The sequence below is a fragment of the Heptranchias perlo genome, chromosome 9 (genome assembly GCF_035084215.1).
Source record: "Heptranchias perlo isolate sHepPer1 chromosome 9, sHepPer1.hap1, whole genome shotgun sequence".
Lineage (NCBI taxonomy): Eukaryota > Metazoa > Chordata > Chondrichthyes > Hexanchiformes > Hexanchidae > Heptranchias > Heptranchias perlo.
In genome coordinates, this window is record NC_090333.1 from 85,906,235 (window position 1) to 86,049,045 (window position 142,811).

Consider the following 142,811-nt stretch of genomic DNA (forward strand, 5'->3'; position numbering starts at 1 on the left):
GGAGAGACGGAGAGAGGCGCGGGGAGGTGAGGAGAGGACGGAGAGAGGCGCGGGAGGTGGAGAGGACGGAGAGAGGCGCGGAAGGGAGGAGAGACGGAGAGAGGCGCGGGGAGGGAGGAGAGACGGAGAGAGGCGCGGGGAGGGAGGAGGAGACGGAGAGAGGCGCGGGAGGGAGGAGGGACGGAGAGAGGCGCGGGGAGGAGGAGAGACGGAGAGAGGCGCGGGGAGGAGAGACGGAGAGAGGCGCGGGGAGGGAGGAGAGACGGAGAGAGGCGCGGGGAGGGGAGGAGAGACGGAGAGAGCGCGGGAGGGAGGAGAGACGGAGAGAGGCGCGGGAGGGAGGAGAGACGGAGAGAGGCGCGGGGAGGGAGGAGAGACGGAGAGAGGCGCGGGGAGGGAGGAGAGACGGAGAGAGGCGCGGGGAGGAGGAGGAGAGAGAGACGGAGAGAGGCGCGGGGAGGGAGGAGAGACGGAGAGAGGCGCGGAGGGAGGAGGAGAGGCGGAGAGAGGCGCGGGGAGGGAGGAGAGACGGAGAGAGGCGCGGGGAGGGAGGAGAGACGGAGAGAGGCGCGGGGAGGGAGGAGAGACGGAGAGAGGCGCGGGAGGGAGGAGAGACGGAGAGAGGCGCGGGGAGGGAGGAGAGACGGAGAGAGGTGCGGGGAGGGAGGAGAGACGGAGAGAGGCGCGGGGAGGGAGGAGAGACGGAGAGAGGCGCGGGGAGGAGGAGAGACGGAGAGAGGCGCGGGGAGGGAGGAGAGACGGAGAGAGGCGCGGGGAGGGAGGAGAGACGGAGAGAGGCGCGGGGGAGGGAGGAGAGACGGAGAGAGGCGCGGGAGGGAGGGAGAGGACGGAGAGAGGCGCGGGGAGGGAGGAGAGACGGAGAGAGGCGCGGGAGGGAGGAGAGACGGAGAGAGGCGCGGGGAGGGAGGAGAGACGGAGAGAGGCGCGGGGAGGGAAGAGAGACGGAGAGAGGCGCGGGGAGGGAGGAGAGACGGAGAGAGGCGCGGGGAGGGAGGAGGGACGGAGAGAGGCGCGGGAGGGAGAGAGGCGCGGGAGGGAGGAGAGACGGAGAGAGGCGCGGGGAGGGAGGAGAGACGGAGAGAGGCGCGGGAGGGAGGAGAGACGGAGAGAGGCGCGGAGGGAGGAGAGAGGCGCGGGGAGGGAGGAGAGACGGAGAGAGGCGCGGGGAGGGAGGAGAGACGGAGAGAGGCGCGGGGAGGGAGGAGAGACGGAGAGAGGCGCGGGGAGGGAGGAGGGAGACGGAGAGAGGCGCGGGGAGGGAGGAGAGACGGAGAGAGGCGCGGGGAGAGGGAGGAGAGACGGAGAGAGGCGCGGGGAGGGAGGAGAGACGGAGAGAGGCGCGGGGAGGGGAGGAGGGACGGAGAGAGGCGCGGGGAGGGAGGAGGGACGGAGAGAGGCGCGGGGAGGGAGGAGAGACGGAGAGAGGCGCGGGGAGGGAGGAGAGACGGAGAGAGGCGCGGGGAGGGAGGAGAGACGGAGAGAGGCGCGGGGAGGGAGGAGAGACGGAGAGAGGCGCGGGGAGGGAGGAGAGACGGAGAGAGGCGCGGGGAGGAGGAGAGACGGAGAGAGGCGCGGGGAGGGAGGAGGAGACGGAGAGAGGCGCGGGAGGGAGGAGAGAGGCGGAGAGAGGCGCGGGGAGGAGGAGAGACGGAGAGAGGCGCGGTGGAGGGAGGAGAGACGGAGAGAGGCGCGGGGAGGAGGAGAGGCGGAGAGAGGCGCGGGGAGGGAGGAGAGGCGGAGAGAGGCGCGGGGAGGAGGAGAGACGGGAGAGAGGCGCGGGGAGGGAGGAGAGACGGAGAGAGGAGCGGGAGGGAGGAGAGACGGAGAGAGGCGCGGGGAGGGAGGAGAGACGGAGAGAGGCGCGGGGAGGGAGGAGAGACGGAGAGAGGCGCGGGGAGGGAGGAGAGACGGAGAGAGGCGCGGGGAGGGAGGAGAGACGGAGAGAGGCGCGGGGAGGGAGGAGAGGCGGAGAGAGGCGCGGGGAGGGAGGAGAGGCGGAGAGAGGCGCGGGGAGGGAGGAGAGACGGAGAGAGGCGCGGGGAGGGAGGAGAGGCGGAGAGAGGCGCGGGGAGGGAGGAGAGACGGAGAGAGGCGCGGGGAGGGAGGAGAGACGGAGAGAGGCGCGGGGAGGGAGGAGAGACGGAGAGAGGCGCGGGGAGGGAGGAGAGACGGAGAGAGGTGCGGGGAGGGAGGAGAGAGACGGAGAGAGGCGCGGGGAGGGAGGAGAGACGGAGAGAGGCGCGGGGAGGGAGGAGAGACGGAGAGAGGCGCGGGGAGGGAGGAGAGAGGCGGAGAGAGGCGCGGGGAGGGAGGAGAGACGGAGAGAGGCGCGGGGAGGGAGGAGAGACGGAGAGAGGCGCGGGGAGGGAGGAGAGACGGAGAGAGGCGCGGGGAGGGAGGAGAGAGACGGAGAGAGGCGCGGGGAGGGAGGAGAGACGGAGAGAGGCGCGGGGAGGGAGGAGAGACGGAGAGAGGCGCGGGGAGGGAGGAGAGACGGAGAGAGGCGCGGGGAGGGAGGAGAGACGGAGAGAGGCGCGGGGAGGGAGGAGAGACGGAGAGAGGCGCGGGGAGGGAGGAGGAGACGGAGAGAGGCGCGGGGAGGGAGGAGAGACGGAGAGAGGCGCGGGGAGGGAGGAGAGGCGGAGAGAGGCGCGGGGAGGGAGGAGAGACGGAGAGAGGCGCGGGGAGGGAGGAGAGAGGCGGAGAGAGGCGCGGGGAGGGAGGAGAGAGGCGCGGGGAGGGAGGAGAGATGGAGAGAGGCGCGGGGAGGGAGGAGAGATGGAGAGAGGCGCGGGAGGGAGGAGAGAGGCGCGGGGAGGGAGGAGAGACGGAGAGAGGCGCGGGGAGGGAGGAGAGACGGAGAGAGGCGCGGGGAGGGAGGAGAGACGGAGAGAGGCGCGGGGAGGGAGGAGAGACGGAGAGAGGCGCGGGGAGGGAGGAGAGACGGAGAGAGGCGCGGGGAGGGAGGAGAGACGGAGAGAGGCGCGGGGAGGGAGGAGAGACGGAGAGAGGCGCGGGGAGGGAGGAGAGACGGAGAGAGGCGCGGGGAGGGAGGAGAGACGGAGAGAGGCGCGGGGAGGGAGGAGAGACGGAGAGAGGCGCGGGGAGGGAGGAGAGACGGAGAGAGGCGCGGGGAGGGAGGAGAGACGGAGAGAGGCGCGGGGAGGGAGGAGAGACGGAGAGAGGAGCGGGGAGGGAGGAGAGACGGAGAGAGGCGCAGGGAGGGAGGAGAGACGGAGAGAGGCGCGGGGAGGGAGGAGAGACAGGAGAGAGGCGCGGGGAGGGAGGAGAGACGGAGAGAGGCGCGGGGAGGGAGGAGAGACGGAGAGAGGCGCGGGGAGGGAGGAGAGACGGAGAGAGGCGCGGGGAGGGAGGAGAGACGGAGAGAGGCGCGGGGAGGGAGAAGAGGCGGAGAGAGGCGCGGGAGGGAGGAGAGACGGAGAGAGGCGCGGGGAGGGAGGAGAGTCGGAGAGAGGCGCGGGGAGGGAGGAGAGACGGAGAGAGGCGCGGGGAGGGAGGAGAGACGGAGAGAGGCGCGGGGAGGGAGGAGAGACGGAGAGAGGCGCGGGGAGGGAGGAGAGATGGAGAGAGGCGCGGGGAGGGAGGAGAGACAGAGAGAGGCGCGGGGAGGGAAGAGAGGCGGAGAGAGGCGCGGGGAGGGAGGAGAGAGACGGAGAGAGGCGCGGGGAGGGAGGAGAGAGACGGAGAGAGGCGCGGGGAGGGAGGAGAGACAGAGAGAGGCGCGGGGAGGGAGAAGAGGCGGAGAGAGGCGCGGGGAGGGAGGAGAGACAGAGAGAGGCGCGGGGAGGGAGGAGAGACAGAGAGAGGCGCGGGGAGGGAGAAGAGGCGGAGAGAGGCGCGGGGAGGGAGGAGAGACAGAGAGAGGCGCGGGGAGGGAGAAGAGGCGGAGAGAGGCGCGGGGAGGGAGGAGAGGACGGAGAGAGGCGCGGGGAGGGAGGAGAGACGGAGAGAGGCGCGGGGAGGGAGGAGAGAGGCGCGCGGGAGGGAGGAGAGACGGAGAGAGGCGCGGGGAGGGAGGAGAGACGGAGAGAGGCGCGGGGAGGGAGGAGAGACGGAGAGAGGCGCGGGGAGGGAGGAGAGACGGAGAGAGGCGCGGGGAGGGAGGAGAGACAGAGAGAGGCGCGGGGAGGGAGGAGAGAGACGGAGAGAGGCGCGGGGAGGGAGGAGAGAGGCGGAGAGAGGCGCGGGGAGGGGAGAGAGACGGAGAGAGGCGCGGGGAGGGAGGAGAGAGACGGAGAGAGGAGCGGGGAGGGAGGAGAGACGGAGAGAGGCGCGGGGAGGGAGGAGAGCGGAGAGAGGCGCGGGGAGGGAGGAGAGACAGAGAGAGGCGCGGGGAGGGAGGAGAGACAGAGAGAGGCGCGGGGAGGGAGGAGAGACGGAGAGAGGCGCGGGGAGGGAGGAGAGACGGAGAGAGGAGCGGGGAGGGAGGAGAGACGGAGAGAGGCGCAGGGAGGGAGGAGAGACAGAGAGAGGCGCGGGGAGGGAGGAGAGACAGAGAGAGGCGCGGGGAGGGAGGAGAGACAGAGAGAGGCGCGGGGAGGGAGGAGAGACGGAGAGAGGAGCGGGGAGGGAGGAGAGACGGAGAGAGGCGCAGGGAGGGAGGAGAGACAGAGAGAGGCGCGGGGAGGGAGGAGAGACGGAGAGAGGAGCGGGGAGGGAGGAGAGACGGAGAGAGGCGCAGGGAGGGAGGAGAGACAGAGAGAGGCGCGGGGAGGGAGGAGAGACAGAGAGAGGCGCGGGGAGGGAGGAGAGACAGAGAGAGGCGCGGGGAGGGAGAAGAGGCGGAGAGAGGCGCGGGGAGGGAGGAGAGGCGGAGAGAGGCGCGGGGAGGGAGGAGAGACGGAGAGAGGCGCGGGGAGGGAGGAGAGACGGAGAGAGGCGCAGGGAGGGAGAGAGAGACGGAGAGAGGCGCGGGAGGGAGGAGAGAGACGGAGAGAGGCGCGGGGAGGGAGGAGAGACGGAGAGAGGCGCGGGGAGGGAGGAGAGACGGAGAGAGGCGCGGGGAGGGAGGAGAGAGGCGGAGAGAGGCGCGGGGAGGGAGGAGAGACGGAGAGAGGCGCGGGGAGGGAGGAGAGACGGAGAGAGGCGCGGGGAGGGAGGAGAGACGGAGAGAGGCGCAGGGAGGGAGAAGAGGCGGAGAGAGGCGCGGGGAGGGAGAAGAGGCGGAGAGAGGCGCGGGGAGGGAGGAGAGGCGGAGAGAGGCGCGGGGAGGGAGGAGAGACGGAGAGAGGCGCGGGGAGGGAGGAGAGGCGGAGAGAGGCGCGGGGAGGGAGGAGAGACGGAGAGAGGCGCAGGGAGGGAAGAGAGACGGAGAGAGGCGCGGGGAGGGAGGAGAGACGGAGAGAGGCGCGGGGAGGGAGGAGAGAGGCGGAGAGAGGCGCGGGGAGGGAGGAGGGACGGAGAGAGGCGCGGGGAGGGAGGAGAGGCGGAGAGAGGCGCGGGGAGGGAGGAGAGACGGAGAGAGGTGCGGGGAGGGAGGAGAGACGGAGAGAGGCGCGGGGAGGGAGGAGAGACGGAGAGAGGCGCGGGGAGGGAGGAGAGACGGAGAGAGGCGCGGGGAGGGAGGAGAGACAGAGAGAGGCGCGGGGAGGGAGGAGAGAGACGGAGAGAGGCGCGGGGAGGGAGGAGAGACGGAGAGAGGCGCGGGGAGGGAGGAGAGACGGAGAGAGGCGCGGGGAGGGAGGAGAGACAGAGAGAGGCGCGGGGAGGGAGGAGAGACGGAGAGAGGCGCGGGGAGGGAGGAGAGGCGGAGAGAGGCGCAGGGAGGGAGGAGGGACGGAGAGAGGCGCGGGGAGGGAGGAGAGACAGAGAGAGGCGCGGGGAGGGAGGAGAGAGACGGAGAGAGGCGCGGGGAGGGAGGAGAGAGACGGAGAGAGGTGCGGGGAGGGAGGAGGGACGGAGAGAGGCGCGGGGAGGGAGGAGAGACGGAGAGAGGCGCAGGGAGGGAGGAGAGACGGAGAGAGGCGCGGGGAGGGAGGAGAGAGGCGGAGAGAGGCGCGGGGAGGGAGGAGAGACGGAGAGAGGCGCGGGGAGGGAAGAGAGACGGAGAGAGGCGCGGGGAGGGAGGAGGGACGGAGAGAGGCGCGGGGAGGGAGGAGAGACGGAGAGAGGCGCAGGGAGGGAGGAGAGACGGAGAGAGGCGCGGGGAGGGAGGAGAGAGGCGGAGAGAGGCGCGGGGAGGGAGGAGAGACGGAGAGAGGCGCGGGGAGGGAGGAGAGACAGAGAGAGGCGCGGGGAGGGAGGAGAGAGACGGAGAGAGGCGCGGGGAGGGAGGAGAGAGACGGAGAGAGGTGCGGGGAGGGAGGAGGGACGGAGAGAGGCGCGGGGAGGGAGGAGAGAGACGGAGAGAGGCGCGGGGAGGGAGGAGAGAGACGGAGAGAGGCGCGGGGAGGGAGGAGAGACGGAGAGAGGCGCGGGGAGGGAGGAGAGAGGCGGAGAGAGGCGCGGGGAGGGAGGAGAGACGGAGAGAGGCGCGGGGAGGGAGGAGAGACAGAGAGAGGCGCGGGGAGGGAGGAGAGAGACGGAGAGAGGCGCGGGGAGGGAGGAGAGAGACGGAGAGAGGCGCGGGGAGGGAGGAGAGACAGAGAGAGGTGCGGGGAGGGAGGAGAGACGGAGAGAGGCGCGGGGAGGGAGGAGAGACGGAGAGAGGTGCGGGGAGGGAGGAGGGACGGAGAGAGGTGCGGGGAGGGAAGAGAGACGGAGAGAGGCGCGGGAAGGGAAGAGAGACGGAGAGAGGCGCGGGAAGGGAGGAGAGACGGAGAGAGGCGCGGGGAGGGAGGAGAGACGGAGAGAGGCGCGGGGAGGGAGGAGAGAGACGGAGAGAGGCGCGGGGAGGGAGGAGAGACGGAGAGAGGCGCGGGGAGGGAGGAGAGACAGAGAGAGGCGCGGGGAGGGAGGAGAGACGGAGAGAGGCGCGGGAAGGGAGGAGAGACGGAGAGAGGCGCGGGGAGGGAGGAGAGACGGAGAGAGGCGCGGGGAGGGAGGAGGGACGGAGAGAGGCGCGGGGAGGGAGGAGAGACGGAGAGAGGCGCGGGGAGGGAGGAGAGACGGAGAGAGGCGCGGGGAGGGAGGAGGGACGGAGAGAGGCGCGGGAAGGGAGGAGAGACGGAGAGAGGCGCGGGGAGGGAGGAGAGACGGAGAGAGGCGCGGGGAGGGAGGAGAGAGACGGAGAGAGGCGCGGGGAGGGAGGAGAGACGGAGAGAGGCGCGGGGAGGGAGGAGAGACAGAGAGAGGCGCGGGGAGGGAGGAGAGACGGAGAGAGGCGCGGGAAGGGAGGAGAGACGGAGAGAGGCGCGGGGAGGGAGGAGAGACGGAGAGAGGCGCGGGGAGGGAGGAGGGACGGAGAGAGGCGCGGGGAGGGAGGAGAGACGGAGAGAGGCGCGGGGAGGGAGGAGAGACGGAGAGAGGCGCGGGGAGGGAGGAGAGACGGAGAGAGGCGCGGGGAGGGAGGAGAGACGGAGAGAGGCGCGGGGAGGGAGGAGAGAGACGGAGAGAGGCGCGGGGAGGGAGGAGAGAGACGGAGAGAGGCGCGGGGAGGGAGGAGAGACGGAGAGAGGCGCGGGGAGGGAGGAGAGAGGCGCGGGGAGGGAGGAGAGACGGAGAGAGGCGCGGGGAGGGAGGAGAGACGGAGAGAGGCGCGGGGAGGGAGGAGAGACGGAGAGAGGTGCGGGGAGGGAGGAGAGACGGAGAGAGGCGCGGGGAGGGAGGAGGGACGGAGAGAGGCGCGGGGAGGGAGGAGAGAGGCGCGGGGAGGGAGGAGAGACGGAGAGAGGCGCGGGGAGGGAAGAGAGACGGAGAGAGGCGCGGGGAGGGAGGAGAGACGGAGAGAGGCGCGGGGAGGGAGGAGGGACGGAGAGAGGTGCGGGAAGGGAAGAGAGACGGAGAGAGGCGCGGGAAGGGAAGAGAGACGGAGAGAGGCGCGGGAAGGGAGGAGAGACGGAGAGAGGCGCGGGGAGGGAGGAGAGACGGAGAGAGGCGCGGGGAGGGAGGAGAGACGGAGAGAGGCGCGGGGAGGGAGGAGAGACGGAGAGAGGCGCGGGGAGGGAGGAGAGACGGAGAGAGGCGCGGGGAGGGAGGAGAGACGGAGAGAGGCGCGGGGAGGGAGGAGGGACGGAGAGAGGCGCGGGGAGGGAGGAGAGAGGCGCGGGGAGGGAGGAGAGACGGAGAGAGGCGCGGGGAGGGAGGAGAGACGGAGAGAGGCGCGGGGAGGGAGGAGGGACGGAGAGAGGCGCGGGGAGGGAGGAGAGAGGCGCGGGGAGGGAGGAGAGACGGAGAGAGGCGCGGGGAGGGAAGAGAGGGGGAGAGAGGCGCGGGGAGGGAGGAGAGACGGAGAGAGGCGCGGGGAGGGAGGAGGGACGGAGAGAGGCGCGGGGAGGGAGGAGAGAGGCGCGGGGAGGGAGGAGAGACGGAGAGAGGCGCGGGGAGGGAGGAGGGACGGAGAGAGGCGCGGGGAGGGAGGAGAGACGGAGAGAGGCGCGGGGAGGGAGGAGAGACGGAGAGAGGCGCGGGGAGGGAGGAGAGAGGCGCGGGGAGGGAGGAGAGACGGAGAGAGGCGCGGGGAGGGAGGAGAGGCGGAGAGAGGCGCGGGGAGGGAGGAGAGGCGGAGAGAGGCGCGGGGAGGGAGGAGAGACGGAGAGAGGCGCGGGGAGGGAGGAGAGACGGAGAGAGGCGCGGGGAGGGAGGAGAGACGGAGAGAGGCGCGGGGAGGGAGGAGAGAGGCGGAGAGAGGCGCGGGGAGGGAGGAGAGAGGCGCGGGGAGGGAGGAGAGACGGAGAGAGGCGCGGGGAGGGAGGAGAGACGGAGAGAGGCGCGGGGAGGGAGGAGAGACGGAGAGAGGCGCGGGGAGGGAGGAGAGACGGAGAGAGGCGCGGGGAGGGAGGAGAGACGGAGAGAGGCGCGGGGAGGGAGGAGAGGCGGAGAGAGGCGCGGGGAGGGAGGAGAGACGGAGAGAGGCGCGGGGAGGGAGGAGAGACGGAGAGAGGCGCGGGGAGGGAGGAGAGACGGAGAGAGGCGCGGGGAGGGAGGAGAGACGGAGAGAGGCGCAGGGAGGGAGAAGAGGCGGAGAGAGGCGCGGGGAGGGAGAAGAGGCGGAGAGAGGCGCGGGGAGGGAGGAGAGACGGAGAGAGGCGCGGGGAGGGAGGAGAGACGGAGAGAGGCGCGGGGAGGGAGGAGAGACGGAGAGAGGCGCGGGGAGGGAGGAGGGACGGAGAGAGGCGCGGGGAGGGAGGAGAGACGGAGAGAGGCGCGGGGAGGGAGGAGAGACGGAGAGAGGCGCGGGGAGGGAGGAGAGACGGAGAGAGGCGCGGGGAGGGAGGAGAGACGGAGAGAGGCGCGGGGAGGGAGGAGAGACGGAGAGAGGCGCGGGGAGGGAGGAGAGACGGAGAGAGGCGCGGGGAGGGAGGAGAGACGGAGAGAGGCGCGGGGAGGGAGGAGAGAGGCGCGGGGAGGGAGGAGAGATGGAGAGAGGCGCGGGGAGGGAGGAGAGAGGCGCGGGGAGGGAGGAGAGATGGAGAGAGGCGCGGGGAGGGAGGAGAGACGGAGAGAGGCGCGGGGAGGGAGGAGAGACGGAGAGAGGCGCGGGGAGGGAGGAGAGACGGAGAGAGGCGCGGGGAGGGAGGAGAGACGGAGAGAGGCGCGGGGAGGGAGGAGAGACGGAGAGAGGTGCGGGGAGGGAGGAGGGACGGAGAGAGGCGCGGGGAGGGAGGAGAGACGGAGAGAGGCGCGGGGAGGGAGGAGAGACGGAGAGAGGCGCGGGGAGGGAGGAGAGAGACGGAGAGAGGCGCGGGGAGGGAGGAGAGACGGAGAGAGGCGCGGGGAGGGAGGAGAGACGGAGAGAGGCGCGGGGAGGGAAGAGAGACGGAGAGAGGTGCGGGGAGGGAGGAGAGACGGAGAGAGGCGCGGGGAGGGAGGAGAGACGGAGAGAGGCGCGGGGAGGGAGGAGAGACGGAGAGAGGCGCGGGGAGGGAGGAGAGACGGAGAGAGGCGCGGGGAGGGAGGAGAGACGGAGAGAGGCGCGGGGAGGGAGGAGAGACGGAGAGAGGCGCGGGGAGGGAGGAGAGACGGAGAGAGGCGCGGGGAGGGAGGAGAGACGGAGAGAGGCGCGGGGAGGGAGGAGAGACGGAGAGAGGCGCGGGGAGGGAGGAGAGACGGAGAGAGGCGCGGGGAGGGAGGAGAGAGGCGGAGAGAGGCGCGGGGAGGGAGGAGAGAGGCGCGGGGAGGGAGGAGAGATGGAGAGAGGCGCGGGGAGGGAGGAGAGATGGAGAGAGGCGCGGGGAGGGAGGAGAGAGGCGCGGGGAGGGAGGAGAGATGGAGAGAGGCGCGGGGAGGGAGGAGAGATGGATAGAGGCGCGGGGAGGGAGGAGAGACGGAGAGAGGCGCGGGGAGGGAGGAGAGACGGAGAGAGGCGCGGGGAGGGAGGAGAGACGGAGAGAGGCGCGGGGAGGGAGGAGGGACGGAGAGAGGCGCGGGGAGGGAGGAGAGACGGAGAGAGGCGCGGGGAGGGAGGAGAGAGGTGCGGGGAGGGAGGAGAGACGGAGAGAGGCGCGGGGAGGGAGGAGAGACGGAGAGAGGCGCGGGGAGGGAGGAGAGACGGAGAGAGGTGCGGGGAGGGAGGAGAGACGGAGAGAGGCGCGGGGAGGGAGGAGGGACGGAGAGAGGCGCGGGGAGGGAGGAGAGACGGAGAGAGGAGCGGGGAGGGAGGAGAGGCGGAGAGAGGCGCGGGGAGGGAGGAGAGACGGAGAGAGGCGCGGGGAGGGAGGAGAGGCGGAGAGAGGCGCGGGGAGGGAGGAGAGACGGAGAGAGGCGCGGGGAGGGAGGAGAGGCGGAGAGAGGCGCGGGGAGGGAGGAGAGAGACGGAGAGAGGCGCGGGGAGGGAGGAGAGACGGAGAGACACATACTTTGCAAATAGATGATTACATTTTTTTTCACTGTGTCACTGAAGCAGGGGGCTGCTCTTTCAAAACTGAGATGAGGAGAAACTTCTTCACTCAGAGGGTGGTAGGTCTGTGGAATTTGCTGCCCCAGGAAGCTGTGGAAGCTACATCATTAGATAAATTTAAAACAGAAATAGACAGTTTCCTAGAAGTAAAGGGAATTAGGGGTTACGGGGAGCGGGCAGGAAATTGGACATGAAGCTGAGTTCGGATCGGTCAATGCCCTGTGGGTGGCGGAGAGGGCCCAGGGGCTATGTGGCCGGGTCCTGCTCCGACTTCTTGTGTTCTTTAGATTTGTGGTTGGGATCAGATCAGCCATGATCTTATTGAATGGCGGAGCAGGCTCGAGGGGCCGATTGGCCTACTCCTGCTCCAATTTCTTATGTTCTTATGTTCTTATGTTGTCTAAACCATGTGAGCTGTCAGACCGAGCGAGGTCTCCATCCAGTCATGGCTGTTTGGTTCCTTTTTGGGGGCTGTTGTAATGCAGAGCTCTGTGCTGTCTGTTTAGGGTCGGAGAGCTTTGGATGGTCTGCTGGGTGTGATTGGAACTGAAGGAGATACAGTAAGTTACTTGCCATTTTCTATTGTGTTTAATTTTGGTCCTCAAATCCTGTCAGTTATTTGGATCCACGTGTTAAATGTTTGGGTTTTATGCAGAGATTTCTGTTGAACTTGTCATCAAGGAATACAATTTGTGGTAATGCACGTGCCCAGAGGCCTAACCCCTTCTTACTGTATTTAGCTTATTATAAGCACTCTCGTCAAGTTCTAGACCGTGGAAAATAGTGGAATAACACTTGTGTCAAGATATAGACTGTGGAAGAGGTGTATTAGTGATATCTCTTTCTCTATCTCTATCTCTCCATCTATCTCTACCTATCTCTCTCCACCTGTCCCTAAATATCTATCTTTATCTCTCTTTATCTCCAATAGCCTACCTCTCTGTCTGTATTATCGATCTATATCTATCTTCATCGTCGCTGGGTCAAAATCCTGGAACTCCCTTCCTAACAGCACTGTGGGAGAACCGTCACCACACGGACTGCAGCGGTTCAAGAAGGCGGCTCACCACCACCTTCTCAAGGGCAATTAGGGATGGGCAATAAATGCCGGCCTCACCAGCGACGCCCACATCCCATGAACGAATAAAAAAAAAATTATCCATCCATCCCATCCCCCACCCCTATCCATATCCACATCCGTCCGATCGGGAGGGATTTCCAGGATTTTGACCGAGCGACGGTGATCAATATTGGTTGGGATGGTGTGTGATTTGGAGATGACCCAGCCTTGCCCGGCTCTGTATGGCTGGTGCTGCTCAGCTTCTGATCAATAGTCAGTGATCTCCCTCCCTCTCCCTTTCCCCCCTCCCTCTCCCTTTCCCCATTCCCCCCTCCCTCTCCCTTTCCCCCCTCCCTTTCCTCCTTCCCCTCACCTTTCAGTGTTTGTGGATGTATTTCTTCCTATTGTTTGAACCTGTGATTTGACTGAAACCGAGCCGTGTGCCCAGAGACCACTTGTAACCACAGCAGTGTAATCGGGGCTTTCCACCTTCCCCAGGGAGATGTCGGGATTGATGGTGACCCAGGGCCAACAGGACGAGCTGGCCAGAGGGTAAGATCAAGGCACCATTTCATACATTAGGGGGTAATATATTAGCATGGATAAAGGATTGGTTAGCTAACAGGAAACAGAGAGTCGGCATAAATGGGTCATTTTCAGGTTGCAAGATGTAACGAGTGGAGTGCCACAGGGATCAGTGCTTGGGCCTCAAATATTTACAATCTATATCAATGACTTGGATGAAGGGACCGAATGTATGGTTGCTAAATTTGCTGATGACACAAAGGTAGGTAGGAAAGTAAGTTGTGAAGAGGACATAAGGAGTCTGCAAAGGGATATGGATAGGTGAAGGGAGTGGGCAAAAAATGGCAGATGGGGTAAAATGAGGGAAAATGTGAACTTGTCCACTTTGGCAGGAGGAATAGAAAAGCAGTATATTATTTAAATGGAGAGAGATTGCAGAACTCTGAGGTACAGAGGGATCTGGGTGTCCTAGTACATGAATCACAGAAAGTTAGTATGCAGGTACAGCAAGTGATTAGGAAGGCAACTGGAATGTAGTCATTTATTGCAAGGGGAATGGAATATAAAAGTCGAGATGTTTTGCTACAGTTGTACAGGGCATTGGTGAGACCACATCAAGAATATTGTGTGCAGTTTTGGTCTCCTTATTTAAGAAAGGACATAGTTGGTTTGGAGGCGGTTCAGAGAAGGTTCACTCGACTGATTCCTGGGATGAGGGGGTTATCTTATGAGGAAAGGTTGGACAAGTTGGGCCTGTATACACTGGAGTTTAGAAGAATGAGAGGTGATCTTATTGAAACATATAAGATCCTGAGGGGACTTGAAGGGGTAAATGCTGAGAGGATGTTTCCCCTTGTGGGAGAGACTAGAACTAGGGGCCACAGTTTAAAAATAAGGGGTCTCCCATTTAAGACGGAGATGAGGAGAATTTTTTTCTCTCAGAGGGTCGTGAGTCTGTGGAACTCCCTTCCCCAGAGGGCAGTGGAGGCAGGGTCATTGAATATTTTTAAGGCTGAGTTAGACAGATTCCTGATTAACAAGGGAGTCAAAGGTTATAGTAGGTGGACGGGGAAAGTAGGGTTGAGGTCACAATCAGATCAGCCATGATCTTATCAAATGGCACAGCAGGCTCGAGGGGCCGAATGGCCTACTCCTGCTCTTAATTCGTATGTTCGTATGTTCGTTCGTACATCTTCAACAACTACCTGCATTTATATAGCGCCGTTAACATAGTAAAACGTCACAAGGCCCTTCACAGGAGCAGGACCAAACACAATTTGATACCAAGCCATATAAGGAGATATTGGGACAGGTGACCGAAAGCTTGGTCAAAGAGGTAGGTTTTATGGAGCGTTTTAAAGGAGGAGAGAGAGGCCAAGAGGTTTAGGGAGGGAATTCCAGACCTTGATTGAGAAGGCCAGCTCCCAGCACTCTGGAGTAGAGGTGAGAGGGAGCAGAGTGGATGATGGGGAGAATGGGAGGGGGTGTGGGACATCTCACATTGTGCTGAAGATTTAGTTTGTTGTGGTATCCGGGCAGGAACGTGCTTCAATTTAATGTTTCCTGCTGTTCATTTCTTCTTCCCCTAGGGTGTGATGGGATGTCCTGGGCCTATGGGGAAACAGGGCGACACAGGGCGACAGGTGAGGCCTGACCTGTAACGTGGTAACCTTTGACCCCTGTGTGGTTTGCACGGCACAGTTTGAGGCAGCTCATAAAGTGTCTGTCGTCCGTTCTCCGATGACCCCCAGCGTTCCCGGGATGGTATGTGATATTGGTCGGGCCAAGTGGGAGGAGAGGATGGATCACTGCCCAGTGCAATTGGTCATGTGTTGTTCACACCCCACGTCAGCCCAGGGGAGACCGCCAGAGTGAGTGAACGGTGTCTAGACATTGTGGGCAGGTCCGCAGCGTCTGGGTCAATGTCTCTCAGACCCTGAAACAACCAATTCCACATTCCCCACAAAAACCCAACCATCCTGCCTCCGACAATCACCCAATGGCAGAGCTCCTGGAGAGTTAGAGAGGGGGAAATGGAGCGGAGAGGCCCCTCACCCCTCCTCACTCAACTCTGTTGACCCCTCACAGCACCCCCTCCTCACCCCTTGCCCCCTCCGTGTGGAGGTGACAGCCCATGGTTTGGGTGACTGGCCGATCTCATATCCCTCCCCATTACCCATTGGCTGAGGGAAAGCTTTCTGTTGGTCCTTTCTGACGAGTGTTGTGTTTTAAATCCTCTCTCTCTTTAACCAGGGTCCATCGGGGAGGAGCAGGGCGGGACCTCCAGGTCCCACAGGTCCCCGGGTAAGTCGTATCTGTCGGAAACTGTCGCTGAACAGATCAGGAGGTGAACGGGGAGTATTGGCGATTGCTCGTCTGATGAGAAAATGGTTACTTTCCCCATTGATAAACGGACGCCTAACGGCCCAAGATGGTGGGAAGCATTAGTGGTGCTAGATCCACACAGCCACCATTTTGGTAAACGCTCCTGCAGAGGCGTTTAGGGCAGTGTTGGGACCAGTGGTAGGCCCTTTGCATCTGCAAATAAGGTCGTGATCCCCGGACCTTCCCCGAACCCTCCCCGAACCTTCCCCGGACCACCCCCCGAACCCTCCCCGGACCCTCCCCCGGACCTTCCCCGAACCCTCCCCGGACCCCCCCCGAACCCTCCCCGGACCCTCCCCCGGACCTTCCCCGAACCCTCCCCCGAACCCTCCCCGGACCCTCCCCCGGACCTTCCCCGGACCCTCCCCCGGACCTTCCCCGGACCCTTCCCCGGACCCTCCCCCGAACCTTCCCCGAACCCTCCCCGAACCCTCCCCGGACCCTCCCCCGGACCTTCCCCGAACCCTCCCCCGAACCCTCCCCGGACCCTCCCCCGGACCTTCCCCGGACCCTCCCCCGGACCTTCCCCGGACCCTCCCCCGAACCTTCCCCGGGCCCTCCCCCGAACCTTCCCCGAACCCTTCCCCGGACCCTCCCCCGAACCCTCCCCCGAACCTTCCCCGAACCCTTCCCCGGACCCTCCCCCGAACCCTCCCCGGACCCTCCCCCGAACCCTCCCCCGAACCCTCCCCCGGACCCTCCCCGGACCCTCCCCCGAACCCTCCCCGGACCCTCCCCCGGACCTTCCCCGAACCCTCCCCCGAACCCTCCCCGAACCCTCCCCGAACCCTCCCCCGAACCCTCCCCGAACCCTCCCCCGAACCCTCCCCGAACCCTCCCCCGAACCTCCCCCGAACCCTCCCCCGGACCCTCCCCCGAACCCTCCCCGAACCCTCCCCGAACCCTCCCCCGAACCCTCCCCCGAACCCTCCCCCGGACCCTCCCCCGAACCCTCCCCGAACCCTCCCCGAACCCTCCCCCGAACCCTCCCCGAACCCTCCCCCGAACCCTCCCCCGGACCCTCCCCCGGACCCTCCCCGGACCCTCCCCCGAACCCTCCCCGAACCCTCCCCGGACCCTCCCCCAAACCCTCCCCGGACCCTCCCCCGAACCCCCTCCCCTGAACCGTCCCTGAACCCTCCCCGAACCCTCAACGAACCCCCTCCAAACCCCCCCCGGACCCTCCCCGCTGACAGTCACCACCATCACACTCAGCACACTCGGCCCCCCTCCTCACTACAAACCACCCTCACTATTCACCAACCTCGCCCTTACACTCACCCCCCTCGCGCTCCCCCCCCCACCCCTGGAACCCCTGAGCGCTCCCCCTCTCCCCGCCCGCCCCCACCCCTGGAACCCCTGAGCACTCTCTCTCCCCCGCCCGCCCCACCCCTGGAACCCCTGAGCGCTCCCCTTCTCCCCGCCCGCCCCCACCCCTGGAACCCCTGAGCGCTCCCCCTCTCCCCGCCCGCCCCCACCCCTGGAACCCCTGAGCGCTCCCCTTCTCCCCGCCCGCCCCCACCCCTGGAACCCCTGAGCGCTCCCCTTCTCCCCGCCCGCCCCCCACCCCTGGAACCCCTGAGCGCTCCCCTTCTCCCCGCCCGCCCCCACCCCTGGAACCCCTGAGCGCTCTCTGGCAGTAACCAGGGGAATCCTGCCGACCGATTTTCCGCTGCCTTTCCCATTGGGAATGTGCAGTGTTCTCAGCAGTTTGATCCTCTCCCCATTCGGGCCCTCGGTCCAGGCCGAGGCGGCCCCTGAGCGGCTGTAATTATTTGTTAAGATCTGCTCCTTTGCTCCACAGGGAATCCCAGGGCTGAGAGGGTTATATGGAGATGCAGGAATGAGGAGAGTGCGGGTAAGTGTGGAGATTTGCTGAGGTGTGAAGAGCAGCGTTCAGATTGCCCACAGACCTGGAACAAATCACAGGCCGCTGGGCTCCGAGAGTCGGTGGCAATGAGAATCGAGCAAGTTAGAGGAACCAATCGAGTCGCTGCATCCCTCAGTGCGGACGCTCACAAATTCACATCTTGACTTTTTCACCTCCCTGAGAATTTACCAATTGATAAACGGTTCAGGATATCGCACTGAAACTGATCACACAGCTGGACTGGGAATAGAGTTGCCAACTCTGGTTGGACATGTTCCTGGAGGTTTCATTGCCTCACCTCTTGCCTCAAACCGCCTCACCTGGTCAAACACCATTTTTTCCTGCCATCTCCGATATTTTTAGAACTAATAAATGAAAATGTACAAAGAAAGTGAATAACGCTGTGATTTCTCTCCCGGGTTTTTTGCTCCCATCAGTGTCCTGGAGATTAACCTTTAATTCCTCGAGCCTCCAGGGCAATCCTGGAGGGTTGGCAACCCCTAACTGGCAAATATTTTCTTGGAGAGGCCTAGTTTTGTGTTGGACCCTGGGGCTCAATTTGCTGCTCTTGCCTGGAGCAGGAATGATTGGGCTGCCTATTGATGCCCATTTCTTCTGCAAATTCCCCACTAATTGGCTGGAGTCCCTGCCAGTCATACCAAGCACCTACACCTCTTCACTCTGATCCCGCCTACTGCTGAGGTTCAGACCACCTGACGCACAACCGTCACCCATCCCCACCCCCCCATCACCCATCCCCATCCCCCCATCCCCCCATCCCCGCCATCGCCCATCCCCCCATCCCCGCCATCACCCATCCCCGCCATCGCCCATCCCCCCATCCCCGCCATCGCCCATCCCCCCATCCCCGCCATCGCCCATCCCCCCATCCCCGCTATCGCCCATCCCCGCCATCACCCATCCCCGCCATCGCCCATCCCCCCATCCCCGCCATCGCCCATCCCCCCATCCCCGCCATCGCCCATCCCCCCATCCCCGCCATCGCCCATCCCCCCATCCCCGCTATCGCCCATCCCCGCCATCGCCCATCCCCCCATCCCCGCTATCGCCCATCCCCGCCATCACCCATCCCCCCATCCCCGCCATCGCCCATCCCCCCATCCCTGCCATCGCCCATCCCCCCATCCCCGCTATCGCCCATCCCCGCCATCGCCCATCCCCCCATCCCCGCTATCGCCCATCCCCCCATCCCTGCCATCGCCCATCCCCCCATCCCCGCTATCGCCCATCCCCGCTATCGCCCATCCCCCCATCCCCGCTATCGCCCATCCCCGCCATCGCCCATCCCCCCATCCCTGCCATCGCCCATCCCCCCATCCCCGCTATCGCCCATCCCCGCCATCGCCCATCCCCCCATCCCTGCCATCGCCCATCCCCCCATCCCCACTATCGCCCATCCCTGCTAACACCCCTGCCCCCCAACACCCATCTCTTCCCCCCGCCCCCCCCCCAATTTTTTTCAGCCCTGTGTGGAATGAATTTGGGTTTCAGCCCCGATATAAAGTCTGTGTTTGCCACCGTAAAAAAAATCACAACTTTAAACAGAACATCTTTTTAGAAAATATTATTCAGGGCAAGAAACAAACAGAACAAATGTACAAAATAATGGATAATTGTAACAAGGCAAGCTGTCCAGGATTTTTAATTCAACAAAACTGGTTATAGAAGTCTCAGAAGTAAAGACTGTCACCAGAGGAATGGGGGCCCGATTGAGACCCAGAGTCTGTAGATGACAGGCCAGATGATGGAGGAGAGGGTGACTGTCTCTGGTTCGGATGTTTTTTTCTTCTGTCTCTCCCTGTCTTCCAGTGTTTATATATTTTGTCCATGTTTACCTCTCCACCCTTATCCTGAGCCTATGCCCTCTCCAGCCAGGGGGAACAGCCTCTCAGCATCTACCCTGTCAAGCCCCCTCAGAATCTAATATGTTTCAATGAGATCACCTCTCATTCTTCTAAACTCCAGAGAGTACAGGCCCATTCTACTCAATCTCTCCTCATAGGACAACCCTCTCATCCCAGGAATTAATCTAGTGAACCTTCATTGCACCCCCTCTAAGGCAAGTATATCCTTCCTTAGATAAGGAGACCAAAACTGTACCCAGTACTCCAGGTGAGGTCTCACCAGAGCCCTGTACAATTGTAGTAAGACTTCCTTACTCTTGTACTCCAACCTCCTTGCAATAAAGGCCAACATTCCATTTGCCTTCCTAATTGCTTGCTGTACCTGCATGTTAACTTTTTGTGTTTCTTGTACAAGGACACCCAAATCCCTCTGAACACCAACATTTAATAGTTTCTCACCATTTAAAAATATTCTGTTTTTCTATTCTTCCTACCAAAGTGAATAACCTCACATTTCCCCACACTTTGGTTTTATTAACTAATTAATTTATCTAGTTTAAGTTATTGATTTAAGCTCTGAATTAAACCCCTGCCCTGACCCTGACTTAGAGAAAAAAAGTGAGACTCACCGACCTGCTGACGTGTGGTATCACTCTGTCAATTTCTGCCTGTGTGAGTTGACGCCAACTGTGTAAAAACAGTCCGTGCCCTCTCCTCTCCCCCCGCTCCTCTCCCCCACTCTGGCCTGCTGCTCACCGCACTTTTTATCCTCGCCGTGTGCGGACAGAGTGCTGAAATGTGCAGCACTCAATGGACTGCTGCGCGGTCACGCACACGCGCAGCTTACAGGGAACGGCGCCCATCGCTCATCACCCCATCCTCGCATCCCCCCATCCCCCATCCTCGCATCCCCCCATCCTCGCATCCCCCCATCCTCGCATCCCCCCATCCTCGCATCCCCCCATCCCCCCATCCTCGCATCCCCCCATCCCCCATCCTCGCATCCCCCATCCTCGCGTCCCCCCATCCTCGCGTCCCCCATCCTCGAAGCCTCCCATCCCCCCATCCTCGCATCCCCCCATCCTCGCGTCCCCCCATCCTCGCGTCCCCCATCCTCGAAGCCTCCCATCCCCCCATCCTCGCATCCCCCCATCCTCGCATCCCCCCATCCTCGCGTCCCCCATCCTCACGTCCCCCAGGGTTGGGGTTTTGTTTTGGGGTCAAAGGTTGGGTTTGGGGGTTGGGTTTGGGGATTGGGGTTTGTTTTGGGGTCGAAGGTTGGGTTTGGGGGTTGGGGTTGGGGGTTTGGGTTTGTTTTGGGGTCGAAGGTTGGGTTTGGGGGTTGGGGTTGGGGGTTTGGGTTTGTTTTGGGGTCGAAGGTTGGGTTTGGGGGTTGGGGTTTGTTTTGGGGTCGAAGGTTGGGTTTGGGGGTTGGGTTTGGGGGTTGGGGTTTGTTTTGGGGTCGAAGGTTGGGTTTGGGGGTTGGATTTGGGGGTTGGGGTTTGTTTTGGGGTCGAAGGTTGGGTTTGGGGGTTGGGGTTTGTTTTGGGGTCGAAGGTTGGGTTTGGGGGTTGGGGTTTGTTTTGGGGTCGAAGGTTGGGTGGTAGTTTTGAGGTTGGGGTTGGAGATTGGAGTTGAGGGTTGGGTGGTGGTTATCGTGAGGAGTGTGAATCAGCAGAGAGACGACACGGGGTGGTGCCTGTTTATGAAGCTGATGTAACCCAGCCGGTGTAAGTCGATGTGCGATTTGTTACAGGGAGCACCAGGAAGTCCAGGCCTTCGAGGAGCAATAGGACTCCCTGGGCCAAAGGTAGGAAGAAAGTAAAATTATTGCAGCTTTACAGAGAGGTCTCTCCTTGTTTAATGCGGGACGCAGAGGGAGGGTGCCTGGCATTGTTTCTGTTTGCTCTGGTCTTAAAGGGGTCTCACCATTATACGAAGCGAGACACAGCCCATATCAGTGAGTTGAAAGAGTCAGATCAATTGTCAGCCCATATTCAGCAACCATCGCAATGTATTGTCACTACACGTCCCTTAACAACTCCCTAACACAAGGCATCAGCCGTGGCTCAGTGGCTATCTCTTGCTCTCTGAGTCAGAAGGGCTCAAGCCTCACTCGAGAGACCAGAGCCCATAATCTAGGCTGACACATCAGTCTAACATTGAGGGAGTGCTGCACTGTCGGAGGGTCAGTATTGAGGGAGTGCTGCACTGTCGGAGGGTCAGTATTGAGGGAGTGCTGCACTGTCGGAGGGTCAGTACTGAGGGAGCGCTGCACTGTCGGAGGGTCAGTACTGAGGGAGCGCTGCACTGTCGGAGGGTCAGTACTGAGGGAGCGCTGCACTGTCGGAGGGTCAGTATTGAGGGAGTGCTGCACTGTCGGAGGGTCAGTACTGAGGGAGCGCTGCACTGTCGGAGGGTCAGTACTGAGGGAGCGCTGCACTGTCGGAGGGTCAGTACTGAGGGAGTGCTGCACTGTCAGAGGGTCAGTACTGAGGGAGCGCTGCACTGTCGGAGGGTCAGTACTGAGGGAGTGCTGCACTGTCGGAGGGTCAGTACTGAGGGAGCGCTGCACTGTCGGAGGGTCAGTCCTGAGGGAGCGCTGCACTGTCGGAGGGTCAGTACTGAGGGAGCGCTGCACTGTCGGAGGGTCAGTACTGAGGGAGTGCTGCACTGTCGGAGGGTCAGTAATGAGGGAGTGCTGCACTGTCGGAGGGTCAGTACTGAGGGAGCGCTGCACTGTCGGAGGGTCAGTACTGAGGGAACGCTGCACTGTCGGAGGGTCAGTACTGAGGGAGCGCTGCACTGTCGGAGGGTCAGTATTGAGGGAGCGCTGCACTGTCGGAGGGTCAGTACTGAGGGAGCGCTGCACTGTCGGAGGGTCAGTACTGAGGGAGTGCTGCACTGTCGCAGATGCCATCTTTCGGATGAGATGTTAAACTGAGGTCCTGTCTCCCCCCTTGGGTGGATGTAAAGGATCCCACGGCCACTATTTTGAAGAAGAGCAGGGGAGTTCTCCCCGGAGTCCTGGGGCCGATATTTATCCCTCAACCAACATCACGAAAACAGATTATCTGGTCATTATCACATTGCTGTTTGTGGGATCTTGCTGTGTGTGAATTGGCTGCTGCGTTTCCGACATTACAACAGAGACTACACTTCGAAAAGTACTTCATTGGCTGTAAAGCACTTTGGGACGTGCTGAGGTTGTGAAAGACGATTTATAAAAGCAAGTCTTTCTTTCATTCTAATGTGGCCGTAACATTAGGGAATTAGTTCAATCCCAAATTGTGAATAGAGAGCAAGATTCAATAAAATTGAACACATGACTGTGTTTTGGATTCGAAGTTTATTGTCGTTGAACATGCACCAAATAAATTGTCAAAACCCTAACTTCTCAGAGGGCCAGGCCCTCCCTGACACTGCCTCCCTGCTTCACTAACCACACCCCTGATTGGGGTGAAATCTCATCTGGGGGAGCAGCTCGGACGCGCTTTCTGAATCCTGCCCGATTATCATTCCCGTGGAAATCAAAGGATTGAAAATCCAGCGGGTTCTATAACGGACGGACAATCCACTCCTCCACATTACTGCCCATCGGTGAAAATCTACCCTGTTGGATCTCCCCAAAGGTTCCATTCCTCGCAAGCGTCCCACTGTACTTTCAATGTGATTACTTGCTTTTACATGTCACGGGCCGATCTTCAGGGCTATTTTTGAGCTGCCTGAAGTGGTTGGGTTTCATTCACACTGTTTCCTGAGTTACATGTATCTCTGTATCTGCACACCCTCTGATTTCACAATATCACATTTATTACACTCAGGGCTTCCCGGGTCTGACAGGATTAGATGGGCAGACAGGACTCAAAGGAATCCAGGTATGGAACTGCTCTTAAACACACTCACACAGGGAGCGGGGGCTGTGCACAGAGTAAAGCAGGCACGAGGCCTCATCTATCCAGAGGTAACCTTGACCTTAGAACATAAGAAATAGGAGCAGGAGTAGGCCATTCGGCCCCTCGAGCCTGCTCCAACAGTCAATAGGATCATGGCTGATCTTCGACCTCAACTCCACTTTCCCGCCCGATCCCCATATCCCTTGATTCCCCGAGAGTCCAAAAATCTATCAATCTCAGCCCTGAATATATTCAACGACTGAGCCTCCACAGCCCTCTAGGGTGGAGAATTCAAAAGATTCACAACCCTCTGAGTGAAGAAATTCCTCCTCATCTCAGTCTTAAATGACCGACCCCTTATCCTGAGACTATGCCCCCTAGTTCTCGACTCTCCAGCCAGAGGAAACAGCCTCTCAGCATCTACCCTGTCAAACCCTCTCAGAATCTTATATGTTTCAATGAGATCACCTCTCATTCTTCTAAACTCCAGAGAGTACAGGCCCATTCTACTCAATCCCTCCTCATAGGACAACCCTCTCATCCCAGGAATTAATCTAGTGAACCTTCATTGCACCCCCTCTAAGGCAAGTATATCCTTCCTTAGATAAGGAGACCAAAACTGTACCCAGTACTCCAAGTGAGGTCTCACCAAAGCCCTGTACAATTGCAGCAAGACTTCCTTACTCTTGTACTCCAATCCTCTTGCAATAAAGGCTAACCGACCTTTTGCTTTCCTAATTGCTTCCTGTACCTGCATGTTAACATTCTGTCATTCACATACAAGAACACCCAAATCCCTCTGAACACCAACCTAGTTTCTCACTTTTTAATTAATATTCTGTTTTTCTATTCTTCCTACTAAAGTGAATAACCTCACATTTCCCCACATTAAACTCCATCTGCCACCTTCTCGCCCTCTCATTAACCTGTCTATATCCCTTTGCAGACTCTTTGTGTCCTCCTCACAGCTTACTTTCCCACCTAGCTTTGTATCGTCAGCAAACTTGGATACATTACACTCGGTCCCTTCATCTAAGTCATTAATATAGATTGTAAATAGCTGAGGCCCAAGCACTGATCCTTGTGACACCCCACTAGTTACAGCCTGTCAACCTGAGAATGACCCGTTTATCCCTACTCTCTGTTTTCTGTCCTTTAACCAATCCTCTGTCCATGGTAATATATTATCCCCAACCCCATAAGCCCTAATCTTGTGTAACAACCTTTTATGTGGCACCTTATCGAATGCCTTTTGAAAATCCAAATAATCTCCATCCACTGGTTCCCCTTTATCTACCCTGCTAGTTACATCCTCAAAAAATTCTAATAAATTTGTCAAACATGATTTCCCTTTCATAAAACCATGTTGACTCTGCCTGATCATATTATGATTTTCTAAGTGCTCTGTTACCACTTCCTCAATAATGGTTTCCAGCATTTTCCCGATGACTGATGTCAGGCTAACTGGCCTGTCGTTCCCTGTTTTCTCTCTCCCTCCTTTCTTGAATAGTGGGGTTACATTTTCTACCTTCCAATCCGCTGGGACCGTTGTAGAATCGAGGGAATTTTGGAAGATCACAACCAATGCATCCACTATCTCTGCAGCCATAGAAGGTTTAAACTAGAGTGGCAGGGGGATGGGAACCTGAGCAGGGAGACAGAGGAGGCAGAAACAAGGATAGAAACAAAAGATAGAAAGGGAAGAAGCAATCGTGGAAGGCAGAGAAAACAAGGGCAAAAAACAAATAGGGCCATAATGCAAAATAAAACTGAGATGACCAGCAATCTTAAAAAGACAAGTCTAAAGGCATTGTGTGTTAATGCGCGGAGCATTCGCAATAAGGTAGATGAATTAACAGCGCAGATAGATATTAACGGGTGTGATATAGTTGCTATTACGGAGACATGGCTGCAGGGTGACCAATATTGGGAACTGAACATCCAGGGGTATTCAATATTTAGGAAGGACAGGGAAAAAGGGAAAGGAGGTGGGGTAGCGTTGTTAGTAAAGGAGGAAATCAATGCAATAGTGAGGAAGGATATTGGCTCGGAAAATCACAATGTGGAATCTGTATGGGTGGAGCTAAGAAACACCAAGGGGCAGAAAACATTGGTGGGGATCGTCTAAAGGCCCCCAAACAGTAGTGGAGATGTAGGGGAGGGCATTAAACAGGAAATTAGAGACGCATGCAAGAAGGGTACAACTATAATCATGGGTTACTTTAATCTACATATAGATTGGTCAAACCAAATTAACAATAATACTGTGGGGGAGGAATTCCTGGAGTGTGTACGTGATGATTATCTAGACCAATATATTGAGGAACTAAATAGAGAACAGGCGATCCTAGACTGGGTATTGTGCAATGAGAAAGGATTAATTAACAATCTTGTTGTGCAGGGTCCCTTAGGGAAGAGCGACCATAACATGATAGAATTCCTCATTAAGATGGAGAGTGAAGTAGTTGAATCCGAAACTAGGGTCCTGAATCTAAATAAAGGAAATTATGAAAGGATGAGGTGCGAGTTGGCTCGGATAGATTGGGGAACTTTACTAAAAGGGATGATGGTGGATAGGCAATGGCTAATATTTAAAGAACGACTGCAGGAATTACAACAATTATTCATTCCTGTCTGGCACAAAAATAAAACAGGAAAGGTGGCTCAACCGTGGCTTACAAAAGAAATTAGGGATAGTATTAGATCCAAAGAGGAGACATAAAATTGCCAGAAAAAGCGGCAAGTCTGAGGATTGGGAGCAGTTCAGAATTCAGCAAAGGAGGACAAAGAGATTGATTAAGAGGGAAAAATAGAGTGTGAGAGTAAACCAGCAGGGAACATAAAAACTGACTGTAAAAGCTTCCATAAATATGTCAAGAGAAAAAGATTAGCTGGGGTGGAATGTGAGCTGTGAGGAGGATGCAAAGAGGCTCCAATGTGATTTAGACAAGTTGGGTGAGTGGGCAAGAACATGGCAGATGCAGTATAATGTGGATAAATGTGAGGTTATCCACTTTGGTTGTAAAAACAGAAAGGCAGATTATTATCTGAATGGTGATAGATTGGGAAAAGGGGAGGTGCAACGAGACCTGGGTGTCCTTGTACACCAGTCACTGAAAGCGAGCATTCAGGTGCAGCAAGCAGTTAGGAAGGCGAATGGTATGTTGGCCTTCATTGCAAGTGGATTTGAGTACAGGAGCAGGGATGTCTTACTGCAGTTATACAGGGCCTTGGTGAGACCACATCTGGAGTATTGTGTGCAGATTTGATCTCCTTATCTGAGGAAGGATGTCCTTGCCATGGAGGGAGTGCAATGAAGGTTTACCAGACTGATTCCTGGGATGGCAAGACTAACGTATGAGGAGAGATTGGGTCGACTGGGCCTGTATTTACTAGAGTTTAGAAGAATGAGAGGTGATCTCATCGAAACATATAAAATTCGAACAGGACTAGACAGACTGGATGCAGGGAGGATGTTCCCGATGGCTGGGGAGTCCAGAACCAGGGGTCACAGTCTCAGGATACGGGGTATGCCATTTAGAACCGAGATGAGGAGAAATTTCTTCACTCAGAGGGTGGTGAACCTGTGGAATTCTCTACCACAGAAGGCAGTGGAGGCCAAGTCATTAGCTGTATTCAAGAAGGAGATAGATATATTTCTTAATGCTAAAGGGATCAAGGGATATGGGGAAAAAGCGGGAACAGGGTACTGAGTTAGACGATCAGCCATGATCATTTTGAATGGTGGAGCAGGCCCGAAGGGCCGAATGGCCTACTCTTGCTCCTATTTTCTATATTTCTATGAACCCTCGAATATAGCCCATCAGGTCCACGCGGGGCTCGGTGCGGGCGGGGAGGTCGGGGTTCGGTGCGGGCGGGGGGGGCGGGGCTCGGTGCGGGCGGGGGGTCGGGGCTCGGGGGGGGCGGGGCTCGGTGCGGGCGGGGGGTCGGGGCTCGGTGCGGGCGGGGAGGTCGGGGCTCGGTGCGGGCGGGGGGGGCGGGGCTCGGTGCGGGCGGGGGGTCGGGGCTCGGTGCGGGCGGGGGGGGCGGGGCTCGGTGCGGGCGGGGAGGTCGGGGCTCGGTGCGGGCGGGGAGGTCGGGGCTCGGTGCGGGCGGGGGGGGCGGGGCTCGGTGCGGGCGGGGGGTCGGGGCTCGGTGCGGGCGGGGGGGGCGGGGCTCGGTGCGGGCGGGGAGGTCGGGGCTCGGTGCGGGCGGGGGGGGCGGGGCTCGGTGCGGGCGGGGGGTCGGGGCTCGGTGCGGGCGGGGGGGGCGGGGCTCGGTGCGGGCGGGGAGGTCGGGGCTCGGTGCGGGCGGGGGGGCGGGGCTCGGTGCGGGCGGGGAGGTCGGGGCTCGGTGCGGGCGGGGGGGGGCGGGGCTCGGTGCGGGCGGGGGGGGGCGGGGCTCGGTGCGGGCGGGGGGGCGGGGCTCGGTGCGGGCGGGGAGGTCGGGGCTCGGTGCGGGCGGGGGGGGCGGGGCTCGGTGCGGGCGGGGGGGCGGGGCTCGGTGCGGGCGGGGAGGTCGGGGCTCGGTGCGGGCGGGGGGGGCGGGGCTCGGTGCGGGCGGGGGGGGCGGGGCTCGGTGCGGGCGGGGGGGGCGGGGCTCGGTGCGGGCGGGGGGGGCGGGGCTCGGTGTCTGGTGTCTTTCTCGGTGGCACGGTGTGACGTTATGTGACGTGATGGATTGATGGAGTTCCTGGTTCAGTGTTGCCCATTGATGAGCCAGGCAGTGATTCCACGATGAACGAGACCGAGTATTAAACAGGGAACATTTCGCACTCTGACAATCAGCAATCTCGAGCCTCGTGAATGGTTGTGAGCACCATGATCTCTCCTTGGTTTTCAGAGGTGGCGAGGGACAAGGGTTGCCTGAGTTAACGGAGAGCGTGGATCAGAACCCCCCGAACTGTGAGGCCTTCTGTTTTAGAAACCAATTCCTCCTTCCTCTTGGCCGTGTTGAAGTGGGAGGGTTTCAGTTACAAGTCAGCGAGATATTCCTATTCAACATTACAGGGAACCCTCTGCTTCTCCCCTGATCTCCGACAGAAGGGATCAGGCCGAGCACCCCAGGGAGGGGCCCAGTCCAGGTGATGGGGCCAGAGTCAGTGACCTTACTGATGTGTGAGCTGATCCTGAGCCAGTGGGCTGTGGCTGAGTTGGGGTTTAAATTCCCAGCGGCCCTCGGGCCTAAGGACAAACCTCTCGTCAAACCCGGGCAATCTTGGCTGAAATCTTCGAGCATTTCTTAGACCCCATCTGGAGATCCTGGGTTCAGCTCTGGGCACCGCACCTCGGGAAGGATATATTGGTCTTGGAGGGGGTGCAGTGCAGATTCACCAGAATGATACCGGGGCTGAAAGGGTTAAATTCTGAGGACAGTTTGCATCGACTCGGCTTGTATTCCCTCGAGTATAGAAGATTAAGGGGTGATCTAATCGAGGTGTTTAAGATGATGAAAGGATTTGATAGGGGAGAGAGAGAGAAACTATTTCCTCTGGTGGGGGGAGTCCAGAACAAGGGGGAATCATCTTAAAATTAGAGCCAGGCCGTTCAGGGGTGATGTCAGGAAGCACTTCTTCACACAAAGGGGAGTGGGAATCTGGGACTCTCTCCCCCAAAAATAGCTGTTGAGGCTGGGGGTCAATTGGAGCTGAGATCGATCGATTTTTGTTGGGTGAGGGTATTAAGGATTACAGAACCAAGGTGAGTAAATGGGGTTCAGATACAGATGAGCCATGATCTAATTAAATGGCGGAACAGACACGAGGGGCTGAATGGCCTCCTCCTATTCCTGTGTTGTTCCTGTGTTCCTATGTTGATCTGTGTAATAGTGATACTGAAATGTTACTGGGAGCTCCATCTCTCACAGGGCGATGTTGGTCGACCAGGAATGAGAGGAGGAGAAGGAATCGCAGGACCTCGTGTGAGTAACTTACCGTAAACCCAATTCATTCCGTTTAACTGTAAATGGTTACATGGTAGTGTCTCTTCGGGCCCAAGCCTCACCCAGGGGCCAGTCGTCATATGTGGGTGGGTATCAGTCGGATATTCAACAGCAGAAGGCATCACCGCCCACCCCAGCCCTCGATGTCCACATAGGAAACACCAGTGGTGATGAGAAGCAATAAGGTCAGTTACAGTCTCCAGCTGAGTACAGAGTGGGAATGGAAGCTGGGACCAGCAGCTCGCTGTGGGGCTCAGTCCCACATCGGGTGAGATCGGGCCACTCAGCACAGAGTAGGGATGGAGCCTAAACACTACCCACCCATTTAATCTCCTTACACCCACCATGCACAGTCTACCCTAGCAGGGGTTAGATACAGAGTAAAGCTCCCATCAAACTCTGTCCCATCAAACACTCCCAGGGCAGGTACAGCACGGGTTAGATACAGAGTAAAGCTCCCTCTACACTGTCCCATCAAACACTCCCAGGGCAGGTGCAGCACAGGTTAGATACAGAGTAAAGCTCCCTCTACACTGTCCCATCAAACACTCCCAGGGCAGGTACAGCACGGGTTAGATACAGAGTAAAGCTCCCTCTACTCTGTCCCATCAAACACTCCCAGGGCAGGTGCAGCACAGGTTAGATACAGAGTAAAGCTCCCTCTACACTGTCCCATCAAACACTCCCAGGGCAGGTACAGCACGGGTTAGATACAGAGTAAAGCTCCCTCTACACTGTGGCATCAAACACTCCCAGGGCAGGTACAGGGTTAGATACAGAGTAAAGCTCCCTCTACACTTTCCCATCAAACACTCCCAGGGCAGGTACAGCACGGGTGAGATACAGAGTAAAGCTCCCTCTACACTGTCCCATCAAACACTCCCAGGGCAGGTACAGGGTTAGATACAGAGTAAAGCTCCCTCTACACTGTCCCATCAAACACTCCCAGGGCAGGTACAGCACGGGTCAGATACAGAGTAAAGCTCCCTCTACACTGTCCCATCAAACACTCCCAGGGCAGGTACAGCACGGGTCAGATATAGAGTAAAGCTCCCTCTACACTGTCCCATCAAACACTCCCAGGGCAGGTACAGCACGGGTCAGATACAGAGTAAAGCTCCCTCTACACTGTCCCATCAAACACTCCCAGGGCAGGTACAGCACGGGTCAGATATAGAGTAAAGCTCCCTCCACACTGTCTCATCAGCTCCCTGGACTCTCATAGAAATTTACGGCACAGAAGGAGGCCATTCGGCCCATCGTGTCAATGCCATCCGTGAAAGAGCCACCCAGCTTAATCCCACTTTCCCGCACTTGGTCTGTAGCCCTGTAGGTCCCGGCTCTTCAGGTGCACATCCAGGTATTTTTTAAATGAGTTGAGGGTTTCTGCCTCTCCCACCCTCTCAGGCAGTGAGTTCCAGACCCCCACCACCCTCTGGGTGAAAAAATTCTCCTCAGCTCCCCTCTAATCCTTCTACCAATCACTTTAAATCTATGCCCCCTGGTCACTGACCCCTCTGCTAAGGGAAATAGGTCCTCCCTATCCACTCTCTCTGGGCCCCTCATAATTTTATACACCTCAATTAAATCTCCCCTCAGCCTCCTCTGTTCCAAAGAAAATAACCCCAGCCTATCCAATCTTTCCTCATAGCTAAAATTCTCTAGTCCTGGCAACATCCTCGTAAATCTCCTCTGCACCCTCTCTAGTGTAATCACATCTTTCCTGTAATGTGGTGACCAGACCTGTACGCAGTACTCAAGCTGTGGTCTAACCAGTGTTCAATACAGTTCCAGCATAACCTCCCTGCTCTTATATTCTATGCCTCGGATAATAAAGATGATGTGGAGATGCCGGTGATGGACTGGGGTGGACAAATGTAAGGAATCTTACAACACAGGTTATAGTCCAACAGTTTTATTTGAAAATCACAAGCTTTCGGAGATTATCTCCTTCGTCAGTCATTATCTCCTATTTCACTCACTCACCTGATGAAGGAGATAATCTCCGAAAGCTTGTGATTTTAAAATAAAATTGTTGGACTATAACCTGGCTAATAAAGGAAAGTATCCCGTATGCCTTTTTAACCACCTTATCTACCTGTCCTGCTACCTTCAGGGATCTGTGGACATGCACTCCAAGGTCCCTCTGTTCCTCTACACCTCTCAGTATCCTCCCATTTATTGTGTATTCCCTTGCCTTGTTTGCCCTCCTCAAATGCATTACCTCACACTTCTCCAGATTGAATTCCATTTCCCACTTTTCTGCCCACCTGTCCAGTCCATTGATATCTTCCTGCAGTCTACAGCTTTCCTCCTCACTATCAACCACACGGACAATTTTTGTATCATCTGCAAAGTTCTTAATCATGCCCCCTATATTTCAGTCCAAATCATTAATATAGATCACAAAAAGCAAGGGACCTCGTACTGAGCCCTGCGGAACCCCACTGGAAACAGCCTTCCAGTCACACAAACACCCGTCGACCATTAACCTCTGTCTGTAATCGGGGCCAGTTTGTTCTGTGGGCTGATGTTGATTGGACAGTTAGTTTGAGGCTGTCCCCCTCACTGAGGCATGTGTTTGAGTAAAGTTGTGTCTTGAGAGGCGAACTGTCTCCTATCATTGTCAGGCATTGGGTTCCCGTTCATCCCTGACCAATATACTGATCTCTGTTCATTTCCTCTTGCTTCATTAACAGGGTCTGCCTGGGTACAAGGTGAGCCTGTCAGTATTTCTCAGTTGAATACCCGACCTGGCCTTGATGTGAATCAGCCCGTTAATACTGGACCTTCCCATTAAATACTCCACAGGGACAGAAAGGGATTCAAGGTGAACCTGGGATGAAGGGAGTCCTTGGACCGACTGTAAGTACACCTATCAGTGACTGGGGGAGGGGTGTGAGGAGAGCTTGTTGGAAAATCTCTTCAACTTCCATCCTCTTCATTCTGAGAACAGAGCTGGCCATTCTTCAAATGACAAAGGAGGCATTTTTGGTGATAAATTGGAAATATTCCAAGAATTCTCTGCCTAAAAATACTTGATACTTTCTAACAATGCCTGTTGATAATAAATGTTGATACTACTTTACTGTATTATAGAATCATCGAATCTTACAGCACAGGAGGAGGCCATTCGGCCCGTCCTGCCTGTGCCGGCTCTTTGAAAGATCTGTCCAATTAGCCCCACTCTCCTGCTCTTTCCCCAGAGCCCTGCAAATTTCTCCTTTTCAAGTATTTATCCAATTCCGTTTTGAAAGTTATTATTGAATCTGCTTCCTCCGCCCTTTCAGGCAGTGAATTCCACATCATCACAACTCGCTGCGTACCGACCCTTCTCCCACTGGAAACAGTTTCTCCTTATTTACTCTATCAAAACCCTTCATGATTTTGAACACCTCGATCAAATCTCCCCTTAAGTTCTCTGTTCTAAGGAGAACAATCCCAGCTTCTCCAGTCTCTCCACATAACTGAAGTCCCTCATCCCTGGAACCATTCTAGTAAATCTCCTCTGCTCCCTCTCTAAGGCCTTCACATCTTTCCTAAAGTGCGGTGCCCAGAATTGAACACAATACTCCAGCTGAGACCTAACCAGTGTTTATAAAGGTTTAGCATATCTTCCTTGCTTTTGTACTCTGTGCCTCTATTTATAAATCCCAGGATCCCATTTGCTTTTTTAACAGCCTTCTCAACCTGTCCTGTCACCTTCAGTGATTTGTGTACATTCACCCCCAGGTCTCTCTGTTCCTGCACCCCCTTTAAAATTGTACCCTTTAGTTTATATTGCCTCTCCTCATTCTTCCTACCAAAATGTATCACTTCACACTTCTCTGTGTTAAATTTCATCTGTCATGTGTCTGCCCATTTCACCAGTCTGTCTCTGTCCTCCTGAAGTCTGTTACTATCCTCCACATTGTTTACTACATTTCCTGAGTTTTGTGTCATCTGCAAACTTTGAAATTATACCCTCTATACCCAAGTCCAGGTTATTAATATATATCAAAAAGAGCAGTGATCCTAATACTGACCCCTGGGGGACACCACTGTAAACTTCCCTCCAGTCTGAAAAACAACCATTCACCACTACTCTCTGCTTTCTATCCCTTAGCCTATTTTGTACCCATGCTGCCACTGTCCCTTTCATCCCATGGGCTTTAATTTTACTAACACGTCTATTATGTGGCACTTTATCAAATGCCTTTTGATAGTCCATATACACAACATCAACCGCACTCCCCTCATCAACCCTCTCCATTACTTCATCAAAGAACTCAATCAAATTAAACAAACACGATTTTCCTTTAACAAATCCGTGCTGACTTTCATTTATTAACCCACACTTTTCCAAGTGCCAATTAATTTTGTCCCGGATTATTGTCTCTAAAAGTTTCCCCACCACCGACATTACGCTGACTGGCCTGTAATTACCGGGTTTATCCCTCTCCCCTTTTTTGAACAGGGGTGTGACATTTGCAATCCTCCAGTCCTCTGGCACCGTCCCCATACCCGAGGAGGATTGGAAGATTATGGCCAGACCCTCTGCAATTTCCACCCTTACTTCCCTCAGTAACCTCGGATGTATCCCATCCGGACCGGGTGACTTTTCTACTTTGAGTACTGCCAACCTTTAAGTCCCTCCTCTTTATCTATTTTTATCCTCTCCAATATCACCACTACCTCCTCCTTTACTGATATAATGGCAGCGTCCTCTCCTCCAGTGAAGACTGATGTGAAGTTCTCATTTAGGACCTCAGTCACGCCCTCTGCCTCCACAAGAAGATCTCCATTGTTGTCCCGAATCACCCCCACCCTTCCTTTCACTACCCTTTTACTATTTATATGTTTATAAAACACTTTTGTGTTCCCTTTTATGTCAGCTGTTAATCTATTTTCAGACTCTATCTCTTTGCCCCTCTTATTCCCTTTTTCAGTTCTCCATAATGTAATGATAATATTTTCTGAATGCGTTCATAATCTTTAACAGTAATATAATGGGACTTTAGAACAATAATGTAATGCTTTATGATAATGCTGTTGTACTTCATTATGATTTTATTTAATAATACTTTGGACTAATAGCACTTTTTAATACTTTAAAATAGAACATTATTACTATTCTTGCAAATAATGCGGTAATATTTAATAATAGTTTAGTTGAAGGTGTTATCATTCATTCTAATATAGTTTTATAATATTGATAGGAATAATACTTCGATAGATGGCAATAATATTTAGAATAATAATTCTTTATAAACACACCCATTCTTTGCTCTCAGTCAGGGTGTAGTTTTTGCCTTTCACAACTTCAGGACGTCCCAAAGTGCTTTACAACCGATGAAGTACTTGTGAAGTTCTTTCTTTATTCGTTCATGGGATGTGGGCGTCGCTGGCGAGGCCGGCATTTATTGCCCATCCCTAATTGCCCTTGAGAAGGTGGTGGTGAGCCGCCTTCTTGAACCGCTGCAGTCCGTGTGCAGTCACTGTTGTAATGTCGGAAATGCAGCAGCCAATTTGCGCACAGCAAGATCCCACAAATAGTGATGTGATAATGAGCAGATAATCTGTTTTAGTGACGTTGGCTGAGAAATAAATATTGGTCAGGACTCCGGGGAGAACTCCCCTGCTCTTCCTCAGATAGTGGCCATGGGATCTTTAACATCCGCCTGAGAGGGCAGACGGGTCCTCGGTTCAACGTCTCAGCTGAAAGACGGCACCTCCGACAGCGCAGCGCTCCCTCAGTACTGACCCTCCGACAGTGCAGCACTCCCTCAGTACTAACCCTCCGACAGTGCAGCACTCCCTCAGTACTGACCCTCCGACAGTGCAGCACTCCCTCAGTACTGACCCTCCGACAACGCAGCGCTCCCTCACGACTGACCCTCCGACAGTGCAGCACTCCCTCAGTACTGACCCTCCGACAACGCAGCGCTCCCTCAGTACTGACCCTGTGACAGCGCAGCGCTCCCTCAGTACTGACCCTGTGACAGCGCAGCGCTCCCTCAGTACTGACCCTCCGACAGTGCAGCGCTCCCTCAGTACTGACCCTCCGACAGTGCAGCATTCCCTCAGTACTGACCCTCCGACAGTGCAGCGCTCCCTCAGTACTGACCCTCCGACAGCGCAGCGCTCCCTCAGTACTGACCCTCCGACAGCGCAGCGCTCCCTCAGTACTGACCCTCCGACAGCGCAGCGCTCCCTCAGTACTGACCCTCCGACAGTGCAGCGCTCCCTCAGTACTGACCCTCCGACAGCGCAGCGCTCCCTCAGTACTGCACTGGAGTGTCAGCCTGGATTAGGTGCTCCAGTCTCTGGAGGGGGTTCTTGAAACCACGACCTCCTGACACAGACACGAGAGGGATGCCCAATAAGACACAGCTGACGGGCAGTGCCCGCACCCAGTGCAGAGTGTTTGTTTCGAGTGGGGGGCAAAGGTAGATCTTGTGGTGACACAACTTCATTGGAATGAAATCATCTGACCCTGTGAGTGGTACCTCCAGACAGTGCTTGGTGCATCTCTGGAATATTTTGGGGAGATACACTTGAATCAATAAAGAATAACAATTTAATGACATTCACCATCCTGTACGTCATAGGGAGCTGCCGGGCAAGCAGGACTGAAAGGGCCCAGTATCGAGCTGGACGACAACCCGGTGAGTTCATATAGTGCTCCTCCTTTCGTTCAGGGTGAGGGTCACTCACTGTGTAACTGTACAGAGTCCCTGTTTATTCAGGGTGAGGGTCACTCACTGTGTAACTGTACAGAGTCCCTGTTTATTCAGGGTGAGGGTCACTCACTGTGTAACTGTACAGAGTCCCTGTTTATTCAGGGTGAGGGTCACTCACTGTGTAACTGTACAGAGTCACTGTTTATTCAGGGTGAGGGTCACTCACTGTGTAACTGTACAGAGTCACTGTTTATTCAGGGTAAGGGTCACTCACTGTGTAACTGTACAGAGTCACTGTTTATTCAGGGTGAGGGTCACTCACTGTGTAACTGTACAGAGTCACTGTTTATTCAGGGTAAGGGTCACTCACTGTGTAACTGTACAGAGTCACTGTTTATTCAGGGTAAGGGTCACTCACTGTGTAACTGTACAGAGTCCCTGTTTATTCAGGGTAAGGGTCACTCACTGTGTAACTGTACAGAGTCCCTGTTTATTCAGGGTGAGGGTCACTCACTGTGTAACTGTACAGAGTCCCTGTTTATTCTGGGTGAGGGTCACTCACTGTGTAACTGTACAGAGTCCCTGTTTATTCAGGGTGAGGGTCACTCACTGTGTAACTGTACAGAGTCCCTGTTTATTCAGGGTGAGGGTCACTCACTGTGTAACTGTACAGAGTCACTGTTTATTCAGGGTGAGGGTCACTCACTGTGTAACTGTACAGAGTCACTGTTTATTCAGGGTGAGGGTCACTCACTGTGTAACTGTACAGAGTCCCTGTTTATTCAGGGTGAGGGTCACTCACTGTGTAACTGTACAGAGTCACTGTTTATACAGGGTGAGGGTCACTCACTGTGTAACTGTAAAGAGTCACTGTTTATTCAGGGTGAGGGTCACTCACTGTGTAACTGTACAGAGTCACTGTTTATTCAGGGTGAGGGTCACTCACTGTGTAACTGTACAGAGTCACTGTTTATTCAGGGTGAGGGTCACTCACTGTGTAACTGTAGAGAGTCACTGTTTATTCAGGGTGAGGGTCACTCACTGTGTAACTGTACAGAGTCCCTGTTTATTCAGGGTGAGGGTCACTCACTGTGTAACTGTACAGAGTCCCTGTTTATTCAGGGTGAGGGTCACTCACTGTGTAACTGTACAGAGTCACTGCTTATTCATGGTAAGGGTCACTCACTGTGTAACTGTACAGGGTCCCTGTTTATTCAGGGTGAGGGTCACTCACTGTGTAACTGTACAGAGTCCCTGTTTATTCAGGGTGAGGGTCACTCACTGTGTAACTGTACAGAGTCCCTGTTTATTCAGGGTGAGGGTCACTCATTGTGTAACTGTACAGAGTCCCTGTTTATTCAGGGTGAGGGTCACTCACTGTGTAACTGTACAGAGTCACTGTTTATTCAGGGTGAGGGTCACTCACTGTGTAACTGTACAGAGTCCCTGTTTATTCAGGGTGAGGGTCACTCACTGTGTAACTGTACAGAGTCCCTGTTTATTCAGGGTGAGGGTCACTCACTGTGTAACTGTACAGAGTCCCTGTTTCTTCTGGGTGAGGGTCACTCACTGTGTAACTGTACAGAGTCCCTGTTTATTCAGGGTGAGGGTCACTCACTGTGTAACTGTACAGAGTCACTGTTTATTCAGGGTGAGGGTCACTCACTGTGTAACTGTACAGAGTCCCTGTTTATTCAGGGTAAGGGTCACTCACTGTGTAACTGTACAGAGTCCCTGTTTATTCAGGGTAAGGGTCACTCACTGTGTAACTGTACAGAGTCACTGTTTATTCAGGGTGAGGGTCACTCACTGTGCAACTGTACAGAGTCACTGTTTATTCAGGGTGAGGGTCACTCACTGTGTAACTGTACAGAGTCACTGTTTATTCAGGGTGAGGGTCACTCACTGTGTAACTGTACAGAGTCCCTGTTTATTCAGGGTGAGGGTCACTCACTGTGTAACTGTACAGAGTCCCTGTTTATTCAGGGTGAGGGTCACTCACTGTGTAACTGTACAGAGTCCCTGTTTATTCAGGGTGAGGGTCACTCACTGTGTAACTGTACAGAGTCACTGTTTATTCAGGGTGAGGGTCACTCACTGTGTAACTGTACAGAGTCACTGTTTATTCAGGGTGAGGGTCACTCACTGTGTAACTGTACAGAGTCCCTGTTTATTCAGGTTGAGGGTCACTCACTGTTTAACTGTACAGAGTCACTGTTTATTCAGGGTGAGGGTCACTCACTGTGTAACTGCACAGAGTCCCTGTTTATTCATGGTGAGGGTCACTCACTGTGTAACTGTACAGAGTCCCTGTTTATTCAGGGTGAGGGTCACTCACTGTGTAACTGTACAGAGTCCCTGTTTATTCAGGGTGAGGGTCACTCACTGTGTAACTGTACAGAGTCCCTGTTTATTCAGGGTGAGGGTCACTCACTGTGTAAGTGTACAGAGTCCCTGTTTATTCAGGGTGAGGGTCACTCATTGTGTAACTGTACAGAGTCCCTGTTTATTCAGGGTGAGGGTCACTCACTGTGTAACTGTACAGAGTCACTGTTTATTCAGGGTGAGGGTCACTCACTGTGCAACTGTACAGAGTCCCTGTTTATTCAGGGTATGGGTCACTCACTGTGTAACTGTACAGAGTCACTGTTTATTCAGGGTGAGGGTCACCCACTGTGTAACTGTACAGAGTCCCTGTTTATTCAGGGAGAGGGTCACTCACTGTGTAACTGTACAGAGTCCCTGTTTATTCAGGGTGAGGGTCACTCACTGTGTAACTGTACAGAGTCCCTGTTTATTCAGGGTGAGGGTCACTCACTGTGTAACTGTGCAGAGTCACTGTTTATTCAGGGTGAGGGTCACTCACTGTGTAACTGTACAGAGTCCCTGTTTATTCAGGGTGTGGGTCACTCACTGTGTAACTGTACAGAGTCCCTGTTTATTCAGGGTGAGGGTCACTCACTGTGTAACTGTACAGAGTCCCTGTTTATTCAGGGTGAGTGTCACTCACTGTGTAACTGTACAGAGTCACTGTTTATTCAGGGTGAGGGTCACTCACTGTGTAACTGTACAGAGTCCCTGTTTATTCAGGGTGAGGGTCACTCACTGTGTAACTGTACAGAGTCACTGTTTATACAGGGTGAGGGTCACTCACTGTGTAACTGTACAGAGTCACTGTTTATTCAGGGTGAGGGTCACTCACTGTGTAACTGTACAGAGTCACTGTTTATTCAGGGTGAGGGTCACTCACTGTGTAACTGTACAGAGTCCCTGTTTATTCAGGGTGAGGGTCACTCACTGTGTAACTGTACAGAGTCACTGTTTATACAGGGTGAGGGTCACTCACTGTGTAACTGTACAGAGTCACTGTTTATTCAGGGTGAGGGTCACTCACTGTGTAACTGTACAGAGTCACTGTTTATTCAGGGTGAGGGTCACTCACTGTGTAACTGTACAGAGTCCCTGTTTATTCAGGTTGAGGGTCACTCACTGTTTAACTGTACAGATGTGGAGATGCCGGTGATGGACTGGGGTTGACAATTGTAAACAATTTTACAACACCAAGTTACAGTCCAGCAATTTTATTTTAAATTCACAAGCTTTCGGAGATTTTCTCCTTCCTCAGGCAAATGTTTGCCTGAGGAAGGAGAAAATCTCCGAAAGCTTGTGAATTTAAAATAAAATTGCTGGACTATAACTTGGTGTTGTAAAATTGTTTATAACTGTACAGAGTCACTGTTTATTCAGGGTGAGGGTCACTCACTGTGTAACTGCACAGAGTCCCTGTTTATTCAGGGTGAGGGTCACTCACTGTGTAACTGTACAGAGTCCCTGTTTATTCAGGGTGAGGGTCACTCACTGTGTAACTGTACAGAGTCCCTGTTTATTCAGGGTGAGGGTCACTCACTGTGTAACTGTACAGAGTCCCTGTTTATTCAAGGTAAGGGTCACTCACTGTGTAACTGTAGAGTCCCTGTTTATTCAGGGGAAGTGTCACTCACTGTGTAACTGTACAGAGTCACTGTTTATTCAGGGTGATGGTCACTCACTGTAACTGTACAGAGTCACTGTTTATTCAGGGTGAGGGTCACTCACTGTGTAACTGTACAGAGTCCCTGTTTATTCAGGGTGTGGGTCACTCACTGTGTAACTGTACAGAGTCCCTGTTCATTCAGGGTGAGGGTCACTCACTGTGTAACTGTACAGAGTCCCTGTTTATTCAGGGTGAGGGTCACTCACTGTGTAACTGTACAGAGTCACTGTTTATTCAGGGTGAGGGTCACTCACTGTGTAACTGTACAGAGTCCCTGTTTATTCAGGGTGAGGGTCACTCACTGTGTAACTGTACAGAGTCACTGTTTATACAGGGTGAGGGTCACTCACTGTGTAACTGTACAGAGTCACTGTTTATTCAGGGTGAGGGTCACTCACTGTGTAACTGTACAGAGTCACTGTTTATTCAGGGTGAGGGTCACTCACTGTGTAACTGTACAGAGTCCCTGTTTATTCAGGTTGAGGGTCACTCACTGTTTAACTGTACAGATGTGGAGATGCCGGTGATGGACTGGGGTTGACAATTGTAAACAATTTTACAACACCAAGTTACAGTCCAGCAATTTTATTTTAAATTCACAAGCTTTCGGAGATTTTCTCCTTCCTCAGGCAAATGTTTGCCTGAGGAAGGAGAAAATCTCCGAAAGCTTGTGAATTTAAAATAAAATTGCTGGACTATAACTTGGTGTTGTAAAATTGTTTATAACTGTACAGAGTCACTGTTTATTCAGGGTGAGGGTCACTCACTGTGTAACTGCACAGAGTCCCTGTTTATTCAGGGTGAGGGTCACTCACTGTGTAACTGTACAGAGTCCCTGTTTATTCAGGGTGAGGGTCACTCACTGTGTAACTGTACAGAGTCCCTGTTTATTCAGGGTGAGGGTCACTCACTGTGTAACTGTACAGAGTCCCTGTTTATTCAAGGTAAGGGTCACTCACTGTGTAACTGTAGAGTCCCTGTTTATTCAGGGTAAGTGTCACTCACTGTGTAACTGTACAGAGTCACTGTTTATTCAGGGTGATGGTCACTCACTGTAACTGTACAGAGTCACTGTTTATTCAGGGTAAGGGTCACTCACTGTGTAACTGCACAGAGTCCCTGTTTATTCAGGGTGAGGGTCACTCACTGTGTAACTGTACAGAGTCACTATTTATTCAGGGTAAGGGTCACTCACTGTGTAACTGCACAGAGTCCCTATTTATTCAGGGTGAGGGTCACTCACTGTGAAACTGCACAGAGTCACTGTTTATTCAGGGTGCGGGTCACTCACTGTGTAACTGTACAGAGTCACTGTTTATTCAGGGTGAGGGTCACTCACTGTGTAACTGTACAGAGTCACTGTTTATTCAGGGTGAGGGTCACTCACTGTGTAACTGTACAGAGTCCCTGTTTATTCAGGGTGAGGGTCACTCACTGTGTAACTGTACAGAGTCCCTGTTTATTCAAGGAAAGGGTCACTCACTGTGTCACTGTAGAGTCCCTGTTTATTCAGGGTAAGGGTCACTCACTGTGTAACTGCACAGAGTCCCTGTTTATTCAGGGTGAGGGTCACTCACAGTGTAACTGTACAGAGTCACTGTTTATTCAGGGTAAGGGTCACTCACTGTGTAACTGCACAGAGTCCCTGTTTATTCAGGGTGAGGGTCACTCACTGTGTAACTGTACAGAGTCACTGTTTATTCAGGGTAAGGGTCACTCACTGTGTAACTGTACAGAGTCCCTGTTTATTCAGGGTGAGGGTCACTCACTGTGTAACTGTACAGAGTCCCTGTTTATTCAGGGTAAGGGTCACTCACTGTGTAACTGTACAGAGTCCCTGTTTATTCAGGGTGAGGGTCACCCACTGTGTAACTGAACAGAGTCGCTCTTTATTCAGGGTGAGGGTCACTCACTGTGTAACTGTACAGAGTCACTGTTTATTCAGGGTGAGAGTCACTCACTGTGTAACTGTACAGAGTCCCTGTTTATTCAGGGTGAGGGTCACTCGCTGTGTAACTGTACAGAGTCACTGTTTATTCAGGGTAAGGGTCACTCACTGTGTAAGTGTACAGAGTCAATGTTTATTCTGGGTAAGGGTCACTCACTGTGTAACTGTACAGAGTCCCTGTTTATTCAGGGTGAGAGTCACTCACTGTGTAACTGTACAGAGTCACTGTTTATTCAGGGTGAGGGTCACTCACTGTGTAACTGTACAGAGTCACTGTTTATACAGGGTGAGGGTCACTCACTGTCTAACTGTACAGAGTCACTGTTTATTCAGGGTGAGGGTCACTCACTGTGTAACTGTACAGATTCCCTGTTTATTCAGGGTAAGGGTCACTCACTGTGTAACTGTACAGAGTCACTGTTTATTCAGGGTGAGGGACACTCACTGTGTAACTGCACAGAGTCCCTGTTTATTCAGGGTGAGGGTCACTCACTGTGTAACTGTACAGAGTCCCTGTTTATTCAGGGTGAGGGTCACTCACTGTGCAACTGTGCAGAGTCCCTGTTTATTCAGGGTGAGGGTCACTCACTGTGTAACTGTACAGAGTCCCTGTTTATTCAGGGTGAGGGTCACTCACTGTGCAACTGTGCAGAGTCCCTGTTTATTCAGGCTGAGGGTCACTCACTGTGTAACTGTAGAGTCCCTGTTTATTCAGGGTAAGTGTCACTCACTGTGCAACTGCACAGAGTCCCTGTTTATTCAGGGTGAGGGTCACTCACTGTGTAACTGTGCAGAGTCACTGTTTATTCAGGTTAAGGGTCACTCACTGTGTAACTGCACAGAGTCCCTGTTTATTCAGGGTGAGGGTCACTCACTGTGTAACTGCACAGAGTCACTGTTTATTCAGGGTGAGGGTCACTCACTGTGTAAGTGTACAGAGTCACTGTTTATTCTGGGTAAGGGTCACTCACTGTGTAACTGTACAGAGTCCCTGTTTATTCAGGGTGAGAGTCACTCACTGTGTAACTGTACAGAGTCCCTGTTTATTCAGTGTGAGGGTCACTCACTGTGTAACTGTACAGAGTCACTGTTTATTCAGGGTGAGGGTCACTCACTGTGTAACTGTACAGAGTCACTGTTTATTCAGGGTGAGGGTCACTCACTGTGTAACTGTACAGAGTCCCTCTTTATTCGGGGTGAGGGTCACTCACTGTGTAACTGTACAGAGTCACTGTTTATTCAGGGTGAGAGTCACTCACTGTGTAACTGTACAGAGTCCCTGTTTATTCAGGGTGAGGGTCACTCGCTGTGTAACTGTACAGAGTCACTGTTTATTCAGGGTGAGGGTCACCCACTGTGTAACTGTACAGAGTCCCTGTTTATTCAGAGAGAGGGTCACTCACTGTGTAACTGTACAGAGTCCCTGTTTATTCAGGGTGAGGGTCACTCACTGTGTAACTGTACAGAGTCCCTGTTTATTCAGGGTAAGGGTCACTCACTGTGTAACTGTACAGAGTCACTGTTTATTCAGGGTGAGGGTCACCCACTGTGTAACTGTACAGAGTCCCTGTTTATTCAGGGAGAGGGTCACTCACTGTGTAACTGTACAGAGTCCCTGTTTATTCAGGGTGAGGGTCACTCACTGTGTAACTGTACAGAGTCCCTGTTTATTCAGGGTGAGGGTCACTCACTGTGTAACTGTACAGAGTCCCTGTTTATTCAGGGTGAGGGTCACTCACTGTGTAACTGTGCAGAGTCACTGTTTATTCAGGGTGAGGGTCACTCACTGTGTAACTGTACAGAGTCCCTGTTTATTCAGGGTGTGGGTCACTCACTGTGTAACTGTACAGAGTCCCTGTTTATTCAGGGTGAGGGTCACTCACTGTGTAACTGCACAGAGTCACTGTTTATTCAGGGTGAGGGTCACTCACTGTGTAAGTGTACAGAGTCACTGTTTATTCTGGGTAAGGGTCACTCACTGTGTAACTGTACAGAGTCCCTGTTTATTCAGGGTGAGAGTCACTCACTGTGTAACTGTACAGAGTCCCTGTTTATTCAGTGTGAGGGTCACTCACTGTGTAACTGTACAGAGTCACTGTTTATTCAGGGTGAGGGTCACTCACTGTGTAACTGTACAGAGTCACTGTTTATTCAGGGTGAGGGTCACTCACTGTGTAACTGTACAGAGTCCCTGTTTATTCAGGGTGAGGGTCACCCACTGTGTAACTGTACAGAGTCCCTCTTTATTCGGGGTGAGGGTCACTCACTGTGTAACTGTACAGAGTCACTGTTTATTCAGGGTGAGAGTCACTCACTGTGTAACTGTACAGAGTCCCTGTTTATTCAGGGTGAGGGTCACTCGCTGTGTAACTGTACAGAGTCACTGTTTATTCAGGGTGAGGGTCACCCACTGTGTAACTGTACAGAGTCCCTGTTTATTCAGGGAGAGGGTCACTCACTGTGTAACTGTACAGAGTCCCTGTTTATTCAGGGTGAGGGTCACTCACTGTGTAACTGTACAGAGTCCCTGTTTATTCAGGGTAAGGGTCACTCACTGTGTAACTGTACAGAGTCACTGTTTATTCAGGGTGAGGGTCACCCACTGTGTAACTGTACAGAGTCCCTGTTTATTCAGGGAGAGGGTCACTCACTGTGTAACTGTACAGAGTCCCTTTTTATTCAGGGTGAGGGTCACTCACTGTGTAACTGTACAGAGTCCCTGTTTATTCAGGGTGAGGGTCACTCACTGTGTAACTGTACAGAGTCCCTGTTTATTCAGGGTGAGGGTCACTCACTGTGTAACTGTGCAGAGTCACTGTTTATTCAGGGTGAGGGTCACTCACTGTGTAACTGTACAGAGTCCCTGTTTATTCAGGGTGTGGGTCACTCACTGTGTAACTGTACAGAGTCCCTGTTTATTCAGGGTGAGGGTCACTCACTGTGTAACTGTACAGAGTCCCTGTTTATTCAGGGTGAGGGTCACTCACTGTGTAACTGTACAGAGTCACTGTTTATTCAGGGTGAGGGTCACTCACTGTGTAACTGTACAGAGTCCCTGTTTATTCAGGGTGAGGGTCACTCACTGTGTAACTGTACAGAGTCACTGTTTATACAGGGTGAGGGTCACTCACTGTGTAACTTTACAGAGTCACTGTTTATTCAGGGTGAGGGTCACTCACTGTTTAACTGTACAGATGTGGAGATGCCGGTGATGGACTGGGGTTGACAATTGTAAACAATTTTACAACACCAAGTTACAGTCCAGCAATTTTATTTTAAATTCACAAGCTTTCGGAGATTTTCTCCTTCCTCAGGCAAATGTTTGCCTGAGGAAGGAGAAAATCTCCGAAAGCTTGTGAATTTAAAATAAAATTGCTGGACTATAACTTGGTGTTGTAAAATTGTTTATAACTGTACAGAGTCACTGTTTATTCAGGGTGAGGGTCACTCACTGTGTAACTGCACAGAGTCCCTGTTTATTCAGGGTGAGGGTCACTCACTGTGTAACTGTACAGAGTCCCTGTTTATTCAGGGTGAGGGTCACTCACTGTGTAACTGTACAGAGTCCCTGTTTATTCAGGGTGAGGGTCACTCACTGTGTAACTGTACAGAGTCCCTGTTTATTCAAGGTAAGGGTCACTCACTGTGTAACTGTAGAGTCCCTGTTTATTCAGGGTAAGTGTCACTCACTGTGTAACTGTACAGAGTCACTGTTTATTCAGGGTGATGGTCACTCACTGTAACTGTACAGAGTCACTGCTTATTCAGGGTAAGGGTCACTCACTGTGTAACTGCACAGAGTCCCTGTTTATTCAGGGTGAGGGTCACTCACTGTGTAACTGTACAGAGTCACTATTTATTCAGGGTAAGGGTCACTCATTGTGTAACTGCACAGAGTCCCTATTTATTCAGGGTGAGGGTCACTCACTGTGAAACTGCACAGAGTCACTGTTTATTCAGGGTGCGGGTCACTCACTGTGTAACTGTACAGAGTCACTGTTTATTCAGGGTGAGGGTCACTCACTGTGTAACTGTACAGAGTCACTGTTTATTCAGGGTGAGGGTCACTCACTGTGTAACTGTACAGAGTCCCTGTTTATTCAGGGTGAGGGTCACTCACTGTGTAACTGTACAGAGTCCCTGTTTATTCAAGGAAAGGGTCACTCACTGTGTCACTGTAGAGTCCCTGTTTATTCAGGGTAAGGGTCACTCACTGTGTAACTGCACAGAGTCCCTGTTTATTCAGGGTGAGGGTCACTCACAGTGTAACTGTACAGAGTCACTGTTTATTCAGGGTAAGGGTCACTCACTGTGTAACTGCACAGAGTCCCTGTTTATTCAGGGTGAGGGTCACTCACTGTGTAACTGTACAGAGTCACTGTTTATTCAGGGTAAGGGTCACTCACTGTGTAACTGTACAGAGTCCCTGTTTATTCAGGGTGAGGGTCACTCACTGTGTAACTGTACAGAGTCCCTGTTTATTCAGGGTAAGGGTCACTCACTGTGTAACTGTACAGAGTCCCTGTTTATTCAGGGTGAGGGTCACCCACTGTGTAACTGTACAGAGTCGCTCTTTATTCAGGGTGAGGGTCACTCACTGTGTAACTGTACAGAGTCCCTGTTTATTCAGGGTGAGGGTCACCCACTGTGTAACTGTACAGAGTCCCTCTTTATTCAGGGTGAGGGTCACTCACTGTGTAACTGTACAGAGTCACTGTTTATTCAGGGTGAGAGTCACTCACTGTGTAACTGTACAGAGTCCCTGTTTATTCAGGGTGAGGGTCACTCGCTGTGTAACTGTACAGAGTCACTGTTTATTCAGGGTGAGGGTCACCCACTGTGTAACTGTACAGAGTCCCTGTTTATTCAGGGAGAGGGTCACTCACTGTGTAACTGTACAGAGTCCCTGTTTATTCAGGGTGAGGGTCACTCACTGTGTAACTGTACAGAGTCACTGTTTATTCAGGGTGAGGGTCACCCACTGTGTAACTGTACAGAGTCCCTGTTTATTCAGGGAGAGGGTCACTCACTGTGTAACTGTACAGAGTCCCTGTTTATTCAGGGTGAGGGTCACTCACTGTGTAACTGTACAGAGTCCCTGTTTATTCAGGGTGAGGGTCACTCACTGTGTAACTGTACAGAGTCCCTGTTTATTCAGGGTGAGGGTCACTCACTGTGTAACTGTGCAGAGTCACTGTTTATTCAGGGTGAGGGTCACTCACTGTGTAACTGTACAGAGTCCCTGTTTATTCAGGGTGTGGGTCACTCACTGTGTAACTGTACAGAGTCCCTGTTTATTCAGGGTGAGGGTCACTCACTGTGTAACTGTACAGAGTCCCTGTTTATTCAGGGTGAGGGTCACTCACTGTGTAACTGTACAGAGTCACTGTTTATTCAGGGTGAGGGTCACTCACTGTGTAACTGTACAGAGTCCCTGTTTATTCAGGGTGAGGGTCACTCACTGTGTAACTGTACAGAGTCACTGTTTATACAGGGTGAGGGTCACTCACTGTGTAACTGTACAGAGTCACTGTTTATTCAGGGTGAGGGTCACTCACTGTGTAACTGTACAGAGTCACTGTTTATTCAGGGTGAGGGTCACTCACAGTGTATCTGTACAGAGTCCCTGTTTATTCAGGTTGAGGGTCACTCACTGTTTAACTGTACAGATGTGGAGATGCCGGTGATGGACTGGGGTTGACAATTGTAAACAATTTTACAACACCAAGTTACAGTCCAGCAATTTTATTTTAAATTCACAAGCTTTCGGAGATTTTCTCCTTCCTCAGGCAAATGTTTGCCTGAGGAAGGAGAAAATCTCCGAAAGCTTGTGAATTTAAAATAAAATTGCTGGACTATAACTTGGTGTTGTAAAATTGTTTATAACTGTACAGAGTCACTGTTTATTAAGGGTGAGGGTCACTCACTGTGTAACTGCACAGAGTCCCTGTTTATTCAGGGTGAGGGTCACTCACTGTGTAACTGTACAGAGTCCCTGTTTATTCAGGGTGAGGGTCACTCACTGTGTAACTGTACAGAGTCCCTGTTTATTCAGGGTGAGTGTCACTCACTGTGTAACTGTACAGAGTCCCTGTTTATTCAAGGTAAGGGTCACTCACTGTGTAACTGTAGAGTCCCTGTTTATTCAGGGTAAGTGTCACTCACTGTGTAACTGTACAGAGTCACTGTTTATTCAGGGTGATGGTCACTCACTGTAACTGTACAGAGTCACTGCTTATTCAGGGTAAGGGTCACTCACTGTGTAACTGCACAGAGTCCCTGTTTATTCAGGGTGAGGGTCACTCACTGTGTAACTGTACAGAGTCACTATTTATTCAGGGTAAGGGTCACTCACTGTGTAACTGCACAGAGTCCCTATTTATTCAGGGTGAGGGTCACTCACTGTGAAACTGCACAGAGTCACTGTTTATTCAGGGTGCGGGTCACTCACTGTGTAACTGTACAGAGTCACTGTTTATTCAGGGTGAGGGTCACTCACTGTGTAACTGTACAGAGTCACTGTTTATTCAGGGTGAGGGTCACTCACTGTGTAACTGTACAGAGTCCCTGTTTATTCAGCGTGAGGGTCACTCACTGTGTAACTGTACAGAGTCCCTGTTTATTCAAGGAAAGGGTCACTCACTGTGTCACTGTAGAGTCCCTGTTTATTCAGGGTAAGGGTCACTCACTGTGTAACTGCACAGAGTCCCTGTTTATTCAGGGTGAGGGTCACTCACAGTGTAACTGTACAGAGTCACTGTTTATTCAGGGTAAGGGTCACTCACTGTGTAACTGCACAGAGTCCCTGTTTATTCAGGGTGAGGGTCACTCACTGTGTAACTGTACAGAGTCACTGTTTATTCAGGGTGAGGGTCACTCACTGTGTAACTGTACAGAGTCCCTGTTTATTCAGGGTGAGGGTCACTCACTGTGTAACTGTACAGAGTCCCTGTTTATTCAGGGTAAGGGTCACTCACTGTGTAACTGTACAGAGTCCCTGTTTATTCAGGGTGAGGGTCACCCACTGTGTAACTGTACAGAGTCGCTCTTTATTCAGGGTGAGGGTCACTCACTGTGTAACTGTACAGAGTCACTGTTTATTCAGGGTGAGAGTCACTCACTGTGTAACTGTACAGAGTCCCTGTTTATTCAGGGTGAGGGTCACTCGCTGTGTAACTGTACAGAGTCACTGTTTATTCAGGGTAAGGGTCACTCACTGTGTAAGTGTACAGAGTCCCTGTTTATTCAGGGTGAGAGTCACTCACTGTCTAACTGTACAGAGTCAATGTTTATTCTGGGTAAGGGTCACTCACTGTGTAACTGTACAGAGTCCCTGTTTATTCAGGGTGAGAGTCACTCACTGTGTAACTGTACAGAGTCACTGTTTATTCAGGGTGAGGGTCACTCACTGTGTAACTGTACAGAGTCACTGTTTATACAGGGTGAGGGTCACTCACTGTCTAACTGTACAGAGTCACTGTTTATTCAGGGTGGGGGTCACTCACTGTGTGACTGTAGAGTCCCTGTTTATTCAGGGTAAGTGTCACTCACTGTGCAACTGCACAGAGTCCCTGTTTATTCAGGGTGAGGGTCACTCACTGTGTAACTGTGCAGAGTCACTGTTTATTCAGGTTAAGGGTCACTCACTGTGTAACTGCACAGAGTCCCTGTTTATTCAGGGTGAGGGTCACTCACTGTGTAACTGTACAGAGTCCCTGTTTATACAGGGTGAGGGTCACTCACTGTGAAACTGCACAGAGTCACTGTTTATTCAGGGTGAGGGTCACTCACTGTGTAACTGTACAGAGTCCCTGTTTATTCAGGGTGAGGGTCACTCACTGTGTAACTGCACAGAGTCACTGTTTATTCAGGGTGAGGGTCACTCACTGTGTAAGTGTACAGAGTCACTGTTTATTCTGGGTAAGGGTCACTCACTGTGTAACTGTACAGAGTCCCTGTTTATTCAGGGTGAGAGTCACTCACTGTGTAACTGTACAGAGTCACTGTTTATTCAGGGTGAGGGTCACTCACTGTGTAACTGTACAGAGTCCCTGTTTATTCAGGGTGAGGGTCACCCACTGTGTAACTGTACAGAGTCCCTCTTTATTCAGGGTGAGGGTCACTCACTGTGTAACTGTACAGAGTCACTGTTTATTCAGGGTGAGAGTCACTCACTGTGTAACTGTACAGAGTCCCTGTTTATTCAGGGTGAGGGTCACTCGCTGTGTAACTGTACAGAGTCACTGTTTATTCAGGGTAAGGGTCACTCACTGTGTAAGTGTACAGAGTCACTGTTTATTCTGGGTAATGGTCACTCACTGTGTAACTGTACAGAGTCCCTGTTTATTCAGGGTGAGAGTCACTCACTGTGTAACTGTACAGAGTCATTGTTTATTCAGGGTGAGGGTCACTCACTGTGTAACTGTACAGAGTCACTGTTTATACAGGGTGAGGGTCACTCACTGTCTAACTGTACAGAGTCACTGTTTATTCAGGGTGAGGGTCACTCACTGTGTAACTGTACAGATTCCCTGTTTATTCAGGGTAAGGGTCACTCACTGTGTAACTGTACAGAGTCCCTGTTTATTCAGGGTGAGGGACACTCACTGTGTAACTGCACAGAGTCCCTGTTTATTCAGGGTGAGGGTCACTCACTGTGTAACTGTACAGAGTCCCTGTTTATTCAGGGTGAGGGTCACTCACTGTGTAACTGTGCAGAGTCCCTGTTTATTCAGGGTGAGGGTCACTCACTGTGTAACTGTAGAGTCCCTGTTTATTCAGGGTAAGTGTCACTCACTGTGCAACTGCACAGAGTCCCTGTTTATTCAGGGTGAGGGTCACTCACTGTGTAACTGTGCAGAGTCACTGTTTATTCAGGTTAAGGGTCACTCACTGTGTAACTGCACAGAGTCCCTGTTTATTCAGGGTGAGGGTCACTCACTGTGTAACTGCACAGAGTCACTGTTTATTCAGGGTGAGGGTCACTCACTGTGTAAGTGTACAGAGTCACTGTTTATTCTGGGTAAGGGTCACTCACTGTGTAACTGTACAGAGTCCCTGTTTATTCAGGGTGAGAGTCACTCACTGTGTAACTGTACAGAGTCACTGTTTATTCAGTGTGAGGGTCACTCACTGTGTAACTGTACAGAGTCACTGTTTATTCAGGGTGAGGGTCACTCACTGTGTAACTGTACAGAGTCACTGTTTATTCAGGGTGAGGGTCACTCACTGTGTAACTGTACAGAGTCCCTATTTATTCAGGGTAAGGGTCACTCACTGTGTAACTGTACAGAGTCACTGTTTATTCAGGGTGAGGGTCACTCACTGTGTAAGTGTACAGAGTCACTGTTTATTCTGGGTAAGGGTCACTCACTGTGTAACTGTACAGAGTCCCTGTTTATTCAGGGTGAGAGTCACTCACTGTGTAACTGTACAGAGTCACTGTTTATTCAGGGTGAGGGTCACTCACTGTGTAACTGTACAGAGTCCCTGTTTATTCAGGGTGAGGGTCACCCACTGTGTAACTGTACAGAGTCCCTCTTTATTCAGGGTGAGGGTCACTCACTGTGTAACTGTACAGAGTCACTGTTTATTCAGGGTGAGAGTCACTCACTGTGTAACTGTACAGAGTCCCTGTTTATTCAGGGTGAGGGTCACTCGCTGTGTAACTGTACAGAGTCACTGTTTATTCAGGGTAAGGGTCACTCACTGTGTAAGTGTACAGAGTCACTGTTTATTCTGGGTAATGGTCACTCACTGTGTAACTGTACAGAGTCCCTGTTTATTCAGGGTGAGAGTCACTCACTGTGTAACTGTACAGAGTCATTGTTTATTCAGGGTGAGGGTCACTCACTGTGTAACTGTACAGAGTCACTGTTTATACAGGGTGAGGGTCACTCACTGTCTAACTGTACAGAGTCACTGTTTATTCAGGGTGAGGGTCACTCACTGTGTAACTGTACAGATTCCCTGTTTATTCAGGGTAAGGGTCACTCACTGTGTAACTGTACAGAGTCCCTGTTTATTCAGGGTGAGGGACACTCACTGTGTAACTGCACAGAGTCCCTGTTTATTCAGGGTGAGGGTCACTCACTGTGTAACTGTACAGAGTCCCTGTTTATTCAGGGTGAGGGTCACTCACTGTGTAACTGTGCAGAGTCCCTGTTTATTCAGGGTGAGGGTCACTCACTGTGTAACTGTAGAGTCCCTGTTTATTCAGGGTAAGTGTCACTCACTGTGCAACTGCACAGAGTCCCTGTTTATTCAGGGTGAGGGTCACTCACTGTGTAACTGTGCAGAGTCACTGTTTATTCAGGTTAAGGGTCACTCACTGTGTAACTGCACAGAGTCCCTGTTTATTCAGGGTGAGGGTCACTCACTGTGTAACTGCACAGAGTCACTGTTTATTCAGGGTGAGGGTCACTCACTGTGTAAGTGTACAGAGTCACTGTTTATTCTGGGTAAGGGTCACTCACTGTGTAACTGTACAGAGTCCCTGTTTATTCAGGGTGAGAGTCACTCACTGTGTAACTGTACAGAGTCACTGTTTATTCAGTGTGAGGGTCACTCACTGTGTAACTGTACAGAGTCACTGTTTATTCAGGGTGAGGGTCACTCACTGTGTAACTGTACAGAGTCACTGTTTATTCAGGGTGAGGGTCACTCACTGTGTAACTGTACAGAGTCCCTATTTATTCAGGGTAAGGGTCACTCACTGTGTAACTGTACAGAGTCACTGTTTATTCAGGGTGAGGGTCACTCACTGTGTAACTGTACAGAGTCCCTGTTTATTCAGGGTGAGGGTCACTCACTGTGTAACTGTACAGAGTCACTGTTTATTCAGGGTAATTGTCACTCACTGTGTAACTGCACAGAGTCCCTGTTTATTCAGGGTGAGGGTCACTCACTGTGCAACTGTACAGAGTCACTGTTTATTCAGGGTAAGAGTCACTCACTGTGTAACTGTACGGAGTCACTGTTTATTCAGGGTGAGGGTCACTCACTGTGTAACTGCACAGAGTCCCTGTTTATTCAGGGTGAGGGTCACTCACTGTGTAACTGTACAGAGTCCCTGTTTATTCAGGGTGAGGGTTACTCACTGTGTAACTGTACAGAGTCCCTGTTTATTCAGGGTGAGGGTCACTCACTGTGCAACTGTACAGAGTCCCTGTTTATTCAAGGTAAGGGTCACTCACTGTGTAACTGTACAGAGTCCCTGTTTATTCAAGGTAAGGGTCACTCACTGTGTAACTGTAGAGTCCCTGTTTATTCAGGGTGAGGGTCACTCACTGTGCAACTGCACAGAGTCCCTGTTTATTCAAGGTAAGGGTCACTCACTGTGTAACTGTACAGAGTCCCTGTTTATTCAAGGTAAGGGTCACTCACTGTGTAACTGTACAGAGTCACTGTTTATTCAGGGTGAGGGTCACTCACTGTGTCAGTGTACAGAGTCACTGTTTATTCAGGGTAAGGGTCACTCACTGTGTAACTGTACAGAGTCCCTGTTTATTCAGGGTGAGGGTCACTCACTGTGTCACTGTAGAGTCCCTGTTTATTCAGGGTAAGGGTCACTCACTGTGTAACTGCACAGAGTCCCTGTTTATTCAGGGTGAGGGTCACTCACTGTGTAACTGTACAGAGTCCCTGTTTATTCAGGGTGAGGGTCACTCACTGTGTAACTGTGCAGAGTCCCTGTTTATTCAGGGTGAGGGTCACTCACTGTGTAACTGTGCAGAGTCCCTGTTTATTCAGGGTGAGGGTCACTCACTGTGTAACTGTGCAGAGTCACTGTTTATTCATGGTCAGGGTCACTCACTGTGTAACTGGATGGATTTTTCGATATCATGAGGCCTGTGCTGCATGTTTGAAGTGGGAATTAATTGCAGCACCATATTTGAGATTATCAGTAATTTCACACAGAGAAATGAATATCTGCTTTGAAATCTGTTGAGAACATGGTTCAAATATTGAAGGAATCTCAATCCTGGCCAACCCGAACCTGACACTGCAATTCCTTGATAACCTCTGCTTTTCTGTCCCACAGTTAACAGATAAGGAGAGGCGGAGCATCACGCTCCTGGACTGCGAGAGGACCAGCAAGGACTGCACCGGCCTGGACTTGGGGACGAAGGAGAATCCAGCAACCTGCTGTCTTGACCTGATGATCTGTTCCCCCGGGCTACCAGACGGTGAGTTCATCAAACATCACTAGAAGATCAACATTGGTGTGTGGAGAGAGTCCAGTTCACTGTGTGTGGAGAGAGTCCAGTTCACTGTGTGTGTGGAGAGAGAGTCCAGTTCACTGTGTGTGGAGAGAGTCCAGTTCACTGTGTGTGGAGAGAGTCCAGTTCACTGTGTGTGGAGAGAGTCCAGTTCACTGTGTGTGGAGAGAGTCCAGTTCACTGTGTGTGGAGAGAGTCCAGTTCACTGTGTGTGGAGAGAGTCCAGTTCACTGTGTGTGGAGAGAGTCCAGTTCACTGTGTGTGGAGAGAGTCCAGTTCACTGTGTGTGGAGAGAGTCCAGTTCACTGTGTGTGGAGAGAGTCCAGTTCACTGTGTGTGGAGAGAGTCCAGTTTACTGTGTGTGTGGAGAGAGTCCAGTTCACTGTGTGTGGAGAGAGTCCAGTTCACTGTGTGTGGAGAGAGTCCAGTTCACTGTGTGTGGAGAGAGAGTCCAGTTCACTGTGTGTGTGGAGAGAGTCCAGTTCACTGTGTGTGGAGAGAGTCCAGTTCACTGTGTGTGTGGAGAGAGTCCAGTTCACTGTGTGTGTGGAGAGAGTCCAGTTCACTGTGTGTGGAGAGAGTCCAGTTCACTGTGTGTGGAGAGAGTCCAGTTCACTGTGTGTGTGGAGAGAGTCCAGTTCACTGTGTGTGTGGAGAGAGTCCAGTTCACTGTGTGTGGAGAGAGTCCAGTTCACTGTGTGTGGAGAGAGTCCAGTTCACTGTGTGTGTGGAGAGAGTCCAGTTCATTGTGCGTGTGGAGAGAGTCCAGTTCATTGTGCGTGTGGAGAGAGTCCAGTTCACTGTGTGTGGAGAGAGTCCAGTTCACTGTGTGTGTGGAGAGAGTCCAGTTCACTGTGTGTGTGGAGAGAGTCCAGTTCACTGTGTGTGGAGAGAGAGTCCAGTTCACTGTGTGTGTGGAGAGAGTCCAGTTCACTGTGTGTGGAGAGAGTCCAGTTCACTGTGTGTGTGGAGAGAGAGTCCAGTTCACTGTGTGTGTGGAGAGAGTCCAGTTCACTGTGTGTGGAGAGAGTCCAGTTCACTGTGTGTGTGGAGAGTGTCCAGTTCACTGTGTGTGTGGAGAGTGTCCAGTTCACTGTGTGTGGAGAGAGAGTCCAGTTCACTGTGTGTGTGGAGAGAGAGTCCAGTTCACTGTGTGTGTGGAGAGAGTCCAGTTCACTGTGTGTGGAGAGAGAGTCCAGTTCACTGTGTGTGGAGAGAGTCCAGTTCACTGTGTGTGGAGAGAGAGTCCAGTTCACTGTGTGTGGAGAGAGAGTCCAGTTCACTGCGTGTGTGGAGAGAGTCCAGTTCACTGTGTGTGTGGAGAGAGTCCAGTTCACTGTGTGTGGAGAGAGTCCAGTTCACTGTGTATGTGGAGAGAGTCCAGTTCACTGTGTGTGGAGAGAGTCCAGTTCACTGTGTGTGGAGAGAGTCCAGTTCACTGTGCGTGTGGAGAGAGTCCAGTTCACTGTGTGTGGAGAGAGTCCAGTTCACTGTGTGTGGAGAGAGTCCAGTTCACTGTGTGTGTGGAGAGAGTCCAGTTCACTGTGTGTGGAGAGAGAGTCCAGTTCACTGTGTGTGTGGAGAGAGTCCAGTTCACTGTGTGTGGAGAGAGTCCAGTTCACTGTGTGTGTGGAGAGAGAGTCCAGTTCACTGTGTGTGTGGAGAGAGTCCAGTTCACTGTGTGTGGAGAGAGTCCAGTTCACTGTGTGTGTGGAGAGTGTCCAGTTCACTGTGTGTGTGGAGAGTGTCCAGTTCACTGTGTGTGGAGAGAGAGTCCAGTTCACTGTGTGTGTGGAGAGAGAGTCCAGTTCACTGTGTGTGTGGAGAGAGTCCAGTTCACTGTGTGTGGAGAGAGTCCAGTTCACTGTGTGTGGAGAGAGAGTCCAGTTCACTGTGTGTGGAGAGAGAGTCCAGTTCACTGTGTGTGTGGAGAGAGTCCAGTTCACTGTGTGTGTGGAGAGAGTCCAGTTCACTGTGTGTGGAGAGAGAGTCCAGTTCACTGTGTGTGGAGAGAGTCCAGTTCACTGTGTGTGTGGAGAGAGTCCAGTTCACTGTGTGTGGAGAGAGTCCAGTTCACTGTGTGTGTGGAGAGAGTCCAGTTCACTGTGTGTGGAGAGAGTCCAGTTCACTGTGTGTGGAGAGAGTCCAGTTCACTGTGTGTGGAGAGAGTCCAGTTCACTGTGTGTGGAGAGAGTCCAGTTCACTGTGTGTGGAGAGAGTCCAGTTCACTGTGTGTGGAGAGAGTCCAGTTCACTGTTTGTGTGGAGAGAGTCCAGTTCACTGTGTGTGGAGAGAGTCCAGTTCACTGTGTGTGGAGAGAGTCCAGTTCACTGTGTGTGGAGAGAGTCCAGTTCACTGTTTGTGTGGAGAGAGTCCAGTTCACTGTGTGTGGAGAGAGTCCAGTTCACTGTGTGTGGAGAGAGTCCAGTTCACTGTTTGTGTGGAGAGAGTCCAGTTCACTGTGTGTGGAGAGAGTCCAGTTCACTGTGTGTGGAGAGAGTCCAGTTCACTGTGTGTGGAGAGAGTCCAGTTCACTGTTTGTGTGGAGAGAGTCCAGTTCACTGTGTGTGTGGAGAGAGTCCAGTTCACTGTGTGTGGAGAGAGAGTCCAGTTCACTGTGTGTGTGGAGAGAGTCCAGTTCACTGTGTGTGGAGAGAGAGTCCAGTTCACTGTGTGTGTGGAGAGAGTCCAGTTCACTGTGTGTGGAGAGAGTCCAGTTCACTGTGTGTGGAGAGAGTCCAGTTCACTGTGTGTGTGGAGAGAGAGTCCAGTTCACTGTGTGTGTGGAGAGAGTCCAGTTCACTGTGTGTGGAGAGAGTCCAGTTCACTGTGTGTGTGGAGAGAGTCCAGTTCACTGTGTGTGTGGAGAGAGTCCAGTTCACTGTGTGTGGAGAGAGTCCAGTTCACTGTGTGTGGCGAGAGTCCAGTTCACTGTGTGTGGAGAGAGTCCAGTTCACTGTGTGTGTGGAAAGTCCAGTTCACTGTGTGTGTGGAGAGAGAGTCCAGTTCACTGTGTGTGGAGAGAGTCCAGTTCACTGTGTGTGGAGAGAGTCCAGTTCACTGTGTGTGGAGAGAGTCCAGTTCACTGTGTGTGTGGAGAGAGTCCAGTTCACTGTGTGTGTGGAGAGAGTCCAGTTCACTGTGTGTGTGGAGAGAGTCCAGTTCACTGTGTGTGGAGAGAGTCCAGTTCACTGTGTGTGTGGAGAGAGTCCAATTCACTGTGTGTGGAGAGAGTCCAGTTCACTGTGTGTGGAGAGAGTCCAGTTCACTGTGTGTGTGGAGAGAGTCCAGTTAACTGTGTGTGGAGAGAGTCCAGTTCACTGTGTGTGGAGAGAGTCCAGTTCACTGTGTGTGTGGAGAGAGTCCAGTTCACTGTGTGTGGAGAGAGTCCAGTTCACTGTGTGTGGAGAGAGAGTCCAGTTCACTGTGTGTGGAGAGAGTCCCGTTCACTGTGTGTGGAGAGAGTCCAGTTCACTGTGTGTGGAGAGAGTCCAGTTCACTGTGTGTGGAGAGAGTCCAGTTCACTGTGTGTGTGGAGAGAGTCCAGTTCACTGTGTGTGTGGAGAGAGTCCAGTTCACTGTGTGTGGAGAGAGTCCAGTTCACTGTGTGTGTGGAGAGAGTCCAGTTCACTGTGTGTGGAGAGAGAGTCCAGTTCACTGTGTGTGGAGAGAGTCCAGTTCACTGTGTGTGTGGAGAGAGTCCAGTTCACTGTGTGTGGAGAGAGTCCAGTTCACTGTGTGTGGAGAGAGAGTCCAGTTCACTGTGTGTGGAGAGAGTCCAGTTCACTGTGTGCGTGGAGAGAGTCCAGTTCACTGTGTGTGGAGAGAGAGTCCAGTTCACTGTGTGTGGAGAGAGTCCAGTTCACTGTGTGTGGAGAGAGTCCAGTTCACTGTGTGTGGAGAGAGTCCAGTTCACTGTGTGTGGAGAGTCCAGTTCACTGTGTGTGGAGAGAGTCCAGTTCACTGTGTGTGGAGAGAGAGTCCAGTTCACTGTGTGTGGAGAGAGTCCCGTTCACTGTGTGTGGAGAGTCCAGTTCACTGTGTGTGTGGAGAGAGTCCAGTTCACTGTGTGTGGAGAGAGTCCAGTTCACTGTGTGTGGAGAGAGAGTCCAGTTCACTGTGTGTGGAGAGTCCAGTTCACTGTGTGTGCGTGTGTGGAGAGAGAGTCCAGTTCACTGTGTGTGGAGAGAGTCCAGTTCACTGTGTGTGCGTGTGTGGAGAGAGAGTCCAGTTCACTGTGTGTGGAGAGAGAGTCCAGTTCACTGTGTGTGCGTGTGTGGAGAGAGAGTCCAGTTCACTGTGTGTGGAGAGAGTCCAGTTCACTGTGTGTGGAGAGAGAGTCCAGTTCACTGTGTGTGTGGAGAGAGTCCAGTTCACTGTGTGTGGAGAGAGAGTCCAGTTCACTGTGTGTGGAGAGAGAGTCCAGTTCACTGTGTGTGTGGAGAGAGTCCAGTTCACTGTGTGTGTGGAGAGAGTCCAGTTCACTGTGTGTGCGTGGGGAGGGCCAAGGTCCCCCGGTGCGGGACGCTGTCAGTTGCACACACTGTGATTGACACTCTCTGTCGCCATGTTTGTGTTCCCAGGTTTTTACTATGTTGACCCTAACGGAGGCTCCCTGGGCGATGCCTTCTCCGTCTTCTGCAACTTCACCCTCGGCGGATCAACGTGCGTCTCCCCAATCACAAGTCAGGTACCTCCTTTGATTACCCAGTCAATCTGGCCCATTTATTGAGGTTCCACGTTTCCGCTTGATTTCCTTGGCAGCCTAGTGGCGACACTCTGACCTTTCACTGCTGAACTCTGGGTTCACAGGGAGCATCAAGTGATTGGATGAAGATCTTACGAGAAATGAGTTTGGACAGCTTCAGTCCAGCTCTTACTGACACTGCGCAAAACCAGCCCCAATTATTGGGCATGAATTTACTCTGTATCTAACCCGTGCTGTACCTGCCCTGGGAGTGTTTGATGGGACAGTGTAGAGGGAGCTTTACTCTGTATCTAACCCGTGCTGTACCTGCCCTGGGAGTGTTTGATGGGACAGTGTAGAGGGAGCTTTACTCTGTATCTAACCCATGCTGTACCTGCCCTGGGAGTGTTTGATGGGACAGTGTAGAGGGAGCTTTACTCTGTATCTAACCCGTGCTGTACCTGCCCTGGGAGTGTTTGATGGGACAGTGTAGAGGGAGCTTTACTCTGTATCTAACCCGTGCTGTACCTGCCCTGGGTGTGTTTGATGGGACAGTGTAGAGGGAGCTTTACTCTGTATCTAACCCGTGCTGGACCTGCCCTGGGAGTGTTTGATGGGACAGTGTAGAGGGAGCTTTACTCTGTATCTAACCCGTGCTGTACCTGCCCTGGGTGTGTTTGATGGGACAGTGTAGAGGGAGCTTTACTCTGTATCTAACCCGTGCTGGACCTGCCCTGGGAGTGTTTGATGGGACAGTGTGGAGGGAGCTTTACTCTGTATCTAACCCGTGCTGTACCTGCCCTGGGAGTGTTTGATGGGACAGTGTAGAGGTAGCTTTACTCTGTATCTAACCCGTGCTGTACCTGCCCTGGGACTGTTTGATGGGACAGTGTAGAGGGAGCTTTACTCTGTATCTAACCCGTGCTGTACCTGCCCTGGGAGTGTTTGATGGGACAGTGTAGAGGGAGCTTTACTCTGTATCTAACCCGTGCTGTACGTGCCCTGGGTGTGTTTGATGGGACAGTGTAGAGGGAGCTTTACTCTGTATCTAACCCGTGCTGGACCTGCCCTGGGACTGTTTGATGGGACAGTGTAGAGGGAGCTTTACTCTGTATCTAACCCGTGCTGTACATGCCCTGGGACTGTTTGATGGGACAGTGCAGAGGGAGCTTTACTCTGTATCTAACCCGTGCTGTACCTGCCCTGGGAGTGTTTGATGGGACAGTGTAGAGGGAGCTTTACTCTGTATCTAACCCGTGCTGTACCTGCCCTGGGAATGTTTGATTGGACAGTGGAGAGGGAGCTTTACTCTGTATCTTACCCGTGCTGTACCTGCCCTCGGAGTGTTTGATGGGACAGTGTAGAATCAGAGAATCAGAGAAGTTTACAACATGGAATCAGGCTCTTCGGCCCAACATGTCCATGTCGCCCAGTTTATACCACTAAGCTAGTCCCAATTGCCTGCACTTGGCCCATATCCCTCTATATCCATCTTACCCATGGAACTGTCCAAATACTTTTTAAAAGACAAAATTGTACCCGCCTCTACTACTGCCTCTGGCAGCTCGTTCCAGACACTCACCACCCTTTGCGTGAAAAAATTGCCCCTCTGGACCCTTTTGTATCTCTCCCCTCTCACCTTAAATCTATGCTCCCTCTTTATAGACTCCCCTACCTTTGGGAAAAGATTTTGACTATCTACCTTATCTCTGCCCCTCATTATTTTATAGACTTCTCTAAGATCACCCCTAAACCTCCTACTCTCCAGGGAAAAAAGTCCCAGTCTATCCAACCTCTCCCTATAAGTCAAACCATCAAGTCCCGGTAGCATCCTAGTAAATCTTTTCTGCACTCTTTCTAGTTTAATAATATCCTTTCTATAATAGGGTGACCAGAACTGTACACAGTACTCCAAGTGTGGCCTCACCAATGCCCTGTACAACTTCAACAAGACATCCCAACTCCTGCATTCAGTGTTCTGACCAATGAAACCAAGCATGCCGAATGCCTTCTTCACCACCCTATCCACCTGTGACTCCACTTTCAAGGAGCTATGAACCTGTACTCCTAGATCTCTTTGTTCTATAACTCTCCCCAACGCCCTACCATTAACGGAGTAGGTCCTGGCCCGATTCGATCTACCAAAATGCATCACCTCACATTTATCTAAATTAAACTCCAGCTGCCATTCATCGGCCCACTGGCCCAATTTATCAAGATCTCGTTGCAATCCTAGATAACCTTCTTCACTGTCCACAATGCCACCAATCTTGGTGTCATCTGCAAACTTACTAACCATGCCTCCTAAATTCTCATCCGAATCATTAATATAAATAACAAATAACAGCGGACCCAGCACCGATCCCTGAGGCACACCGCTGGTCACAGGCCTCCAGTTTGAAAAACAACCCTCTACAACCACCCTCTGTCTTCTGTCGTCAAGCCAATTTTGTATCCAATTGGCTCCCTCACCTTGGATCCCATGAGATTTAACCTTATGTAACAACCTACCATGCGGTACCTTGTCAAATGCTTTGCTGAAGTCCATGTAGACCACGTCTACTGCACAGCCCTCATCTATCTTCTTGGTTACCCCTTCAAAAAACTCAATCAAATTCGTGAGACATGATTTTCCTCTCACAAAACCATGCTGACTGTTCCTAATCGGTCCCTGCCTCTCCAAATGCCCGTAGATCCTGTCTCTCAGAATACCCTCTAACAACTTACCCACGACAGATGTCAGGCTCACCGGTCTGTAGTTCCCAGGCTTTTCTCTGCCGCCCTTCTTAAACAAAGGCACAACATTTGCTACCCTCCAATCTTCAGGCACCTCACCTGTAGCTGTCGATGATTCAAATATCTCTGCTTGGTGACCCGCAATTTCCTCCCTAACCTCCCATAATGTCCTGGGATATATTTCATCAGGTCCCGGAGATTTATCTACCTTGATACGCGTTAAGACTTCCAGCACCTCCCTCTTTGTAATATGCACACTCCTCAAGACATCACTATTTATTTCCCCAAGTTCCCTGACATCCATGCCTTTCTCAACCGTAAATACCGATGTGAAATATTCATTTAGGATCTCACCCATCTCTTGTGGTTCCAAACATAGATGACCTTGTTGATCCTTAAGTGGCCCTACTCTCTCCCTAGTTACTCTTTTGCCCTTTACGTATTTGTAGAAGCTCTTTGGATTCTCCTTTGCCTTATCTGCCAAAGCAATCTCATGTCCCCTTTTTGCCCTCCTGATTTCTCTCTTAATTCTACTCCGGCAATCTCTATACTCCTCAAGGGATCAACTTGATTCCAGCTGTCTATGCATGTCATAAGCCTCCTTCTTCTTTTTGACTCCTGCCTCAATCTCCCGAGTCATCCAAGGTTCCCTACTTCTACCAGCCTTGCCCTTCACTTTATAAGGAATGTGCTTACCCTGAACCCTGGTTAACACACTTTTGAAAGCCTCCCACTTACCAGACGTCCCTTTGCCTGCCAACAGACTCTCCCAATCAACTTCTGAAAGTCCCTGTATAATACCATCAAAATTGGCCTTTCCCCAATTTAGAATTTTAACTTTTGGGCCAGACCTATCATTCTCCATAGCTATCTTAAAACTAATGGAATTATGATCACTGGTCCCAAAGTGATCCCTCACTAACACTTCTGTCACCTGCCCTTCCTTATTTCCCAAGAGGAGGTCAAGTTTTGCCCCCTCTCTAGTCGGGCCATCCACATACTGAATGAGAAATTCCTCCTGAATACACTCAACAAATTTCTCTCCATCCAAGCCCCTAATGCTATGGCTGTCCCAGTCAATGTTGGGAAAGTTAAAGTCCCCTACTATTACCACCCTATTTTTCTTGCAGCTGTCTGTAATCTCCTTACATATTTGCTCCTCAATTTCCCGTTGACTATTTGGGGGTCTGTAGTACAATCCTATCAAAGTGATCTCTCCCTTCTTATTTTTCAGTTCTACCCATATAGACTCAGTGGGCGAACCCTCGGATATATCCCCTCTCAGTACTGCCGTGATGTTCTCCCTAATCAAGAACGCAACTCCCCCTCCTCTCTTACCTCCTGCTCTATCTTTCCTATAGCATCTGTACCCTGGAACATTGAGCTGCCAGTCCTGCCCCTCCCTTAGCCATGTTTCAGTAATAGCTATAACATCCCAGTCCCATGTACCCATCCATGCCCTGAGTTCATCTGCCTTGCCCATCAGACTTCTTGCATTGAAATAAATGCAGTTTAATCTGGACTTCCCTTAGTCTTTACCCTGCTTTCTCAGACCATCTGTCCGGTCATGTTCTGTACACTCTCCCTTCCTGCCTTTTGTTTCTGTCACCACTTTACTTCCCACTGACTTCCTGCATCGGTTCCCATCCCCCTGCCACATTAGTTTAAACCCTCCCCAACAGCACTAGCAAACACTCCCCCTAGGACATTGGTTCCAGTCCTGCCCAGATGCAGACCGTCCAATTTGTACTGGTCCCACCTCCCCCAGCACCGGTTCCAATGGCCCAGGAATTTGAATCCCTCCCTCTTGCACCATCTCTCAAGCCACGTATTCATCCTAGCTATCCTGTCATTCCTACTCTGACTAGCCCGTGGCACTGGTAGCAATCCTGAGATTACTACCTTTGAGGTCCTACTTTTTAGTTTAACTCCTAACTTCCTAAATTCAGCTTGTAGGACCTCATCCTGTTTTTTACCTATATCGTTGGTGCCTATATGCACCACGACAACTGGCTGTTCACCCTCCCCCTCCAGAATGTCCTGCAGCCGCTCCGAGACATCCTTGACCCTTGCACCAGGGAGGCAACATACCATCCTGGAGTCTCAGTTGCGTCCGCAGAAACGCCTGTCTATTCCCCTTACAATCGAGTCCCCTATCACTATAGCTCTGCCACTCTTTTTCCTGCCCTCCTGTGCAGCAGAGCCAGCCACGGTGCCATGAACCTGGCCGCTGTCACCTTCCCCTGGTGAGCCATCTCCCCCAACAGTATCCAAAACGGTATACCTGTTTTGGAGGGAGATGACCGCAGGGGACCCCTGCACTGCCTTCCTACTCTTCCTCTGTCTGTTGGTCACCCATTCACTATCTCCCTCAGTAATTTTTATCTGTGGTGTGATCAACTCACTGAACGTGCTATCCACGACTTTCTCAGCATCGCGGATGCTCCAAAGTGAGTCCATCCGCAGCTCCAGAGCCGTCAAGCGGTCAAACAGTAGCTGCAGCTGGACACACTTCCCGCAGGTGAAGGAATCAGGGATACAGGAAGGATCCCTGAATTCCCACATCCCACAAGAGGAACATGACATGGGTCTGGGATCTCCTGCCATGACTTAACCCTTAAGTTAGCTTAACAACAACTACAATGTGGAGGGAGCTTTACTCTGTGTCTGACCAGTGATGCACCTGCCCTGGGAGTGTTTGATGGGACAGTGTAGAGGGAGCTTTACTCTGTATCTAACCCGTGCTGTACCTGCCCTGGGAGTGTTTGATGGGACAGTGTAGAGGGAGCTTTACTCTGTGTCTGACCAGTGCTGTACCTGCAGGGAGTTTTAGGAACATGGGAACTGAAGGAGGCCATTCAGCCCCTTGACCCCTCACATGCTCACACACATACACTCACTCACACTCTCTCACTCACACACACACACACACACACACACACACTCACACTCACTCACAGTCCCACATATATGCACACTCACTGTCTCACACAGTCTCTCACTCTCAGTCTCTCATACACATTCTCACACACACTCAGTCAGGCACACACTCACTCAGGCTCACACATACTCACTCTCACAGTCTCGCACATGGAATCACTCAGTCTCACACACACGTACATTCTCACACACTCACACTCAGTCTCACTCTCACACACTTACTCAAAGTCTCACACACAGTCTCACTCAATCACAGACTTACACACATACTCGCCCCTCACACAGTCTCGCATACACAGTCTCATACACACTCAGGTACACAGTCTCACACACTCAGGTACACAGTCTCATACACACTCAGGTACACAGTCTCACACACTCAGGTACACAGTCTCACACACTCAGGTACACAGTCTCATACACACTCAGGTACACAGTCTCATACACACTCAGGTACACAGTCTCACACACTCAGGTACACAGTCTCACACACTCAGGTACACAGTCTCATACACACTCAGGTACACAGTCTCATACACACTCAGGTACACAGTCTCATACACACTCAGGTACACAGTCTCATACACACTCAGGTACACAGTCTCACACACTCAGGTACACAGTCTCATACACACTCAGGTACACAGTCTCACACACTCAGGTACACAGTCTCACACACTCAGGTACACATTCTCATACACACTCAGGTACACAGTCTCATACACACTCAGGTACACAGTCTCATACACACTCAGGTACACAGTCTCATACACACTCAGGTACACAGTCTCACACACACTCAGGTACACAGTCTCATACACACTCAGGTGCACAGTCTCATACACACTCAGGTACACAGTCTCACACACACTCAGGTACACAGTCGCACACACACTCAGGTACACAGTCTCACACACACTCAGGTACACAGTCTCACACACACTCAGGTACACAGTCTCACACACACTCAGGTACACAGTCTCACACACACTCAGGTACACAGTCTCATACACACTCAGGTACACAGTCTCACACACACTCAGGTACACAGTCTCACACACACTCAGGTACACAGTCTCATACACACTCAGGAACACAGTCTCACACACACTCAGGTACACAGTCTCACACACACTCAGGTACACAGTCTCATACACACTCAGGTACACAGTCTCATACACACTCAGGTACACAGTCTCACACACACTCAGGTACACAGTCGCACACACACTCAGGTACACAGTCTCACACACACTCAGGTACACAGTCTCACACACACTCAGGTACACAGTCTCACACACACTCAGGTACACAGTCTCACACACACTCAGGTACACAGTCTCATACACACTCAGGTACACAGTCTCACACACACTCAGGTACACAGTCTCATACACACTCAGGTACACAGTCGCACACACACTCAGGTACACAGTCTCATACACACTCAGGTACACAGTCTCATACACACTCAGGTACACAGTCTCACACACACTCAGGTACACAGTCTCACACACACTCAGGTACACAGTCTCATACACACTCAGGTACACAGTCTCATACACACTCAGGTACACAGTCTCACACACACTCAGGTACACAGTCTCATACACACTCAGGTACACAGTCTCACACACACACTGTTTCACAGACACTCACTCAGTCTCACACACTAACGCTCACTGTCTCACTCACTCAGTCTCATACAAACTCACTCAGTCTCTCACACACAGTCAGTCCCTCGCTCTGCCTCGCGCGCGCTCCGCCTCTCTCGGCCAGCCTCACGCGCGCGCTCCGCCTCTCTCGGCCAGCCTCACGCGCGCGCTCCGCCTCTCTCGGCCAGCCTCACGCGCGCGCTCCGCCTCTCTCGGCCAGCCTCACGCGCGCGCTCCGCCTCTCTCGGCCAGCCTCACGCGCGCGCTCCGCCTCTCTCGGCCAGCCTCACGCGCGCGCTCCGCCTCTCTCGGCCAGCCTCACGCGCGCGCTTCGCCTCTCTCGGTGTCGGGTGTTTTGTGGTTGTTCTGACCCTATTGATCGGTGCAGATATCTGGTCCCCGGTCTAGCCAAGGAACCCTTATACCTCACAGATCGGGGGTTCAGGAAAACGGGACTTATTCTAACGCACCCGGTGATGGATCATAAGAACATAAGCCGAATAGCACAGAGAACACACAAACTCAGTGTTTGAATTGAATTGGAATGTTGGGTTTTTTTATACCGTCAACACGAAGAAAATAACGATAAAAACGGTCCTACACAGTACATTGAGTTACACACACCCACTACAGCACTTCATCCCGCTAAACTAAGAGGTTGGTGGGGACCCTGGAGACACCTATCACACTCACTCACTCACTCACTCACTCACACACACACGTATGGTCGAGGCTCACCAATCCTTTACACTTGCAGGTCTGGCTGACCGGTTCTCTCATGTAGAGTTTGTTGGTTTCGCTGGAAGCTGCTCTCCTCCCTGGAGAGCTCGGTGAAAAAAAAAGAAAGAGGAAGAGAGAGAGAGAGAGAGAGAGCGAGCTGGAAAAGTGATAAGAAGCAAGAACCAGAGACAGCAAAAGCAAGAGAGCAAACCAAGAGAGCAGAACAAGAGAGAGAGGGGTTTCGAGTTTCCACTTATATACCCCTCCTCTTACAATGGTCTCCGTCACTTAAATGAGGCACTTCATGCCTGTTTAAACAGTTCTTACAAAGTCCTTAAGAGTCCTTGATGGCTTTTGATGGTCTCTCATCATGTTGCAATTGCTTCTCTCGATGGGCCATTGTTCTTCGAATTCATTCCGATTGTCGAGCACTTGCCACACAAGGCTCCCTTTTCACCCCACGTCCTAGGTGGCGATTGGTTTTGCATCAGAACCGAGGCATGGCCCCGCCATGTCTGGAGCAGTTGCCTCTCTCGATGGCCGACTGCCTCTCGAATTAGTGCTGAGTGTTGACCACCTGCTGTAAGTTTTGCATTAAAACAGAGACAGTAGTAATTCTCCCACATTCCACTGTGTGTGTTGTTGATTCGTCTGGTGACCTCTCACCTATCCTTCCATCTTAGGATTTTAGTCAATGGACAAAGTTTTACATCCTCAGGGAAAAGGTGGAATTCCCAGAATTCTTACAACGGTCAGCCACGCACGCGCACTCAGCCTCTCACGGTCAGCCTCGCGTGCACGGTCAGCCTCGCGCGCGCACTCAGCCTCTCACGGTCAGCCTCGCGTGCACGGTCAGCCTCGCGCGCGCACTCAGCCTCTCACGGTCAGCCTCGCGTGCACGGTCAGCCTCGCGTGCACGGTCAGCCTCGCGCGCGCACTCAGCCTCTCACGGTCAGCCTCGCGTGCACGGTCAGCCTCGCGCGCGCACTCAGCCTCTCACGGTCAGCCTCGCGTGCACGGTCAGCCTCGCGTGCACGGTCAGCCTCGCGCGCGCACTCAGCCTCTCACGGTCAGCCTCGCGCGCGCACTCAGCTGTCTCGCTCTCACTCGCGCGCGCTGTCTCGCTCTCACTCGCACGCTCGCTGTCTCGCTCTCACTCGCACGCTCGCTGTCTCTCTCGCGCTGTCTCGCTCTCACTCGCACGCTCGCTGTCTCGCTCTCACTCGCACGCTCGCTGTCTCTCTCGCGCTGTCTCGCTCTCACTCGCACGCTCGCTGTCTCTCTCGCGCTGTCTCGCTCTCACTCGCACGCTCGCTGTCTCTCTCGCGCTGTCTCGCTCTCACTCGTACGCTCGCTGTCTCTCTCGCGCTGTCTCGCTCTCACTCGCACGCTCGCTGTCTCTCTCGCGCTGTCTCGCTCTCACTCGTACGCTCGCTGTCTCTCTCGCGCTGTCTCGCTCTCACTCGCACGCTCGCTGTCTCTCTCGCGCTGTCTCGCTCTCACTCGCACGCTCGCTGTCTCTCTCGCGCTGTCTCGCTCTCACTCGTACGCTCGCTGTCTCTCTCGCGCTGTCTCGCTCTCACTCGCACGCTCGCTGTCTCTCTCGCGCTGTCTCGCTCTCACTCGTACGCTCGCTGTCTCTCTCACGCTGTCTCGCTCTCACTCGCACGCTCGCTGTCTCGCTCTCACTCGCACGCTCGCTGTCTCTCTCGCGCTGTCTCGCTCTCACTCGCACGCTCGCTGTCTCTCTCGCGCTGTCTCGCTCTCACTCGTACGCTCGCTGTCTCTCTCGCGCTGTCTCGCTCTCACTCGCACGCTCGCTGTCTCTCTCGCGCTGTCTCGCTCTCACTCGTACGCTCGCTGTCTCTCTCGCGCTGTCTCGCTCTCACTCGCACGCTCGCTGTCTCTCTCGCGCTGTCTCGCTCTCACTCGTACGCTCGCTGTCTCTCTCGCGCTGTCTCGCTCTCACTCGCACGCTCGCTGTCTCGCTCTCACTCGCACGCTCGCTGTCTCTCTCGCGCTGTCTCGCTCTCACTCGCACGCTCGCTGTCTCGCTCTCACTCGCACGCTCGCTGTCTCTCTCGCGCTGTCTCGCTCTCACTCGCACGCTCGCTGTCTCTCTCGCGCTGTCTCGCTCTCACTCGCACGCTCGCTGTCTCTCTCGCGCTGTCTCGCTCTCACTCGCAAGCTCGCTGTCTCGCTCTCACTTGTACACTGGCTCTTACTCACACATGCTCACACTGTCAAACACAAATACACACTCAGACTCATCACGCACGCACTCACTGTCACACACCCCCCCCGCCACACTCACTGTCACACACACCCCCCGCCACACTCACTGTCACACACCCCCCCCGCCACACTCACTGTCACACACCCCCCCCGCCACACTCACTGTCACACACACCCCCCGCCACACTCACTGTCACACACCCCCCCCGCCACACTCACTGTCACACACACCCCCCGCCACACTCACTGTCACACACCCCCCCCACCACACTCACTGTCACACACACACACCCACCACACTCACTGTCACACACACACACCCACCACACTCACTGTCACACACACACACCCACCACACTCACTGTCACACACACACACCCACCACACTCACTGTCACACACACACACCCACCACACTCACTGTCACACACACACACCCACCACACTCACTGTCACACACACACACCCACCACACTCACTGTCACACACACACCCCCACCACACTCACTGTCACACACACACACCCACCACACTCACTGTCACACACACACCCCCACCACACTCACTGTCACACACACACACCCACCACACTCACTGTCACACACACACCCCCCGCCACACTCACTGTCACACACACACACCCACCACACTCACTGTCACACACACACCCACCACACTCACTGTCACACACACACCCGCCACACTCACTGTCACACACACACCCCCCGCCACACTCACTGTCACACACACACCCCGCCACACTCACTGTCACACACACCCCCCGCCACACTCACTGTCACACACACACCCACCACACTCACTGTCACACACACACCCGCCACACTCACTGTCACACACACCCCCCGCCACACTCACTGTCACACACACCCCCCGCCACACTCACTGTCACACACACACCCACCACACTCACTGTCACACACATCCCCACCACTCACAGTGTCATGGACACAGACACACTCCCTCACACAGAGACACATTTCACACTGAGCTGTGACCCGGTGGTTGATTTTGAAGCCTGACCCAGTCCCCCAGCCGGACTCTGAGGTCTGTCAGTGTGTGAGAGTGATGCTGGGTTCCAGGGACAGTCTGTTGATGATCAGACTCACTCACCCGCTCTCTGCTCTTTCTTCCAGTTTGAATACCTGGGCCTGGGTCCAGTCCAGCTCCGATTCCTGCGGCTGTACAGTCACAGCGTCTCGCAACGCTTCACCTACTCCTGCCCGTCCTCCAGAGAGTCCTCCGGCCCACACAGTCACTCCACAGACACTCACGTTCACTTCCTGGGAGACAACGGGGAGAAGATAGAGTATGGGCACCGCAGTTACCGAGTCAAGCTCGCTGGATGTCAGGTATACCAACAGGGGGCAGGTTATATACAGAATAACAGATACCCGGGAGTGAGTTACAGACTGGAATCTAATCGAGGGGTTCGGGGGGTTTATATATAGAATAACAGATACCCGGGAGTGAGTTACAGACTGGAATCTAATCGAGGGGTTCGGGGGGTTTATATATAGAATAACAGATACCCGGGAGTGAGTTACAGACTGGAATCTAATCGAGGGGTTCAGGGGTTTATATACGGAATAACAGATACCCGGGAGTGAGTTACAGACTGGAATCTAATCGAGGGGTTCGGGGGTTTATATACGGAATAACAGATACCCGGGAGTGAGTTACAGACTGGAATCTAATCGAGGGGTTCGGGGGGTTTATATATAGAATAACAGATACCCGGGAGTGAGTTACAGACTGGAATCTAATCGAGGGGTTCAGGGGTTTATATACGGAATAACAGACACCCGGGAGTGAGTTACAGACTGGAATCTAATCGAGGGGTTCGGGGGGTTATATATAGAATAACAGATACCCGGGAGTGAGTGACAGACTGGAATCTAATCGAGGGGTTCGGGGGGTTTATATATAGAATAACAGATACCCGGGAGTGAGTTACAGACTGGAATCCAATCGAGGGGTTCGGGGGGTTATATATAGAATAACAGATACCCGGGAGTGAGTGACAGACTGGAATCTAATCGAGGGGTTCGGGGGGTTTATATATAGAATAACAGATACCCCGGAGTGAGTTACAGACTGGAATCTAATCGAGGGGTTCGGGGGGTTATATATAGAATAACAGATACCCGGGAGTGAGTGACAGACTGGAATCTAATCGAGGGGTTCGGGGGGTTTATATATAGAATAACAGATACCCGGGAGTGAGTTACAGACTGGAATCTAATCGAGGGGTTCGGCGTTTTATATATAGAATAACAGATACCCGGGAGTGAGTTACAGACTGGAATCCAATCGAGGGGTTCGGGGGGTTATATATAGAATAACAGATACCCGGGAGTGAGTGACAGACTGGAATCTAATCGAGGGGTTCGGGGGGTTATATATAGAATAACAGATACCCGGGAGTGAGTGACAGACTGGAATCTAATCGAGGGGTTCGGGGGGTTTATATATAGAATAACAGATACCCGGGAGTGAGTTACAGACTGGAATCTAATCGAGGGGTTCGGGGGGTTTATATATCGAATAACAGATACCCGGGAGTGAGTTACAGACTGGAATCTAATCGAGGGGTTCAGGGGTTTATATATAGAATAACAGATACCCGGGAGTGAGTTACAGACCGGAATCTAATCGAGGAGTTCGGGGGGTTTATATATAGAATAACAGATACCCGGGAGTGAATTACAGACTGGAATCTAATCGAGGGGTTCGGGGGGTTTATATATAGAATAACAGATACCCGGGAGTGAGTTACAGACTGGAATCTAATCTAGGGGTTCGGGGGTTTATATATAGAATAACAGATACCCGGGAATGAGTTACAGGCTGGAATCTAATCGAGGGGGTCGGGGGTTTATATATAGAATAACAGATACCCGGGAGTGAATTACAGACTGGAATCTAATCGAGGGGTTCGGGGGGTTTATATATAGAATAACAGATACCCGGGAGTGAGTTACAGACTGGAATCTAATCGAGGGGTTCGGGGGTTTATATATAGAATAACAGATACCCGGGAGTGAGTTACAGACTGGAATCTAATCGAGGGGTTCGGGGGTTTATATATAGAATAACAGATACCCGGGAGTGAGTTACAGACTGGAATCTAATCGAGGGGTTCGGGGGTTTATATATAGAATAACAGATACCCGGGAGTGAATTACAGACTGGAATCTAATCGAGGGGTTCGGGGGGTTTATATAGAGAATAACAGATACCCGGGAGTGAGTTACAGACTGGAATCTAATCGAGGGGTTCGGGGGTTTATATATAGAATAACAGATACCCGGGAGTGAGTTACAGACTGGAATCTAATCGAGGGGTTCGGGGGTTTATATATAGAATAACAGATACCCGGGAGTGAGTTACAGACTGGAATCTAATCGAGGGGTTTGGGGGGTTTATATATAGAATAGCAGATACCCGGGAGTGAGTTACAGACTGGAATCTAATCGAGGGGTTCGGGGGGTTTATATATAGAATAACAGATACCCGGGAGTGAGTTACAGACTGGAATCTAATCGAGGGGTTCGGGGGGTTTATATATAGAATAACAGATACCCGGGAGTGAGTTACAGACTGGAATCTAATCGAGGGGTTCGGGGGGTTTATATATAGAATAACAGATACATGGGAGTGAGTTACAGACTGGAATCTAATCGAGGGGTTTGGGGGGTTTATATATAGAATAACAGATACCCGGGAGTGAGTTACAGACTGGAATCTAATCAAGGGGTTCGGGGGGTTTATATATAGAATAACAGATACCCGGGAGTGAGGTACAGGCTGGAATCTAATCGAGGGGTTCGGGGGGTTTATATATAGAATAACAGATACCCGGGAGTGAGTTACAGACTGGAATCTAATCGAGGGGTTCGGGGGGGTAATATATTGAATAACAGATACCCGGGAGTGAGTTACAGACTGGGATCTGATCGAGAGGTTCGGGGGTTTATATATAGAATAACAGATACCCGGGAGTGAGTTACAGACTGGGATCTAATCGAGGGATTCGGGGGGTTTATATATAGAATAACAGATACCCGGGAGTGAGTTACAGACTGAAATCTAATCGTGGGGTTCAGGGGGTTTATATACAGAATAACAGATACCCAGGAGTGAGTTACAGGCTGGAATCTAATCGAGGGGTTCGGGGGCTTTATATACAGAATAACAGATACCTGGGAGTGAGTTACAGACTGGGATCTAATCGAGGGGTTCGGGGGGTTTATATATAGAATAACAGATACCCGGGAGTGAGTTACAGACTGGGATCTAATCGAGGGGTTCGGGGGTTTATATATAGAATAACAGATACCCGGGAGTGAGTTACAGACTGGAATCTAATCGAGGGGTTCGGGGGGTTTATATATAGAATAACAGATACCCGGGAGTGAGTTACAGGCTGGAATCGAATCGAGGGGTTTGGGGGGTTTATATATAGAATAACGGATACCCGGGAGTGAGTTACAGGCTGGAATCTAATCGAGGGGTTCGGGGGGTTTATATATAGAATAACGGATACCCGGGAGTGAGTTACAGACTGGAATCTAATCGAGGGGTTCGGGGGGTTTATATATAGAATAACAGATACCCGGGAGTGAGTTACAGACTGGGATCTAATCGAGGGGTTCTGGGGTTTATATATAGAATAACAGATACCCGGGAGTGAGTTACAGACTGGAATCTAATCGAGGGGTTCGGGGGGTTTATATGTAGAATAACAGATACCCGGGAGTGAGTTACAGGCTGGAATCTAATCGAGGGGTTCGGGGGGTTTATATACAGAATAACAGATACCCGGGAGTGAGTTACAGACTGGAATCTAATCGATGGGTTCGGGGGGTTTATATATAGAATAACAGATACCCGGGAGTGAGTTACAGACTGGAATCCAATCGTGGGGTTCGGGGGGTTTATATATAGAATAACAGATACCTGGGAGTGAGTTACAGACTGGAATCTAATCGAGGGGTTCGGGGGGGTTTATATATAGAATAGCAGATTCCCAGGAGTGAGTTACAGACTGGAATCCAATCGAGGGGTTCGGGGGGTTTATATATAGAATAACAGATACCCGGGAGTGAGTTACAGACTGGAATCTAATCGAGGAGTTCGGGGGGTTTATATATAGAATAACAGATACCCGGGAGTGAGTTACAGACTGGAATCCAATCGAGGGGTTCGGGGGGGTTTCTATGTAGAATAACAGATACCCGGGAGTGAGTTACAGACTGGAATCTAATCGAGGGGTTCGGGGGGTTTATATATACAATAACAGATACCCGGGAGTGAGTTACAGACTGGAATCTAATCGAGGGGTTCGGGGGGGTTTATATATAGATTAGCAGATACCCGGGAGTGAGTTACAGACTGGAATCCAATCAAGGGGTTCGGGGGGTTTATATATAGAATAACAGATACCCGGGAGTGAGTTACAGGCTGGAATCTAATCGAGGGGTTCTGGGGGTTTATATATAGAATAACAGATACCCGTGAGTGAGTTACAGACTGGAATCTAATCGAGGGGTTCGGGGGGGTTTATATATAGAATAACAGATACCCGGGAGTGAGTTACAGACTGGAATCTAATCGAGGGGTTCGGTGGTTTATATATAGAATAACAGATACCTGGGAGTGAGTTACAGACTGGAATCTAATCGAGGGGTTCGGGGGGGTTTATATATAGAATAACAGATACCCGGGAGTGAGTTACAGGCTGGAAGCTAATCGAGGGGTTCGGGGGGTTTATATATAGAATAACAGATACCCGGGAGTGAGTTACAGACTGGAATCTAATCGAGGGGTTCGGGGGGTTTATATATAGAATAGCAGATACCCGGGAGTGAGTTACAGACTGGAATCTAATCGAGGGGTTCGGGGGGTTTATATAAAGAATAACAGATACCCGGGAGTGAGTTACAGACTGGAATCTAATCGAGGGGTTCGGGGGGTTTATATAAAGAATAACAGATACCCGGGAGTGAGTTGCAGACTGGAATCTAATCAAGCGGTTCGGGGTGTTTATATATAGAATAACAGATACCCGGGAGTGAGTTACAGACTGGAATCTAATCGAGGGGTTCGGGGGGTTTATATAAAGAATAACAGATACCCGGGAGTGAGTTACAGACTGGAATCTAATCGAGGGGTTCGGGGATTTATATATAGAATAACAGATACCCGGGAGTGAGTTCGAGACTGGAATCTGATCGAGGGGTTCGGGGGGTTTATATACAGAATAACAGATACCCGGGAGTGAGTTCCAGACTGGAATCTAATCGAGGGGTTCGTGGGGTTTATATATAGAATAACAGATACCCGGGAGTGAGTTACAGGCTGGAATCTAATCGAGGGGTTCGTGGGGCTTATATATAGAATAGCAGATACCCGGGAGTGAGTTACAGGCTGGAATCTAATCGAGGGGTTCGGGGGTTTATATATGGAATAACAGATACCCAGGAGTGAGTTACAGGCTGGAATCTAATCGAGGTGTTCGTGGGGTTTATATTTAGAATAACAGATACCCGGGAGTGAGTTACAGGCTGGAATCTAATCGAGGGGTTCGGGGGGTTTATATTTAGAATAACAGATACCCGGGAGTGAGTTACAGACTGGAATCTAATCGAGGGGTTCGTGGGGTTTATATATAGAATAACAGATACCCGGGAGTGAATTACAGACTGGAATCTAATCGAGGGGTTCGGGGGGGTTTATATATAGAATAACAGATACCCGGGAGTGAGTTACAGGCTGGAATCTAATCGAGGGGTTCGGGTGTTTATATATAGAATAACAGATACCCGGGAGTGAGTTCCAGACTGGAATCTAATCGAGGGGTTCGGGGGGTTTATATATAGAATAACAGATACCCGGGAGTGAGTTACAGGCTGGAATCTAATCGAGGGGTTCGGGGGGTTTATATATAGAATAACAGATACCCGGGAGTGAGTTACAGTTTTATGGTCCTGATCACGGTGACTCCAGCTGGCTGTGAATGGACATTTGGTGAGTTGATCTGGATTGTCATTGGTGCCTCACCCCATGGTTGAATGGACTGCGGCCCTTGAGTAAGGTAATGGAGGGTGTGTGAGGAACTTTACCTCAGCCTGGGAGGGGGGATGGTGGGATGTGGGAGTCGGGGGTGAACCAGTGAACCAAAGTTGTGATCTGACTTCCTCCTTCCTGCAGTCTGCCGTCCGGTCAGTGGATGTGACCGATGTGGAGATTTGGAGCTGGGACGTGGACCTGCTTCCCCTGCGAGACGTGACCTTCAGTGCCTGGAGCCCAGGAGGAGAGACCAGCTTCACCCTGGGGCCCGTCTGCTTCCTGTAGCACCCAGCCCGAGACCCCCCAATCTCCCAGACCAGCTGCCCTCCTTCAGTCTAACAGAAGCTGGGTGGTGAACTGCCAGGGTATCGAGCCACTCCCACTGCAGATCTGAGCCCATGGACCTGACTCCTCCCCTCAACGCACGAGGGTCGAGTGTCACCCATCGTCGCCTCAGCTTTTCCAGAGTTATTCCCTCCCTCGGGGATTTTACAGTCCCCGGAATCACTCGATCGGGACAGTGTGAGGAATGTGAACGAGTCTGAGGGGGCCTCGGGGAGAGGAGCAGGGACAATGTGAGGGGGTCTCAGGGACAATGGGAGGGGGTCTCGGGGAGAGTAGAGGGGGTCTCGGGGAGAGGAGAGGGGGTCTGGGGGTAGGGGAGAGGAGCAGGAGCAGGGACAATGTGAGGGGGTCTCGGGGACAATGGGAGGGGGTCTCGGGGAGAGTAGAGGGGGTCTCGGGGAGAGGAGAGGGGGTCTCGGGGAGAGGAGAGGGGGTCTCGGGGAGAGGAGAGGGGGTCTCGGGGAGAGGAGAGGGGGTCTCGGGGAGAGGAGAGGGGGTTTCGGAGAGTGGAGGGGGTCTCGAGGAGAGGAGCAGGAACAATGTAAGGGGGTCTGGGGAGAGAGGAGAGGGCGTCTGGGGAGTCTGAGTGGGGGAGAGGAGAGGGGGTCTGGGTGGGGGAGAGGTGAGGGGGTCTGGGTGGGGGAGAGTAGCAGGAGCAGCGACAATGTAAGGGGGTCTCGGGGAGAGGAGAGTGGGTCTCGGGGAGAGGAGAGGAGCAGGAACAATGTGAGGGGGTCTGGGGAGAGAGGAGGGGGGTCTGGGTGGGGGAGAGGAGACGGTGTCTGGGTGGGGAAGAGGAGCAGGAGCAGGGACAATGTGAGGGGGTCTCGGGGAGGGGGGTCTCAGGGACAGGGGAGGTGGTCTTGGGGAGAGGTGAGAGGGTCTGGGTGGGGGAGAGGAGCATCCAGCATTCACTTCCTGAAGGGGAAGGTCGGAGGGTCACAGGGGGTCCTGAGTCTGGGAATGAGGACTGAGGACCGTCTCCTGAGGGACACATGGGCCACAGACCCGTCTGGTGAACTGTTGGAGGGACGGAGGGAGGGACGGAGGGAGGGACGGAGGGAGGGAGGATGCTTTCGCCATCTAGTCCGAATCTCACTCAACTGTAAGATGTGAAGTTGGGTCTGTGATGAAGATATCGAGTCCCACACTTCCCACCGAGCTCATCCTTGGACATCAATAAATCTGTCTTCTCCTGGTCTGTGTTGACGGGTGTGTGTGCTGATTTTCTGTCTCAGGTCCCTTCCTGTGTGTTGATGGGTCTCAGAGTCCACTCCACAGGCCGGTGTCGGGGAATTGAGAGAAATGAGACTTGTATTTCTACATCAACTTCCCCAGCTCAGGAAAGCCCACAACAGCCAGTGAAATAGTTTTGAAGAGTAGTCACTGTTGTAATGGAGGAAATCCCACAGCCAATTCACACACAGCAAGATCCCACAGTATGATAATGACCAGATCATCTGTTTTAGTGATGTGGTTGAGGGATAAATATCAGCCCCAGGACACTGGGAAAAACTCCCCTGCTCTTCTTTGAAATAGTGGCCGTGGGATCTTTTACATCCACCTGAGAGGGGCAGACAGGGCCTCGGTTTAACACCTCATCCGAGAGATAGCACCTCCAACAGTGCGGCGCTCCCTCAGTACTGACCCTCCGACAGTGCAGCACTCCCTCAGTACTGACCCTCCGACAGTGCAGCGCTCCCTCAGTACTGACCCTCCGACAGTGCAGCACTCCCTCAGTACTGACCCTCCGACAGTGCAGCGCTCCCTCAATACTGACCCTCCGACAGTGCAGCACTCCCTCAGTACTGACCCTCCGACAGTGCAGCGCTCCCTCAATACTGACCCTCCGACAGTGCAGCACTCCCTCAGTACTGACCCTCCGACAGTGCAGCGCTCCCTCAGTACTGACTCTCCGACAGTGCAGCACTCCCTCAGTCCTGACCCTCCGACAGTGCAGCGCTCCCTCAGTACTGCAATGTAGATACCGTGTTCACTTGTCTAACAGGAACGTGTATGCAGATATTTTGTTGAGGTGTGTAGATACCTTGTTCACCTTTTCAATAGAAGGTGTGTTGATATTTTGTCCAGCTGTCTAACAGGAGCTGGTATTTAGATGTTTTTCCACCAGTCCAACAGGAACAAGTCTGCAGAGACCTTGTTCACCTCTGTCCAAGAGGAACAAGTGTGTAGAAACTGTGTCCACCTGTCTCACAGGGGCAGGTGTGTAGATACTTTGTTCAACAGTGTAACAGGACCATGTGTGGAGATGTATTGTTCAACCATCTGAGGGAGCACGGAGTAGCAACTATCGACAGAGTGTGGTTTCGTCAGAGTCTATAACTGGGAATTTGGTGAGTGAGGGGATTCGGTGCAGTAAGGAGTGAGGTGCATTTGTTTAGACAGCGGAGAGGAGCGTATCGAGGGCAGTGAAGAGCACCCCGAGGGTGGGGAGGGGCGGGCCGAGGGCAGGGAGGGGCGGGCCGAGGGCGGGGAGGGGGGGACCGAGGGCGGGGAGGGGCGGGCCGAGGGCGGGGAGGGGGGGAACGAGGGCGGGGACCGAGGGCGGGGAGGGGGGGCCGAGGGCGGGGAGGGGGGGCCGAGGGCGGGGAGGGGGGGACCAAGAGTGGGTGACAGCAACAACAAAACCAAACTGCGGTGTGAGGTCACGGGTGAGGCAGGTCGGTGGTCGGTGGGGAGAATCTCGTCTGTTTTTTTCTCTCTGAGGACTGTGGACTCAGGAACTTCGAGAATAAAACTAAATATTTTTTTAAAAAACTAAACTTAATTTAGTTATAGCAAGTAGTGTTTTTTAGTGAATCAAGGTCCCTAGTGTAGTTAACATTCTCTAAATTAAGAGTAATTTAAAGGAGTAAACTCCTTTAAGGGAGTAACTAACGAGCTTAATCTAAGGCAAGTCATGGCAGCAGAGCTCACACCCGTGATATGCTCCTCCTGCACTATGTGGGAAGTCATGGACGCTACCGGTCTCCCTGGTGACCATGTGTGCAGGAAGTGTGTCCAGCTGCAGCTACTGACTAACCGTCTTTCGGAGCTGGAGCTGCGGGTGGATTCACTGTGGAGCATCCGCGATGCTGAGACTATCGTGGATAGCACATTCAGTGAGGTGGTCACACCGCAGGTAAAGATTACACAGGCAGAAAGGAAATGGGAGACCGCCAGGCAGAGTAAAAGGACTAGGCAGGTAGAGCAGGAGTCCCCTGAGGCCATCTCCCTCTCAAACAGATATTCTGCTTTGCATACTGTTGGGGGAGATGGCTTATCAGGGGAAAGCAGCAAGAGCCAAGTTCATGGCACCACGGGTGGCTCTGCTGCACAAGAAGGGAGGAAAAAGAATGGGAGAGCAACAGTGGTAGGGGATTCCATCGTAAGGGGAACAGATAGGCGTTTCTGTGGCCGCAGATGTGACTCCAAATGGGTATGTTGCCTCCCTGGTGCTAGGGTCAAGGATGTCATGGAACGGCTGCAGGACATTCTGAAGGGGGAGGGTGAACAGCCAGAGGTCGTGGTCCATATCGGTACCAATGACATTGGTTAAAAAAAGGGATGAGGTCCTGCAAGCAGAATATAGGGAGTTAGGAAATAAATTAAAAAGCAGGAGCTCTAAGGTAGTAATCTCAGGATTACTCCCAGTGTCACGTGCTAGCGAGAGCAGAAATAGGAGAATAGACCAGATGAATGCGTGGCTTGAGAGATGGTGTAGGAGGGAGGGGTTTAAATTCCTGAGGCATTGGGACCGATTCTGGGAAAGGCGGGACCTGTACAAGCTGGACGGGTTGCACCCAAGCAGAACTGGACCAATATCCTCGCGGGGGCATTTGCTTGTTCTGTTGGGGAGGGTTTAAACTAGCATGACAGGGGGATGGGAACCAAAGGGCAGGTACAGATAGGACAAATTCAGACCAGGAAACGGGAAATAGAAAAGCAGTTAGTGATGTAGTTAGTGACTCAGAAAGACAAAAGAAGCAAAGGTTAAATAGTGTTCAGCACAGGAATTTGACGGGGTTAAAGGGGATATACTTCACTGCAAGGAGTATTACAAACAAAGCAGATGAGCTAAGGGCACAGATAGACACATGGCAGCATGATATCATTGCTATAACGGAAACCCGGCTTAAAGAGGGGGATAATTGGCAGCTCAATATCCCTGGATACAAAGTTTTCAGGCAGGATAGAGTGGGTGATAAAAAAGGAGAGGGGGTAGCATTATTGGTTAAAGAATCAGTTACAGTTGTGAGAAGGGATGATATGCTAAATGGATCATCAATCGAGGCCATATGGGTTGAGCTAAGAAATAAAAAAGGGGCAGTCACACTACTAGGAGTGTACTATAGACCCCCGAATAGCGAAAGGGAGATAGAAGAACAAATATGTAGGCAAATTTCTGAGTGCAAAAATAAGAGGGCAATAATAGTAGGGGACTTCAACTACCCTAACATCAACTGGGATTCAAACAGTGTGAGGGGCACAGAGGGTGCAAAATTCTTGATCGGTGTCCAGGAGAACTTTTTTAGCCAGTACGTGACAAGCCCAACAAGAGGGGATGCAATTCTAGATTTAGTCCTGGGAAATGAAGATGGGCAAGTGACAGTGGGTGACCATATTGGGGATAGTGACCACAATTGAGTTAGTTTTAGCATTATTATGGAAAAGGACAGAGTTAAATCAGGAATAAATGTTTTAAATTGGGGGAAGGCAAATTTTACAGAACTAAGAGGTGATTTGGCAGAAGTGGACTGGACACAACTACTTGAGGAGAAATCAGTGGCAAGTCAGTGGAAGGCACTAAAAAGTGAAATTCTACGGGTACAATGCAGACACCTCCCCTCAAAGAAAAAGGGTGGCACTGCCAAATTTAGAGCCCCCTGGTTGTCTAGAAGTATACGGGACAAGATAAAGCAGAAAAAGAAAGCTTATGACTGTCACAGAAAAGTAAATACTGCAGAAAGCCTAGAGGAGTATAGAAAGTACAGGAAATAAGGAAAGCATAGAGAGGGCATGAAAAAATATTAGCTAGTAAGATTAAAGAACATGCAAAGATGTTTTATCAGTACATTAAGAACAAGAGGATAGCTAAGGAAAAGGTGGGACCCATCAGGGATGATGAGGGTAACTTGTGTGTAGAAGCAGAGGATGTGGGTAGGGTTTTAAATGAATATTTTGTCTCCATATTCACAAAGGAAAGGGATGATCCAGACGTAGTAGTTAAAGAGGAGAGGTGTGAAATATTGGATAAGGTAAACATAACGAGAGAGGAAGTACTGGAGGGACTGGAATCCTTGAAAGTTGATAAGTCACCAGGACCGGATGGATTGTTTCCGAGGCTATTGAAGGAAGCCAGGGAGGAAATAGCGGATGCTCTGAGGATCATTTTCCAATCCTCACTAGATACAGGGGAGGTACCGGAGGACTGGAAGACTGCAAACGTAGTACCATTGTTTAAAAAGAGTACGAGGGAAAGGCCGAACAATTATAGGCCGGTCAGTCTTACCTCGGTGGTGGGCAAACTATTAGAATCAATACTGGGAGATAGGATAAACTGTCACTTGGAAAGGCATGGTTTAATCAGGGATAGTCAGCATGGATTTGTTCAGGGAAATGTAAACAATCTTACAACACCAAGTTATAGTCCAAACAATTTTATTTGAAAATCACAAGCTTTCGGAGGCTTCCTCCTTCGTCAGGTGAATGTCAGGAAATCCTTGAACCTTTCGCATTTATATTCAGAGAACAATACCTGGTGATTACAGATAATCTTTCCAACTGCCCGTTGTCAAGGCAATCAAAGTGTTCAGACAGAGAGGTGTTACCTACAGGACCACCGAATATACAAACGGCCAGAACACAAAACAGAGAGAGAGAGAGAGGGAGAAACATCCAAAAGGAAGAGAAAGACCTGTTGAATTAAAAACAGATAACTTTTATTCGCTGGTGGGGTTACGTGTAGCGCGACATGAACCCAAGATCCCGGTTGAGGCCGTCCTCATGGGTGCGGAACTTGGCTATCAATTTCTGTTTGACGATTTTGCATTGTCGTGTGTCTCGAAGGCCGCCTTGGAGAACGCTTACCCGAAGATCAGTGGCTGAATGTTCTTGACTGCTGAAGTGTTCCCCGACTGGGAGAGAACCCTCCTGTTTGGCGATTGTTGCGCGGTGTCCGTTCATCCGTTGTCGCAGTGTCTGCATGGTCTCGCCAATGTACCATGCTCCGGGGCATCCTTTCTTGCAACGTATGAGGTAGACAATGTTGGCCGAGTGACAGGAGTATGAACCATGTACCTGGTGGGTGGTGTCCTCTCGTGTGATGGTGGTATCTGTGTCGATGATCTGGCATGTCTTGCAGAGGTTACCGTGGCAGGGTTGTGTGGTGTCGTGGACGCTGTTCTCCTGAAAGCTGGGTAATTTGCTGCGAACGATGGTCTGAGGTTGGGTGGCTGTTTGAAGGCGAGTAGTGGAGGCGTGGGGATGGCCATAGCGAGGTGTTCGTCGTCATCGATGACATGTTGAAGGCTGCAGAGAACATGGAATAGTTTCTCCCCTCCGGGGAAGTACTGGACGACGAAGGGTACTCTGTTGGTTGCGTCCCGTGTTAGTCTTCTGAGGAGGTCTACGCGATTTTTCGCTGTGGCCCGATGGAACTGTCGATCGACAAGTCGAGCGTCATATCCCGTTCTTACCAGGGCGTCTTTCAGCGTCTGTAGGTGTCCATCGCGTTCCTCCTCGTCTGAGCAGATCCTGTGTATTCGCAGGACCTGTCCATAGGGGATGGCCTCTTTGACGTGGTTAGGGTGGAAGCTGGAAAAGTGGAGCATTGTGAGGTTGTCCGTGGGCTTGCGGTAGAGTGAGGTGCTGAGGTGCCCGTCTTTGATGGAGATTCGTGTATCCAAGAAAGAAACCGATTCTGAGGAGCAGTCTATGGTGAGCTTGATGGTGGGATGGAACTTGTTGATGTTATCGTGTAGTCTCTTTAGTGATTCTTCGCCGGGATTCTTCAACCAGGATCTTGGGTTCATGTCGCGCTACACGTAACCCCACCAGTGAATAAAAGTTATCTGTTTTTCGTTCAACGGGTCATTTTCAGTCTTTCTCTTCCTTTCGGATGTTTCTCCCCCTCTCTCTGTTTTGTGTTCTGGCCGTTTGTATATTCGGTGGTCCTGTAGGTAACACCTCTCTGTCTGAACACTTTGATTGCCTTGACAACGGGCAGTTGGAAAGATTCTTTGTAATCACCAGGTATTGTTCTCTGAATATAAATGCGAAAGGTTCAAGGATTTCCTGACATTCACCTGACGAAGGAGGAAGCCTCCGAAAGCTTGTGATTTTCAAATAAAATTGTTGGACTATAACTTGGTGTTGTAAGATTGTTTACATTTGTCAACCCCAGTCCATCACCGGCATCTCCACATCTTGTTCAGGGAAGGTCATGCCTTACAAATCTGATTAAATTCTTTGAGGAAGTGACAAGGAGGATTGATGAGGGTAGTGCAGTGGATGTTGTCTACATGGATTTTAGTAAGGCATTTGACAAGGTCCCACATGGCAGACTGGTCAGAAAGGTAAAAGCCCATGGGATACAGGGAACTGTGGCGAATTGGATCCAAACTTGGCTCAGTAACAGGAAACAAAGGGTAAAAGTCGATGGATGTCTTTACGAATGGAAATCCATTTCCAGTGGTGTGCCACAGGGCTCAGTGTTGGGTCCCTTGCTGTTTGTGGTATATATTAATGATTTGGACTTGAATGTAGGGGGCATCATTGGCGAATTTACAGACGACGCAAAAATTGGCCGTGTAGTTGATATTGAAGAGGATAGCTGTAGACTCCAAGAAGATATCAATGGGTTGGTGGAGTGGGCGGAAAAGTGGCAAATGGAGTTCAACTCGGAGAAGTGTGAGGTAATGCACTTAGGGAGGGCAAACAGTAAAAGGGAATACGCAGTAAACGGGAATATATTGAGAGGGGTAGAGGAAGTGAGAGACCTTGGAGTGCATGTGTACAGGTCCCTGAAGGTGGCAGTACAGGTAGATAAGGTTGTGAAGAAGGCATACGGAATGCTCTCCGTTATTAGCCGAGGTATAGAATACAAAAGCAGGGATGTAATGATGGAACTGTATAAAACGCTGGTAAGGCCACAGCTGGAGTATTGTGCGCAGTTCTGTTCACCACTTTACAGGAAGGACGTAATTGCTCTGGAGAGAGTGCAGAGAAGATTTACAAGAATGTTGCCAGTGCTTGAAAATTGCAGCTAGGAGGAGAGATTGGATAGGCTGGGGTTGTTTTCCTTGGAGCAAAGGAGGCTGAGGGGAGACTTGATTGAGGTGTACAAAATTATGAGGGGCCCAGATAGATTGACAAGAAGTACCTGTTTCCCTGAGCGGAGAGTTCAAGAACGAGAGGACATAGATTTCAGCTGATTGGCGGAAGGATTAGAGGGGACATGAGGAAAAACTTTTTTACCCAGAGGGTGGTGGGTGTATGGAATTCGCTGCCCGAATTGGTGGTAAAGGCAGGGACCCTCAACTCTTTTTTTTTTTAAAGTCCCAGACCTGCATCTAAAGTGCTGTAAGCTGCAGGGCTACGGACCGGGTGCTGGAAGGTGGGATTAGAATGGGGACCTGGTTGTTCTTCGAGCCGGCACGGAAACGATGGGCCGAATGGCCCCCTTCTGTTCTGTATCTTTTCTATGGTTGTATGGTTCTATCTCACAGAAGCAGTTGTGTAGATAGATTGCTCACCTGTATAATAGCAACAGGTGTGTAGATACTTTGTTCACCTGTCCAACAGGAGCAGGTGTGTTGATACTTTGTTCACCTGTCCAACAGGAGCAGGTGTGTTGATACTTTGTTCACCTGTCCAACAGGAGCAGGTGTGTAGATGCTTTGTTCACCTGTCCAACAGGAGCAGGTCTGTAGATACCTTGTTCACCTGTCCAACAGGAGCAGGTGTGTCGTTACCTTGTTCACCTGTCCAACAGGAGCAGGTGTGTCAATACCTTGTTCACCTGTCCAACAGGAGCAGGTGTGTAGATACTTTGTTCACCTCTCTCACAGGAGCAGGTGTGTAGATACTTTGTTCACCTGTCTCACAGGAGCAGTTGTGTAGATACTTTGTTCACCTGTCTCACAGGAGCAGGTGTGTAGATACCTTATTCACCTGTCTCACAGGAGCAGGTGTGTTGATACCTTATTCAGCTGTCTCACAGGAGCAGGTGTGTAGATACTTTGTTCACCTGTCCAACAGGAGCAGGTGTGTCGATACCTTGTTCACCTGTCCAACAGGAGCAGGTGTGTCGATACCTTGTTCACCTGTCCAACAGTAGCAGGTGTGTTGATACCTTGTTCACCTGTCCAACAGGAGCAGGTGTGTAGATACCTTGTTCACCTGTCTCACAGGAGCAGGTGTGTTGATACTTTGTTCACCTCTCTCACAGGAGCAGGTGTGTAGATACTTTGTTCACCTGTCTCACAGGAGCAGGTGTGTAGATACTTTGTTCACCTGTCTCACAGGAGCAGGTGTGTAGATACTTTGTTCACCTGTCTCACAGGAGCAGGTGTGTAGATACTTTGTTCACCTGTCTCACAGGAGCAGGTGTGTAGATACCTTGTTCACCTGCCTCACAGGAGCAGGTGTGTAGATACCTTGTTCACCTGTCTCACAGGAGCAGGTGTGTAGATACCTTGTTCACCTGTCTCACAGGAGCAGGTGTGTAGATACCTTGTTCACCTGTCTCACAGGAGTAGGTGTGTTGATACCTTGTTCACCTGTCTCACAGGAGTAGGTGTGTTGATACCTTGTTCACCTGTCCAACAGGAGCAGGTGTGTAGATACCTTGTTCACCTGTCTCACAGGAGTAGGTGTGTTGATACCTTGTTCACCTGTCCAACAGGAGCAGGTGTGTAGATACCTTGTTCACCTGTCTATCAGGAAGAGGTGTATAGCTACCTTGTCCACCTATCTGATAGCAGCAATTGTGTCTTATACCTTGTTCATCTGTCCATCAGAAGTTGTGTTGATACATCGTTCATCTGTCAAATTGGAACAGGTGTGTAGATACCTTGTTCACCTGGCTAATAGGAGCAGGTTTGTCGATACTTTATTCACCTGTCTATCAGGAAATGATTCGTAGATAAGAGCATAAGAACATAAGAAATTGGAGCAGGAGTAGGCCATACGGCCCCTCGAGCCTGCTCCGCCATTCAATCAGATCATGGCTGATCTTCGACCTCAACTCCACTTTCCCGCCCGATCCCCATATCCCTTGATTCCCCTAGAGAACAAAAATCTATCAATCTCAGCCTTGAATATATTCAACGACTGAGCATCCACAGCCCTCTGGGGTAGAGAATTCCAAATATTCACGACCCTCAGAGTAAAGAAATTCCTCCTCATCTCAGTCTTAAATGGCCGACCCCTTATCCTGAGACTATGCCCCCCAGTTCTAGACTCTCCAGCCAGGGGAAACAACCTATCAGCATCTACCCTGTCAAGCCCTCTCAGAATATTATATGTTTCAATGAGATCACCTCTCAATCTTCTAAACTCCAGAGAGTTTGGGCCCATTCTACTCAATCTCTCCTCATAGGACAACCCTCTCATCCCAGGAATTAATCTAGTGAACCTTCATTGCTCCCCTCTAAGGCAAGTATATCCTTCCTTAGATAAGGAGACCCAAACTGTACACAGTACTCCAGGTGAGGTCTCACCAAAGCCCCATACAATTGTAGTGAGACTTCTTTACTCTTGTACTCCATCCCCCTTGCAATAAAGGCCAACATGTCATTTGCCTTCTTAATTGCTTGCTGTACCTGCATACTAACTTTTTGTGTTTCTTGTACAAGGACACCCAAGTCTCACTGAACACCAACATTTAATAGTTTCTCACCATTTAAAAATATTCTGTTTTTCTATTCTTCCTACCAAAGTGAATAACCTCACATTTCCCCACATTATACTCCATCTGCCACCTTCATGGCCATTCCCATTGGGTAACCTAGCGGTGCTGGGGATGGTGCTGGGGACAGATAAAGATGAATTGGAAGGTCACTGGCCTTCCATAATCTCCAGGATACCATCTCTCCCCAGTAACCCTGGGCAGCCCTGGACACCCCGGGCAGCCCTGGACATCTGGTGATAGTTTTCTGGAGCAATATGTTCTATATCCCTTTGCAGACTCTTTGTGTCCTCCTCACAGTTTACTTTCCCACCTAGCTTTGTATCATCAGCAAACTTGGATACATTACACTCGGTCCCTTCATCTAAGTCATTAATATAGATTGTAAATAGCTGAGGCCCAAGCACTGATCCTTGTGACACCCCACTAGTTACATCCTGCCAACCTGAAAATGACCCGTTTATCCCTACTCTCTGTTTTCTGTCCATTAACCAATCCTCTATCCATGCTAATATATTATCCCCAATCCCATGAGCCCTTATCATGTGTAACAACCTTTTATGTGGCACCTTATCGAATAGCGATACCTTGTTCACCTGACTAACAGGAACAGGTGTGTAGATACCTTGTTCACCTGTCTAATACTAGCAGGTATGTTGGTAAGTCTTCACCTGTCTAACAGGAGTAAGTGTTAAGATACCTTGTCACCTGTCTATCAGAAACAGGGGTGTAGATACTTTATCCACCTGTCTATCAGAAACAGGAGTGTAGATACATTGTTTACCTGTCAACAGGAAATGATGTGTAGATACCTTACTCCCCTGCCTAACTGGAGGTGTGTAGATACATTATTCACCTGTATAATAGGAGCAGGTAAATAGATGCATTGTTCACCTGTGTAACAGGATCAGGTGTGTAGATACTTCATTCACCTGTCTAACAGATCAGGTGTGTAGATACTGTGTTCACATACTGACATTAGTGGGTATATGAATAACATGTTTGAGGGGGATACTGAGCAATAATCATGCAGCCGAGGCCACCAGGCATCGCTCCACAGGCCCTGCTCCACATTCACCACATGTGGCTGAGAGGGCCATTCCCATTGGGTAACCTAGCAGTGCTGAGGACGGATAAAGATGAATTGGAAGGTCACTGGCCTTCCATAATCTCCAGGATACCATCTCTCCCCAGTAACCCTGGGCAGCCCTGGACACCCCGGGCAGCCCTGGACATCTGGTGATAGTTTTCTGGAGCAATATGTTCTCGAACCAACAAGAGGGCTGGCCATACTAGATTTAGAGGACAGCAATGGAGGGCTCTTTGCTCTGGAGTCCTCCCCTGCACCATTGGGGATCTGGGGTGGACAGTGTTGCATGGAGCAGTCCCCACAAACGTGGTGTCCCGATAATGTCTGGGCTCCCCCGTCCCTCCCCCTCCCCCTCTCCCCCCTCCCAGTTAATCAGTGCCCATTTTTATCTGAGCCCATATCCAGTGCATTTGCAGAGAGGCTTTGGGAAATCTAAGATTGTGTTTCAGTGGGACGTTGGTGGGGGAGAGCAGCCAAGCCCCAATAATCTCCTGTCACACACTTTCCAGCAGGGGTCACTGCACAGAAACCCGCCACCCCTCACCAGGGGCACTGAGGCCAACAGTGCCACCCACACTGGAGCCCCCACTCTCCTGAGGCACGGACACTTCTCAACAAGTCAGCCTTTCAAATACGGACAAACCACTTAACACACAGATTGCAGAAACTCTCCTGGGGCAATAAATGTTTTGATTTGGATCAATGCTGACAGCAGGACAGGCTTTTAATTAATTTGTCTAAACTTAGCTCAGTACAATTAATTCAGCTCATTCATTTCAACTCAAATGCAATTTCAATCTATTTCACAAACCACAGAACTCGGACAGATGAAAAGTCCAGGGAAAAACTCTTCGAGCAGCGATTACCCCCGGTCGAGGACCGTATTGTATACACCCATCTGGTACAGGCCGGCCCATCTGTGTCTCATTGTCAGCTCCTGTAGGTAGAATCATAGAATCATACAGCACAGAAGGAGGCCATTCAGCCCATCGTGTCTATGCTGACTCTTGAAAGAGCTATCCAATCAGTCCCACTGCCCTTGGCTCCATATCCCTTGATACTCTTGCTGAACAAACTTCTATCGAACTCAGTTTCGAAAGTTTCAATTGACCCCCAGCATCAACAGCTATTTTTGGGGAGAGAGTCCCAGATTTCCATTCCCCTTTGTGTGACGAAGTGCTTCCTGACATCACCCCTGAACGGCCTGGCTCTAATTTTAAGATGATTCCCCCTTGTTCTGGACTCCCCCCACCAGAGGAAATAGTTTCTCTCTCTCTACCCTATCAAATCCTTTAATCATCTTAAACACCTCGATGAGATCACCCCTTAATCTTCTATACTCGAGGGAATACAAGCCGAGTCGATGCAAACTGTCCTCAGAATTTAACCCTTTTAGCCCCGGTATCATTCTGGTGAATCTGCACTGCACCCCCTCCAAGACCAATATATCCTTCCCGAGGTGCGGTGCCCAGAACTTTTTTTTATTCGTTCATGGGATGTGGGCGTCGCTGGCGAGGCCGGCATTTATTGCCCATCCCTAATTGCCCTTGAGAAGGTGGTGGTGAGCCGCCTTCTTGAACCGCTGCAGTCCGTGTGGTGAAGGTTCTCCCACAGTGCTGTTAAGGAAGGGAATTTCAGGATTTTGACCCAGCGATGATGAAGGAACGGCGATATATTTCCAAGTTGGGATGGAGTGTGACTTTGAGGGGAACGTGCAGGTGGTGGATGGGGTGCCAATCAAGCGGGCTGCTTTGTCCTGGATGGCGTCAAGCTTCTTGAGTGTTGTTGGAGCTGCACTCATCCAGGCAAGTGGAGAGTATTCCATCACACTCCTGACTTGTGCCTTGCAGATGGTGGAAAGGCTTTGGGGAGTCAGGAGGTGAGTCACTCACCGCAGAATACCCAGCCTCTGACCTGCTCTTGTAGCCACAGTATTTATGTGGTTGGTCCAGTTAAGTTTCTGGTCAATGGTGACGCCCAGGATGTTGATGGTGGGGGATTCGGCAATGGTAATGCCGTTGAATGTCAAGGGGAGGTGGTTAGACCCTCTCTTGTTGGAGATGGTCATTGCCTGGCACTTGCCTGGCGTGAATGTTACTTGCCACTTATCAGCCCAAGCCTGGATGTTGTCCAGGTCTTGCTGCATGCGGGCTCGGACTGCTTCATTATCTGAGGGTTTGCAAATGGAACTGAACACTGTGCAATCATCAGCGAACATCCCCACTTCTGACCTTATGATGGAGGGAAGGTCATTGATGAAGCAGCTGAAGATGGTTGGGCCTAGGACACTGCCCTGAGGAACTCCTGCAGCAATGACCTGGGGCTGAGATGATTGGCCTCCAACAACCACTACCCTCTTCCTTTGCGCTAGGTACGACTCCAGCCGCTGGAGAGTTATCCCCCTGATTCCCATTGACTTCAATATTACGAGGGCTCCTTGGTGCCACACTCGGTCAAATGCTGCCTTGATGAAAAGGGCAGTCACTCTCACCTCACCTCTGGAATTCAGCTCTTTTGTCCATGTTTGGACCAAGGCTGTAATGAGGTCTGGAGCCGAGTGGTCCTGGCAGAACATAAACTGAGCATCGGTGAGCAGGTTATTGGTGAGTAAGTGCCGCTTGATAGCACTGTCGATGACGCCGTCCATCACTTTGCTGATGATTGAGAGTAGACTGATGGGGCGGTAATTGGCCGGATTGGATTTGTCCTGCTTTTTGTGGACAGGACATACCTGGGCAATTTTCTACATTGTCGGGTAGATGCCAGTGTTGTAGCTGTACTGGAACAGCTTGGCTAGAGATGCAGCTAGTTCTGGAGCACAAGTCTTCAGCACTACAGCCGGGATGTTGTCGGGGCCTTTGCCTTTGCTGTATCCAGTGCACTCAGCCGTTTCTTGATATCACGTGGAGTGAATCGAATTGGCTGAAGACTGGCTTCTGTGATGGTGGGGATATCGGGAGGAGGCCGAGATGGATCGTCCACTCGGCACTTCTGGCTGAAGATGGTTGCAAACGCTTCAGCCTTGTCATTTGCACTCACGTGCTGGACTCCACCGTCATTGAGGAAGGGGATGTTTACGGAACCTTCTCCTCCCGTTAGTTGTTTAATTGTCCACCACCATTCACGACTGGATGTGGCAGGACTGCAGAGCTTTGATCTGATCCGTTGGTTGTGGAATCGCTTAGCTCTGTCTATAGCATGTTGCTTCCGCTGTTTAGCATGCATGTAGTCCTGAGTTGTAGCTTCACCAGGTTGGCACCTCATTTTTCGGTATGCCTGGTGCTGCTCCTGGCATGCTCTTCTACACTCCTCATTGAACCAGGGTTGATCCCCTGGCTTGTTGGTAATGGTAGAGTGAGGAATATGCCGGGCCATGAGTTGGCCATGAAGTGAACCAGATGGGTTTTTACGATAATCCGGTAGTTTCATGGCCAACATTACTGATACTAGTTTTTTTTATTGCAGATTTAATTTAATTAATTGAATTTAAATTCCCCAGCTCATTGACTCCGGATTATTAGTCCAGGCCTCTGGATTACTCGTCCAGTAACATAATCACTATGCTACCGTACCTGTACTGAACCTAGGATCTCCAGATGGGGTCTGACCAGAGCTCTGAACATCTGGAACATAACTTCCTGCCCTTTGTATTCCAGCCCTCGAGATCAAGGCCAACATTCCATTCACCTTTTTCATCATTTTCTGTACCTGTCCACTGGCTTTCAGTGATTTCTGTATTTGGACCCCTAAATCTCTCTGCTCCTCCACAGTCCCGAGCTTCTCACCATTTGGAAAATCCCCTGATTTATCTTTCTTATGTCCCAAGTGGATGACCTCACACTTCCCCACATTGAACTCCATCTGCCCACTCAATGGCCCTTGGCAACTTTCTGCTCCCATCTACACTATTTACTGTCCCACCTAACTTAGTGTTGTCAGCAAACTAAGATATACAGCTCTCTATTCCTTCATCCAGGTTATTGATAAATAGTGAAAAGCTGAGGCCCCAGTCCAGATCCCTGGGAGACACCACCAATCACATCCTGCCAACTTGAGCACATACCCATTATCCCATTATCCCTACTCTCTGTCTCCGACCTCCTATAACCAATTCCCTACCCATGTCAATGGGTTGCCTCCAATTCCACCCACTCTCATTTTTGTTCACAGTCTCTTATGTGGAATCTTCTCGAATGCCTTCTGGAAGTCCATATAAGTAAAATCCATCGACACTCCCTCACCGACCACATTTGTTACCTCCTCAAAAAATTCAACTCGGTTCATTAGATATGACCAACCCTTTACAAATCTGCACTGACTCTCTCTGATCAGCTCACATTAGTCCAAGTGCTCAGTCACTCTGTCCCTAATAACAGATTCGAGTAACTTCCCCACAACTGACCTTAGACTAATAGATCAATAATTTTCCAGTTTACCTCTCTCACCCTCCTTAAATAATGGGGTGGCATTGGCAATTTTCCAAACCAAGGGGACAATTCCTGAATGGAGAGAGTTTTGGAAGATCATGACTAACATATCTATAATTTCCTCTTTTAATCCCCTGGGGTGGAAACGATCGGGTCCTGGTGATTTGTTTATCTTTAATCTCATTATTTTCCCCATCACCATTTTTTTAATTAATATTGAATCTAGTTAGTCCTCCCCTTGATTGAGTTTTAGTTTCCCTCTTCCCTCTGGGACTTTATCCTCTTCCTCTGCTGTGAAGGTCGATACAAAGCATCCACTTGGTAAATCTGCCTTTTCCTGATTCCCAATTACAGTATCACCTGCGTCTATCATTAAAGGCCCCACATTACTCACAGCCACCCTCTCTCTTAATATATTAGTAAAATCCTGTAATGTTGTCCTCGATATCCCTCACCAGCTTTTTCTTACTCCCTTTTTTGCAACTCTTACCACTTTCTTTATTTCCCTTTGCTGATCTTTCTATCTCTCCCAGTCCGTGGGATCTCTGCTGTTCCCTGCCTTTATATAAGCCCTTTTAGTTTTATTCTATCTCTCACTTCCCTCGCTAAAGGTTGTTTAATTACACAAGTAGATCTCTTGCTCTTTCGGAGTATGTACGAGTCTTGTATTGAACCAAATACTTCTTTAAACACCTCCCACTGCTCATCCGTAGTTTTATCCGTTAATAGTTCTGCCCGGTCTGTTGTGGTCAATCTCTGCCTCCTCCCTCCAAAGTTAGTCTTACTTAAATTTAAAACCTTGGTTCGTGATTCACCCTCTCCCCCTCAAACCTAGCTTCGAATTTGATCATATTATGGTCACTGTTAGCGACCTGTTCCCTTATCGTTAGATTACTGACTAGTTCAGGTTCATTACTCGGTCTAAGATGGTCTGTTCTCTTGTTGGTTCAAGATCATATTGTTCCTGAAAACTGTCCCGAATACACTCAAGAAATTCACTGCCTTTGTGACTCGAGCTGTTCCGAGTCTGTGTGAAAATTAAAGTCTCCGATTATCACCACTCTGTTTTTGCAACGAGCTTCTCTGATCTCTGCGTTTCTGTATCCTGCTACTTTATCCCTGTTATCCAGAGGTCTATAAACAGCTCTCCTTTTCTATTCCTCAATTCTACCCCGAGAGTTTCGACTGCCTGCTCACCCTTACTGATATCCCCTCTTTCTAATCCTGTAATCGTGTCCCTGATCAATATTGGGCCTCCTCCTTTCCCAATTCCCCTGTTCTTTCTAAAGACCTTATAACCTGGAATATTTAGGCCAGATTTTGCTGTAGGAGTAAATCTAACGATGTCAACATTCGTTAGACTTGCCCTGGTACGTTTAGGTTGTTTAATTTTTTGGGTGGTGAGTTGCTGAAATGTGAGCTGATAACATCACAGTGAGGGAAACAGGGCATCTGGGACCTGAGTGAACAGGACAAGTAACTGGGTATCTCCCTAAACAATCAGAGTGAAGGATTGGGAAATAATCAGCCCAAGGACTGAGAAGGAAATGTAAATTAGAGCAGGTAAATTCAATCTTAAATCAGGTAGAGAAAGAGAAATAAAGAGAGAGAGAAAAGATAGACAGAAAGGGAAAGTAAAAGAAAAGATTTTATTTTAAATTTGACATTTTTAAAATCTCCAACAATTAAAACCTGAAGGAATGAGACTCCACACTTGTAATTTTCAGTGCCAGAGGGGTTGACTGGCAGTAATTAACACTTATCAGGTCGTTAAAAGGTACTTAGACTGGAATGGACAGTTAACTTTCTGTGACAAGTTTAGTTCACATCGACAGGCAAATCCAGCAACTTCACGCCGTTCAATGCTTTTCAGTGGTGGGGCAGACGGTGAGATGCTGTTTTCACGAGGCTAACGGAGAACAGTGTATCTCGGACAACAACTTTTGGATTTGAGTTTAACCGCGGATCTGCCCCGCACCTGACGTTGCTGTACCATTTAAATAGAAGTAACGGCAAGCACTATTGGCCTCACTGTTATTTTGGCAAGAAAATCTGGGCCATTATCTCCTTATATGGCTCGGTGTCAAATTTTGTCTGATTACGCTCCTGTGAAGCACCATGGGAGGTTTTACAACACTGAAGGTGCTGTATGACTGGGAGTTGCTGTTGTATTGGTTGGACCACTGAGGGCAAATGATGAATACTTTACTGAGGCTTCAGTGCATCCGCACTGGGAGTATTGCGACCAGTTTTGGACCCACACGTGAAGGATATTGAGGCGTTGGAGAGGATGCAGTAGGGTTAACAGGATGACAACAAATCTTCAAACTCTTCGTTATGAGGAGAATTGGGGATATTTACTTTGATGAAGCGTATGCTGAGAGGGGATATGATTGATATTTTTAAACTAATGATGGGATTGGATGCAATGTGGTCATTTGAAATGGAAGGGATGGTAGGACTGGAGACCGTACCGTCTCACAGTCATCACCCCCTGGAACAAACGTACATAACGTGGTGAGTGGGGGTGCACGAGAGTCACAAGAACATAATTAATAGGAGCAGGAGTAGGCCAATCGGCCCCTCGAGCCTGCTCCACTATTCAATCAGATCATGGCTAATCTTCAACCTCAACTCCACTTTCCCGCCCGATCCCCATATCCCTTGATTCCCCTGGAGTCCAGAAATCTATCAATCTCAGCCTTGGATACATTCAATGACTGAGCATCCACAGCCCTCTGGGGTAGGGAATTCCAAAGATTCACAACCCTCTGAGTGAAGAAATTCCTCCTCATCTCAGTCTTAAATGGCCGACCCCTTATCCTGAGACTATGTCCCCTAGTTCTAGACTCTCCAGCCAGGGGACACAGCCTCTCAGCATCTACCCTGTCAAGCCCTTTCAGAATCTTATATGTTTCAATGGGATCACCTCTTATTATTCTAAACTCCAGAGAGTATAGGCCCATTCTACTCAATCTCTCCTCATAGGACAACCCTCTCATCCCAGGAATTAATCTAGTGAACCTTTGTTGCACCGCCTCTAAGGCAAGTATATCCTTCCTTAGATAAGGAGACCAAAACTGTACCCAGTACTCCAGGTGAGGTCTCACCAAAGCCCTGTATAATTGTAGTAAGACTTCCTTACTCTTGTGCTCCATCCCTCTTGCAATAAAGGCCAACATTCCATTTGCCTTCGGAATTGCTTGCTGTACCTGCATGTGTTAACTTTTTGTGTTTCTTGGACGAGGACACCCAAATCCCTCTGAACACCAACATTTAATAGTTTCTCACCATTTTAAAAATATTCTGTTTTTCTATTCTTCCTACCAAAGTGAATAACCTCACATTTCCCCACATTATACTCCATCTGCCACCTTCTTGCCCATTCACTTAATCTGTCGACATGCCTTTCCAGACTCTTCGTGTCCTCCTCACAGCTTACTTTCCCACCTAGCTTTGTATCGTCAGCAAACTTGGATACATTACACTCGGTCCCTTCATCTAAGTCATTAATATAGATTGTAAATAGCTGAGGCCCAAGCACTGATCCTTGTGACACCCTACTAGTTACAGCCTGCCAACCTGAGAATGACCCGTTTATCCCTACTCTCTGTTTTCTGTCCGTTAACCAATCTTCTATCCATGGTAATATATTACCCTCAATCCCATGAGCCCTTATCTTGTGTAACAACCTTTTATGTGGCACCTTATCGAATACCTTTTGAAAATCCAAACATTCGACATCCACTGGTTCCCCTTTATCTACCCTGCTAGTTACATCCTCAAAAAACTCAAATAAATTTGTCAAACACGATTTCCCTTTCATAAAAGACTCTGCCTAATCATATTATGATTTTGTAAGTGTTCTGTTACCACTTCCTTAATAAAGGATTCCAGCATTTTCCCGACGATTGATGTCAGGCTAACTGGCCTGTAATTCCCTGTTTTCTCTCTCCCTCCTTTCTTGAATAACGGGGTTACATTTGCTACCTTCCAATCCGCTGGGACCGTTGTAGAATCTAGGGAATTCTGGAAGATCACAACCAATGCATCCACTATCTCTGCAGTCACCTTGTTTCGAACCCTGGGATGTAGGCAATCAGGTCCAGGGGATTTGTCAGCTTTTAGTCCCATTAATTTCTCCAGTACTTTTTCTCTACTGATATTAATTGTTTGAAGTTCCTCACTCTCATTGGACCCTTGGTTCCCCACTATTTCTGAAATGTTTTTTGTGTCTTCTACTGTGAAGACAGATACAAAATATTTGTTTAGCGTCTCTGCCATTTCCTTATTCCCCATTATAATTTCTCCTGTCTCAGCCTCTAAGGGACCAATGTTTACTTTTGCTACTCTCTTCCTTTTTACTGTCTGTCAACCAATTCTCAATCCATGTCAGTATATTCCCCCCAATCCCATGTGCTTTAATTTTTCACACTAACCTCTCATGTGGGACTTTATCAAAGGCCTTCTGAGAATCCAAATAAACCACATCCACTGGTTCTCCCTAATCTATTCTACTAGTTACATCCTCAAAAAACTCCAGTAGGTTTGTCAAACATGATTTCCCTTTCATAAATCCGTGTTGACTTTGTCTAATCCTGTTGATATTTTCTAAATGCCCTGTTATCACATCCTTTATAATAGACTCTAGCATTTTCCCTATTACTGATGTTAGGCTAACCGGTCTGTAGTTCCCTGTTTTCTCTCCCTCCTTTTTTAAATAGTGGGATTACATTTGCCACCCTCCAATCTGCAGGGACTGTTCCATAATCTATAGAATTTTGGAAGATGACAACTAATGCATCCACTATTTCCATGGCTACCTCTTTTAGTGCTCTGGGATGCAGATTATCAGGCCCTGGGGATTTATCTGCTTTCAGTCCCATTAATTTCTCCAGCACTATTTTTTTACAAATACTAATTTCCTTTAATTCCTCCTTCTCACTAGTCCCTTGGTTCCCTAGCATTTCTGGGAAGTTATTTGTGTCCTCTTCCGTGAAGACAAAACCAAAGTATTTGTTTAATTGCTCTGCTATTTCCTTGTTCCCCATTGTAAATTCTCCCGTTTCTGACTGTAAGGGACCTACATTTGTCTTCACTAATCTTTTTCTTTTTACATATTTATAGAAGCTTTTACAGTCAGCTTTTATGTTCCTTGCAAGTTTACTCTCATACTCTATTTTCCCCTCTTAATCAATCTCTTGGTCCTTTTTTGCTGAATTCTAAACTGCTCCCAATCCTCAGGCTTGCTACTTTTTCTGGCAACTTTACATGACTCCTCTTTGGATCTAATACTATCCCTAATTTCTTTTGTTAGCCATGGTTGGGCCGCTTTTCCTTTTGTGTTTTTGCGCCAGAAAGGAATGTATAATTGTTGCAATTCATGCATTCGTCCCTTAAATGTTAGCCATTGCCGATCCACCGTCATGCCTTTTAATGAAGCTTCCCAATCTATCACAGCCAACTCACTCCTCATACCTTCGTAGTTTCCTTTGTTTAGATTTAGGACCCTAGTTTCAGATTGGACTCCTTCACTTTCCATCATAATGAAGAATTCTATCATGTTGTGGTCACTCTTCCCTAAAGGACCCCGTACAACAAGATTATTAATTAACCACTTCTCATTGCCCAATACCCAATCTAGGATAGCCTGTTCCCTGGTTGGCTCCTCAACGTCCTGGTCTAAAAAACCATCTTGTACACACTCCAGGAATTCATCCTCCACAGTATTATTGCTAATTTGGTTTGGTCAGTCTATATGTAGATTAAAGTCACCCATGATTACTGTTACATGAGTCTCTAATTTCCTGTTTGATCCCATCCCCTACATTACCACTGCTGTTTGGAGGCCTATAGACAACTCCCACCAATGTTTTCTGCCCCTTGGAGCTTCTTAACTCCACCCAGACTGATTCTACATCTTGATTTTCTGAGCCAATATCCTTTCTCACTATTGCTCTGATTTCATCCTTTACTAACAATGCCACCCCACCTCCTTTTCCTTTTTGCCTGTCCTTCCTAAATATTGAATACCCTTGGATATTCAGCACCCAGCCTTGGTCACCCTGCAGCCATGTCTCTGTAATTGCTATTATATCGTATCCGTTGTCAGGCTTCAGCAAAGAGAGCTGCTGTGGTAAGTTAATTGGTTAGCTAGATTAAACTGGTACTTGAAGGTGGGGCAGGCCTGACTCATCTGAGTCACAAACTGTAGGAATACAGGGGCCTGTTCGTGCAGCCAGCACGGAGTGCAGCGGGCACAGAGTGAGACAGCTGAGAGTTTGGTGAGTGTGGGAGTTTGGTGAAGTGGGGGAAGGAGGTGCTGCTTTGCCTTGCTTTTCCTTACTTTTTCGGCAGAACGGCGACGGACCTGAGCGGCAGAATACTGAGAGTGGGGAATAAAAGCAGCAGCAGACTTGCAACCAGAGAAAACGACTGTGCAACGTCACAGGTGAGGCAGGAGAGTCCGAGAGGTGAGCACAGTATAAAAGGAGAGACCAAGAGCGGGAGGAGAGTCTGAGAGTCTAATGCAAGTCATGGCAGCAGAGCTCGCACCCGTGATATGCTCCTCCTACACTATGTGGGAAGTCACGGACACTACCAGTGTCCCTGGTGACCATGTGTGCAGGAAGTGTGTCCAGCTGCAGCTTCTGGCTAACCGCATTTCGGAGCTGGAGCTGCGGGTGGACTCACTGTGGAGCATCCGCGATGCTGAGATTATCGTGGATAGCACATTCAGTGAGGTGGTCACACCGCAGGTAAAGATTACACAGGCAGAAAGGAAACGGGTGACCGCCAGGCAGAGTAAAAGGACTAGGCAGGTAGAGCAGGAGTCCCCTGGGGCCATCTCCCTCTCAAACAGATATTCTGCTTTCGATACTGTTGGGGGAGATGGCTTATCAGGGGAAAGCAGCAAGAGCCAGGTTCGGGGCACCACTGGTGGCTCTGCTGCACAGGAGGGGAGGAAGAAGAGTGGCAGGGCTATAGTGATGGGGGATTCAATTGTAAGGGGAACAGATAGGCGTTTCTGCGGCCGTAAACGTGACTCCAGGATGGTATGTTGCCTCCCTGGTGCTCGTGTCAAGGATGTCACGGAGCGGCTGCAGGGCATTCTGGAGGGGGAGGGTGAACAGCCAGTAGTCGTGGTCCATATTGGTACCAACGACATAGGTAAAAAAAGGGATGAGGTCCTGCAAGGTGAATTTAAGGAGTTAGGAGATAAATTAAAAAGCAGGACTTCAAAGGTAGTGATCTCAGGATTACTACCGGTGCCACGTGCTGGTGAGTATAGGAACAGGAGAATAGACAGGATGAATGCGTGGCTGCAGGGATGGTGTAGGAGGGAGGGATTTAGATTCCTGGGACATTGGGACCAGTTCTGGGGAAGGTGGGACCTGTACAAGCGTGACGGGTTACACCCGAGCAGGACCGGGACCAATGTCCTCGCGGGGGTGTTTGCTAGTGCTGTTGGGGAAGGTTTAAACTAGAGTGGCAGGGGGATGGGAACCTGAGCGGGGAGTCAGAAGGGAATAAAGTTGAGAGCAGCAAGAGAGGGGAAGACCCAGGGGAAATTTACAATACAAATAGTACAAACAGTTGTTCAAGAACAAGTGAAAGGGAAAAGCGTAGAGCAGCGGAAAGAAAGTGTACTTTAGGCACTACAGATAAAGTGAAAACTAGAAGGCGTAAGGCGATTAACCCAGCATCAAAGCTGAAGGTCAGGCTAGGGTGTGTGGCCCAACGAAGAGTTATATATACAAATGCACGGAGTATAAGGAATAAATTAAATGAAATACAGGTTCAAATTCAAATTGGAGGGTATGACATGATAGCTATTACTGAGACATGGCTGCAGGATTGTCAGGATTGGGAACTAAATATACCAGGTTATAAGGTCTACAGGAGAGATAGGGAAAATGGAAGAGGGGGAGGAGTAGCCTTAGTGATTGGAGATGAAATCAATTCAACGATAAAGGAGGATATAACGAGAGGTAAGCAGCCAACAGAGACCTTATGGGTTGAATTGAGAAATAGGAACGGATCTCAGGCTATAGTGGGAGTTGTGTATAGGACCCCTGGCAGCAGCTCTGAAGTGCTAGATTGTATAAATGCAGAGATTAGACAAGCGTGTAAGAAAGGCATAGTGGTCTTAATGGGGGACTTTAACCTTCACATAGATTGGGGAAAGCAGACTAGCAACTGTCAGAAAGGTAGTGAATTTCTTGAGTGTGTCCGGGATAGTTTTCTACAGCAGTATGTCCGAGAGGCAACAAGGGGGCAAGTCATACTAGATTTAGTAATGAGTAATGAACCAGATTTAGTTAACAGCTTAACTGTGTGCGAACATCTATCCAATAGTGATCATAACATGATCGAGTTCAATGTAGTGTTTGAGAGGGAAAAAAGTGAATCAGCTGCTAAGATTCTAGACTTGGGCAAGGCCAACTTCAATGGGATGAGACAGAGACTGTCCACAGTAAACTGGGCAAATCTGTTAATGGGTAAAACGACTGATGATCAGTGGGAAATGTTTAAAGAAACATTTAACGTGATACAGAATCGGTTTATACCCCTGAGGGGCAAGAACTCTACTTGCCAAAAAAAACAGCCTTGGACAACTAAAGAGGTAAGGGACAGTATAAGACATAAGGAAAGGGCATACAAAAAGGCAAAAAATGGCACAGATCCTGGCGAATGGGAAAGATCAACAAAGGGTCACAAAACAGATAGTAAGAGCTACAAAAAGAGAGTATGAAAAGAAACTTGCAAGGGATATCAAAACCAATGCGAAGAACTTTTATAGTTATATTAGGAAAAAGAGGGTGGTCAGGAGCAGTGTTGGCCCCTTAAAAACTGAAAGTGGGGATTATTGTCATTGACAATGGGGAAATGGCGGACATGTTGAATAATTACTTTGCGTCAGTATTTACAGTAGAAAAAGAGGATAGCATGCCGGAAATCCCAAGAAAACTAATATTGAATCGGGGACAGGGACTCGATAAAATTAACATAAGTAAAGCAACAGTAATGAAGAAAATAATAGCACTAAAGAGTGACAAATCCCCAGGACCAGATGGTTTCCATCCCAGGGCTTTAAAGGAAGTAGGTAAGCACATTGCAGATGCCCTAACTATAATCTTTCAAAGTTCTCTAGATTCAGGAACTGTACCTCTAGATTGGAAAATTGTACATGTCACTCCGCTTTTTAAGAAAGCAGAGAGAGGGAAACCAGAGAATTATAGACCAGTTAGCCTAACATCTGTTGAGGGGAAAATGCTGGAGTCTATAATTAAGGATAGGGTGACTGAACACCTCGAGAATTTTCAGTTAATCAGAGAGAGCCAGCATGGATTTGTGAAAGGTAGGTCGTGCCTGACAAACCTGATTGAATTTTTTGAAGAGGTGACTAAAGTAGTGGACAGGGGAATGTCAATGGATGTTATTTATATGGACTTCCAAAAGGCATTTGATAAAGTCCCACATAAGAGACTGTTAGCTAAGATAGAAGCCCATGGAATCGAGGGAAAAGTACGGACTTGGTTAGGAAATTGGCTGAGCGAAAGGCGACAGAGAGTAGGGATAATGGGAAGGTACTCACATTGGCAGGATGTGACTAGTGGAGTCCCGCAGGGATCTGTCTTGGGGCCTCAATTATTCACAATATTTATTAACGACTTAGATGAAGGCATAGAAAGTCTCGTATCTAAGTTTGCCGATGACACAAAGATTGGTGGCATTGTAAGCAGTGTGGATGAAAACATAAAATTACAAAGCGATATTAATAGATTAGGTGAATGGGCAAAACTGTGGCAAATGGAATTCAATGTAGACAAATGTGAGGTCATCCACTTTGGATCAAAAAAGGATAGAACAGGGTACTTTCGAAATGGTAAAAAGTTAAAAACAGTGGATGTCCAAAGGGACTTAGGGGTTCAGGTACATCGATCATTGAAGTGTCATGAACAGGTGCAGAAAATAATCAATAAGGCTAATGGAATGCTGGCCTTTATATCTTGAGGACTAGAGTACAAGGGGGCAGAAGTTATGCTGCAGCTATACAAAACCCTGGTTAGACCGCACCTGGAGTACTGTGAGCAGTTCTGGGCACCGCACCTTCGGAAGGACATATTGGCCTTGGAGGGAGTGCAGCGTAGGTTTACTAGAATGATACCCGGACTTCAAGGGTTAAGTCATGAGGAGAGATTACACAAATTGGGGTTGTATTCTCTGGAGTTTCGAAGGTTAAGGGGTGATCTGATCGAAGTTTATAAGATATTAAGGGGAACAGATAGGGTGGATAGAGAGAAACTATTTCCGCTGGTTGGGGATTCTAGGAGTAGGGGGCACAGTCTAAAAATTAGAGCCAGATCTTTCAGGAGTGAGATTTGAAAACATTTCTACACAGAAAGGGTTGTAGAAGTTTGGAACTCTCTTCCGCAAACGGCAATTGATACTAGCTCAATTGCTAAATTTAAATCTGAGATAGATAGCTTTTTGGCAACCAAAGGTATTAAGGGATATGGGCCAAAGGCAGGTATATGGAGTTAGATCACAGATCAGCCATGATCTTATCAAATGGCGGAGCAGGCACGAGGGGCTGAATGGCCGACTCCTGTTCCTATGTACATCTAACTGCGCTGTTAATTCAGCTACCTTATTACGAATGCTTCATGCATTCAGATACAGTGCCTTTAGATTTGTCTTTTTAACATTTTTAGACATCTTAACATTTTTTATACTATGACCCTATTTGTCTTATTACCATTTTTTCTTACCCGGACCCTATTTGTTAGTGCACTCTTTTGTTTGTACACTCTGTCCCTTCCTGACCCAATCTGGTTATCCTTACCCCAGCCACTTTCCTGCACCGCTTCTTTGTCTTTTCTCTTTAGCATTCGAGATTTCTCTCCACCTGGACCCTCCTCCCCCTTATTTAGTTTAAAGCCCTATCTATCACCCTTGTTATTCGATTTGCCAAGACACTGGACCCAGCATGGTTCAGGTGAAGCCCGTCCCAACGGAACAGCTCCCTCTTTCCCCAGTACTGGTCCCAATGGAACAGCTCCCTCTTTCCCCAGTACTGGTCCCAACGGAACAGCTCCCTCTTTCCCCAGTACTGGTCCCAACGGAACAGCTCCCTCTTTCCCCAGTACTGGTCCCAACGGAACAGCTCCCTCTTTCCCCAGTACTGGTCCCAACGGAACAGCTCCCTCTTTCCCCAGTACTGGTCCCAACGGAACAGCTCCCTCTTTCCCCAGTACTGGTCCCAACGGAACAGCTCCCTCTTTCCCCAGTACTGGTCCCAACGGAACAGCTCCCTCTTTCCCCAGTACTGGTCCCAACGGAACAGCTCCCTCTTTCCCCAGTACTGGTCCCAACGGAACAGCTCCCTCTTTCCCCAGTACTGGTCCCAACGGAACAGCTCCCTCTTTCCCCAGTACTGGTCCCAACGGAACAGCTCCCTCTTTCCCCAGTACTGGTCCCAACGGAACAGCTCCCTCTTTCCCCAGTACTGGTCCCAACGGAACAGCTCCCTCTTTCCCCAGTACTGGTCCCAACGGAACAGCTCCCTCTTTCCCCAGTACTGGTCCCAACGGAACAGCTCCCTCTTTCCCCAGTACTGGTCCCAACGGAACAGCTCCCTCTTTCCCCAGTACTGGTCCCAACGGAACAGCTCCCTCTTTCCCCAGTACTGGTCCCAACGGAACAGCTCCCTCTTTCCCCAGTACTGGTCCCAACGGAACAGCTCCCTCTTTCCCCAGTACTGGTCCCAACGGAACAGCTCCCTCTTTCCCCAGTACTGGTGTCAGTGCCCCATGAATCGAAACCCACTTTTCCCACACCAATCTTTGAGCCACGCAATCATCTCCCTGATCCTATTTACCCTATGCCAATTTGCTCGTGGCTCAGGTAATAATCCAGAGATTATTACTATCTGGTTCTGCTTTTTAATTTAGTCCCTCGCTGCTCAAACTCTCTCAGCAGAACCTCTTTCTTAGTCCTACCTATGTCGTTGGTACCTACGTGGACCACGACAACTGGATCCTCCCCCTCCCACTCCAAGTTTCTCTCCAGCCCTGAGGAGATGTCCTTAACCCTGGCACCGGGTAGGCAACACAGCCTTCGGGACTCTCGCTCTTGGCTGCAGAGAACAGTGTCTATCCCTCCAACTGTACTGTCGCCTACTACAACCACATTCCTGTTTACTCCTCCCACTTGAATGGCCCCCTGAACCACGGTGCCGTGGCCATTTTGCTGATCCTCCCTGCAGTCCCTGCACTCGTCCACAATGGTTGCAAGAACCTCGTATCTATTGGACAGGTGCAGGGACTGAGGCTCCTGCAATGCTCCCTCCTGGATCCCCGTACCTGCCTCACTCGCAGTCACACACTCCTGTCCCTGACCATGTGCCAATTCTGCAGTATTTAATCTGCCTCCTGGATCAAAGTGTCCAGGTAACTTTCTCCCTCCCTGATGCCTCGCAATGTCTGCAGCTCGGACTCCAGCCCCTCAACTCGGAGCCGAAGTTCCTCGAGCCGCAGACACTGACCGCAGATGTAGTCGCCCTGGACAAAACTGGCCACAAGCTCCAACGTATTACAGCAGCAACACATCTCCTGTTCTACTGTTATTTTATTAATCAATTTAGTGTTCATCAAATGACATACCTCGTTTAATTAGATTAATTAAATTAAGTTTAAATTTTAAAATTTATTTATATGCTATATGTTAACTTAAAGCTCAGCCCACAGTCACTACCAATCACTTACCTGCCTCACCTGCGACGTCACACTGCAGTTTTCTCTTGTTGCAGATCTGCTGCTCCCTTTATCCCCTCTCACTGTCTGCTGCTCCCTTTATCCCCTCTCACTGTCTGCTGCTCCCTTTATCCCCTCTCACTGTCTGCTGCTGCCTTTATCCCCTCTCACTGTCTGCTGCTGCCTTTATCCCCTCTCACTGTCTGCTGCTCCCTTTACCCCCTCTCACTGTCTGCTGCTCCCTTTATCACCTCTCTCGGTCTGCTGCTGCCTTTATCCCCTCTCTCAGTCTGCTGCTCCCTTTATCCCCTCTCTCAGTCTGCTGCTCCCTTTATCCCCTCTCTCGGTCTGCTGCTGCCTTTATCACCTCTCACTGTCTGCTGCTCCCTTTATCCCCTCTCTCAGTCTGCTGCTCCCTTTATCCCCTCTCACTGTCTGCTGCTCCCTTTATCCCCTCTCTCGGTCTGCTGCTCCCTTTATCCCCTCTCTCGGTCTGCTGCTGCCTTTATCCCCTCTCTCAGTCTGCTGCTGCCTTTATCCCCTCTCACTGTCTGCTGCTCCCTTTATCCCCTCTCTCAGTCTGCTGCTGCCTTTATCCCCTCTCTCGGTCTGCTGCTACCTTTATCCCCTCTCTCGGTCTGCTGCTCCCTTTATCCCCTCTCACTGTCTGCTGCTCCCTTTATCCCCTCTCTCAGTCTGCTGCTGCCTTTATCCCCTCTCACTGTCTGCTGCTGCCTTTATCCCCTCTCTCGGTCTGCTGCTCCCTTTATCCCCTCTCTCAGTCTGCTGCTCCCTTTATCCCCTCTCTCAGTCTGCTGCTGCCTTTATCCCCTCTCACTGTCTGCTGCTGCCTTTATCCCCTCTCTCAGTCTGCTGCTGCCTTTATCCCCTCTCACTGTCTGCTGCTGCCTTTATCCCCTCTCTCGGTCTGCTGCTGCCTTTATCCCTTCTCTCAGTCTGCTGCTCCCTTTATCCCCTCTCTTGGTCTGCTGCTCCCTTTATCCCCTCTCTCAGTCTGCTGCTGCCTTTATCCCCTCTCACTGTCTGCTGCTCCCTTTATCCCCTCTCTCGGTCTGCTGCTGCCTTTATCCCCTCTCACTGTCTGCTGCTCCCTTTATCCCCTCTCTTGGTCTGCTGCTCCCTTTATCCCCTCTCACTGTCTGCTGCTCCCTTTATCCCCTCTCACTGTCTGCTGCTGCCTTTATCCCCTCTCTCAGTCTGCTGCTGCCTTTATCCCCTCTCACTGTCTGCTGCTCCCTTTATCCCCTCTCTCGGTCTGCTGCTCCCTTTATCCCCTCTCTCGGTCTGCTGCTGCCTTTATCCCCTCTCTCAGTCTGCTGCTGCCTTTATCCCCTCTCACTGTCTGCTGCTCCCTTTATCCCCTCTCTCAGTCTGCTGCTGCCTTTATCCCCTCTCTCGGTCTGCTGCTACCTTTATCCCCTCTCTCGGTCTGCTGCTCCCTTTATCCCCTCTCACTGTCTGCTGCTCCCTTTATCCCCTCTCTCAGTCTGCTGCTGCCTTTATCCCCTCTCACTGTCTGCTGCTGCCTTTATCCCCTCTCTCGGTCTGCTGCTCCCTTTATCCCCTCTCTCAGTCTGCTGCTCCCTTTATCCCCTCTCTCAGTCTGCTGCTGCCTTTATCCCCTCTCACTGTCTGCTGCTGCCTTTATCCCCTCTCTCGGTCTGCTGCTGCCTTTATCCCCTCTCTCAGTCTGCTGCTGCCTTTATCCCCTCTCACTGTCTGCTGCTCCCTTTATCCCCTCTCTCGGTCTGCTGCTGCCTTTATCCCCTCTCACTGTCTGCTGCTCCCTTTATCCCCTCTCTTGGTCTGCTGCTCCCTTTATCCCCTCTCACTGTCTGCTGCTCCCTTTATCCCCTCTCACTGTCTGCTGCTGCCTTTATCCCCTCTCTCAGTCTGCTGCTGCCTTTATCCCCTCTCTCGGTCTGCTGCTGCCTTTATCCCCTCTCTCGGTCTGCTGCTCCCTTTATCCCCTCTCACTGTCTGCTGCTGCCTTTATCCCCTCTCTCGGTCTGCTGCTGCCTTTATCCCCTCTCACTGTCTGCTGCTCCCTTTATCTCCTCTCTCGGTCTGCTGCTCCCTTTATCCCCTCTCACTGTCTGCTGCTGCCTTTATCCCCTCTCACTGTCTGCTGCTCCCTTTATCCCCTCTCACTGTCTGCTGCTGCCTTTATCCCCTCTCACTGTCTGCTGCTGCCTTTATCCCCTCTCTCGGTCTGCTGCTGCCTTTATCCCCTCTCACTGTCTGCTGCTGCCTTTATCCCCTCTCACTGTCTGCTGCTGCCTTTATCCCCTCTCACTGTCTGCTGCTGCCTTTATCCCCTCTCACGGTCTGCTGCTGCCTTTATCCCCTCTCACTGTCTGCTGCTGCCTTTATCCCCTCTCACTGTCTGCTGCTGCCTTTATCCCCTCTCACTGTCTGCTGCTCCCTTTATCCCCTCTCACTGTCTGCTGCTCCCTTTATCCCCTCTCTCAGTCTGCTGCTGCCTTTATCCCCTCTCACTGTCTGCTGCTCCCTTTATCCCCTCTCTCAGTCTGCTGCTGCCTTTATCCCCTCTCACTGTCTGCTGCTCCCTTTATCCCCTCTGTCGGTCTGCTGCTGCCTTTATCCCCTCTCACTGTCTGCTGCTCCCTTTATCCCCTCTCTCGGTCTGCTGCTCCCTTTATCCCCTCTCACAGTCTGCTGCTGCCTTTATCCCCTCTCACTGTCTGCTGCTGCCTTTATCCCCTCTCTCAGTCTGCTGCTCCCTTTATCCCCTCTGTCGGTCTGCTGCTGCCTTTATCCCCTCTCACTGTCTGCTGCTGCCTTTATCACCTCTCTCAGTCTGCTGCTCCCTTTATCCCCTCGCTCACAGTCTGATGCTGCCTTTATCCCCTCTCTCGGTCTGCTGCTGCCTTTATCCCCTCTCTCAGTCTGCTGCTGCCTTTATCACCTCTCTCAGTCTGCTGCTCCCTTTATCCCCTCGCTCACAGTCTGATGCTTCCTTTATCCCCTCTCTCGGTCTGCTGCTGCCTTTATCCCCTCTCTCAGTCTGCTGCTCCCTTTATCCCCTCTCTCGGTCTGCTGCTGCCTTTATCCCCTCTCACTGTCTGCTGCTGCCTTTATCCCCTCTCTCAGTCTGCTGCTCCCTTTATCCCCTCTCTCGGTCTGCTGCTGCCTTTATCCCCTCTCTCAGTCTGCTGCTGCCTTTATCCCCTCTCTCGGTCTGCTGCTGCCTTTATCCCCTCTGTCGGTCTGCTGCTCCCTTTATCCCCTCTCTCGGTCTGCTGCTGCCTTTATCCCCTCTCTCGGTCTGCTGCTGCCTTTATCCCCTCTCTCGGTCTGCTGCTGCCTTTATCCCCTCTCACTGTCTGCTGCTCCCTTTATCCCCTCTCTCGGTCTGCTGCTGCCTTTATCCCCTCTCTCAGTCTGCTGCTCCCTTTATCCCCTCTCTCGGTCTGCTGCTGCCTTTATCCCCTCTCACTGTCTGCTGCTGCCTTTATCCCCTCTCTCGGTCTGCTGCTGCCTTTATCCCCTCTCACTGTCTGCTGCTCCCTTTATCCCCTCTCACTGTCTGCTGCTGCCTTTATCCCCGCTCTCTGTCTGCTGCTGCCTTTATCCCCTCTCTCGGTCTGCTGCTGCCTTTATCCCCTCTCTCTGTCTGCTGCTCCCTTTATCCCCTCTCTCGGTCTGCTGCTCCCTTTATCCCCTCTCACTGTCTGCTGCTGCCTTTATCACCTCTCACTGTCTGCTGCTGCCTTTATCCCCTCTCTCACTGTCTGCTGCTGCCTTTATCCCCTCTCTCACTATCTGCTGCTGCCTTGATCCCCTCTCACTGTCTGCTGCTGCCTTTATCCCCTCTCTCACTATCTGCTGCTGCCTTGATCCCCTCTCTCAGTCTGCTGCTGCCTTTATCCCCTCTCTCACTGTCTGCTGCTGCCTTTATCCCCTCTCTCAGTCTGCTGCTGCCTTTATCCCCTCTCTCACTGTCTGCTGCTGCCTTTATCCCCTCTCTCACTGTCTGCTGCTCCCTTTATCCCCTCTCTCACTATCTGCTGCTGCCTTGATCCCCTCTCTCGGTCTGCTGCTGCCTTTATCCCCTCTCACTGTCTGCTGCTCCCTTTATCCCCTCTGTCGGTCTGCTGCTCCCTTTATCCCCTCTCTCGGTCTGCTGCTGCCTTTATCCCCTCTCACTGTCTGCTGCTGCCTTTATCCCCTCTCTCAGTCTGCTGCTGCCTTTACCCCCTCTGTCGGTCTGCTGCTCCCTTTATCCCCTCTCTCGGTCTGCTGCTGCCTTTATCACCTCTCACTGTCTGCTGCTGCCTTTATCCCCTCTGTCGGTCTGCTGCTGCCTTTATCCCCTCTCTCGGTCTGCTGCTGCCTTTATCCCCTCTCTCGGTCTGCTGCTGCCTTTATCCCCTCTCTCGGTCTGCTGCTCCCTTTATCCCCTCTCTCGGTCTGCTGCTGCCTTTATCACCTCTCACTGTCTGCTGCTCCCTTTATCCCCTCTCACTGTCTGCTGCTGCCTTTATCCCCTCTCTCGGTCTGCTGCTGCCTTTACCCCCTCTCACTGTCTGCTGCTGCCTTTATCCCCTCTCTCGGTCTGCTGCTGCCTTTACCCCCTCTCACTGTCTGCTGCTGCCTTTATCCCCTCTCTCGGTCTGCTGCTGCCTTTATCCCCTCTCACTGTCTGCTGCTCCCTTTATCCCCTCTCTCGGTCTGCTGCTCCCTTTATCCCCTCTCTCGGTCTGCTGCTGCCTTTATCCCCTCTCTCGGTCTGCTGCTCCCTTTATCCCCTCTCTCGGTCTGCTGCTGCCTTTATCCCCTCTCACTGTCTGCTGCTCCCTTTATCCCCTCTCTCGGTCTGCTGCTGCCTTTATCCCCTCTCTCGGTCTGCTGCTGCCTTTATCCCCTCTCTCGGTCTGCTGCTCCCTTTATCTCCTCTCTCGGTCTGCTGCTGCCTTTATCCCCTCTCTCGGTCTGCTGCTGCCTTTATCCCCTCTCTCGGTCTGCTGCTGCCTTTATCCCCTCTCTCGGTCTGCTGCTCCCTTTATCTCCTCTCTCGGTCTGCTGCTGCCTTTATCTCCTCTCTCGGTCTGCTGCTGCCTTTATCCCCTCTCTCGGTCTGCTGCTGCCTTTACCCCCTCTCACTGTCTGCTGCTGCCTTTATCCCCTCTCTCACTGTCTGCTGCTGCCTTTATCCCCTCTCACTGTCTGCTGCTGCCTTTATCCCCTCTCTCAGTCTGCTGCTCCCTTTATCCCCTCGCTCACAGTCTGCTGCTGCCTTTATCCCCTCTCACTGTCTGCTGCTGCCTTTATCCCCTCTCTCACTGTCTGCTGCTGCCTTTATCCCCTCTCTCACTGTCTGCTGCTGCCTTTATCCCCTCTCTCACTGTCTGCTGCTGCCTTGATCCCCTCTCACTGTCTGCTGCTGCCTTTATCCCCTCTCTCGGTCTGCTGCTGCCTTTATCCCCTCTCTCGGTCTGCTGCTGCCTTTATCCCCTCTCACTGTCTGCTGCTCCCTTTATCCCCTCTGTCGGTCTGCTGCTCCCTTCACCCCCTCTCACTGTCTGCTGCTCCCTTTATCCCCTCTCTCGGTCTGCTGCTGCCTTTATCCCCTCTCACTGTCTGCTGCTGCCTTTATCCCCTCTCACTGTCTGCTGCTCCCTTTATCCCCTCTCTCGGTCTGCTGCTCCCTTTATCCCCTCTCACTGTCTGCTGCTCCCTTTATCCCCTCTCACTGTCTGCTGCTGCCTTTATCCCCTCTCACTGTCTGCTGCTGCCTTTATCCCCTCTCACTGTCTGCTGCTCCCTTTATCCCCTCTCTCGGTCTGCTGCTCCCTTTATCCCCTCTCACTGTCTGCTGCTGCCTTTATCCCCTCTCTCGGTCTGCTGCTGCCTTTATCCCCTCTCACTGTCTGCTGCTCCCTTTATCCCCTCTCTCGGTCTGCTGCTGCCTTTATCCCCTCTCTCGGTCTGCTGCTGCCTTTACCCCCTCTCACTGTCTGCTGCTGCCTTTATCCCCTCTCACTGTCTGCTGCTGCCTTTATCCCCTCTCTCGGTCTGCTGCTGCCTTTACCCCCTCTCACTGTCTGCTGCTCCCTTTATCCCCTCTCTCGGTCTGCTGCTGCCTTTATCCCCTCTCTCGGTCTGCTGCTGCCTTTATCCCCTCTCACTGTCTGCTGCTGCCTTTATCCCCTCTCTCGGTCTGCTGCTGCCTTTATCCCCTCTCACTGTCTGCTGCTCCCTTTATCCCCTCTCTCAGTCTGCTGCTCCCTTTATCCCCCTCTCTCGGTCTGCTGCTGCCTTTATCCCCTCTCTCGGTCTGCTGCTGCCTTTATCCCCTCTCACTGTCTACTGCTGCCTTTATCCCCTCTCTCGGTCTGCTGCTGCCTTTATCCCCTCTCTCGGTCTGCTGCTCCCTTTATCCCGTCTCTCGGTCTGCTGCTGCCTTTATCCCCTCTCTCGGTCTGCTGCTCCCTTTATCCCCTCTCTCGGTCTGCTGCTCCCTTTATCCCCTCTCACTGTCTGCTGCTGCCTTTATCCCCTCTCACTGTCTGCTGCTGCCTTTATCCCCTCTCACTGTCTGCTGCTGCCTTTATCCCCTCTCACTGTCTGCTGCTGCCTTTATCCCCTCTCTCGGTCTGCTGCTCCCTTTATCCCCTCTCACTGTCTACTGCTGCCTTTATCCCCTCTCACTGTCTGCTGCTGCCTTTATCCCCTCTCACTGTCTGCTGCTGCCTTTATCCCCTCTCACTGTCTGCTGCTCCCTTTATCCCCTCTCACTGTCTACTGCTCCCTTTATCTCCTCTCTCGGTCTACTGCTCCCTTTATCTCCTCTCTCGGTCTGCTGCTCCCTTTATCCCCTCTCACTGTCTGCTGCTGCCTTTATCCCCTCTCTCGGTCTGCTGCTGCCTTTATCCCCTCTCTCGGTCTGCTGCTCCCTTTATCCCCTCTCACTGTCTACTGCTCCCTTTATCTCCTCTCTCGGTCTGCTGCTGCCTTTATCCCCTCTCTCGGTCTGCTGCTCCCTTTATCCCCTCTCTCGGTCTGCTGCTGCCTTTATCCCCTCTCACTGTCTACTGCTCCCTTTATCTCCTCTCTCGGTCTGCTGCTGCCTTTATCCCCTCTCTCGGTCTGCTGCTGCCTTTATCCCCTCTCTCGGTCTGCTGCTGCCTTTATCCCCTCTCTCGGTCTGCTGCTGCCTTTATCCCCTCTCACTGTCTGCTGCTCCCTTTATCCCCTCTCACTGTCTGCTGCTGCCTTTATCCCCTCTCTCGGTCTGCTGCTGCCTTTACCCCCTCTCACTGTCTGCTGCTCCCTTTATCCCCTCTCACTGTCTGCTGCTGCCTTTATCCCCTCTCTCAGTCTGCTGCTACCTTTATCCCCTCTCACTGTCTGCTGCTCCCTTTATCCCCTCCCTCGGTCTGCTGCTGCCTTTATCCCCTCTCTCGGTCTGCTGCTGCCTTTATCCCCTCTCACTGTCTGCTGCTCCCTTTATCCCCTCTCTCGGTCTGCTGCTGCCTTTATCCCCTCTCACTGTCTGCTGCTGCCTTTATCCCCTCTCACTGTCTGCTGCTGCCTTTATCCCCTGTCTCGGTCTGCTGCTCCCTTTATCCCCTCTCACTGTCTCCTGCTCCCTTTATCCCCTGTCTCGGTCTGCTGCTGCCTTTATCCCCTCTCACAGTCTGCTGCTGCCTTTATCCCCTCTCTCGGTCTGCTGCTCCCTTTATCCCCTCTCTCGGTCTGCTGCTGCCTTTATCCCCTCTCTCGGTCTGCTGCTGCCTTTATCCCCTCTCTTGGTCTGCTGCTCCCTTTATCCCCTCTCTCGGTCTGCTGCCTTTATCCCCTCTCACTGTCTGCTGCTGCCTTTATCCCCTCTCACTGTCTGCTGCTCCCTTTATCCCCTCTCTCGGTCTGCTGCTGCCTTTATCCCCTCTCTCGGTCTGCTGCTCCCTTTATCCCCTCTCTCGGTCTGCTGCTGCCTTTATCCCCTCTCTCGGTCTGCTGCTGCCTTTATCCCCTCTCTCGGTCTGCTGCTGCCTTTATCCCCTCTCACTGTCTGCTGCTGCCTTTACCCCCTCTCACTGTCTGCTGCTGCCTTTATCCCCTCTCACTGTCTGCTGCTGCCTTTATCCCCTCTCACTGTCTGCTGCTGCCTTTATCCCCTCTCACTGTCTGCTGCTCCTTTTATCCCCTCTCACTGTCTGCTGCTCCTTTTATCCCCTCTCACTGTCTGCTGCTCCCTTTATCCCCTCTCTCGGTCTGCTGCTCCCTTTATCCCCTCTCACTGTCTGCTGCTCCTTTTATCCCCTCTCACTGTCTGCTGCTCCCTTTATCCCCTCTCTCGGTCTGCTGCTGCCTTTATCCCCTCTCACTGTCTGCTGCTCCTTTTATCCCCTCTCACCGTCTGCTGCTGCCTTTATACCCTCTCTCGGTCTGCTGCTGCCTTTATCACCTCTCTCGGTCTGCTGCTCCCTTTATCCCCTCTCACTGTCTGCTGCTCCCTTTATCCCCTCTCACGGTCTGCTGCTGCCTTTATCCCCGCTCTCGGTCTGATGCTGCCTTTATCCCCTCTCTCGGTCTGCTGCTGCCTTTATCCCCGCTCTCGGTCTGCTGCTCCCTTTATCCCCTCTCACTGTCTGCTGCTGCCTTTATCCCCTCTCTCGGTCTGCTGCTCCCTTTATCCCCTCTCACTGTCTGCTGCTGCCTTTATCCCCTCTCTCGGTCTGCTGCTCCCTTTATCCCCTCTCACTGTCTGCTGCTGCCTTTATCCCCTCTCTCGGTCTGCTGCTGCCTTTATCCCCTCTCTCGGTCTGCTGCTGCCTTTATCCCCTCTCACTGTCTGCTGCTCCCTTTATCCCCTCTCTCGGTCTGCTGCTCCCTTTATCCCCTCTCTCGGTCTGCTGCTCCCTTTATCCCCTCTCACTGTCTGCTGCTGCCTTTATCCCCTCTCTCAGTCTGCTGCTCCCTTTATCCCCTCTCTCAGTCTGCTGCTGCCTTTATCCCCTCTCTCGGTCTGCTGCTCCCTTTATCCCCTCTCTCAGTCTGCTGCTGCCTTTATCCCCTCTCACTGTCTGCTGCTGCCTTTATCCCCTCTCTCAGTCTGCTGCTGCCTTTATCCCCTCTCTCGGTCTGCTGCTCCCTTTATCCCCTCTCACTGTCTGCTGCTCCCTTTATCCCCTCTCTCAGTCTGCTGCTCCCTTTATCCCTTCTCTCGGTCTGCTGCTGCCTTTATCCCCTCTCACTGTCTGCTGCTGCCTTTATCCCCTCTCTCAGTCTGCTGCTGCCTTTATCCCCTCTCACTGTCTGCTGCTGCCTTTATCCCCTCTCACTGTCTGCTGCTCCCTTTATCCCCTCTCTCAGTCTGCTGCTGCCTTTATCCCCTCTCACTGTCTGCTGCTGCCTTTATCCCCTCTCACTGTCTGCTGCTGCCTTTATCCCCTCTCTCGGTCTGCTGCTGCCTTTATCCCCTCTCTCGGTCTGCTGCTCCCTTTATCCCCGCTCTCGGTCTGCTGCTGCCTTTATCCCCTCTCACTGTCTGCTGCTGCCTTTATCCCCGCTCACTGTCTGCTGCTCCCTTTATCCCCGCTCTCGGTCTGCTGCTGCCTTTATCCCCTCTCTCGGTCTGCTGCTGCCTTTATCCCCTCTCACTGTCTGCTGCTGCCTTTATCCCCTCTCTCGGTCTGCTGCTCCCTTTATCCCCTCTCACTGTCTGCTGCTGCCTTTATCCCCTCTCTCGGTCTGCTGCTGCCTTTATCCCCTCTCACTGTCTGCTGCTGCCTTTATCCCCTCTCTCGGTCTGCTGCTGCCTTTATCCCCTCTCACTGTCTGCTGCTCCCTTTATCCCCTCTCTCGGTCTGCTGCCTTTATCCCCTCTCTCGGTCTGCTGCTGCCTTTATCCCCTCTCTCGGTCTGCTGCTCCCTTTATCCCCTCTCTCGGTCTGCTGCTGCCTTTATCCCCTCTCTCGGTCTGCTGCTCCCTTTACCCCCTCTCACTGTCTGCTGCTCCCTTTATCCCCTCTCTCGGTCTGCTGCTCCCTTTACCCCCTCTCACTGTCTGCTGCTCCCTTTATCCCCTCTCACTGTCTGCTGCTGCCTTTATCCCCTCTCTCGGTCTGCTGCTGCCTTTATCCCCTCTCTCGGTCTGCTGCTGCCTTTATCCCCTCTCTCGGTCTGCTGCTCCCTTTATCCCCTCTCTCGGTCTGCTGCTGCCTTTATCCCCTCTCTCGGTCTGCTGCTCCCTTTACCCCCTCTCACTGTCTGCTGCTGCCTTTATCCCCTCTCTCGGTCTGCTGCTCCCTTTATCCCCTCTCTCGGTCTGCTGCTGCCTTTATCCCCTCTCTCGGTCTGCTGCTCCCTTTATCCCCTCTCTCGGTCTGCTGCTCCCTTTATCCCCTCTCACTGTCTACTGCTCCCTTTATCCCCTGTCTCGGTCTGCTGCTGCCTTTATCCCCTCTCACTGTCTGCTGCTGCCTTTATCCCCTCTCTCGGTCTGCTGCTCCCTTTATCCCCTCTCACTGTCTACTGCTCCCTTTATCTCCTCTCTCGGTCTGCTGCTGCCTTTATCCCCTCTCTCGGTCTGCTGCTCCCTTTATCCCCTCTCACTGTCTGCTGCTGCCTTTATCCCCTCTCTCGGTCTGCTGCTCCCTTTATCCCCTCTCACTGTCTACTGCTCCCTTTATCTCCTCTCTCGGTCTGCTGCTGCCTTTATCCCCTCTCTCGGTCTGCTGCTCCCTTTATCCCCTCTCACTGTCTACTGCTCCCTTTATCTCCTCTCTCGGTCTGCTGCTGCCTTTATCCCCTCTCTCGGTCTGCTGCTCCCTTTATCCCCTCTCACTGTCTACTGCTCCCTTTATCCCCTCTCTCGGTCTGCTGCTGCCTTTATCCCCTCTCACTGTCTGCTGCTGCCTTTATCCCCTCTCACTGTCTGCTGCTCCCTTTATCCCCTCTCACTGTCTGCTGCTGCCTTTATCCCCTCTCTCGGTCTGCTGCTGCCTTTACCCCCTCTCACTGTCTGCTGCTCCCTTTATCCCCTCTCACTGTCTGCTGCTGCCTTAATCCCCACTCTCGGTCTGCTGCTCCCTTTATCCCCTCTCACTGTCTGCTGCTGCCTTTATCCCCTCCCTCGGTCTGCTGCTGCCTTTATCCCCTCTCACTGTCTGCTGCTCCCTTTATCCCCTCTCACTGTCTGCTGCTGCCTTTATCCCCTCTCTCGGTCTGCTGCTGCCTTTATCCCCTCTCTCGGTCTGCTGCTGCCTTTATCCCCTCTCACTGTCTGCTGCTGCCTTTATCCCCTCTCACTGTCTGCTGCTGCCTTTATCCCCTGTCTCGGTCTGCTGCTCCCTTTATCCCCTCTCACTGTCTACTGCTCCCTTTATCCCCTGTCTCGGTCTGCTGCTGCCTTTATCCCCTCTCACAGTCTGCTGCTGCCTTTACCCCCTCTCACTGTCTGCTGCTGCCTTTATCCCCACTCTCGGTCTGCTGCTCCCTTTATCCCCTCTCACTGTCTGCTGCTCCTTTTATCCCCTCTCTCGGTCTGCTGCTCCCTTTATCCCCTCTCACTGTCTGCTGCTCCCTTTATCCCCTCTCTCGGTCTGCTGCTGCCTTTATCCCCTCTCTCGGTCTGCTGCTGCCTTTATCCCCACTCTCGGTCTGCTGCTGCCTTTATCCCCTCTCACTGTCTGCTGCTCCCTTTATCCCCTCTCACTGTCTGCTGCTGCCTTTATCCCCTCTCACTGTCTGCTGCTGCCTTTATCCCCTCTCTCGGTCTGCTGCTGCCTTTACCCCCTCTCACTGTCTGCTGCTCCCTTTATCCCCTCTCACTGTCTGCTGCTGCCTTTATCCCCTCTCTCAGTCTGCTGCTGCCTTTATCCCCTCTCTTGGTCTGCTGCTGCCTTTATCCCCTCTCTTGGTCTGCTGCTGCCTTTATCCCCTCTCTCGGTCTGCTGCTGCCTTCATCCCCTCTCACTGTCTGCTGCTGCCTTTATCCCCTCTCTCGGTCTGCTGCTGCCTTTATCCCCTCTCACTGTCTGCTGCTGCCTTTATCCCCTCTCTCAGTCTGCTGCTGCCTTTATCCCCTCTCTTGGTCTGCTGCTGCCTTTATCCCCTCTCTTGGTCTGCTGCTGCCTTTATCCCCTCTCACTGTCTGCTGCTGCCTTTATCCCCTCTCTCAGTCTGCTGCTGCCTTTATCCCCTCTCTTGGTCTGCTGCTGCCTTTATCCCCTCTCACTGTCTGCTGCTGCCTTTGTCCCCTCTCACTGTCTGCTGCTCCCTTTATCCCCTCTCACTGTCTGCTGCTGCCTTTATCCCCTCTCACTGTCTGCTGCTGCCTTTATCCCCTCTCTCGGTCTGCTGCTGCCTTTATCCCCTCTCACTCTCTGCTGCTGCCTTTATCCCCTCTCTCGGTCTGCTGCTCCCTTTATCCCCTCTCACTGTCTGATGCTGCCTTTATCCCCTCTCACTGTCTGCTGCTGCCTTTATCCCCTCTCTCGGTCTGCTGCTCCCTTTATCCCCTCTCTCGGTCTGCTGCTCCCTTTATCCCCTCTCACTGTCTGCTGCTGCCTTTATCCCCTCTCTCGGTCTGCTGCTGCCTTTATCCCCTCTCTCGGTCTGCTGCTGCCTTTATTCCCTCTCTCGGTCTGCTGCTGCCTTTATGCCCTCTCTCGGTCTGCTGCTGCCTTTATCCCCTCTCTCGGTCTGCTGCTGCCTTTATCCCCTCTCTCGGTCTGCTGCTCCCTTTATCCCCTCTCACTGTCTGCTGCTCCCTTTATCCCCTCTCACTGTCTGCTGCTGCCTTTATCCCCTCTCTCGGTCTGCTGCTGCCTTTATCCCCTCTCACTGTCTGCTGCTCCCTTTATCCCCTCTCACTGTCTGCTGCTGCCTTTACCCCCTCTCTCGGTCTGCTGCCTTTATCCCCTCTCTCGGTCTGCTGCTGCCTTTATCCCCTCTCACTGTCTGCTGCTGCCTTTATCCCCTCTCTCGGTCTGCTGCTCCCTTTATCCCCTCTCTCGGTCTGCTGCTGCCTTTATCCCCTCTCTCGGTCTGCTGCTGCCTTTATCCCCTCTCACTGTCTGCTGCTGCCTTTATTCCCTCTCTCGGTCTGCTGCTGCCTTTATCCCCTCTCTCGGTCTGCTGCTGCCTTTATCCCCTCTCACTGTCTGCTGCTGCCTTTATCCCCTCTCACTGTCTGCTGCTGCCTTTATTCCCTCTCTCGGTCTGCTGCTCCCTTTATCCCCTCTCTCGGTCTGCTGCTCCCTTTATCCCCTCTCACTGTCTGCTGCTCCCTTTATCCCCTCTCACTGTCTGCTGCTCCTTTTATCCCCTCTCACTGTCTGCTGCTGCCTTTATCCCCTCTCTCAGTCTGCTGCTCCCTTTATCCCCTCTCTCGGTCTGCTGCTGCCTTTATCCCCTCTCTCGGTCTGCTGCTGCCTTTATCCCCTCTCACTGTCTGCTGCTGCCTTTATCCCCTCTCTCGGTCTGCTGCTGCCTTTATCCCCTCTCACTGTCTGCTGCTGCCTTTATCCCCTCTCACTGTCTGCTGCTGCCTTTACCCCCTCTCTCGGTCTGCTGCTGCCTTTATCCCCTCTCTCGGTCTGCTGCTGCCTTTATCCCCTCTCACTGTCTGCTGCTGCCTTTATCCCCTCTCACTGTCTGCTGCTCCCTTTATCTCCTCTCTCGGTCTGCTGCTCCCTTTATCCCCTCTCACTGTCTGCTGCTGCCTTTATCCCCTCTCTCGGTCTGCTGCTCCCTTTATCCCCTCTCACTGTCTGCTGCTCCCTTTATCTCCTCTCTCGGTCTGCTGCTGCCTTTATCCCCTCTCACTGTCTGCTGCTCCTTTTATCCCCTCTCACTGTCTGCTGCTGCCTTTATCCCCTCTCTCGGTCTGCTGCTGCCTTTATCCCCTCTCACTGTCTGCTGCTGCCTTTATCCCCTCTCTCGGTCTGCTGCTGCCTTTATCACCTCTCTCGGTCTGCTGCTCCCTTTATCCCCTCTCACTGTCTGCTGCTCCCTTTATCCCCTCTCACTGTCTGCTGCTGCCTTTATCCCCGCTCTCGGTCTGATGCTGCCTTTATCCCCTCTCACTGTCTGCTGCTGCCTTTATCCCCGCTCTCGGTCTGATGCTGCCTTTATCCCCTCTCTCGGTCTGATGCTGCCTTTATCCCCGCTCTCGGTCTGCTGCTCCCTTTATCCCCTCTCACTGTCTGCTGCTGCCTTTATCCCCTCTCTCGGTCTGCTGCTCCCTTTATCCCCTCTCACTGTCTGCTGCTGCCTTTATCCCCGCTCTCGGTCTGCTGCTGCCTTTACCCCCTCTCTCGGTCTGCTGCTGCCTTTACCCCCTCTCTCGGTCTGCTGCTGCCTTTACCCCCTCTCTCGGTCTGCTGCTGCCTTTACCCCCTCTCTCGGTCTGCTGCTGCTCAGGTCCACCGTTGGTCTGCAGAAAAAATTCGGAAAAGCAAAGCAGCACCTCCTTCCCCCACTTCAGAGAACTCCCACACTCACCAAACTCTCAAGGTGATCACTCTGTGCCGCTGCAGTCATTTTGTGTGTGTCGCCAATTCCAGCGAGTTAGTGGTTAGTTTAGATGGTGATATGTCTCGAGTTAGAGTGTTAGTGACGAGTTTAGATGGTGACGTGTCTCCAATTTCAGGGAGTTAGTGGTCAGTTTATATTGTAACTTATCTCCAATTACAGGGAATTAGTGATTAGTTTAAATGGTGACGAGTCTCCAGTTACCGGGAGTTAATGCTTAGTTTAGATTGTGACGTGTCTCCAGTTACAGGGAGTTAGTGATTAGTTTAGATGGTGACGTGTCTCCAGTTACAGGGAGTTAATGATTAGTTGAGATGGTGATGTGTCTCCAGTTACAGGGAGTTAGTGATTAGTTTAGATGGTGACGTGTCTCCAGTTACAGGGAGTTAGTGATTAGTTTAGATGGTGACGTGTCTCCAGTTACAGGGAGTTAGTGATTAGTTTAGATGGTGACGTGTCTCCAGTTACAGGGAGTTAGTGATTAGTTTAAATGGTGACGTGTCTCCAGTTACAGGGAGTTAGTGATTAGTTTAGATGGTGATGTGTCTCCAGTTACAGGGAGTTGGTGATTAGTTTAGAAGGTGATTTGTCTCCAATTTCAGGGAGTTAGTGGTTAGTTTACATTGTAACTTATCTCCAATTACAGGGAATTAGTGATTAGTTTAAATGGTGACGTGCCTCCAATTACCGGGAGTTAATGGTGAGTTTAGATTGTGACGTGTCTCCAGTTACAGGGAGTTAGTGATTAGGTTAAATGGTGATTTGTCTCCAGTTACAGGGAGTTAGTGATTAGTTTCGATGGTGACGTGTCTCCAGTTACAGGGAGTTAGTGATTAGTTTAGATTGTGACGTGTCTCCAGTTGCAGGGAGTTAGTGATTAGTTGAGATGGTGACGTATCTCCAGTTACAGGGAGTTAGTGATTCGTTGAGATTGTGATGAGTCTCCAGTTACAGGGAGTTAATGATTAGTTTAGATGGTGATGTGACTCCAGTTACAGGGAGTTAGTGGTTAGTTTAGATGGTGATGTGTCTCCAGTTACAGGGAGTAAGTGATTAGATTAGATGGTGTGTCTCTAGTTACAGGGAGTTAATGGTTAGTTTAGATTGTGACGTGTCTCCAGTTACAGGGAGTTAGTGGTTAGTTTAGATGGTGACGTGTCTCCAGTTACAGGGAGTTAGTGATTAGTTTAAATGGTGACGTGTCTCCAGTTACAGGGAGTTAGTGATTAGTTTGGATGGTGACGTGTCTCCAGTTACAGAGAGTTAGTGATTAGTTTACATTGTAACTTATCTCCAATTACAGGGAATTAGTGATTAGTTTAAATGGTGACGTGTCTCCAATTACCGGGAGTTAATGGTTAGTTTAGATTGTGACGTGTCTCCAGTTACAGGGAGTTAGTGATTAGTTTAAATGGAGATGTGTCTCCAGTTACAGGGAGTTAGTGATTAGTTTAGATGGTGATGTGTCTCCAGTTACAGGGAGTTAGTGATTAGTTGAGATGGTGACGTGTCTCCAGTTACAGGGAGTTAGTGATTAGTTTAGATGGTGATGTGTCTCCAGTTACAGGGAGTTAGTGATTAGTTTAGATGGTGACGTGTTTCCAGTTGCAGGGAGTTAGTGATTAGTTTAAATGGTGACGTGTCTCCAGTTACAGGGAGTTAGTGATTAGTTTAGATGGTGATGTGTCTCCAGTTACAGTGAGTTGGTGATTAGTTTAGAAGGTGATTTGTCTCCAATTTCAGGAAGTTAGTGGTCAGTTTACATTGTAACTTATCTCCAATTACAGGGAATTAGTGATTAGTTTAAATGGTGACGTGTCTCCAATTACCGGGAGTTAATGGTTAGTTTAGATTGTGACGTGTCTCCAGTTACAGGGAGTTAGTGATTAGTTTAAATGGTGATGTGTCTCCAGTTACAGGGAGTTAGTGATTAGTATAGATGTTGATGTGTCTCCAGTTACAGGGAGTTAGTGATTAGTTGAGATGGTGACTTGTCTCCAGTTACAGTGAGTTAGTGATTAGTTGAGATGGCGATGTGTCTCCAATTACAGGGAGTTAGTGATTAGTTGAGATGGTGATGTGTCTCCAGTTACAGGGAGTTATTGATTAGTTGAGATTGTGACGGGTCTCCAGTTACAGGGAGTTAGTGATTCGTTTAGATGGTGATGTGACTCCAGTTGCAGGGAGTTAGTGGTTAGTTTAGATGGTGATGTGTCTCCAGTTACAGGGAGTAAGTGATTAGTTTAGATGGTGTGTCTCTAGTTACAGGGAGTTAATGGTTAGTTTAGATTGTGACGTTTCTCCAGTTACAGGGAGTTAGTGGTTAGTTTAGATGGTGACGTGTATCCAGTTACAGGGAGTTAGTGATTAGTTTAGATGGTGACGTGTATCCAGTTACAGGGAGTTAGCGATTAGTTTAAATGGTGACGTGTCTCCAGTTACAGGGAGTTAGTGATTAGTTTGGATGGTGACGTGTCTCCAGTTACAGGGAGTTAGTGATTAGTTTAGATGGTGACGTGTCTCCTGTTACAGTGAGTTAGTGATTAGTTTAGATGGTGACGTGTCTCCAGTTACAGGGAGTTAGTGATTAGTTTAGATGGTGACATGTTTCCAGTTACAGGGAGTTAGTGATTGGTTTAGATGGTGATGTGTCTCCAGTTACAGGGAGTTGGTGATTATTTTAGAAGGTGATTTGTCTCCAATTTCAGGGAGTTAGTGGTCAGTTTACATTGTAACTTATCTCCAATTACAGGGAATTAGTTATTAGTTTAAATGGTGACGTGTCTCCAGTTACAGGGAGTTAGTGATTAGTTTAGATGGTGACGTGTCTCCAGTTACAGGGAGTTAGTGATTAGTTTAGATGGTGACGTGTCTCCAGTTACAGGGAATTAGTGATTAGTTTAAATGGTGATGTGTCTCCAGTTACAGGGAGTTAGTGATTAGTTTAGATGGTGATGTGTCTCCAGTTACAGGGAGTTAGTGATTAGTTGAGATGGTGACGTGTCTCCAGTTACAGGGAGTCACTGATTAGTTTAGATGGTGATGTGTCTCCAATTACAGGGAGTTAGTGATTAGTTGAGATGGTGATGTGTCTCCAGTTACAGGGAGTTAGTGATTAGTTGAGATTGTGACGCGTCTCCAGTTACAGGGAGTTAGTGATTAGTTTAGATGGTGATGTGACTCCAGTTACAGGGAGTTAGTGATTAGTTTAGATGGTGAGGTGTCTCCAGTTACAGGGAGTTAGTGATTAGTTTAGATTGTGACGTGTCTCCAGTTACAGGTAGTTAGTGATTAGTTTAGATGGTGAGGTGTCTCCAGTTACAGGGAGTTAGTGATTAGTTGAGATGGTGACGTGTCTCCAGTTACAGGGAGTTAGTGATTAGTTGAGATGGTGATGTGTCTCCAATTACAGGGAGTTAGTGATTAGTTGAGATGGTGATGTGTCTCCAGTTACAGGCAGTTAGTGATTAGTTGAGATTGTGACGCGTCTCCAGTTACAGGGAGTTAGTGATTAGTTGAGATGGTGATGTGACTCCAGTTACAGGGAGTTAGTGATTAGTTTAGATGGTGAGGTGTCTCCAGTTACAGGGAGTTAGTGATTAGTTTAGATTGTGACGTGTCTCCAGTTACAGGTAGTTAGTGATTAGTTGAGATGGTGAGGTGTCTCCAGTTGCAGGGAGTTCGTGATTAGTTGAGATGGTGACGTGTCTCCAGTTACAGGGAGTTAGTGATTAGTTGAGATGGTGATGTGTCTCCAATTACAGGGAGTTAGTGATTAGTTGAGATGGTGATGTGTCTCCAGTTACAGGGAGTTGGTGATTAGTTGAGATTGTGACGTGTCTCCAGTTACAGGGAGTTAGTGATTAGTTTAGATGGTGATGTGACTCCAGTTACAGGGAGTTAGTGGTTAGTTTAGATGGTGATGTGTCTCCAGTTACAGGGAGTTAGTGATTAGTTTAAATGGTGACGTGTCTCCAGTTACAGGGAGTTCGTGATTAGTTGAGATGGTGACGTGTCTCCAGTTACAGGGAGTTCGTGATTTGTTGAGATGGTGATGTGTCTCCAATTACAGGTAGTTAGTGATTAGTTTAGATGGTGTGTCTCTCGTTACAGGGAGTTAATGGTTAGTTTAGATTGTGACGTGTATCCAGTTACAGGGAGTTAGTGATTAGTTTAGATGGTGACGTGTCTCCAGTTACAGGGAGTTAGTGATTAGTTTAGATGGTGACGTGTCTCCAGTTATAGGGAGTTAGTGATTAGTTTAGATGGTGACGTGTCTCCAGTTACAGGGAGTTAGTGATTAGTTTGGATGGTGACGTGTCTCCTGCTACAGGGAGTTAGTGATTAGTTTAGATGGTGACGTGTCTCCAGTTACAGGTAGTTAGTGATTAGTTTAGATGGTGACATGTTTCCAGTTACAGGGAGTTAGTGATTGGTTTAGATGGTGATGTGTCTCCAGTTACAGGGAGTTGGTGATTAGTTTAGAAGGTGATTTGTCTCCAATTTCAGGGAGTTAGTGGTCAGTTTACATTGTAACTTATCTCCAATTACGGGGAATTAGTGATTAGTTTAAATGGTGACGTGTCTCCAATTACCGGGTGTTATTGGTTAGTTTAGATTGTGACGTGTCTCCAATTACAGGGAGTTAGTGATTAGTTGAGATTGTGATGTGTCTCCAGTTACAGGGAGTTAGTGATTAGTTTGGATGGTCATGTGACTCCAAAAACACGGAGTTAGTGGTTAGTTTCGATGGTGATGTGTCTCCAGTTACAGGGAGTAAGTGATTAGTTTAGATGGTGTGTCTCTAGTTACAGGGAGTTAATGGTTAGTTTAGATTGTGACGTGTCTCCAGTTACAGGGAGTTAGTGGTTAGTTTAGATGGTGACGTGTATCCAGTTACAGGGAGTTAGTGATTAGTTTAGATTGTGATGTGTCTCCAGTTACAGGGAGTTAGTGATTAGTTTAGATGGTGACGTGTCTCCAGTTACAGGGAGTTGGTGATTAGTTTAGATGGTGACATGTTTCCAGTTACAGGGATTTAGTGATTGGTTTAGATGGTGATGTGTCTCCAGTTACAGGGAGTTGGTGATGAGTTGAGAAGGTGATTTGTCTCCAATTTCAGGGAGTTAGTGGTCAGTTTACATTGTAACTTATCTCCAATTACAGGGAATTAGTGATTAGTTTAAATGGTGACGTGTCTCCAGTTACAGGGAGTTAGTGATTAGTTTAGATGGTGAAGTGTCTCCAGTTACAGGGAGTTAGTGATTAGTTTAAATGGTGACGTGTCTCCAGTTACAGGGAGTTAGTGATTAGTTTAGATGGTGAAGTGTCTCCAGTTACAGGGAGTTAGTGATTAGTTTAGATGGTGAAGTGTCTCCAGTTACAGGGAGTTGGTGATTAGTTTAGAAGGTGATTTGTCTCCAGTTACAGGGAGTTAGTGATCAGTTTAAATGGTGACGTGTCTCCAGTTACAGGGAGTTAGTGATTAGTTGAGATGGTGACGTGTCTCCAGTTACAGGGAGTTCGTGATTAGTTGAGATGGTGACGTGTCTCCAGTTACAGGGAATTAGTGATTAGTTGAGATGGTGATGTGTCTCCAATTACAGGGAGTAAGTGATTAGTTTAGATGGTGTGTCTCTAGTTACAGGGAGTTAATGGTTAGTTTAGATGGTGACGTGTCTCCAGTTACAGTGAGTTAGTGATTAGTTTAGATGGTGACGTGTATCCAGTTACAGGGAGTTAGTGATTAGTTTAGATGGTGACGTGTCTCCAGTTACAGGGAGTTAGTGATTAGTTTAGATGGTGACGTGTCTCCAGTTACAGGGAGTTAGTGATTAGTTTGGATGGTGACGTGTCTCCAGTTACAGGGAGTTAGTGATTAGTTTAGTTGGTGACGTGTCTCCAGTTACATGGAGTTAGTGATTGGTTTAGATGGTGATGTGTCTCCAGTTAAAGGGAGTTGGTGATTAGTTTAGAAGGTGATTTGTCTCCAATTTCAGGGAGTTAGTGGTCAGTTTACATTGTAACTTATCTCCAATTACGGGGAATTAGTGATTAGTTTAAATGGTGACGTGTCTCCAGTTACAGGGAGTTAGTGATTAGTTTAGATGGTGACGTGTCTCCAGTTACAGGGAGTTAGTGATTAGTTGAGATGGTGACGTGTCTCCAGTTACAGGGAGTTAGTGATTAGTTTAGATGGTGACGTGTCTCCAGTTACAGGGAGTTAGTGATTAGTTGAGATGGTGACGTGTCTCCAGTTACAGGGAGTTAGTGATTAGTTGAGATGGTGATGTGTCTCCAATTACAGGGAGTTAGTGATTAGTTGAGATGGTGATGTTTCTCCAGTTACAGGGAGTTAGTGATTAGTTTAAATGGTGACGTGTCTCCAGTTGCAGGGAGTTAGTGATTAGTTGAGATGGTGACGTGTCTCCAGTTACAGGGAGTTAGTGATTAGTTGAGATGGTGTGTCTCTAGTTACAGGGAGTAAGTGATTAGTTTAGATGGTGTGTCTCTCGTTACAGGGAGTTAATGGTTAGTTTAGATTGTGACGTGTCTCGAGTTACTGGGAGTTAGTGGTTAGTTTAGATGGTGACGTGTCTCCAGTTACAGGGAGTTAGTGATTAGTTTAGATTGTGACGTGTCTCCAGTTACAGGTAGTTAGTGATTAGTTCAGATGGTGAGGTGTCTCCAGTTACAGGGAGTTAGTGATTAGTTGAGATGGTGACGTGTCTCCAGTTACAGGGAGTTAGTGATTAGTTGAGATGGTAATGTGTCTCCAATTACAGGGAGTTAGTGATTAGTTGAGATGGTGATGTGTCTCCAGTTACAGGGAGTTAGTGATTAGTTGAGATTGTGACGTGTCTCCAGTTGCAGGGAGTTAGTGATTAGTTTAGATGGTGATGTGACTCCAGTTACAGGGAGTTAGTGGTTAGTTTAGATGGTGATGTGTCTCCAGTTACAGGGAGTTAGTGATTAGTTTAAATGGTGACGTGTCTCCAGTTACAGGGAGTTAGTGATTAGTTGAGATGGTGACGTGTCTCCAGTTACAGGGAGTTAGTGATTAGTTGAGATGGTGACGTGTCTCCAGTTACAGGGAATTAGTGATTAGTTGAGATGGTGATGTGTCTCCAATTACAGGGAGTAAGTGATTAGTTCAGATGGTGTGTCTCTAGTTACAGGGAGTTAATGGTTAGTTTAGTTGGTGACGTGTCTCCAGTTACAGGGAGTTAGTGATTAGTTTGGATGGTGACGTGTCTCCAGTTACAGGGAGTTAGTGATTAGTTTAGATGGTGAGGTGTCTCCAGTTACAGGGAGTTAGTGATTAGTTGAGATGGTGACGTGTCTCCAGTTACAGGGAGTTAGTGATTAGTTTAGATGGTGACATGTTTCCAGTTACATGGAGTTAGTGATTGGTTTAGATGGTGATGTGTCTCCAGTTACAGGGAGTTGGTGATTAGTTTAGAAGGTGATTTGTCTCCAATTTCAGGGAGTTAGTGGTCAGTTTACATTGTAACTTATCTCCAATTACGGGGAATTAGTGATTAGTTTCAATGGTGACGTGTCTCCAGTTACAGGGAGTTAGTGATTTGTTTAGATGGTGACGTGTCTCCAGTTACAAGGAGTTAGTGATTAGTTGAGATGGTGACGTGTCTCCAGTTACAGGGAGTTAGTGATTAGTTTAGATGGTGACGTGTCTCCAGTTACAGGGAGTTAGTGATTAGTTGAGATGGTGACGTGTCTCCAGTTACAGGGAGTTAGTGATTAGTTGAGATGGTGATGTGTCTCCAATTACAGGGAGTTAGTGATTAGTTTAGATGGTGATGTGTCTCCAGTTACAGGGAGTTAGTGATTAGTTGAGATTGTGACGTGTCTCCAGTTACAGGGAGTTAGTGATTAGTTTAGATGGTGATGTGACTCCAGTTACAGGGAGTTAGTGGTTAGTTTAGATGGTGATGTGTCTCCAGTTACAGGGAGTTAGTGATTAGTTTAAATGGTGACGTGTCTCCAGTTGCAGGGAGTTAGTGATAGTTGAGATGGTGACGTGTCTCCAGTTACAGGGAGTTAGTGATTAGTTTAGATGGTGAAGTGTCTCCAGTTACAGGGAGTTAGTGATTAGTTTAAATGGTGACGTGTCTCCAGTTACAGGGAGATAGTGATTAGTTTAGATGGTGAAGTGTCTCCAATTACAGGGAGTTGGTGATTAGTTTAGAAGGTGATTTGTCTCCAGTTACAGGGAGTTAGTGATTAGTTTAAATGGTGACGTGTCTCCAGTTACAGGGAGTTAGTGATTAGTTGAGATGGTGACGTGTCTCCAGTTACAGGGAGTTAGTGATTAGTTGAGATGGTGACGTGTCTCCAGTTACAGGGAATTAGTGATTAGTTGAGATGGTGATGTGTCTCCAATTACAGGGAGTAAGTGATTAGTTTAGATGGTGTGTCTCTAGTTACAGGGAGTTAATGGTTAGTTTAGATGGTGACGTGTCTCCAGTTACAGGGAGTTAGTGATTAGTTTAGATGGTGACGTGTATCCAGTTACAGGGAGTTAGTGATTAGTTTAGATGGTGATGTGTCTCCAGTTACAGGGAGTTAGTGATTAGTTTGGATGGTGACGTGTCTCCAGTTACAGGGTGTTAGTGATTAGTTTGGATGGTGATGTGTCTCCTGTTACAGGGAGTTAGTGATTAGTTTAGATGGTGACGTGTCTCCAGTTACAGGGAGTTAGTGATTAGTATAGATGGTGACGTGTCTCCAGTTACAGGGAGTTAATGATTAGTTTAGATGGTGACATGTTTCCAGTTACATGGAGTTAGTGATTGGTTTAGATGGTGATGTGTCTCCAGTTACAGGGAGTTGGTGATTAGTTTAGAAGGTGATTTGTCTCCAATTTCAGGGAGTTAGTGGTCAGTTTACATTGTAACTTATCTCCAATTACGGGGAATTAGTGATTAGTTTAAATGGTGACGTGTCTCCAGTTACAGGGAGTTAGTGATTAGTTTAGATGGTGACGTGTCTCCAGTTACAGGGAGTTAGTGATTAGTTGAGATGGTGACGTGTCTCCAGTTACAGGGAGTTAGTGATTAGTTTAGATGGTGACGTGTCTCCAGTTACAGGGAGTTAGTGATTAGTTGAGATGGTGACGTGTCTCCAGTTACAGGGAGTTAGTGATTAGTTGAGATGGTGATGTGTCTCCAATTACAGGGAGTTAGTGATTAGTTGAGATGGTGATGTTTCTCCAGTTACAGGGAGTTAGTGATTAGTTTAAATGGTGACGTGTCTCCAGTTGCAGGGAGTTAGTGATTAGTTGAGATGGTGACGTGTCTCCAGTTACAGGGAGTTAGTGATTAGTTGAGATGGTGTGTCTCTAGTTACAGGGAGTAAGTGATTAGTTTAGATGGTGTGTCTCTCGTTACAGGGAGTTAATGGTTAGTTTAGATTGTGACGTGTCTCGAGTTACAGGGAGTTAGTGGTTAGTTTAGATGGTGACGTGTCTCCAGTTACAGGGAGTTAGTGATTAGTTTAGATTGTGACGTGTCTCCAGTTACAGGTAGTTAGTGATTAGTTTAGATGGTGAGGTGTCTCCAGTTACAGGGATTTAGTGATTAGTTGAGATGGTGACGTGTCTCCAGTTACAGGGAGTTAGTGATTAGTTGAGATGGTAATGTGTCTCCAATTACAGGGAGTTAGTGATTAGTTGAGATGGTGATGTGTCTCCAGTTACAGGGAGTTAGTGATTAGTTGAGATTGTGACGTGTCTCCAGTTACAGGGAGTTAGTGATTAGTTTAGATGGTGATGTGACTCCAGTTACAGGGAGTTAGTGGTTAGTTTAGATGGTGATGTGACTCCAGTTACAGGGAGTTAGTGATTAGTTTAAATGGTGACGTGTCTCCAGTTACAGGGAGTTAGTGATTAGTTGAGATGGTGACGTGTCTCCAGTTACAGGGAGTTAGTGATCAGTTGAGATGGTGACGTGTCTCCAGTTACAGGGAATTAGTGATTAGTTGAGATGGTGATGTGTCTCCAATAACAGGGAGTAAGTGATTAGTTTAGATGGTGTGTCTCTAGTTACAGGGAGTTAATGGTTAGTTTAGTTGGTGACGTGTCTCCAGTTACAGGGTGTTAGTGATTAGTTTGGATGGTGACGTGTCTCCAGTTACAGGGAGTTAGTGATTACTTTAGATGGTGAGGTGTCTCCAGTTACAGGGAGTTAGTGATTAGTTGAGATGGTGACGTGTCTCCAGTTACAGGGAGTTAGTGATTAGTTTAGATGGTGACATGTTTCCAGTTACATGGAGTTAGTGATTGGTTTAGATGGTGATGTGTCTCCAGTTACAGGGAGTTGGTGATTAGTTTAGAAGGTGATTTGTCTCCAATTTCAGGGAGTTAGTGGTCAGTTTACATTGTAACTTATCTCCAATTACGGGGAATTAGTGATTAGTTTAAATGGTGACGTGTCTCCAGTTACAGGGAGTTAGTGATTTGTTTAGATGGTGACGTGTCTCCAGTTACAGGGAGTTAGTGATTAGTTGAGATGGTGACGTGTCTCCAGTTACAGGGAGTTAGTGATTAGTTTAGATGGTGACGTGTCTCCAGTTACAGGGAGTTAGTGATTAGTTGAGATGGTGACGTGTCTCCAATTACAGGGAGTTAGTGATTAGTTGAGATGGTGATGTGTCTCCAATTACAGGGAGTTAGTGATTAGTTTAGATGGTGATGTGTCTCCAGTTACAGGGAGTTAGTGATTCGTTGAGATTGTGACGTGTCTCCAGTTACAGGGAGTTAGTGATTAGTTTAGATGGTGATGTGACTCCAGTTACAGGGAGTTAGTGGTTAGTTTAGATGGTGATGTGTCTCCAGTTACAGGGAGTTAGTGATTAGTTTAAATGGTGACGTGTCTCCAGTTGCAGGGAGTTAGTGATTAGTTGAGATGGTGACGTGTCTCCAGTTACAGGGAGTTAGTGATTAGTTGAGATGGTGTGTCTCTAGTTGCAGGGAGTAAGTGATTAGTTTAGATGGTGTGTCTCTCGTTGCAGGGAGTTAATGGTTAGTTTAGATTGTGACGTGTCTCGAGTTACAGGGAGTTAGTGGTTAGTTTAGATGGTGATGTGTCTCCAGTTACAGGGAGTAAGTGATTAGATTAGATGGTGTGTCTCTAGTTACAGGGAGTTAATGGTTAGTTTAGATTGTGACGTGTCTCCAGTTACAGGGAGTTAGTGGTTAGTTTAGATGGTGACGTGTCTCCAGTTACAGGGAGTTAGTGATTCGTTTAAATGGTGACGTGTCTCCAGTTACAGGGAGTTAGTGATTAGTTTGGATGGTGACGTGTCTCCAGTTACAGAGAGTTAGTGATTAGTTTACATTGTAACTTATCTCCAATTACAGGGAATTAGTGATTAGTTTAAATGGTGACGTGTCTCCAATTACCGGGAGATAATGGTTAGTTTAGATTGTGACGTGTCTCCAGTTACAGGGAGTTAGTTTACATTGTAACTTATCTCCAATTACAGGGAATTAGTGATTCGTTTAAATGGTGACGTGTCTCCAATTACCGGGAGTTAATGGTTAGTTTAGTTTGTGACGTGTCTCCAGTTACAGGGAGTTAGTGATTAGTTTAAATGGAGATGTGTCTCCAGTTACAGGGAGTTAGTGATTAGTTTCGATGGTGATGTGTCTCCAGTTACAGGGAGTTAGTGATTAGTTGAGATGGTGACGTGTCTCCAGTTACAGGGAGTTAGTGATTAGTTTAGATGGTGATGTGTCTCCAGTTACAGGGAGTTAGTGATTAGTTTAGATGGTGATGTGTCTCCAGTTACAGTGAGTTGGTGATTAGTTTAGAAGGTGATTTGTCTCCAATTTCAGGAAGTTAGTGGTCAGTTTACATTGTAACTTATCTCCAATTACAGGGAATTAGTGATTAGTTTAAATGGTGACGTGTCTCCAATTACCGGGAGTTAATGGTTAGTTTAGATTGTGACGTGTCTCCAGTTACAGGGAGTTAGTGATTAGTTTAAATGGTGATGTGTCTCCAGTTACAGGGAGTTAGTGATTAGTTTAGATGTTGATGTGTCTCCAGTTACAGGGAGTTAGTGATTAGTTGAGATGGTGACTTGTCTCCAGTTACAGTGAGTTAGTGATTAGTTGAGATGGTGATGTGTCTCCAATTACAGGGAGTTAGTGATTAGTTGAGATGGTGATGTGTCTCCAGTTACAGGGAGTTAGTGATTAGTTGAGATTGTGACGGGTCTCCAGTTACAGGGAGTTAGTGATTCGTTTAGATGGTGATGTGACTCCAGTTGCAGGGAGTTAGTGGTTAGTTTAGATGGTGATGTGTCTCCAGTTACAGGGAGTAAGTGATTAGTTTAGATGGTGTGTCTATAGTTACAGGGAGTTAATGGTTAGTTTAGATTGTGACGTGTCTCCAGTTACAGGGAGTTCGTGGTTAGTTTAGATGGTGACGTGTATCCAGTTACAGGGAGTTAGTGATTAGTTTAGATGGTGACGTGTATCCAGTTACAGGGAGTTAGCGATTAGTTTAAATGGTGACGTGTCTCCAGTTACAGGGAGTTAGTGATTAGTTTGGATGGTGACGTGTCTCCAGTTACAGGGAGTTAGTGATTAGTTTAGATGGTGACGTGTCTCCTGTTACAGTGAGTTAGTGATTAGTTTAGATGGTGACGTGTCTCCAGTTACAGGGAGTTAGTGATTAGTTTAGGTGGTGACATGTTTCCAGTTACAGGGAGTTAGTGATTGGTTTAGATGGTGATGTGTCTCCAGTTACAGGGAGTTGGTGATTATTTTAGAAGGTGATTTGTCTCCAATTTCAGGGAGTTAGTGGTCAGTTTACATTGTAACTTATCTCAAATTACAGGGAATTAGTGATTAGTTTAAATGGTGACGTGTCTCCAGTTACAGGGAGTTAGTGATTAGTTTAGATGGTGACGTGTCTCCAGTTACAGGGAGTTAGTGATTAGTTGAGATGGTGACGTGTCTCCAGTTACAGGGAGTTAGTGATTAGTTGAGATGGTGATGTGTCTCCAGTTACAGGGAGTTAGTGATTAGTTTAGATGGTGATGTGTCTCCAGTTACAGGGAGTTAGTGAATGGTTGAGATGGTGACGTGTCTCCAGTTACAGGGAGTCACTGATTAGTTTAGATGGTGATGTGTCTCCAATTACAGGGAGTTAGTGATTAGTTGAGATGGTGATGTGTCTCCAGTTACAGGGAGTTAGTGATTAGTTGAGATTGTGACGCGTCTCCAGTTACAGGGAGTTAGTGATTAGTTTAGATGGTGATGTGACTCCAGTTACAGGGAGTTAGTGATTAGTTTAGATGGTGAGGTGTCTCCAGTTACAGGGAGTTAGTGATTAGTTTAGATTGTGACGTGTCTCCAGTTACAGGGAGTTCGTGATCAGTTGAGATGGTGACGTGTCTCCAGTTACAGGGAGTTAGTGATTAGTTGAGATGGTGATGTGTCTCCAATTACAGGTAGTTAGTGATTAGTTTCGATGGTGTGTCTCTCGTTACAGGGAGTTAATGGTTAGTTTAGATTGTGACGTGTATCCAGTTACAGGGAGTTAGTGATTAGTTTAGATGGTGACGTGTCTCCAGTTACAGGGAGTTAGTGATTAGTTTAGATGGTGACGTGTCTCCAGTTACAGGGAGTTAGTGATTAGTTGAGATGGTGACGTGTCTCCAGTTACAGGGAGTTAGTGATTAGTTTAGATGGTGACGTGTCTCCAGTTACAGGGAGTTAGTGATTAGTTTGGATGGTGACGTGTCTCCAGCTACAGGGAGTTAGTGATTAGTTTAGATGGTGACGTGTCTCCAGTTACAGGGAGTTAGTGATTAGTTTAGATGGTGACATGTTTCCAGTTACAGGGAGTTAGTGATTGGTTTAGATGGTGATGTGTCTCCAGTTACAGGGAGTTAGTGGTCAGTTTACATTGTAACTTATCTCCAATTACGGGGAATTGGTGATTAGTTTAAATGGTGACGTGTCTCCAATTACCGGGTGTTATTGGTTAGTTTAGATTGTGACGTGTCTCCAATTACAGGGAGTTAGTGATTAGTTGAGATTGTGATGTGTCTCCAGTTACAGGGAGTTCGTGATTAGTTTGGATGGTCATGTGACTCCAAAAACACGGAGTTAGTGGTTAGTTTAGATGGTGATGTGTCTCCAGTTACAGGGAGTTCGTGATTTGTTGAGATGGTGACGTGTCTCCAGTTACAGGGAGTTAGTGATTAGTTGAGATGGTGATGTGTCTCCAATTACAGGTAGTTAGTGATTAGTTTAGATGGTGTGTCTCTCGTTACAGGGAGTTAATGGTTAGTTTAGATTGTGACGTGTATCCAGTTACAGGGAGTTAGTGATTAGTTTAGATGGTGACGTGTCTCCAGTTACAGGGAGTTAGTGATTAGTTTAGATGGTGACGTGTCTCCAGTTACAGGGAGTTAGTGATTAGTTGAGATGGTGACGTGTCTCCAGTTACAGGGAGTTAGTGATTAGTTTAGATGGTGACGTGTCTCCAGTTGCAGGGAGTTAGTGATTAGTTTGGATGGTGATGTGTCTCCAGTTACAGGGAGTTAGTGATTAGTTTAGATGGTGACATGTTTCCAGTTACAGGGAGTTAGTGATTGGTTTAGATGGTGATGTGTCTCCAGTTACAGGGAGTTGGTGATTAGTTTAGAAGGTGATTTGTCTCCAATTTCAGGGAGTTAGTGGTCAGTTTACATTGTAACTTATCTCCAATTACGGGGAATTAGTGATTTGTTTAGATGTTGACGTGTCTCCAGTTACAGGGAGTTAGTGATTAGTTGAGATGGTGACGTGTCTCCAGTTACAGGGAGTTAGTGATTAGTTTAGATGGTGACGTGTCTCCAGTTACAGGGAGTTAGTGATTAGTTGAGATGGTGACGTGTCTCCAGTTACAGGGAGTTAGTGATTAGTTGAGATGGTGATGTGTCTCCAATTACAGGGAGTTAGTGATTAGTTTAGATGGTGATGTGACTCCAGTTACAGGGAGTTAGTGGTTAGTTTAGATGGTGATGTGTCTCCAGTTACAGGGAGTTAGTGATTAGTTTAAATGGTGACGTGTCTCCAGTTGCAGGGAGTTAGTGATTAGTTGAGATGGTGACGTGTCTCCAGTTACAGGGAGTTAGTGATTAGTTGAGATGGTGTGTCTCTAGTTACAGGGAGTAAGTGATTAGTTTAGATGGTGTGTCTCTCGTTACAGGGAGTTAATGGTTAGTTTAGATTGTGACGTGTCTCGAGTTACAGGGAGTTAGTGGTTAGTTTAGATGGTGACGTGTATCCAGTTACAGGGAGTTAGTGATTAGTTTAGATGGTGATGTGTCTCCAGTTACAGGGAGTTAGTGATTAGTTTAAATAGTGACGTGTCTCCAGTTACAGGGAGTTAGTGATTAGTTTAGATGGTGACGTGTCTCCAGTTACAGGGAGTTAGTGATTGGTTTAGATGGTGACGTGTCTCCAGTTACATGGAGTTAGTGATTAGTTTAGATGGTGACGTGTCTCCAGTTACACTGAGTTAGGTTTTACTTTGGATGGTGACGTGTCTCCAGTTACAGGGAGTTAGTGATTAGTTTAGATGGTGACGTTTCTCCAGTTACAGGGAGTTAGTGATTAGTTGAGATGGTGACGTGTCTCCAGTTACAGGGAGTTAGTGATTAGTTTAGATGGTGACATGTTTCCAGTTACAGGGAGTTAGTGATTGGTTTGGATGGTGACATGTTTCCAGTTACAGGGAGTAAGTGATTAGTTTAGATGGTGTGTCTCTAGTTACAGGGAGTTAATGGTTAGTTTAGATTGTGACGTGTCTCCAGTTACAGGGTGTTAGTGGTTAGTTTAGATGGTGACGTGTATCCAGTTGCAGGGAGTTAGTGACTAGTTTAGATGGTGACGTGTCTCCAGTTACAGGGAGTTAGTGATTAGTTTAGTTGGTGACGTGTCTCCAGTTACAGGGTGTCAGTGATTAGTTTGGATGGTGACGTGTCTCCAGTTACAGGGAGTTAGTGATTAGTTTAGATGGTGACGTGTCTCCAGTTACAGGGAGTTAGTGATTAGTTTAGATGGTGACGTGTCTGCAGTTACAGGGAGTTAGTGATTAGTTTAGATGGTGACATGTTTCCAGTTAAATGGAGTTAGTGATTGGTTTAGATGGTGATGTGTCTCCAGTTGCAGGGAGTTGGTGATTAGTTTAGAAGGTGATTTGTCTCCAATTTCAGGGAGTTAGTGGTCAGTTTACATTGTAACTTCTCTCCAATTACAGGGAATTAGTGATTAGTTTAAATGGTGACGTCTCTCCAATTACCGGGAGTTAATGGTTAGTTTAGATTGTGACGTGTCTCCAATTACAGGGAGTTAGTGATGAGTTTAGATTGTGACGTGTCTCCAGATACAGGGAGTTAGTGATTAGTTTAGATTGTGAAGTGTCTCCAGTTACAGGGAGTTAGTGATTAGTTTAAATGGTGACGTGTCTCCAGTTACAGGGAGTTAGTGATTAGTTTAAATGGTGACGTGTCTCCAGTTACAGGAAGTTAGTGATTAGTTGAGATGGTGATGTGTCTCCAGTTACAGGGAGTTAGTGGTTAGTTTAGATGGTGTGTCTCCAGTTACAGGGAGTTAATGGTTAGTTTAGATGGTGACGTGTATCCAGTTACAGGGATTTAGTGATTAGTTTCGATGGTGATGTGACTCCAGTTACAGGGAGTTAGTGGTTAGTTTCGATGGTGTGTCTCCAGTTACAGGGAGTTAATGGTTAGTTTAGATGGTGACGTGTATCCAGTTACATGGATTTGGTGATTAGTTTAGATGGTGACGTGTATCCAGTTACAGGGATTTAGTGATTAGTTCAGATGGTGACGTGTCTCCAGTTACAGGGAGTTAGTGATTAGTTTAAATGGTGACGTGTCTCCAGTTACAGGGAGTTAGTGATTAGTTTAGATGGTGACGTGTCTCCAGTTTCAGGGAGTTAGTGATTAGTTTAGATGGTGACGCGTCTCCAGTTACAGGGAGTTAGTGGTTAGTTTTTCTGGGTGTTTTTGTGACTGGAAGTCTGTTTCCAGTCTGGTTCTGCGGGGTTCAGCATGAGTTGAAATGCGAAGTGATACATTTCAGTAGGAAGAACGAGGAGAGTTAATATAAACTAAAGGGCACAATTCTAAAAGGGGTACAGGAACAGAGAGATCTGGGGGTATATGGGCACAAATCATTGAAGGTGGCAGGGCATGTTTAGAAAGTGGTTAAAAAAGCATACGGGATCCTGGGCTTTATAAATAGAGGCACAGAGTACAAAAGTATGGAAGTCATGATGAACCTTTATAAAACACTGGTTCATCCACAACTGGAGTATTGTGTCCAGTTCTGGGCACCGCACTTTAGGAAAGATGTGAAGGCCTTAGAGAGGGTGCAGAAGAGATTTACTGGAATGATTCCAGGGATGAGGGACTTTAGTTCCGTGGATAGACTGGAGAAGCTGGGGTTGTTTTCCTTGGAACAGAGACGGTTGCGAGGAGATTTGATAGAGGTATTCAAAATCATGAAGGGTCTGGACAGAGTAGATGGAGAGAAACTGTTCCCATTGGTGGAAGGGTGAAGACCCAGAGGACATAGATTTAAGGTGATTGGCAAAAGAACCAAAGGTGACATGAGGAAAATCTTTTTTACACAGTGATTGGTTAGGATCTGGAATGCACTGCCCGAGGGGGTGGTGGAGGCAGATTCAATCATGGCCTTCAAAAGGGAACTGAATAAGTACTTGAAACGAAAAACATTGAGGGCTACGGGAATTGGGGGGGGGAGTGGGTCCAGCTGGATTGCTCTTGCATTGAACCAGCACGGATTCGATGGGCCAAATGGCCTCCTTCTGTGATGCTAGGTCCCTTGCTTTTTGTCGTATATATCGATGATTTGGACTTAATCATGCCCCCAACATTTAAGAAGTTTGCAGATGATACAAGAATTGTCCGTGTGGTTGATAGTGAGGAGGAAAGCTGTAGACTGCAGGAAGATATCAATGGACTGGTCAGGTGGGCAGAAAAGTGGCAAATGGAATTCAATCCAGAGAAGTGTGAGGTAATGCATTTGGGGAGGGCAAACAAGGCAAGGGAATACACAATAAATGGGAGGACACTGAGAGGTGTGGAGGAAGTGAGGACCTTGGAGAGCATGTCCACAGATCCCTGAAGGTAGCAGGACAGGTAGATAAGGTGGTTAAAAAGGCATACGGGATACTTTCCTTTATTAGCCGAGGCATAGAATATAAGATCCAAGGTGAGGTAGCCAATTGGATACAAAATTGGCTTGACGACAGAAGACAGAGGGTGGTTGTCGAGGGTTGTTTTTCAAACTGGATGCCTGTGTCCAGCGGTGTGCCTCAGGGATCGGTGCTGGGTCCGCTGTTATTTGTTATTTATATTAATGATTTGGATGAGAATTTAGGAGGCATGGTTAGTAAGTTTGCAGATGACACCAAGATTGGTGGCATTGTGGACAGTGAAGAAGGTTATCTGGGATTGCAACGGGATCTTGATCAATTGGGCCAGTGGGCCGATGAATGGTAGATGGAGTTTAATTTAGATAAATGTGAGGTGATGCATTTTGGTCGATCGAATCGGGCCAGGACCTACTCCGTTAATGGTAGGGCGTTGGGGAGAGTTATAGAACAAAGAGATCTGGGAGTACAGGTTCATAGCTCCTTGAAAGTGGAGTCACAGGTGGATAGGGTGGTGAAGAAGGCATTCGGCATGCTTGGTTTCATTGGTCAGAACATTGAATGCAGGAGTTGGGATGTCTTGTTGAAGTTGTGCAGGGCATTGGTGAGGCCACACTTGGAGTACTGTGTGCAGTTCTGGTCACCCTATTATAGAAAGGATATTATTAAACTAGAAAGAGTGCAGAAAAGATTTACTAGGATGCTACCGGGACTTGATGGTTTGACTTACAGGGAGAGGTTAGACAGACTGGGACTTTTTTCCCTGGAGAGTAGGAGGTTAAGGGGTGATCTTATAGAAGTCTATAAAATAATGAGGGGCATAGATAAGGTCGATAGTCAAAATCTTTTCCCAAAGGTAGGGGAGTCTATAACGAGGGGGCATAGATTTAAGGTGAGAGGGGAGAGATACAAAAGGGTCCAGAGGGGCAATTTTTTCACTCAAAGGGTGGTGAGTGTCTGGAACGAGCTGCCAGAGGCAGTAGTAGAGGCGGGTACAATTTTGTCTTTTAAAAAGCATTTGGACAGTTCCATGGGTAAGATGGGTATAGAGGGATATGGGCCAAGTGCAGGCAATTGGGACTAGCTTAGTGGTATAAACTGGGCGACATGGACATGTTGGGCCGAAGGGCCTGTTTCCATGTTGTAACTTCTATGATTCTATGATTCTATGATAAGAGCAGGGAGGTTATGCTGGAACTGTATAAAACACTGGTTAGACCACAGCTTGAGTGCTGTGTACAGTTCTGGTCACCACATTACAGGAAAGATGTGATTGCACTAGAAGGTACAGAGGAGATCATTTTTTATTCATTCACGGGATGTGGGCGTCGCTGGCAAGCATTTATTGCCCATCCCTAATTGCCCTTGAGAAGGTGGTGGTGAGCCGCCTTCTTGAACCGCTGCAGTCCGTGTGGTGAAGGTTCTCCCACAGTGCTGTTCGGAAGGGAGTTCCACGATTTTGATCCAGCGACGATGAAGGAACGGCGATATATTTCCAAGTCGGGATGGTGTGTGACTTGGAGGGGAACGTGCAGGTGGTGTTGTTCCCATGTACCTGCTGCTCTTGTCCTTCTAGGTGGTAGTGGTCGCGGGTTTGGGAGGTGCTGTCGAAGAAGCCTTGGCAAGTTGCTGCAGTGCATCCTGTGGATGGTACACACTGCAGCCACTGTGCACCGGTGGTGAAGGGAGTGAATGTTTAGGGTGGTGGATGGGGTGCCAATCAAGCAGGCTGCTTTGTCCTGGATGGTGTCAAGCTTCTTGAGTGTTGTTGGAGCTGCACTCATCCAGGCAAGTGGAGAGTATTCCATCACACTCCTGACTTGTGCCTTGTCGATGGTGGAACGGCTTTGGGGAGTCAGGAGGTGAGCACTGTCGACGACACCTTCCATCACTTTGCTGATGATTGAGAGTAGACTGATGGGGCGGTAAATGGCCGGATTGGATTTGCCCTGCTTTTTGTGGACAGGACATACCTGGGCAATTTTCCACATTGTCGGGTAGATGCCAGTGTTGTAGCTGTACTGGAACAGCTTGGCTAGAGGCGCAGCTCGTTCTGGAGCACAAGTCTTCAGTACTACAGCTGGGATGTTGTCGGGGCCCATAGCCTTTGCTGTATCCAGTGCACTCAGCCGCTTCTTGATATCATGTGGAGTGAATCGAATTGGCTGAAGACTGGCTTCTGTGATGGTGGGGATATCGGGAGGAGGCCGAGATGGATCATCCACTCGGCACTTCTGGCTGAAGATGGTTGCAAACGCTTCAGCCTTGTCTTTTGCACTCACGTGCTGGACTCCGCCATCATTGAGGATGGGGATGTTTACAGAGCCTCTTCCTCCCGTTAGTTGTTTAATTGTCCACCACCATTCACGACTGGATGTGGCAGGACTGCAGAGCTTTGATCTGATCCGATGGTGTTGCCAGGACTGAAGAATTTTAGCTGTGAGAAAAGATTTGATAGGCTGGGGTTATTTTCCTTGGAACAGAGGAGGCTGAGGGGAGATTTAATTGAGGTATATAAACTGAGGGACCTGGATAGCGTGGATTGGAAGGACCTATTTCCCTTACCAGAGAGGCCAATACCGGCATAGATTTAAAGTAATTGTCACTGTAATTGGTTGAGGGGTAGGAGTTGTGTGGGTGGAGACTGTGTGTGAGGATATGTTTTGTGATGCCTCTGTGATCGAATATCCTGCTCACTGTCTGGGCTCACATGTGGAGCGTGAGATCGAGCCACAGCAGGTGAGGGAGAGATGAGAACAAAGTCGCTGCTTTTGTCTGATGCCTCAGAGGGGAGAGTGCTCCCCACTGCGCCAGGGCTGGCACTGAATCCCAATGTGTGCCTCATTGCCGATGGCCAGACAGAGCCGGGCTGGGATTGCAAAAAGAGCAGGCCAGGTAGCAGGTAATTTGCCAGTGTCTCAGCTGTACCAATTCATTCATCCTCAGGGTTACGTGGCAGGAAAAGAATTGTCTGTGAATTAGTTTCAAATGATATGAGTCCAACAGCAATCTAACCATTAGGAAAAACAGGATTAACTGTGACATGGCGACACTCTGAATACTAATCAAACTGAATCGACTCCAATCAGAAGCATTGTGTTGGCTGTGTGATGAGAGGTTAATCAATAAATGCTCCATGGTTCGTCAGGCATTCACTGAATAATTTAATTAGTAAGTTAGTCAACTGTGGGGAGCAGCAGCTCTCGGCCCATTGACTGGTGGAGATTGCACCCAGAGTGGAATCAATTCACAATGAAGCTCGCCTCTTCAATCAGATACCATCATCAATGTGTTAGTGTGAAAAAAACTCAATCGGAAACAGGGATCAGTATCAGGACCAGGATCAGGACTCCTGCTCGCAGAGTGGGCGATGCAAACTTCAGTCAGCATCCACACTGTATCGTTCCAGTGCAGCACACTGCGACTCGACGGAGGCAACCGAATTCAATCCAAACCTTCACAATGTCTCCCTCTCAATCACTGACCCTTCACAATGTCTCTCTATCAATCACTGACCTTTCACAATGTCTGTCTCTCTCAATCACTGACCCTTCACAATGTCTCTCTCAATCACTGACCCTTCACAATGTCTCTCTCAATCACTGACCCTTCACAATGTCTCTCTCAATCACTGACCCTTCACAATGTCTCACTCTCTCAATCACTGACCCTTCACAATGTCTCTCTCTCAATCACTGACCCTTCACAATGTGTCTCTCTCTCAATCACTGACCCTTCACAATGTCTCTCTCTCAATCACTGACTCTTCACAATGTGTCTCTCTCAATCACTGGCCCTTCACAATGTGTCTCTCTCAATCACTGACTCTTCACAATGTCTCTCTCTCTCAATCACTGACTCTTCACAATGTCTCTATCTCTCAATCACTGACCCTTCACAATGTTTCTCTATCTCAATCACTGACCGTTCACAATGTTTCACTCAATCACTGACCCTTCACAATGTCTCTCTCTCAATCACTGACTCTTCACAATGTCTCTCTCAATCATTGACCCTTCACAATGTGTCTCTCTCTCAATCACTGACCCTTCACAATGTCTCTCTCTCAATCACTGACTCTTCACAATGTGTCTCTCTCAATCACTGACTCTTCACAATGTCTCTCTCTCTCAATCACTGACTCTTCACAATGTCTCTCTCAATAACTGGCCCTTCACAATGTGTGTCTCTCAATCACTGACTCTTCACAATGTCTCTCTCTCTCAATAACTGGCAATTCACAATGTGTCTCTCTCAATCACTGACTCTTCACAATGTCTCTCTCTCTCAAGAACTGGCCCTTCACAATGTGTCTCTCTCTCAATCACTGACCCTTCACAATGTCTCTCTCTCTCAATCACTGACCCTTCACAATGTCTCTCTCTCAATCACTGACTCTTCACAATGTCTCTATCTCAATCACTGACTCTTCACAATGTGTCTCTCTCAATCACTGACCCTTCACAATGTTTCTCTCTCTCAATCACTGACCCTTCACAATGTCTCTCTCTCTCAATCACTGACCCTTCACAATGTCTCTCTCTCTCAATCACTGACCCTTCACAATGTCTCTCTCTCTCAATCACTGACCCTTCACAATGTCTCTCTCTCTCAATCACTGACTCTTCACAATGTCTCTCTCTCAATCACTGACCCTTCACAATGTCTCTCTCTCAATCACTGACTCTTCACAATGTCTCTTCTCTCAATCACTGACTCTTCACAATGTTTCTCTCTCAATCACTGACCCTTCACAATATCTCTCTCTCTCAATCACTGACCCTTCACAATGTCTCTCTCTCTCAATCAATGACTCTTCACAATGTCTCTCTCTCTCAATCACTGACTCTTCACAATGTCTCTCTCTCTCAATCACTGAATCTTTTCAATGTGTCTCTCTCAATAACTGGCCCTTCACAATGTGTCTCTCTCAATCACTGACTCTTCACAATGTCTCTATCTCAATCACTGAATCTTCACAATGTGTCTCTCTCAATCACTGACCCTTCACAATGTCTCTCTCTCTCAATCACTGACCCTTCACAATGTCTCTCTCTCTCAATCATTGACTCTTCA

General features: G+C 50.5%; 1 protein-coding gene and 1 long non-coding RNA gene across 2 annotated transcripts; both read left to right on the plus strand.

The window, feature by feature from the left end:
- Positions 1 to 11,484: 11,484 nt before the first annotated feature.
- Positions 11,485 to 14,888, plus strand: LOC137325073 (uncharacterized). Its single transcript, XR_010963802.1, has 4 exons — positions 11,485 to 11,538; positions 12,537 to 12,590; positions 14,153 to 14,206; positions 14,817 to 14,888. It is a non-coding gene; the product is annotated as an uncharacterized lncRNA (long non-coding RNA).
- A 5,556-nt stretch (positions 14,889 to 20,444) lies between these two features.
- LOC137325074 (collagen alpha-1(V) chain) lies at positions 20,445 to 76,006 on the plus strand. The gene is made up of 10 exons (XM_067989771.1): positions 20,445 to 20,493; positions 22,508 to 22,561; positions 28,445 to 28,498; positions 31,219 to 31,236; positions 31,331 to 31,384; positions 35,110 to 35,166; positions 53,206 to 53,350; positions 57,967 to 58,073; positions 69,510 to 69,725; positions 75,589 to 76,006. The coding sequence occupies exons 3-10, from the start codon at positions 28,466 to 28,468 to the stop codon at positions 75,730 to 75,732; spliced, it is 774 nt and encodes a 257-aa protein (XP_067845872.1). The 5' UTR covers positions 20,445 to 20,493; positions 22,508 to 22,561; positions 28,445 to 28,465; the 3' UTR covers positions 75,733 to 76,006.
- Positions 76,007 to 142,811: the final 66,805 nt, after the last annotated feature.

Coding starts and splice junctions, on each gene's coding strand:
- LOC137325074 (XM_067989771.1), top strand. CDS start 28,466: ATGAGAGGAGGAGAAGGAATCGCAGGACCTCGT. Junction 53,351..57,966: donor TTCCCCCGGGCTACCAGACG/GTGAGTTCATCA, acceptor TTGTGTTCCCAG/GTTTTTACTATGTTGACCCT. Junction 58,074..69,509: donor TCTCCCCAATCACAAGTCAG/GTACCTCCTTTG, acceptor TCTTTCTTCCAG/TTTGAATACCTGGGCCTGGG.